Source organism: Rhinatrema bivittatum, chromosome 13, assembly GCF_901001135.1.
Source record: "Rhinatrema bivittatum chromosome 13, aRhiBiv1.1, whole genome shotgun sequence".
NCBI classification, from domain to species: Eukaryota; Metazoa; Chordata; class Amphibia; order Gymnophiona; family Rhinatrematidae; genus Rhinatrema; species Rhinatrema bivittatum.
This window is the reverse complement of record NC_042627.1, coordinates 6881728-7006491: the sequence shown is the minus strand read 5'-3', so window position 1 is coordinate 7006491 and position 124764 is coordinate 6881728. Positions and strand designations below refer to the sequence as shown.

Sequence of the window (124764 nt, the reverse complement as noted above, 5' to 3'; positions counted from 1 at the left end):
TATCCAGATAGACAAGTCTCTCACAGTATCAGCAGCAGCAAAACATAATTCCTCTAAGGATCCCCTTTAGCATCGACTCCTTTCTCCCCTGGAGCAGAGGGATTAACGCTTAGTCCATCCTTTTCAACAGAGACAGCATTCAGTACTCAAGGAGTGGACCATGGGCACCACGGACACGTGGGTCCTCCAGGTGGTAAGAGATGGCCTCACCTTAGAATTTGCTCGTCCCATCAGTGACGCTTTTGTTGTGTCTCCCTGCGGTCCTCTCATAAAGCGAGTAGCAGTTCGAGGGACGGTGGCCTGACTGAAGCAACTGGGGGGGGCCACAGTCCCAGTTCCACCAGAGGAGCAGATGTCAGAGATTTTCCATCTACTTTGTGGTGCTCGTTTTGGCCCATCCTGGATTTAAAGAGAGTGAACGCAGCCCTCAGGGTTCCGCGTTTTCGCATGGAAATGCTAAGGTCCATCATCAGGGTGGTGTGCAAGGGAAAGTATCTGGCGTATGTACATCTGACAGAGGCCTATCTTCACATAGCCATCAAGCTGAAGCACCAAAGCTTCCTAAGGTTCATGATACTTGGGGAACGTTTTCAGTTTCGGGCCAGCAATTCGTCTCTATGGAAAAATCTTAACCTGGTTAAATATGGTTTCTAAACCAGGTGGAATTTCCCCATCTTCCCAATCTATCCTCCTCTTCATCCGTGCCATCCGGGTCCCTGCCAGGATACCCTTGGTGAGGCAAGGCCCGCCTCGAGGTCTGCCGATAGGACTGGGAGAGGGAGGGCTTACCGGCTGAGGTTCCGTCCAGACAGGGGCAAGTGAGGTAGCAGACTGGGTCCATGCCTAGCCCAGGAGGTACTGGGATAGGTGCTGCTGAATTTCCCCCTCCCATGGATGACCCAATCATGGGGGTATTCAGATCCGGGGTACTTCCAGGAAAGACTGTGGCTAACCCATCCTCTAAATGGGAGGAGCTGGGCTTAGCAAAGTCTGGGGAGGCCTGGGCTTCCTCCTGATATAAGTTGGAATCTAGGTCAGACTGTGAAGCCCTAATATGACAAGCAGCGCAGAGAGAAAGGCGCTTAATTTTCTTTGCTGCAAGAGCCATTGGTGCCGGTAACTGTATCCTCTGGCAGCTCATGCTTACAATTTTATGCACACTAAGGGGTAGATTTTTTTTAAAAAAGCGCGATCGCGTACTTTTGTTGGCGCACCAGGCGCAAACAAAAGTACGCTGGATTTTATAAGATACGCGCGTAGCCTATAAAATCCTGGATCGGCACGCGCAAGGCTGCCGATTTTGGACAGCGGGAGCGTGCCGAGCCGAGCAGCCTGCCTCCGTTCCCTCCGAGGCCACTCCGAAATCAGAGCGGCCTCGGAGGGAACTTTCTTTCGCCCTCCCCTCACCTTCCCCTCCCTTCCCCTACCTAACCCACCCCCGGCCCTATCTAAACCCCCCCCCCCCCCTACCTTTATCCATGGATTTACACCTCCCGGAGGGAGACGTAAATCCATGCGTGCCAGCGGGCTGCTGGCGCGCCAAGACCCGACCTGGGGGCGGTTCCGGAGGGTGCGGCCACGCCCCCGGAACGCCCCGGGGTGAAACCACACCCCCGGGCCCGCCCCCAAAATGCGCGTCGTTTGGCCCCGCCCCGACACGTCCCCTGGGGCTCTGCGCACGCCGGCAGCCTATGCAAAATAGGCGCGCCGGGGCTCTGCTCGCGTAAATCCGGGCGGATTTACGCGAGCAGGGCATTTAAAATCCACCCATAAGTCTATTCCATGTTACCGTTGCTAGTAATAGCGGTGGTTATTATCTAAGTCAACTTTATTAATAGCAGGTAATTGACTTCTCCAAGAACTTATCCAATCCTTTTTTAAACCCCGCTATACTAACTGCACTAACCACATCCTCTGGCAACAAATTCCAGAGTTTAATTGTGCATTGAGTAAAAAAGAACTTTCTCCGATTAGTCTTAAATGCGCCACATGCTAACTTCATGGAGTGCCCCCTAGTCTTTCTATTTTCCGAAAGAGTAAATAATCGATTCACATTGACCCGTTCTAGACCCTCATGATTTTAAACACCTCTATCATATCCCCCCTCAGCCGCCTCTTCTCCAAGCTGAAAAGTCCTAACCTCTTTAGTCTTTCCTCTTAGGGGAGCTGTTCCATTCCCCTTATCATTTTGGTTGCCCTTCTCTGTACCTTCTCCTTCGCAATTATATCTTTTTTGAGATGCAGCGACCAGAATTGTACACAGTATTCAAGGTGCGGTCTCACCATGGAGCGATACAGAGGCATTATGACATTTTTCATTTTATTCACCATTCCCTTTCTAATAATTCCCAACATTCAGCACACTGAACTGACAAATTCAATGTGTTATCCACTATGACACCTAGATCTCTTTCTTGGGTGGTAGCACCTAACATGGAACCTAACATTGTATAACTATAGCATGGGTTATTTTTCCGCAATATGCATCACCTTGCACTTATCCACATTAAATTTCATCTGCCATTTTGATGCCCAATTTTCCAACCTCACAAGGTCATCCTGCAATTGGTCACAATCTGCTCTTGATTTAACTACTCTGAACAGTTTTGTATCATCCGCAAATTTGATTCTCACTTGTCATATTTCTTTCCAGATCATTTATAAATATATTGAAAAGTAAGGGTCCCAATACAGATCCCTGAGGCACTCCACTGTCCACTCCCTTCCACTGAGAAAATTGGCCATTTAATCCTACTCTCTGTTTCCTGTCTTTTAGCCAGTTTGTAATCCACAAAAGGATATCGCCACCTATCCCATGACTTTTTATTTTCCTAGAAGCCTCTCATGAGGAACTTTGTCAAACGCCTTCTGAAAATCCAAGTATACTACATCTATCGGTTCACCTTTATCCACATGTTTATTAACTCCTTCAAAAAAGTGAAGCAGATTTGTGAGGCAAGACTTGCCCTGGGTAAAGCCATGCTGACTTTGTTCCATTAAACCATGTCTTTCTATATGTTCTGTGATTTTGATGTTTAGAACACTTTCCACTATTTTTCCTGGCACTGAAGTCAGGCTAACCGGTCTGTAGTTTCCCGGATCACCCCTGGAGCCCTTTTTAAATATTGGGGTTACATTAGCTGTTCTCCAGTTTTCAGGTACAATGGATGATTTTAATGATAGGTTACAAATTTTTACTAATAGGTCTGAAATTTAATTTTTTAGTTCCTTCAGAACTCTGGGGTGTTTACCATCCGGTCCAGGTGATTTACTACTCTTAAGTTTATCAATCAGCTCTACCACATCTTCTAGGTTCACCGTGATTTGATTCAGTCCATCTGAATCATTACCCATGAAAACCTTCTCCATTACGGGTACCTCCCCAACATCCTCTTCAGTAAACACCGAAGCAAAGAAATCATTTAATCTTTCCGCGATGGCCTTATCTTCTCTAAGTGCCCCTTTAACCCCTCGATCATCTAAGGGTCCAACTGACTCCCTCACAGGCTTTCTGCTTCGGATATATTTTAAAAAGTTTTTACTGTGAGTTTTTGCCTCTACGGCCAATTTCTTTTCAAAATCTCTCTTAGCCTGTTTTATCAATGTCTTACATTTAACTTGCCAATGTTTATGCTTTATCCTATTTTCTTCTGTTGGATCATTATTCCAATTTTTGAATGAAGATCTTTTGGCTAAAATAGCTTCTTTCACCTCCCCTTTTAACCATGCCGGTAATCATTTTGCCTTCTTTCCACCTTTCTTAATGTGTGGAATACATCTGGATTGTGCTTCTAGGATGGTATTTTTTAACAATGACCACGTCTCTTGCACACTTTTTACTTCTGTAGCAAGGGAACCAGGACCCCTGGCTTTGGAAGCTGAGGGCTGAGCCAGAACAGGGATTACCAACCTCACCTGCTCAACCTGAGGGATGGCCCTCGAAGGAACCTAACACCTCGGGGAGCACTCGTCTTCACCAACTTCTTAAATGTCTTTTATTTTCTTTTTTGAATAATCTCCAGACTGCAGGTTTGCACCTCTACCATCTACTGGAGACAGTGAAATACTGAGGGACTGCAAGCTGGCACTCGGTTAAGCAGCAGTGCCTGACAAGTTTTTATTGTCTCCATCTGCTGGTAGGGAGGCAATACCTACTTGTCTGGGCCGATGTGGGGTATGAACAGGAAAATCATTTTATGGTGAAGATCATTTTCATGTGAGCAAACACAGGTTCCTGTGATTGTGCAATGTCACAAACCCCTGCCAGATACCATTCTACACAAACCTAATGAAAGGAACACATCTCAAAAGCTTGTCGCCAATGTAATTATATAAATCCAATAAAAAAGTATTATCTACAGCTTGTTTGCTGACCTTTATTTATATACATACAAAAAGCAGCTGTACACCACAAGCACAGATGGGTTGAAACAAGGCCCTTCAGAATCTTAATTCTGGTGTTACTGAATGCACAGCTCCTAGACGTTGTGCTCCAGGGGTAGCCCTCTTCCCCAGAACTGCACATCATAAAACATCCCATAAATTAGGCACGTTCTCGTAAAAACAGCCTCCAGGACTCTCAGCAAACACTTTTTCTCTGTTTCTAAGATTACCTGATCTTCCAAAATGCAGCCTGTCTCCATTCTCTAAACATTCAATAGTGACCAGGCAATGCCACTACAGAGCCTTTGACACTTCAGTGCAGTGGCAATCAGTGATTCGTTACAGATCGCTGCCAGGTTTGCTGCTTCTTTTGCTCAATATAACAATGATATACAAAAATAAAATATAGCTAGAAAACATATTTCAAGAATTTGTTATTCCACATTTTTATCTTTTCTAGAGCTCCTTAGCTTCAAGAGCCTCCAATCAAGCCACAAAAGACACTTGTCAGTCAGTCCTGGGGTTTCTGATGCCTGTTGCTAAGCTTTCTAAGATATATCTTCCTGCAAGCTGGATTGACAAGACCTTCACTAAAAATCCCAAATGCCTAGATTTAAGTGCTTTAAAAAGCCAGAAATTGCTCTAAGTACCTCTGATAGCTTGGAGATAGTTGGCAGCTCTGCAGCACTCAGCAGCTGGATGCCCATCTCCAGGTAGCTCTAGATTACACCAACCACCAGGTTGTTTTCACAGTCCTGTGATGTTTACCTTGCAGTACAAGGCTCTAGGGGGATCTCTGCTTCAGGGTCCACTCTCCCTCAATACCAACTGCAGCACACCAGCTCTGCTCTGAACTGGCCCTCGAAAGTGGTACTTCATGCTAAGCTACTCCCCTTTTCAAACAAATAAGAGCAGCCTTTGCAGATGTTACTGGGTTGCTGGTTGCTCACCAATAAAAAAGCTGATGCGTGCCAGCTCAAAGGACTCGTGGTGCTCGGGTGAACATCAACTACAGCTCTGCTGGACCTGGGCTTCCCACTCTTTCAGCTTCCTGAAGTGTTTTCAGTGCTAGAGAGAAAAGGGAGCAGATGATGATGCAGGAAGCCAGGGACTGGCACGGCTGTGACAGTCTGTCGCAGGAGTACCAGACGTACCTTGTGCCTTTCTCGTGCACTTGCCTTTTTAAAATATTCATTTGCAACTTGTTTCAAACCCAGGCGGGGGGGATTGTGTGGCTAACCACTCCCTGGCCTGCCTGCTCCAAATTAATATCAAAAGATATCTGCAGAGCAAAGGAGAAGAGCAGAGACAGAGCTATGAGCGACATGCAAAGAGAGACAGGAGTAAAGTCAGTGGGTGGTGACTGATGTCAGTACATTGGGCATCACTAGTTCTTCACACACACACAAACCTTCCCTGTCACCTAACTTCCTTCTCCTAGAATGCTTGCCCCTTATGGAGTAAACAGGAAGGATAAGATAACATCTTTACAAAGATAAATACAATAATAGCCATAATTCTAAAATCAATACAATTCTAAGATATCTGGATACGTAATGCTAGGCACGAGTCAGCAAGATATTAAGTACGGCGAATACAGAGAAAAGGAAAATTGGTTCTTACCTGCTAATTTGCATTCCTGTAGTACCACGGATCAGCCCAGACTCCTGGGTTTTGCTTCCCTTCCAGCAGACAGAGACAGAAAATTTCTCAGGCACCACCTTATAACCCGAAGTGCCACTTGCAGCTCCTCAGTATTCATGAGTATCCAAGCAGAAAAGTAAGATAAAAAAACTGATTAAATTCTACCCCCAGAACGAGCAGAGGAATAGGAAAATTCGCAAATAAATCTAGAAAAACTTAAAAAAAATAATTAAGAGGATTATAGAGAAACCTATGCCATTCTTCAGTGAAGCAAAAAGATAGAGTGAGCAGACTCCCCAGAACAAAATCTCCTCTCACCCACTGGGTGGGGACTCTGGACCGATCTGTGGGGTACTACAGGAACAAACATTAGCAGGTAAGAACCAATTTTCCTTTCCCTGCACGTACCCAGATCAATCCAGAGTCCTGGGATGTACCTATCAAGGGTAGGACTGTGAGATTCCCGCTCGAAGAACACTTCCACCAAAATTGTCGACATCCAGAGCCTGCAACGACTTCAAAGTAGCTGCCCTGCAAATCTCTTGTGGCGAAACCAGTTGGCACCCAGCCCACAAGGCCACCTGAGAAAGGGTAGAATGAGCTCTCAACCCCTCTGGAACAGGCCGACCACTGCAGATATATGCGGCACCGATAGCCTCCTTCAACCAATGCACTATTATGGCCTTTGATGCTTTTTGACCCTTTTTTGCACCACTCCATAGCACAAAAAGATGATCTGACAACTGGAAACTGTTAGTGACCTCCAAATACTGTAGCAAGGCCCGTCTGACATCCAATTGTCTTAATTCCTTTGCATGAGGCACGTCAATCTCTAAATTCATAAAAGCCGGAAGCTGAAACTTCCAAGCCAGCATCAGGGCACTGACTCTGCTCCATGCTCTCTTCTGCGACTGTAAAAACGTGGGGCTTTGGCATTCCTCCGAGTAGCCATCAGATACAAGTGAGGCCTGCCCCATCTGCAAGAAGATGAGGACCATTGCGTCGCTCGACAACTCCCATTCCCTGGGATCCAAATGGTGCTGGCTGAGAAAGTCCGCTTGCACATTGTCGGACCTCGCTGTATGCGAAGCCGCTAACAATGCTAAGTGCTGCTCCGCCCAGGACATCAGCATCTCCACTTCTTGAGGCACCGGTTGACTTTTGGTTCCCCCGACGACTGATGTAAGCCACCACCGTTGCATTGTCTGAAAGGACTCAGACTGCCCGATTGCGCAGCAGGGGAAGAAAACTCTCCGCACTGCCCTGTTTCTAACTGACTGATTGGACCAAGTCACTGCCCTGTACCGCCTGGGCCTGACACACAGCCCCCCAGCCAGAGAGACTTGCGTCGATAGTTACCACTATCCATTGAGGCTTGGCTGGTTCCAGATGGCTCCGGCCAAGCCACCACCAAAGACTAGGCCTGGCAACTTCTGTAAATGGTAGCAGAAGATGAAACTGTTCCGACACCGAATCCCAGCGGGATAGTAATGCTTTTTGTAGAGGTTTCATATGCACAAATGCCCAAAGGGACCAACTCAGACTTTGCTCACACTGGTGTTTAAGCGAGCGCCTAAGAACTCCAGGAGCTGAGAAGGAAGAAGATGGCTCTTGGCTAGGTTCACAACTCAGCCTAGGGATCTCAGGAGTTGAACTACCTCCACCACCTGCTTGCAAAGGGCCTTCGATTGATCGAATGAGCCAATCATCCAGATATGGGTGAATCAACACCCCCTGCTTTCTGAGGGACGCTGCTACCACCACCACCATGACCTTGGTGAAAGTTCTTGGAGCAGTGGATAGACCGAACGGAAAGGCGCAGAATTGAAAATGCTGCCAGAGGATCATAAATTTGAGATACTTCTGATGATCTTTAGCGGTTTGCAATGTGAACATACGCTTCCATTAAATCCAGCAAAGCCAAGAACTCCCCACTATGCACCGCCGCTATGACAGACCTGAGAGTCTCCACCCAAAAACGGGGGACACAGAGCCACATTCACTTTCTTCAAATCCAGGATTGGGCAAAAGGTTCCTTCCTTCTTCAGCACCACAAACTAAATGGAATAACGCCCCATTCCCCGCTCTTCCCTGGAGACAGGAACAATGGCTCCCAGCATCCTCAACCTCTGAATAGCCTGCTGGACAATGACCTTCTTTGCCGGGAAAACACAAGGAGATATCATAAAGAGGTTTCTTAGTGGACGAGCAAATTCCTATCACGCTTAGAACCCACTGGTCTGATGTGATCTTGACCCACTCCTTGTAAAACCGGGTCAACCAAACCCCAATGACAGGAACTGAGGAGTGGGCCGACCGCCACTCATTGCGCAGATTTGGCTCCACCAGGCCCCTGCCCGGAGCCATCACAGTTTGCTCTGCGTCCACGAAAGAATTGAGACCAAGACTGCGACCTCCCTCTGATTGGCAACAGGAGCTCTGCTCTGATAGAAGCACCTTTGGCCGTGAAACAGAGAGCAAACCTGTAGAAAACCTTTCGGCTTATCCTCCGGGAGCTTGTGCACATTATTGTCTTCAAGCTGCTTTATCAACTGCTCCAAATCTATCCCAAAAATTAGCTTGCCTTTGAAGGGGAGTGCTCCAAGCTGAGCTTTCGACAAAACATCCACTGACTAGTTTCGCAACCACAAGAATCTCCTAGCCGAGATCACAGAAACCATTGTCCTGGAAGAGGTGCAAATCAGATCATATAAGGCATCATCCCCGTATGCCACCACTGCTTCCAAATGTTCTGCCTGCTCGGACTCCTGGGGCGAGATCTCTCTGGCGCTCTGCAGCTGTTGCACCCATCTGAGGCTTGCCTGAAGCATAAAACTGCTGCAAACTGCCATGCAGATGCCTAGAGCAGAGACCGCCAAAATTTTCTCAAGGTGCACCTTGAGCTTCCTATCCTGAAGATCCTTTAGAGCCGCTGCTCCCACTACTGGTATGGTGGTTCTTTTAGTGATCGCCAATACAGTCATCATCCACCTTAGGTACCTTCTTCAATAGTTCGTTTCCTCAGGCAAGGGATAAAGTTTATCTATGGCTCTTCTGACCTTGAGTCCTGTCTCAGCAGTATCCCACTCCCTGACCATCAGCTGCTTAACCATGCTGTGGAAGGGGAAAGTCTTAACTGGACCCTGCAAGCCCACCATGACCGGATCCACCTGTCCTGGTTCGGCTCATCCTGTGGATCCGCGATACCTAACTCCGCTAGGACATGCGGGATCAAAGGAACCAGCTCTTCCTGCTGAAATAAATGCACCACCTTCGGATTGTCCCCCTCCACAGAAGGAATCTTCCCAGGCTCCTCTTCTTGATCTGGACTATCTCTAGGAGGAAGGACACCAAGAGAACCCAACCCCCCATCGACATCCCCTGGTCAGACTCCTCCGAGGAAAGGTCTTCCATGCTACGTTGTAGCACTGGATCCTGTACTCTCTGGACTCTCGTGGTCCCTGGCATCCCCGACCGCCTGGGCACTTTCTTTGGTGACCCTTCACACAGTATACATCTGGCAGAAGCCCTCTTCTTGTGCTTGCTAGCCAAATATGCCTGATGCAACAAAAGCACAAAATCAGGGAAAATATGAGCAGCGCCCTCCAAAATCCCTTTCCAGGGGATCTGGCTCTTCCTCCGACTGGTCTCCCAAGGCCCCAAGCTTTAAAAGTTTTCAAGATGGCCACCATTCCCACGCTGAGCGGGAACATCGGCCTCCTCCTCGGGTGCAGCCGGCACCTGACTAGGGCCGTGCCGCTTTGATAGAGCCACCGCGTCTCCCACAAAGAGTCCTCCTCCCTGGGGAGACAGCGGGAACAATGGTCTGCTTTCATTTATTTATTTAACACTTTTTTATACCGACCTTCATAGTAATAACCATATCGGATCGGTTTACATAAAACAAGGGTATAAGTGAAGCAATAAATAAAAGTAATTAACAAGAGAGGTGAATAAGGCAAAGTTACATTTAACAAGGAGTAAAAACTTGGGAAGCTTAAAAGCTGGAAGAAAGGTAAAGGCATAATGCTTGGGAGCCACTCTCCACAGAACGAGCAGCGGCTTGGACGGGGCATAGCACGGGCTGACTCAGAACACATGGCAGATGCTGGTAAGGAGCAGGAATGGGAACAGTAAGCTGCGAGCAAACAAACCTACAAAACCCAAACGCGCACTCCGCGGTTTCTAACATCCTCTTCTACAGAACAAACCAGATCGCAAGCCAAAATATCTCCACTCCTCTCACCTACAAAGCCTTTTCCTCTTTTTTTTTTTTTTTTTTTAACTTTTATTAAAAAGAAATACTTCCCTGAAGAAGAAAGGTAGCAGAGCTGGACCACTAGCTGTCACCCCCAGTGCCCAGCAGAGCACTTTTGGGGTTCCCAACCCCTGCTCGTCTTGACTTTCTACCAGAGGGGATAGTCCCACCAGGACCTGACAACCCCATGGGGAGGATAAAACCAGCTTCCTATATCTTTTTCTTGGGTTCAGAACTGCAGGTTTTGCACCACCTCCATCTGCTGGAGACAGAAATACAGAGGAGCCCGGTGGGGTTATAAGGCAGTGTCTGAGAAATTTTCTCTGTCTCCAACTGCTGGAAGGGAGACAAAACCCAGGAGTCTGGACTGATCTGGGTACGTACAGGGAAATGCTCTTCTCAGGGTCACCCTCTCCACCATCTTACAAAACTCACTGCGATCGCTTCTGGCCCCAGGAAATCTCCTCTGGGAAGGAGCTCTTAGAGAGGAGAGGAAGCCTCCCTGTAGGGAGACTATTCACAGGAGTCACGTCATTGTGCAGCCAATGCAGCTCCTTGTAGGAGAGATTCTGAGCAGTGGTGCAACCCCGACCCTCTGGAGTAGATCTTGTTCCTTCTCCCCCACCTCAATAAAACAGGCAAGGCACATAAATACACTAATAAACATTTGTACTTATAAATACATATTCCCATACATAAATATAGTATAGTATGCATATACACACACACACACACACACACAAAGCACAGAAAAGGAAGAAAATGCAGGAAAGTGAGAGGACTCCTCAAGTCTGGATGTCAGTAAGAACAGAAGTAGTTCTTAACTCTCCTTTTCCCACCAGAGCTTTCACTATGACTCAGTGGAGTGTCATTCCTCCCCTACATGATCCAAGATAGAGGTGCAAATATGGTGTGGCAGTAATACAGCGGACAAAAGGCAACAGAAAACACTGATCTGACCACCAGCTCTCATCAGCAGGTGACCACATGATCACCAAGCTTCAGGAAACCAATGCCAACAATGAAGACCAATTTGGGGACCAGTTTTCATCAGTAGGTGGTCAAATGAGCACAAAATTAAGGAAGCATTTCTATCACTGGTGTATCGTATGCCAAACTACAAGTGCGGAAGTTCTCTCTTCTGTGTAACGTGCTCTCCCCTGCCTGCAGGGCGCAGCCTTGCACAGTAAGGATGCTATACTAGTTCTGCACCATGCTGTCACTCTTTCACCAGCAACTTTGGGAGCAGCCATGTTGGCAACGTTGTCACGATGTCAGGAATGAAATCACACAAAGTGTGTGTACCAACCATATGACAGAATCTGCTGTCATCTGCAACATTCACCTCAATATGGCTGCCCCAGTGCTTAAAAATGTTCATGAACTCTAACTTCAAGAGCAGCATTTCATTGATGCATGATAGGGAGCTCCTAATCACAATGGAAGCTTCTAAAGCACTATCCACTGCATGGTGATTGGAAGAGCTTTTCAGACACAGCAGAAGCAGCTCCAGTTCTCTGCCATGTTTTAGAAACGGATGTATACTGCATATGGGCTGGGGAATCTAGTTCAGGTTAAAACAGACTTTGCTTCAGGAAACGAGCTGTGGTCGCTGTCCACCTGACAATGAGCAAGTGCCTGTTTCACCAGTTACCAGAGCACTGGGAACCAACTCCCTCTCACCTCTAGAACAGAAATAAGGCCATTGTTTGGGGAGTATTGGGTGGGTATGGCTGCTGCTGCCCATGCTCTACCTGTTCTATGGATAAATATAGGATTTTTCTTCTCCATGCTCTCCTCAGGACAACACCAAATTCAATCTCCCACTTTAATGTCCATCCCAGCTGGCTCCTGAGCAGAGATGGACAACAAAGCTGAATTCTGTGTTCCCAGCTTTGTGGGATTCCTGCTCCCTGGATGCGTCGAGGCTTGACCAGCTCATTTCAATAAGGACTTTCAGGTAGGGTTCGAATCTGAGAAGATCAAACATTTGAGGTGACCTTAGCCCCATCCAGTCCCACACTTTCCCTCAATCCTCAGACCACATTCAAAAGAAAGATCCAAAAAGGCATGTGATGACACAACATCAAATTGAGCAGCATCCCTCGCATCTGGTCCATGCGTTCCTCATGAACACCCGTCTGGTCACCGCCTCTCTTCTGTCTAATTACAGAAAAATGCCTTTGAATCGGGCCTTGTCTTCCTGATTCTTTTCTTTCAGCCGAGCATCCAGCTTTTTAATCTCCTTTGCCACCACCGAAGCCAGCGACGGGTCCAAGCGCACCACCATGTCAAAGTCGGCTTGAGCCTCGGTGGAGTTCCAGACAGCGGCGTGCGCCTTTCCACGTTTAAAGTAAGCTTTCACGTTATCTGTGGAAACGGAGAAAGGGAAGCAGGTGAAAGGGAGAAAGGGAACGGCAGACACAGAAGGCAATACATCTGTCAAGGTCTTAAGACATGTGAAGGAGGGACCTAAACGATCTCAACAACTCATCTATATCTTTTGATCATTTTTATACTGGCAATGTCGGAGGCATCGTTGTTCAAATGTGCTCACCTTTAAAATGTGATTTTTATTTTTTTCTCTGCTTCTGAAAGTCTGTTAAAAGTTGCCCTAAACCTGCTTAGGGACCCATCTCAAAAATAAAAAGGAGAATATATTTCCTTGTTGCTTGTCTGATGAATGCCATTTCTTAAGAAGTTTCTGTTCCCCTCCTTTTTCTTTGATGCTGCCACAACCACTTAATGTGCCCCCCTGTCTCTCCTATTCCTTTATCTCTTTTCCCCAAAGAAAGATGGAAATCTTCTCTCTTTTGGTAAAATGCTAGTACAACAAAAAAAACAAACCAAAAAAAGCCTCCATGGGAAAACACTGGTTTTAAAAACAAACTTCCAGATCTTACTCCAATCCTGGCTCAAACAAGTAAGCAGCTGGCAATATTAGAAATGGAAAAGGTGCAGCATGTTGGCAGTTTCAGGAAGGACATAAAAACCCTGCACTCAAAACCTTCAGGTTCTCTGGTGCTGGATGCAAAGAGGGAGAACAGTGCATGAAATCACTCAAAGTTTAGGTGGTTGCAAAGATAGTGTTACTGTCAGAGACCAAGGACACAAAGTTGCCTGTGTTAATATGTTTTGGTTTTTTTTTTTATATTTGAAGCAGAGTCTTTGCTTCTTTATGCCTCTAACTTAAGCCATCTGTGAGAATATCACAACAAGTAAAAAAAAACCTATGGAAGGAAAAACAGGATGAAAAGTGCTTTGGTATTTTAAAAGCAGAAAGAAGAAGGTGGAAGTGAAACAGGGAGAAGGAGCAGCAGATGAAAGAAGGAAAGAGTATGAGACATATCAAGGAAGAGTAAAATGGATGTGAGGAGAGAGAGTGCGAGACCAGCGACAGCTCTAACCTTCATACTTGTTGAGGATGGAGTTGGTGTGTTCCAGCACCTCATAATAATCTTCCAAGAGAAGTTTACACTGACAGTAATTCAGTAGTAATGGGGTGATTTTCAAATCTAGCTGGATCCAATCTGGAGATCCTGGCTGCTCCTGTAAGGAAAGAGTTGGTGGGCAGGATGGACATTATAAAGACGATCTCAGAGACAAGGCGATAAAAGAAAACAAAAAAATAAAATAAAATAAAGAGACAAATAACAGTGAGAAGACAGACAAGGCAGTGAAACCTAGAACAAGACAAAAGGGAGAAAAATACTGGAATTTAGTATTAGGGGCAACAGACCTCTTACCTTCATCTGTAGGTTCTTCAGGCAGGCAATAGCATCATAGTACTTGGTTGCTGCCTCCTGGATACTGCCTTCCTTGTACAGCTGATTCCCTTCCTCATGGATTAGGGGCACAGCCTGAAGTTTTTCTTCATCTGACATGGCCCAGGGATCCTGCCGGTATGAGCCCGGCTCTTCCACCTCAGAAAATAATGGCAACACTTAATAAATCAGAACTCACACTCTTTTTCTCATGTGTGCAGACATACGGACTCTATACATACACACTGCATGGTCTTACATGTGCACTCTCCCCTCTCGTGCTTTCTCTTGCTCTCTCTTGTTCTATTATGATTGCTCACTGTCTTCCCTTTCTTATGCTCATTCTCCCCCTTCTTGTTTTCGCTCATGCTTGCTCTCTCCTTCCCCTATTTACCTTCAGCATCTCTATTTGGAAGATTAGGGACTGGGGGTTCCTGTGAAGTTCATCCAGGTCAGGGTACCCTAGCGAGTGATGCTCGTGCATCTGAGCAATGCCGCAGCAGTGCCGTTGCCCCTCCAGGGGATCCTTCCCCAGTGCGATATTCCGCAGACTCTTGGACACCTGGGGGTACTGCACCACATGCTGGAAAAGAACCAATATTAGTAATATCAATCTGTGCATTAGAAAAGAGAAGGGATGAAAGAAATATAAGATGCTTAAGTGTCAAAAGCAGCCACAGTACTGATGCTGTCTTTCTGGGCTGATTACAGAACCATCATCACCACCAGAACACCAGCTTCAACACATGCCAAGGATGGAACGAGCATGTAGCGTTAACATATGCCACCCCTCCCCCTATCCAGAGCAAAGCTGAAGCATATTTTTGAGGCAGTAGTGCATCTAGAAAGAGTGATGCACATCCAAAGCATAAGAAGCAGATTTGTTTCTTCGTCATGCCTATAGACAGTAGTATTTTGATGGCATTCCTATTTATAATTGAATGACATCTCCTGGAGCATGACAAAGACCATGTGTGTATGTAGCTGTAAGAAGCAAGGAGCAGAGGATGGTCTCCCAGATTGCTCTGTGCCTGGCAGAAGCCACATATGTTATATAAGATTACCTTGGTATCACACAGGAACTCTGCCCGCTCCCCTGCCCTCATGGTAGAGATGATGGTCTCCCAAACAGGTAGTTTGAACTTTTTGCCAATGATCAACTCCATGGGCTTTCCTCGGGTCCTGCTGTCATCGATAACTGTCTGGTGCTCATCACATTTTAACGTCCGGTAGTGGAAAGTTGCCTGTGGCAGGAAAGGGATGTTAGCGGTGTGACATTACAGTAATCAGCTTCCTTGTCAGAAATTATAAACCAAAGAGAGAAATATGATGGGAAGAAAAAACCCTCCCAGCAGCACATTCCAACCTCCAAGAATGATTCCTCTAAAAACAGATGATGGGAATCAAGGTAGCAAAAAACCCCAAAAAACAAAAGCACTACAAATCCAAGACGAAAAGGGGGGAGGGGCCAAGATAAGTGGGCGTGGCTTATCCTTACTATTACTCAAAACCGTTTGGTCATTCGCTGCTGACGACTCGGACACTTGATTTCTGCTGCCACCCGTTAGCATCAAGCGTCCGTTTCTGCCTTAAACAGCGGCCTTTTCCCTCTTATAAAGCGCTAAGGGCTTCGGGCCGCTGGCTGCCCCTTCCCGCGCCGCCTGTCAGCACCCGGTACGTAAATCGAGTCGCGTTACCTTGGTGCCGTCCGGGAAGGAGGAGAGATCTTCGCAGCCCGGCTGAAGGATGCGCTTCTCCAGGCCGATGCCGCGGCCGCCGCCGCTCAGCAGAACCGACCGATCGTCCGCCATCGCTGCCGCACACTGCGCATGCTCGGGCGGTGGCGGGGGAGGCGCTTCCGCAGCTTCCGGAAGCAGCTTGGGCAAAGGGCGCGCAGGCGGCTTCGTGAATCCGGCTGTGCGTTGTCTGCAAGGGAAGCCGGAACAATAAGGCGCGCGTCAGATGCCCCCTTCCCCCTTGCAGGCTTCCAGCCTGAGCCTCTGATCTGGTTTTGTGCCTTTGCAGTTATGGACCTAGAGTTCCGATTTCTCTAGGAAAGGAACACAAACAGGTTTTGAATTAGCGTAAGTGTGAAACTTGTGGAGCAGGACCGTCAGGATGTTTGCACCACTGATCACAATTGAAACTCGCTCAACGCTTCAAAATGAAAAGAGAAAAAAATAAAAACAACAACAACAACAAAGCTCGTTGGGTTTTTGTTTTGGAAAATGGCCCTGCTTGCCATCGCCAAAGCCTCCCCCGACTTCACTCCAAGGGCCACATCAAATAAATATATTCATCCACTGCCTGGGCCTTCCCCATTTCATCCATTTTACCCCGTCCATGAGATTGTAGAAGTTAAAATGGGGCACGAGCAAGAACCCCTCCCCCAGTTGCTCCTGTTCTGCTGCTTCCCATTTTGAAAATAGCCGGCACCACATTTTTTTTGTATGGCTATATATTTTGAAAATGGGTCCTGGCAGGCAGGGCCAGTGAAAGGATCTGTAGTGTGCTAGGCAGACCAGTTTAACACTTGCCCCCTGCTCCACCACAAAAACCCACCCTGAGTTGAAAGTGGCTCTTGTACAGTGGTAGATAAAGTCATGTTTACTCGCTTACAGTTCCCTCCCTCTGGTTTATGCTCTGCGACTGCTCTCATAACTCCTCTGGCATTTTGAAAATGGTGTGCCCTCGTGTAACCCAACAGTGCCCTGCCCACTTCCGGCGCCCTGGGGGGACCACTAGTCCCACCTAATCATCACGCCGGCTGATAAATAACAGCCTAGGCTGAGTTAGGAGGAACCCCTTTTTGTCCTTCAAGGTAGATATAAATTTGGATCCTACTTGATCTGTAACCTGATTGGCTAACATTTTACCTGCTTTATTCCCATGCAAGAAAAATGAGTGCAGTGATGCATTCGCTCTTTTATGTAGCAACAAATTATTCAATAGTCTTTGAGTTATAATAAACTTTTCCTTCATTCCCAAAGCATCTGGGCCCCTCATTTTAGGTTTTTATTGTGTTTATTTATTTAAATTCTTTCTAAACCGCTTATCAGCAATTAATTCTTTTTCCATTTCCCTTTATTTAGCTATTACAAAACTAATAATCTCTCCCAGAATAGGGACATAATAGAGCAGTCTGGCAGCCCACGTGCTGATTTGGAGGATCAAGGTCACCTGGCGGGAGACCATCACATTGTTGTAGGAGGAAGTGATCCTGACGCTAGGATCTGCCCTCTAGGTGATGCTTTATCCTCTGGCACTGATGATGTCTCCAGGGGTCCCTGCCCAGAAGTTAAAATGGCTTAGGACGGCCATCATAGTGAGTGATTCGATCAGTAGGAATGTAAATAGCTGGGTGGCTGGTGGGCAGGAGGTAATTTGCCTGCCTGGTGCGAAGATAACGGACCGCGATAAGATTTTTAGAGACTGGGGAGGAGCCGGCTGTTCTGGTACATGTTGGTACCAGTGACATAGGAAGGTGCAGGAGAAGAGGCTCTGGAGGCGAAATGTAGGCTCTGAGGTAGGAAATAGAAATCCAGAACCTGCAGGGCTGCACTCAGAAATGTTCTCCCTTCCATGAGCAGGACCCCAGAGGCAGCCTTGAGCTCCACAATCTCGATGAATGGATAAGACAGTAGTGCAGGGAAGAGGGTTTTAGGTTTGTTAGGAACTGGGCATCATTTTGGAGAAGGGAGAGTCTTTTTTCCAAAAGGATGGGCTTCACCGTAACCAGAGAGGAACCAGGCTGCTGGCACTAACTTTTAAGAAGGAGACAGAGCAACTGTTAAACTAAACCATAGGGAAAAGCCAGGCATCTGTGAACTTAAGACTTTCCCAGACAAGAAATGGATCCTTTGGTGCTTATCCATAGCTTTCACATCACTGTGGGTTTGCTTGTCTGGTTCTGGATCCACTCTGCAATTAAGATCCCCTCCCTCATAATAACCGGTGCTGGCTGTAAGGAAACAATATGTGCGAACACTGCTGTAAAAAAAGAAACACTCATACTGATCTGGGGTGTAAAATGAAACCAGAATAGTGATTTTCCCCCATCATAATTATATAGCTACCTGCTGGCTGCCCAATAGTTGTTCCATTTATGTAATAGAATGGCCACTCCATAGCTTTTCAAAGTGCCTGGAACTGAAAAACGCCTGAGTCACTTATCTTCTTTTTAATTGAATATGTTCACTATCTACCATATTTTTTTACAGAAATGCCAAATTACACTTTAACTGATTCAAATGTGTTAGAACCATTCCCTTTTTAAATGGAGGGCCCAGTTCAACCGTACTCCAAGTAATACACCTGATCTTGATCATCATCCCACACATCACCAGGGTATCCGAAAAGCACTGAACAAGTTTACTGGTTGAAGGCTTGCTGTGTTCCAGCTCCTCAAACAATGTTCAGCATTGTCTGCTCGAGAACCCCGTTTTCCTATGTGCAGGTTCCCTCCCCATAGACCATGTCACTTGTAAGGGGGGGGGGGGTGTCACATAGTTTCCCTGCTTACTAAAGGGACTGCAGATCTCTGACGGTCTAAAGTAGAACATTGTGGTGCTGGCGAGGTATAGTGACATCACAACAGTGGGAGGTCTCTTTACGCTGAGAGGAGAAAACCCTGTCCTTTTCCTGTCCCCAGCCTCTAGGACTGCAAGGGCTCCAAGGCTGTAAGTAGATGGACTGCAGGTAGGGCCGGCGCGTCCGCTAGGCAAATTTAGGCGGTCGCCTAGGGGCGCCAACCAGCAGGGCGCGGCAAAGAGCAGCCAGGTGGGGACTGCGGGCGGCCAAGAGAAAAGGCTCGGCGGGCAGCGAGTGGTGCTCATCCCGCCCGCAGCCGAGAGAAGCAGGCCCGCAAGCGGAGCCCATCCCGTTTGCAGCCGAGAGAAGCTGCCTCGGCGGGTCGCAAGTGGGGCCTCTGTTTGTGTTTGTGTGAGATAGGAAGCCTGTGTGAGGGAGTGAGAGTGCATGTGTGTGTGTGTGAGAAAGGGAACCTGTGCAAGGATGTATGTGTCAGAGAGAGAAGGAACCTGTGCAAAGGGGCGTGTGTGCAAGAGACAGAAAGTGCCTGTATGAGGGGGTGTATGAGAGAGGAACTGAGGGAAGGTGTGTGTGTGTGAGAGAGAGGGAGCCTTTATAAGGGTGTGTGTATATGCGTGTGAGAAAGAGAGAGGCAGCTTGTATGAGGGTGTGTGTGTGTGAGGGAGGGCTTGTGTGTGTATGGGAGAGCAATGGTGAGAGAGGGAGGGAGCATGTATAAGGGTACACGTGTGAATGAAACAAGGAACCTAAGTGTGTGTGTGAGGGAGGGCTTGTGTGTGTATGGGAGAGCAATGCTGAGAGAGGGAGGGAGCATTTATAAGGGTACTCGTGTGAATGAAACAAGGAACCTAAGTGTGTGTGTGAGAGAAGGGGCCTGTCTGAGTGAATAAGGGCGTGTGTATGTGAGGGAGAGAGGGTGTGAGAGTGAGAGAGCACATGTGTCTGTGTCTAGTAGAGTGGGCATGTGTGGGAGATCCTGTGTTTGTTTGTGTGTGAGAAAGAACAAACGTGCATAATTATGTGTGTGTATATGAGAGAAAGGAGAAAGTTTGTGCACAACAACCCCCACTCTCCACCCCATCAGCTAAATCACGACAATCTCAGGGCATCTGGCAATCAAAAGTTCCCAGGGAGTTCTGTTGGTTTTAATCTTTGGGTGTTAATATTTGATGTGTGTGCTATTTTTTTTCAATTTTTGTTTTGGAGCTGGAACATTTTCTTTTAAGAACACAAGAACATAAGAAAATGCCATACTGGGTCAGACCAAGGGTCCATCAAGCCCAGCATCCTGTTTCCAACAGTGGCCAATCCAGGCCACAAGAACCTGGCAATTACCCAAACACTAAGTCTATTTCATGTTACCCGGGCAGAGGTCCTAGGAATTCTAAAAATCTTCGAGCCACCCGCTGAGCCCACCATTCTATCATCGCATGCAGTGTTGGACGCAGTGATGATTAAGACCTGGGAATCCCCCTTTTCGGGATTACCGACCTCCAGAAAGACAGACCTTAAGTTCCGAATGCGACAATCGACTTTCTGCAGAACGCTGCAGTTATCCCACGCGTCTGTGGTAGTGGAGTTGGCAATGAAGAGAGCCAAAAAATCCTGTCTCCATTCAAATACCCCTCCGGGATGGGACTCAAAATACCTCGACGATTTCAGACGACGGGCAATTCAAGCGGGGATGCTGAATGCCAAAATTCAGTAGCACCAGAATCTATATGAGTGCCTGCAGCCCCTTAAGCCCTTTGTTGCCACCATCTTGCAACCGGATGCAATGCCACAGCAGTTCCACAACCTGGAGGAAGGTCTGCAACATCTTCTGCAGACAATCTATGAGGCCTTTGAGACATCAGCCCGCACCACGGCGGGGTACGTCGCTGCCCGGAAGATAGCATGGTTCAGAGCCAATGGCTGCCATACGTTGGACCGCAAGCGAGCCTTGGCGTATTATAAGCGGAGAACGCACTTCGAATCCAGAGCCCCGCGGCTGTTCGTCTCCTTCAACCCGAATGCTCCGGGTCAGCCGGTTACCAAGAGACCCCTCTCCACTTGGATTTCACAGTGCATTCAGTACTGCTGTGCCAGGCGAGCAGAGACTCTCTTGCCAGTTCGCCGAAAGCGCGTCAAATCCGAGTGATGGCAGCATCGGTTGCCCATCTCCGAGAGGTCCCAATCCAGGACATTTTACAAGGCAGCCACGTGGTCCTGCCTAGACACGCTCATGGCGCACGTTTACATAGACCAACAGGCTGGGGAAGATGCGATGATGGGAAGAGCCTGTCCGCTGTCATGAAGGAAGGTTGTTTGGGTACTTGCCAGGTTCTTGTGGCCTGGTTTTTGGCCTCTGTTGGAAGCAGGATGCTGGGCTTGATGGACCCTTGGTCTGACCCAGTATGGCACCTTCTTATGTTCTTAAGGTGAGCTCAGCTCGTGGTACTCAGACTCTTGCAGCCGTCCAGTTATCTCTGAGTGTCTCTTCTGGCTGTGCTCTTCCCTTCTCAGCTGGGGACTCCAGACGGCATGGCTAATTCAGCCTGCTTATCTGCGGGGCGGGGGAGCAAGTTTGCTTACCGTAAACGGTGTTTTCCGTAGACAGCGGGATGAATTAGCCGTGCTGGCCCACCTTCCTCCCCGGACAGTCTCCAGACCTGCTTTGGGAAAGACTGAGAGGAAGGTGGCGCAGAGCAAAGCTCTTATCAGCTAAGGAAGCTCTGCCTTGGCTGTCCCGGAAGGCGTCCACAGACAGCATGGCTAATTCACCCTGCTATCTACGGAAAACACTGTTTACAGTAAGCAAACTTGCTTTTTCTTACTTTTGTTGTTGCACAATTTTTCCTTGTGTGTTTGGGCCAGGGCTTGTGTTTGTGTGTGTGTGGGGGGGGGGGGGGGGGGGCTGTTGCAAGGCAGAAGATTCGCCCAGGGTGCCTAATACCCTTGCACCGGCCCTGGCTGCATGGTGGTGGGTGCCCACTGCCAAACAGGCTGGGGGTGTGCATGTGTGGCGAGGGCTTGCGCTGTTGAGGATCTGCCTTCACTACACATTCAGTGAGTGGTTCCCTTAACCTTGTGGCTTTGCGAGAAGAAGCCGGAGCTTGATCAGAAGAGCAGCAACCCCCTCTGAGGGAAAAAAAACAAACAAACCAGGAGACTGCCTGCATATGGGCTCTGAAGAAGCCTCCACACAGAGCGAGAACGTCCGAGAGATCCTAGAAAATCTGGAGGATCTTTCAGAAAGCATCCCGTCTGCACCCACTCGAATTGAACTGTAACCTGCTTCTACCTTTCTGTATCTCTTATTTTTTTATGGACTGATCCTGCACCTGTTTCAGTCAATTTATTTCTGTTTGTGCAGCCCAACTCTGCTCTGGACATTTTGCTTATTTGAGTGGTGGCGGTGTTTGCTGGCAGAGAGCGCTGGAGACTGGAAGAGGGGACGCGAGGAATCCACAGAGGTAGGGCCTTGAAGCTGTTCCTCCTCTTCCCCCTTGCACTACACTTGACCCGGGGGTAGGGAGAGGGTGGTGCCAGCCGCTGCCCATTCAGGCACACCGGTTGCCAGCAGGGCTCCACGCTTATCACCCACACCGCATCAGACATCTTTCTACTGGGCAGGAGTTGGAATAATGTTACTGTGTACAATGTGGACTATTAATGCAACTTTGAAAAAGATTAGCAGTCAGAAAAGAGGGCAGGTGAGGACTGTGGGCCAATGCTCGTACGTTCAGTAATTGCAAAGCGTGAAGGTACGTCTTCTGCCCAAGCCCACCCCACAGAAAGAGCGCCCTCTTCCAGTGCTGGAGCTGTGTGTGCACATGAGGCAGAGAACAGAATTGGGGATTAAATTCCCATTTCTCTGCCAGTGGATTGTGAATGGAATGTGCGGACTCACTGTGGCACTGGATCTGCCAACTCGGGTTTCCACCTCCCTCCAGGACCACTCAGTTGGTCTGATTTTCTTAGGGAAATCACTGGAAAATAAGAAATACAAACTCATGCACTGAATGGGGCTAAACCGACTGGATTAACCTATTTAGTTGCCCCAGGGCATGGTGGCTGTGGTAAGACGGGGGTTTCTGCTGTGAATGTCGTGATTTTTCTGCCCCGTGTGAAACACCTTCCCCTTTAAAAACTCCTCCTTAGTGATTGTAAGGTAAGCGGCAGGAGGCAGCAGGACAGTACAGTGCTCTGCAGCACTAGTAAGTGGAGCTGGCAGGATTAATCATCCCTGAGCTAAAACAAACTCTTGATATCATGCTGTGAATGGAGGCAGCAGGACAGCTGAGAGTTACAGGAGCTGAGCTGAGGAGGGTACGGCTGGGAGCTGAGAGACGAAATGGTTACAGACTCAATGGGGCCCATGCAATAATTGTGCACAGAAATCGGGCGTTCCAAGTGTTGAGCGCCCGTTTTCCTAACGCGCGCCCAGCCACCTCTCCTGGGCTCGCTATTCAATATTTAAATGAGGGGGTCATGTTAAAAAGGAGGCGGTGGGGACAAACGTGCGTCCCTAGCGCCTCCTTGGCATCGCGCACACAGGAGAGGTGACCGTGAAGCAGGTTGGGAAGACGGACGCTCAATCTACGAGCGTCCATTTTCTCCCGCTACCGGCATAGCGCAAGATACATGGCCTGGACAGTGTATCTTGTGTGTGTATTGGACGTCTAGAAGTTGTTTTTTTTTTTTTTAACTAAATACAGCTTTATTTGGTCCTTCCTACTTAGTATCGTGACAATACTATTAGGAGGAATCACAGAAAGCAGAATTTCGTTGTTTTTTTTTCAATCCGCCCTTGCCGCGTTGCAAGGGCACCTTGGCCACGCAGAAAATGTATTGGGTGGCGGGGATTAGCTAATAGCCTCATCTGCATGAATTTACATGTGATCAGCGCTGTTAACTTCGCAGTGATTTGGAGGTGCCTTTTGGATGCGCTAATCCCCAGATTGGATCGGAAGTTCTGGACGTGCGTCCGATTGCGTGTTAAGCCGTGCACAGCAGCGAGTGCATGGCATTACATCGGCCCCATTGTCCGAGGCTCTGTGTGCTGACTGGACAGAATCAATGAGAAAGCCAGCACCCAGGCTCTCAGCGCCTGGGAAGTGTGGCCGGGAGTCCAGCAGGATTAACTGCTGCCCTGCTGTGAAAAACCAGTGAGCCCAATGTTCAAAGCTTATTCAGCACTGTTTAGCCGGATAAGCAGAACCTATGCTAAGTAGTGGCCGCTGATTATGTGCCTACGATCAGTGGCTACCACGTAGCCGTATAAGTCCCTTGTACGGCTAAAAGTTACATGCACAAAAAGTGGGAGTGTACTGGGCGGATTGGGGGTGGAGCGAGCTAGCCATATAACTACCGATATTCAGAGTGAGCCGCATAAGTTTCTGTCTACATTTAGACGCCCCGAGTAGACTTCTCTGGCTACGTGGGTACAAATCCGCATACATTCAGCAGCTTTGCTGTGCTGCTGAATATATATCATAACTTAGCCAGATTAGTCTTATCTGGCTAAATTGCTTAACCAGCTAGCGCTGAATATTGGGCCTGCGGTGTTTGAGTTGGCAGACAAGTCAATAGTAAAAGTATTAGTGTTTACTATAAAAATCCATTTCCTTTTCCCTGCTTGCAGCTTTTCAATCTTTTTTTGTGTCCATTACAAATCCTTGTTAATAATAAACTTTTCAGTTTATTAGCATTGTGATTGTGATAGATTAGTGACGCAGCTAAGTGAGTTGCTGTGTGATCCCACTGTTTTTATTAAGCAGATTGTGAAAGCTTTTCTGTGATCTCAGGTTGTCGTGAGTTCACAGTGTCCCTAGAAACCATCAAAAAATAGCTTGTGAGCAGGTACTTGTCCAGTGGCAAGCAGGAACCACCAGGCCTGAGCACTATTTATTGGAACCCTCACGTGGCCAAGGGTTAACTACTGGTGAGTATTAGGGGTATATGATAGTGGCAATCTGTCTATCCCACAGAGTCCAGTAATGCAGGAAGCTGTTCATCGTGGTTTTCAGTTTTACTCCTGTCTGTTTCACTCTTGCATGAAATTTGCTTTTTGAGTTACAGTAGCCCCGGGATTCCCACTCCCAGCCTGTGCATCAGGATCCACGCATCACTTATTCCTGTAAGGGAGTCCTAAACGTCCTCTGTTCCTTACTAATTACTTAGGTGTCCTCCTCCCAGACACTTCCAGCCGAGTTCAGAGAGTAGGAGAGTGCGTCAGACACTCCTCGATGGGAGAAGGGGGCTTGGTCATAAGGATGGAGTACAGAGGCTGTATAAAAAGTGCCCCGGGGGTTCATTGTTCTAGAATACACAAAGGGATAAACGCAAAGGCCCCGGTAGCCTTCCTCTGTTCCAGACCACAAATCCACCTCATGGGGTAAAACTGGGAAGCTCCCTTGCAGAAGGAGGCTTTCTAGGAGTAGTGACTAAACTCCTCGTTCTGCAAGGGAGCTTCCCAGTTTTACCCCATGAGGTGGATTTGTGGTCTGGAACAGAGGAAGGCTGCCGGGCCCTTGCATTTGCCCCTTTGCGTGCACCAAAGAGTGGCAGCGGAGGCTCGCAGCAGCAGGTGCGCTCCTCAACACTGAGGACTCCTCTAAGAAGATTTCTTACCCAAACACCACAGCTGTCACGTTGTCAAGGGTGGAAGATTCTGCAGGCGATTCCCACAGGGAACGCATCTCTAAAGAGAGCCCTGCCAGAGTGGGAGGGAAGGAAACCCCCAGTCTGCAATTGATTAACTGTGCATTAGATTTTATTTTCGCCTTGCACTAGAAGGAGGCGTACGGTCTGCCAAATCATTCAGGGTTTACCCAGTATAAGCCGGTAAACGCTTATCTGTGGGGAAAAACCATCGCAAAGGCCAAGGCAATACCAGTGTGCAGAAAACGGGCGCCGATCCACCTCTCCCGAGCGCCCAATTCAATATTTCAATGGGCTGCCGCGGTAAAAAAAAGGAGGCGCTAGGGGAAATTATGCCTCCCTAACGCCTCCTCAGCAGCGGGCGCTCAGGAGAGGTGGCTGTCAGTGCGGGTTAGGAAAAGGGAGGCTCGGTTTTATGAGCGTCTGTTTTCCTAATCTGTGCACGACCACGGGTTAGGAAAACGGACGAAGATTAATTAATTAAGCGCCTGTTTTCCTAACCTGACCACCGGCGACATTTTTATTTATTTATTTATCTCTTACTCCTTTTTTCGGTTCCTCTGACTTAATAAGAACCACAAACTCATGCATACAATGGGGCTAAACCGACTGGATTAACCAGTTTGGTTGCCCCGGGGTGTGGTGGCTGTGGTATTCTCTCTGCTTTTCGGTCAACTTTAGGGCGCTCCTGGAGAATTAACGCTTGCTCCGGGGCAGGCGTTCGTTTTTGAGAGTAGCCTCAACGTGAATTTACACGTGATGAGCACCATTAGCTACGCCCTGGTTTGAACGCGCGTTTTGGACGAGCTAATCCATGTAAAACCATGCGCTTAGCTGAGCGCACTAGATTGCATCGGCCTGACCGTGGCTGCGTTATTTGTGCTGGGAAGTAAAGAAGACCATGCAAAGCCCAATGGCCTTGAAAACCGTGTCTGTCTTCTCCCAGCCAGAAGAACCCTGGAAGCCCTGGATCTGAATGGCCCCTCAGCTCCCAGATCTGCCTCCTTAGTGTATTCAAGGAGGAGAAAGCGGTTACCCCCTCTTCTGATAGACGGGGAGGTGGCGTTATGGAACAGCCTCCCGGGGGGAGCATCAGAATTCAAACAAGCCTGGGGAGCAGAGCCTCCTCGGTTATGGGGAAGCGAGGGTAAGGCCAGAGATCAAGTAGGGCTTATGGTACTGCAACAGGAAAAGCAAATCGCCCGAGACTGGTCGGGACCTAACAGGCATTCTCTGATAGCTGATAGTTTCCATTTTCTTTCCCCTGGGTGGAGCTGGGGGAATTTTTCTGTCTCCAGTGTCACGCACAGCTGCCAGCCCAGAGTATTATTTATATCTTTCTGGAGTCCCGGTAGAAAAAGAGCTTCCGTCTTTCTCCTCAGTGTCAGCTCTTGGAAGCAACGCAACAGGGAGAACTGGCCAGGGCTTCCCTCTCTCGCTTCTGTCAAGCATCTCGGAAGCTGTGTGCAAGTGAAGAATCCTGTTCTGCCCCAGAAACAGCAAAATGTAAGTTTAATTTCTTAATTAGCAAGTTTATGCCCTGATATTCTATATAAACCCTCTCCTGCGTCTCTCAGTTTGGGCTCATTTAAACCATCATAAATGTTCATGCTGCTGTCATGCCAAGGGGCCAGCCCACTCTTCCCACTAACTCTCCGTACACACCAGAATCCAGTAGGAAAGAGTGGGAAATACTATTTATTTTCTGAACATGGTGCTGTAAAACATAAGCCATGCGGTAACAGAAATGGCCAGAGGCCATTTATAGACCTACCAATTGGGTATGAGCTTTCGAGGACAGAGTCCACCTCGTCAGAAGCATTGATAGTATGTTCTTTGGGAAAAGGTTCCTGTCTGAGCATGGAAAGGTTAAGGGGCCATTTACTAAGTGGCACTAACACATTAACATGCAGCAAACGGTATTTATTCTGCATTAAAACACGTTAATGCACCAAAAATGGAAATAGTGCACCATAAGCTTGCAAAGATCCACACATTATTTCCTGGCTCTCAAGCCCGGCACAATGTGGGAATGCAAATACATGCAATGCAGCTTACTGGCCTGCAAATAAGTAGCACAGTGTACAGAAAGTCTTTGCATGCTGCCCTGCTCCTGGGGAATTACCTAACTTTCCTCAAATGCACATTCCGACGCTCCTAAGGTCAGAACTGAAAGGGACTCAATAACCCCAGAAAAGCCTTCCACCAGAATGTTCAGTAATCCCTGGGGATGTAGTGGGACCCCCTCTCACATCTCAACCCATTGAAAAATTCGATTGATGCCCTTTTAGTTCCCACCCCCCTGTTAAGAAGCTCCACTCTCTAGACAAAATGTGCCCCCTCCCTCTCCGGGTCCCCACGAAAGCTTTAAGAGAAATCCTGGTGGTCGAGTGGGGGCAGGAGCTACCCTCACTCACTCCTGCCCCACCAGCGCCATTTTTTCAAAATGGCTGCAGCTGACCTCAGGCGCTCCTTTGCCCCTCTCACTCCCTCTTCCACTAGACCACCATGATTTCAAGTACGTTTTTATTTGGGGGGGGGGGGGAGGCATTTTGTGTCAAGGGCAGAGCCCCGGGGGGCTTCAAACTTTTTATTTTTCCAGTGGTTTGAGCTACAGGAAAGGGGTTGGGAGAAGGTGGCCTACTAGACCCTCCAGGAATTTGGTTTTAACTCTTTATTTATTCAACTCTTCGGCATAAGAAGGTACCAAAGCTATACATTTCCAAAGATGACATCAAACAGAAGTAAGAGCACCCATCTAGGAAACAAATCGATATATTATCTCTCCCCAGGCGGGATCAGCTTAGGCCATAATATTTCCATGAAGTCCATAGCGCAATCTCTCGATATGAAAAAAATTCTCTCTCCCCCCCCCCCCCGTTTATGTTCATCTTGTAAGCAGAGTCTAAATTTCCAGAAAATAGCAATTGTGTATGGAGCAGCCAGTAGTAGCCAGGCCACTAGAGCTCTGTTTTTATGGGGGATCACCTCCCCCAAAAGACCTACGGTCAGTATAAGGTGACCCAGATGTTGTATAATATCAGAAATCTTCTGAGTTCCATTAAGCCAGAATTGTTGCGCTCGCTGACAATCCCACCGTGCCTATGTTCCAGCCTCCCCCCCGCCCCCCACCGGCCCATCAACAGCCAGGGTCCGTGCTGGAGAATGTCCTAGGCCTGAGAAATAGGAGGGAGAGCAGTAAGCTCCGTGCAAAAGCCTAATCATGACCTTTATCCTCCCGGTACAGATAGGGACACGGGAGGCAGCTGAGCAAATGCCTCATCTGGGCAAGCATTTAGGTCTTCATCCCGCTTATCTGTTGTGGTGCACATGCCCCAGTAACAGTGGATACGCCCCAGTAATGGCGGATACACCCCAGTAATAGCGGATATGCCCCAGTAACAGCGGATATGCCCCAGTAACAGTGGATCTGTCTTTCAAGGCAACATCGGCATCACATGAGAAATCTTCCATCCCGTTTAGTTCTCTCAGTGGTTTCGGTATATTCAGGGCACCTTCTAGGACCCTCCTAGGCTGAAAGTACAGGAAATGCTACAAGAATTCTCTTCAATCCCCAATTCTTGGACTTTCTAAGTAATTGAAAGGTTTTAAGACTGCCAACTCCCCATGGTTGACCTACAAAGATGAGACCTTTTATCTCTCCAATCCAAATTGGGAGCAAAGCAATAGATACCGTCCAGCGATAGAGAGGTTTATTGATTGATTGATTTATATTTTGCTTTTTAGGCACTTCAGAGCAGGTTACATTCAGGCGTTGCAGGTATTTCACTGCCCCCAGTGGGCTCACTAAGTTTTTTGTACCTGAGGCAGTGGAGAGTGACGTGATTTGCCCAACGTCACAAAGAATGGCAGTGGGGTTTGAACCCTGCTTTGTAGCCCGGTGCTCTGTCCACTAGGCTACTCCTAGGAGAGATTGGAGATAAAACGTCCCGCATCAAACCCAAGAATTTATTAACTTGGTGCCAGACCTGTAGGGCAGGGGGGAGTGAACATTTTGAGCTCCAGCCCCTTCCCTTCCATTCACGAAATTGGTTGCGGCCTCCGATTTGGATTATTTCATATATACATATACTAGCAAACAGCGCCTGGTGTCGCTTGGGTAGTCTGGTCTATAACAGCCGTGTGTGTGTGTGGGGCCAGTGGCTCATAGTTCCCTTTTGGTTCTCTTTGAGTTTTTGAAAGAAGTAAGCTCACACACACTCCTAGATGGGCATAGACACCCCACACCCAGACAGACACTGAGAGAAACAGATAACTCATACCCAGACACAGACACCCAAATCCAGACTGACAGAGAGTAAAACAGAAGCCCAGACAGACATAGAGAGACAAAGAGACCCAACGCACATGCCATACCCAGGCAGGCCTAGACCTAGAGAGAGAGACCACGCCCAGACACACAGGCCACATACCACAAAGCTAAGGCTACAACATATTTCAAATAACTTGCGTGGAAGCTCAAATATTTTGGGAGCTAAAAAAAAAAAATCTAACCCACTCTGCCCAACTTTTTTTTTTTGCTGTTTCATAAATGTTTCCTGTTCTCTTTATTTTTGTATTTCTCTTAGTTTTCTCATGATTTGATTCACTTAACCTTTTATTTTATTTTTTACAGTTTCTGCCTTTATTTTCTCTTCCCCACATCTTCCCATCTCTTCATTCTCTCTGGCCTCTTTGTCCATTTCTCTTCCCTACCTTGCCACTTCTTTTACCCCCGGATGGGCAACAGCTGTGAATGTTCTCCCTGGACAGGGGCCCGGAGGCAGCAGGACCTCCTTCCGGGCTGAGGCCTGAGCGTGGCAGCTCGCCCTCGGCTGTGTAACTCCCGTGTCCGGTTCTAGTGCACAGCGAGCGGCTCCCCACCCAGGCCCACCCAGCCGAGGCAGCTCTGGGATGGCCATCATGGCACACGTACAATGATCAAACTTAATGAATCTTGCTCAGGACGACCGAATCTTCGATCGGGAATGCTGACACCATAAATCTCACAATTTTAAATACCAGCTATCTTCCCAGTGCTAAATATGAATCATCTAGAGGCAATTTCTGACCGTCATAATAGGCATCATCGTATAGTACTTTTGACTTTACTACTCTGCCTTGTATATAATCATTGGTCAATCAAGACTATTTTTTAAGCTTTTTATATTGCTACAAGTGAAAGTCCTCCACCGTTACAATATCAATACCGTTATTCAGTCATTGCGTTTGTGTAATTACACATAATCTTGACTTATCTTTTAGCTTGTAGACGTCAATCCTTGCCCATATGTTTTCAAGGTAACATTACCAATGACCGACACGGGGCTGCATCGTGGGGTTTCTAACGCTGAGAAACGCTAAGAAACGCCACGATGCTTCCCTGATTAGTTGAGCCCTTGACAAAGGACTGTGCTATCCGAAACATGGCTCCGTGTCGGGCATTGGTAATGTTACCTTGAAAACATATGGGCAAGGATTGACGTCTACAAGCTAAAAGATAAGTCAAGATTATGTGTAATTACACAAACGCAATGACTGAATAACGGTATTGATATTGTAACGGTGGAGGACTTTCACTTGTAGCAATATAAAAAGCTTAAAAAATAGCCTTGATTGACCAATGATTATATACAAGGCAGAGTAGTAAAGTCAAAAGTACTATACGATGGTGCCTATTATGACGGTCAGAAATTGCGTCTCGATGATTCATGTTTAGCACTGGGAACATAGCTGGTATTTAAAACTGTGACACTTACAGTGATGTCACTGTACTCTAATAGCTTCCTCCCGCCTGAGCTTGCAGAGACTCCACAGCTCCGAGGCTCGACAGCATAGCCTTTTATTTCTCTGATTAGACCTGACCCCCTTCAGGATTGCTCAGGCTCCTCCTGGGGTCCCGCACCTCAGTTTGCTCACCCCTAGTGTAGGGTATTAGCCAAAATTGGGCTGTGTTTCACCAATTTTCTGAACCCTCCAGTGGGGAGAAGGGGACCTTTCCAGGGCTGTGTGGCCCCTTTAAAACAGGGCAGTCCTGGGATGGGGGACTGCCATAGCATGGGGCCATGGTTCTTGATACTGCCCTTAGTAAATCCCGTGGTACAAATACCTGCCTTTAGTGAAAAGGCTCTGAGGCCGATGCAATCATCTCTGTGCTCTGGATTTCAGCCCCATGGCTTTAGTGCACAAATTACAATTTTTTTAAACTCCTGATGAACGCGAAAGACTTCTTTTTATAGATTCTTCGTGCCAGTGAAGCCGCGCTGAAAACTTAACTCGATCTCTCACGCAGGAGTCAAGTTTCCAGCATTAAGGAAACCCACCCTCTGCATCAGGGAGTCCTGCTTAATGCCCTCATTTGCATGGGATTTCCACACGAGGGTGCTAAGCAGGACTCCCATTTCAGAACGCACGTTATGTGAGTGTAAAACGCCTTGCTGCATTGGCAGTGAGGTTTAGCCTCCGAAAAGGCGCATTCAAATGTGGGTAAAGCCGTGTGTTGCGCTGAACGCACCTTTCCGCGTGGGCCTGTCGGTGATGGGAACGGAAATGAAGGAACATCACGAACTCTGGGTTGTAATCATACCACTGTCGGCTCATTCGCCGCCATTCAAGATGAGCTTCATTTCTCTGTGCGCTCCTCAAGTATGGAGTGGGGTGACAGCATTTTGTAAATTCATTTCTCTCCAGTGCATTTTGCAGTTTCTCAGAGCAGTTACAGAGGCGCTTAGGGTGTCTGAGTAATAAGACAAGTGATTTGCTTTGGGTTGCAGCAGCATTTCTGGATGATCCACTTGGAAGTTAAGGCAATCAAAATCTTTGACTAGTACCTTTCTCTAATTTGTATTTAATTTCTAAGCAGCCTTCTCTTTCTTTAACTCTCCTTTTCTCCCTTTTCCCAGGTTTCCTGGAGGGACTGCATGCCATCTCATTGAGCCGACTCTGCTACAGTGAAATCTCACATGAGACACTCCTCCATTTTCCCAAGAACTACTTATTCTGTTTCGCCACCACGCCAGCTGCTCCCTGGCACGATGGCGGTGCTCTCTGGTGTGGACCAGATCACCCCTTCCCTCTACCTCAGCAATGCCACCTCTGCCCGCAATCGCAGTATACTGTCGGCCAAGCGCATCACCTGCATCGTCAACGCCACCATGGACGTGCAGCGCCCAACCTGGCCCGGCGTGGACTATGTGCGGGTGCCCGTGGCTGATCTTCCCCATGCCCGCCTCTCCGACTACTTTGACACGGTCGCGGATCGCATCCGCCTGGTGGAGCGGCACAGTGGGCGAACGCTGGTGCACTGTGTGGCGGGCGTCAGCCGCTCAGCCACCCTCTGCATTGCTTACCTGATGAAGTACGAAGGCCTCAGTCTGCGGGAGGCCTACAGCTGGGTCAAGTCCCGCCGCCCCATGATCTGCCCAAACGCTGGCTTCTGGCATCAGCTGATGGTCTACGAGAAGAGGCTCTTCGGAAAGAGTAGCGTCAAGATGGAGGGCCCAGCGGAAACGGGGAGATGCCGGAGATACCACGGTTGGATGGCCTGGTAGAGAAGGATTTCAAAGACCAAGAGCCAGCCTGTCCCAACCCAACCCTAGAATCGGTGTGCAGCAATCTTTGGCAAATGTATTGAGGAAGGAATTTTTTAGACCCTAAGGCAGTTTTCCCTTAAAGATAAGAGAATCACTCAGTAAATATGGTAAAGCTTATCTTATTTGTTAGGCCTCATTACAAACAGGTGCAGGGAGAAAATTCATTTCTGGTTACTGACAAACCCTCATGGCCTTTTAACATTTCAAAGACTATTGTAGTAAATGGCAAAGCGGTAGCAGTTGCGTCCATCCCCAGGTTGTGAAACCCTCAAACCGGACAGTGGGCACGGTCCATAAGCCGCAGATCGCAAGTCTACCTGTGGTACCATAAGAGCAGAAGCACTAGTAAACGGTCATATGTCTCCTAACACGCCTGTGACGTCAGAGGTACTTTCTATGTGTCTGACCACCTGGCACTTTGAATTAGGCTCTCTTTGGTTCTGGTATTAAAGGTCACTTACTCCTTTGGCTATTAATCAAACCCACATTGCTATCAGAGGAACGTAACTTCCTTATAGAACAGCTCCATCTACATTATACTAGAAACATCTCAAGGCGCCTTCCTATGAATGCAGCTATAAGCCACCCGCATGAGCCTTAAAATTCTCTTTTGATGTGGTTGTCACCTTTGCAGAACATCTCAAGTATATTTTCTGCAAATATGTTCTTCAAATTAACCTCTTCATTTCCCATTTCAATCTTACCCAATATTTCAGCATACAAGGCTTTACCCACATTATATTCCAACAGAGCAAAGCACAACTAAACCTAGGCCAGAACAGGTCCCATGGAGACTTGTCCTAAGAAATTTCCACGGTCTTAACCCTTCAGATTGTGGGTAGGGAGATTTATGTATTATTTTGGGATCAGTGGCATATAAATGTTCTAAAATAAAATAAAATCATGGGGTGATTTTACAGTGGAGCACAAGAGAAAGTTACTCGTAATGGCTGCGTTTCATGCTGATTCAATAAAATAAAAATGACCTTTTATTTAAAAAAAACAAACAAACCCCAAAAAACCTGGCAGCTGCTTTCTCCCTGAATGTTTAGATGGGGCTTGCAGAGATGACCACATTTGAGCAATTTAGGTTCTGGACTGTAGAAATGCTTTTTCTTACTTACAGTGCTGGTCTAAGCCTCTAAAGAGAGATGAGGTTGGATTACAGATGCCGGATGGGTTTGTCCTGATTTTGCCAGAATGCATGTAGGGAATTGTAGTTCTCTGAAAAATCTGAAGTACAAGTCCATAGCAGCACCTTGATCTGAAAGTCATGGGATCAAGTCCCACTCTAGGTACTTCCTAGAATTGATTCCTCATTTGTGGGTCCAAGCCCACACATCCTTGATTCCAAAAATACAAGTCCATAGCAGCAGCCTTGGCAACTGTTTGCCCTGTTAACACTCTGGGTTAGTTTGTTTAAACAGAAAATAGCTGTGGGAAGGGGCTGCCACATTCATTACCGACTTGAAAGAGGTGCAGGGGTGGATTGTGGGAAACTATTAGTCCATACGGCCCCGTGAATATCCAATTACACAGAAAATAATATTTATTTATTTATTTTACCAGATTTCTCAGCCACTTAAATAAAACAGAATGACAGAACAAAAACAGACATAAATAAATATAAAAACTACAAGCATTGTAATAATGTATAGTTAGGGTCCTTCCTTAAACCGATTTTCACCCATAAATTTCTGGATTTTTCCAAAACACAATTGGTTTAAACCAGTTTCCCCCCCCTAATTTTAGGCAGATTAAAGAGCAGCTGCAGATGCAGCGCCTCAAGTCCCGCCCCCGCCAGTGAAAGCGCTGGCCCTCCAGTGCCGCCCCAAGCCCCGCCCCCCTTCCCACCAAGCAGCCAAAGTGCCTGCTGCAAGCTGCTGCCAGTGCAGCGTCTGAAGTGAGCCCCGACCACTAGAAGCCGCTCCCGGGAGGCTCCCTGGCCCCCACGACAAGGAAGTGCAGTGCCGCGGAGCTGCTGCCCAAGGAGAGGGGAGAGACCCGGAGCCGATGCTGCTGCAGTGGGGAGGGGATTAGAGGGAGATTCTCACTGGGGATGTGGGGAAAGAGAGGGACCTGCTAGGCAGGAGATGGGGGATGCTGCTGAGCGGGTGAATAGGAGACTCTGCTTAATATTCTTTTTATTGTCCTGGCTTCTAGCCACCCAAAATAAACTCCGCTATTTACCCAGAAAAATAATGAGTCACATTTTTCCACTGGCTTACTCCTGAATTTTTGTTGTCAGAATAAACCCTGCTAAATTCCCAGGAAAACTTAAAAAAAATAAAATAAAACCCCATGAAGACCCCCATGTATAATGCACATTTTAAATACTTCCTATATTGTTTATAAAATGTTTCTGTAAGCACTTTCATTCAACAAGAAGCCTGCGAGTTTGAGAACATTTGCTACTTTCAGTGGACGAGCGGGAGGCAGCCTAACAATGCCGAGTTCCACAGGCACCAGCAGCTTGGACTGACCGGCTTAATCCCAGAGTCCGAAAAAGCTGCTGACCTCAGTTATAACAGCTTTTGCATGAAAAAGAACATTCAATGTACAGTCTTCTGAGGTAAAAGTATCACTTAAAATAACATTATATTTCCATGCTCTATTGTGGTGCCAACCAGAAAACCCTGCAAAAAAAAAGCAAAAAAGACACCTGGAACCCCTATGGCATGAGGCCTATTGTAATGCATGATGAATGTGGGCTTGGCCTTCAGAAAGCCAGGGATAAATTATTTCAGTTACAACATAGTAAACCTTCCATACCAAAACAGCACTAATTGCCAGCTCTCAAACAGTAACAACCCTACCTATGAAAAGGCAACACTGCAAATATTACACCAGGCCCTAAACACCAATACACCTCCTATTAGGAAAACAGAACAAGCCAGGCTGCTAGAGAGCCCTAGACAGAAACTACTCGCCAGCAAAATACCTCACCTCAGTCACATTTACAGAACACAGACACACCCTCACCAAGTACCGAATAAAATGACCATAAACAGAAACCTGCAAACAGAAACTGAACTGGAAAACACAAGGCAGACTCTGGGGCCGATGCAATAAGACGCGCGCTGAAAACGGGCACTCAGATTGAGCACCTCTTTTTCCTAATGTGCACGTAGCCACATCTCCTGGGCCGCCCGATGCAGATTTAAATGAGGGCCTGCGAAAAAAGTGCACACTAGGGAAGAATTGTGCGTCTATTAACACTCAAATGCATCGGGCGTCCACAATTGCAACGGGCGATCAATATCAGCATCCGTTTTTATCCTGCTGTTTCTGGCCGATTCCTGAGTTATTTTGCAGAGGTCCCTGAAGGCGCCCAGAGCTAAGCACTCCTTGCTGTGGGCGTCTAAATTGTGCGGCCATAAGATTTTTTTTTTTTTTTTTTTTAATTAAGCCAATATACATTTATTTTTCAACACTGTAAGCAGTTAATTTACGTTTCACAACAATTCTAAGTAGGAGGACACGCAGAGGACCGAATTTTTTAAATTTCTCCTAAGCCCTTGACTCACACATTGACTTTATGCCACCTCTGGGGCTGGAGTTAAATTTGCATTAAAAAGTGTACGTTAGGTACCCTGCGATTTCCTGCACTGGAGGGTAATAACTAATAGCCTCATATACATGGAATTTACACGTGATGGGCGCTATCGGCTATGCATTTCTTTGGACGCACTAATCTCCTTTTGCATCGGGTGCTAGTCTAGCGCGTCCAAAACACGCACCCAACCGCATGTAGACCCATGCGCCAGGCTGAGCGCACATTACTGCTCTGTATGCAGTGCAACAATGGAAAAATCAAACAGCAGCATTCCTCATAAAGCAGCAAACAAAATCAAGAAATATAAAACCAATCATAATAGTAAAACTATAGTAATCGAAAGAGTAAATATTTAAAAAACATAATGAATGGAATAATATCTAACAGCTAAAAACTCATAGCTATTTTTAAAAATTAACAAAACTCCAATAAAATATTGCAAACCAGCAGACACATTAAGTAACAAACCATAATTAAAACTAAAAAGGACAAAACATCCCCCACTCTCCATACTTGTGAATTAATTTCTAGTCACCCTGTGATTGTTGTGAATTAGTGAGGTGGGGAGGGGAGGTAAGAACATAACATGCCATACTGGGTCAGACCAAGGATCCATCAAGCCCAGCATCCTGTTTCCAACAGTGGCCAATCCAGGCCATAAGAACCTGGCAAGTACCCAAAAACTAAGTCTATTCCATGTTACTGTTGCTAGTAATAGCAGTGACTATTTTCTAAGTCATCTTAATTAATAGCAGGTAATGGACTTCTCCTCCAAGAACTTATCCAATCCTTTTTTAAACACAGCTACACTAACTGCACTAACCACATCCTCTGGCAACAAATTCCAGAGTTTAATTGTGCGTTGAGTGAAAAAGAACTTTCTCTGATTAGTTTTAAATGTGCACATGCTTACTTCATGTGTATTGACTGACAAGATACATTTTTAAATTTGTTTTAAATCTCCTACCAGTTAGTTTTATAGAGTATCCCCTAGTCCTAGTCGTACTTGAAAGGGTAAATAACCGTTCCCTATTACAACCACTTAACATTCCTATAGCGCTACTTGATATACGCAGCGCCCTATTAACTTGTTCTGCACCACTCAGGACTTTCTGCACCTCTACCATATAAGAACATAAGAAATTGCCAGGCTGGGTCAGACCAAGGGTCCATCAAGCCCAGCATCCTGTTTCCAACAGAGGCCAAACCAAGCCACAGAAACCTGGCAATTACCCAAACACCAAGAAGATCCCATGCTACTGATGCAATTAATAGCAGTGGCTATTCCCTAAGTAAATTTAATTAATAGCCGTTAATGGACTTCTTAGTTGTCTCTTCTTTAAGGTAAAGAGCCCTAACCTGTTTAGCCTTTCCTTATAAAGAAGCCAATCCACCCTGGTAATTTTTGTTGCCCTTCTCTGTACCTTTTCTAGTTCTGCTATTTTCCCTGATCTTCAGGCTGGCAGGGGCTGCGGATGCTGCACTCACAGCCCCCAGGAGGAACGGCCTCCTTATTCCTGCTCTAGAGCAACACCCACCGGCCTACCGAAAGGAGCTCTCAGCCAAGGGCCATCACTGCAAGAGCTGGGCGGGGAGGAATATCACAGGCTTGTGCTTAGAGATCCTGGTACACGGGATGGCTTAACCAATACTGCTGGTCCGTACATGAAATAAAATTAACAATTGTGCACCTTCACCAGTGCTGGGTGACATCACAATGCTGCTGGGCTGTACTCTGAGGTTGTAACAATACTTGATGACATTCGCAATGACACCGTTTTTGTGTGCTTCAGATCGCACCATGAGAAAATCCAGGCAGTCTTGGGACAAATATGGAGGGTAGTGGTTACAGCAGGGGTGAGGATGGCAGTGTAAAGAAATGGGGAAACCTGGGTCTTGATTTATCTGCCCCTAGTGGTAGGTGGAGAGATCAGAAAGGAAAGATGACAGCCCAGAGCAGGGCCTACGGTTGCACCCAGTTCCCAAACAGGAGGCAAGATCAATCAGTGCAGCGCAATAATGGGACTTTGGTAGACTCTCGGAGGTTGGGGAAAGGAGGGAGGAGGGGCATGGCAGACAGGGGGAGGGGGCAATAGAGACAGAATGGAAACATTGAGCAGGAGATAGAGAGGAAAGATGCTTGGGGGGAGGGATGTTTGGCAGCAGATGGAGAGGAGACAGAAAAGGGGGATGCTGGGCAGAGGATGGTGGGAGAGAGAAAGAGGGATGCTGGGCAAGGGGTGGGGGAGACAGAGGGGATGCTGGACAAGGAGAGTGGGAGGGAGAGAAGAAAATGCTAGGCACAGAGATGGGGGAATTGCTGGGTGGGAGAGGGAAGAGAGGGAGGAATGCTGGACAGAGATAGAGAGTTGTACTAGAGCCAGTACCTTTGTCACTAAGAGCGACTGTGGCTGCTGGTAAGTTGGAGGTGGGGATGGGAGAGTGGAAAGAGGAACATAAGTTTGAATATCATCTGTCACTGGCACTGCATTACCCAAAACACTGCTACCACTGGGATTCTTTTCTTTCATCTGCCAAAATCCAGCCCTCAGCGAACAAAAAAACCCTCAAGGGCTGATATATGAATGACGCACATAAATCATGTTCTGTGTGCATCTTCTGGTTGCTGCACATTTGTTAACTATGCCTTAGCGCATACCATTACCTTACTGTATTGGGAGTTTAAAAAATGAGCTTGCGTGTTAAAACTGTGAGCTAAATTTCACTCTGCCTTTTGCATCGGTCCCCTGAGCTGCAGGCCGATACAGAGCGGTGCGCTTGGCTGAGCGCACCCTTTAGCCCCTGTTTGGTCGCGCGTTTTAGACGCACTATTATTACCCCTTATACTGTAAGGGGGTAATAGCACGTGGAAAACGCGCGGCCAACCATCCCGAAACTAATAGCGCGCATCACATGCAAATGCATTTATTTAAAATTTTTATATACCGACATTCATCCAGGATAACACAAACAAATGCCAGGCATGGCGCTTTACATTGAACAAATAAAACAAGTTAACAAATGAATAAATGAGGGTGTGAATAACAAGGGGAAATTTGCATTAAATAATCAACGAGGTTTGTAAATATATACATATGTACAAAAGGAAGACACTAAGAGATATGAGCATGTTGATGAGCCTATTAGTTATTTCCCCAAATACTCTCAGAAATTAACGCCTGCCCAAAGGCACTGGGTATGTGTACAGAAAAGCAGAAAAAATTATCAGCCGGTAAAATTAAGCATCAGTTCTCAGACCCGCTGACAGCCGCCACTTCCACTCATAAGGAGGCGCTAGGGACGCGCTAGTGTCCCTAGCGCCTCCTTATTAGCGCGGGCCCAAATTTAAATACAGAATCGCGCGTCAGGAGAGCGGGCGCTGAACACAGAGCGCCGGCTCTCCCGCGGGTTTCTTTTTTTAATCGGCCTGCAAGTAAGGGACGATCTGCTGAGGAGAGGGACAGGATCCCTTCTTGGCCAACATCTAAGTGGAAGGTCTGCGCTCAGAGCAAGGACCTTCCACTTAAATGTTTGGCTGAGATTGCCACCTTGTACAATGAATGCGAGGCAGAGTTACCACTTGCTTCATGTCTTAAGCCACAGGATCTTCCAGTCCTAGTTTTACGCCACTGCGTTTATTTATAATCTTAAACTTATAGACTCCAATTCCAAAATGTTCAAACTAGTGAACGACAGTAAATACGTGTCCCATTAACAACCGTATGCGAACATGCATAGCGCACCGGACAGGAACCTGGTAAATGACCGCAGCTGGATCATCCGGGCTGCCGAGGTAGGATACGGTAACATCAAAAGAATCAAATCAAGCATATACAAATACAATCGTGAATAAAATAAACAATATGACGGGGAAAAAACCCCCGAGGTAAAACCTGGTAATGCAATCCTGCACAATCAGTGTGGGGGAGGGGGGAACCCAGGGGCGTTTCTGTTCACCTGCAGCCACCTGCGCACCTTACAGAGCCCGAGTCACCAGATGTTCTCCTACCTGGTGAAGCGAAAACCAGGACTGGCGCGCCTCGTCCCTGCTGGCCCGGGGCCTTCACTTGACAGGGAGATCCAGTCCCGGTGTTACCCTGCCGGCATTCCCTAACCTCCACTTCCAGCCAAAACAGCGAGCCCGGGCACGCGACGGGAGAAAGCCGGGACCGGAGCACCCGATCCTCGCCGGCCGGCGTCGGAGCGGGCGATCGATCGGCTCCAGGCTCGACTTGTGCGGCTCGGAGGGAGGGGGGCGGTGCCGCCGCCGCGCGCGGCTCCTGACACAATAAACCGGAAAGGAGGGCGCGCGAGGCTCCGCTGGCGCTTCCCTGAGGGAGGAAGAGAAAAAGTTGGGCGCTGTTATGTAAGAGGCGCGCGCTCCGAGGCGGAGAAAGCGGCCACGTCCGCGAGCTTTCCCTGGCCTCGCGCAGGTACCGCCCGGGCCCAGCGGCTTTGCGGGGTTTGTTTGGGGGCGGGGGCCTGGCGGGATAACGCTCTGCTTGCTCGCTTCTCCCGTCCAGCCGGGCCGCCTGTGGTGGCTGCAACCGAAGGGCCTTCGCTGTTTTCGCCGCCCCGCGGAGTCCGGTAAAGCGCCTGACGGGGAGTGGACGCGAGCAGCCCTGGAAGTTTCTGCATGGGTTTGGGTGACCGTTTGAGGAGTCGGTGACTGGCCCTGTGCACCGGAGCCCCCCCCCCCCCCTGGCACCGTGGGCCTCGGTGCCCCATGTCTGCGGCGGTGCGGCCCGGCTTCAGCATCGATGATGCTTTCGAGTTGTCGCTGGAGGAGCGGGAGGACAGCGTGGGGGCCGGGACGCCGCGCTTCGGGACGCTGCATTTCGATCGGAAGGGGAAGAGCGAGGACGGCGAGGACGGCGAAAAGCAGTCCCGGTTGAAGTACCAGGTGCGTGGTGCTCCTCGCTGCCCGTGAATATCGTTTTAGATTCATTTATACGCGCGCACGCACACAGCAATCTTCTGTCACTTATAAGCACATCGTGATATTGTGCTGTCCAATAAGTGGACTCTAGATTTAGGGGTAAAATGATCCATTAAAGCAGGTTTTGGTTTACCTTTTCTGCCCACTTTTGCAATTCTATATGAGGAGAAAACTGCTCCAAAGCTTATGTAAGTGTCATTTATAATAACAGTGACGTTAGCTAGAGACAGATGAATCCTGACTTGCAAATTCTTGTATTTTGTAACAGCAAATTAATAGCTAATATACACACTGGGGCTGATGCAAAAAAATCAGTGTGGAGTACTTGCTTTCCTAACGCATGCCCAGCACCTCTCCTGGGCCTGAGATTGAATATTTAAATGAGGGGTCATGCTGCCAAGGAGGTGTTAGCGATAAATGTGTGCCCCTGGGTGCCTGTTGCCAAGGAGGAAGTGGTTGTCAGCCGGTTATGAAAATGGACACTCAGTTTTACAGGCATCTGCTTTTCCTAATCTGTGCAAAGCCTCAGGTTAGGAAAATGGACACTCCATTATTTGAGCATCTCTTTTCATAACCTGACTGCCTGCATGCTTTTTTTTTGGCTCCTCCAACTTTATGCTATCACAATATTGTCAGAAGATGTACCAGAAAAGCAGTATCTTCTGCTTTTCTGTACATGTTTCTCAATGTAAAAATGTGTGGGTTGGTTACACTTTTTTTGAGGGGCAATATGGGGAGAATAACTAATAGCCTCATCTATGTATTTGCATGTTATGAGCGCCATTAATTTCACAAGGGTTTGGATGCCCATTTTGCACGCACTAATCACCCTTGTAGCATAAGGAGTTGTGGATGTACATCCAACCAAGGGTTAAATTGTGCACTCAGCTGAATGCACTGTATTGCATCAGCCCCACTATATGCCACAAGCCTGAAAAATACACTTGAAAGTGGCAAAACATGAGGGCGTTATGGGTTCAGACCATGCACACTGGTATCCTGCGTGGGGGCTAATCTCATATAAACACACAATTGCTGGGCTTATACTTGGTCTTGAACCCAGGAGTTTATCCCCAACACAAATAGCCATGCAATTACTGGGATTATACCTGGGGGCTTGAACCCCAGGAACTTATCCCCTATGCAAATAGCCACACACAAACTGATTCAGTACATCACGGTTCCAGGTAAGAGTAAGTTTAGTTGAGCAATAGGAGGGTAGAACAAATAAAATCAGATCATATAGAAGTAATGGTAGATAACAATTGCTAGATATAAAAAGCTTACATTTTCAAAGGACCAGCCGTACCATCATGGCGAGGGCTCCCACTCTCCCCTCTTTCTCGCTGTCTCTCCTTATACACTCACACATGCTTGTGAAAGCAGTGGCGTTTCCTCCCTCTGAGTTATATTTTAGACACAGCAGTGTGGCCTTCACTTTTTTTTTTCTCTCATGCTTTAATATAAGTTAATTGCTAATTTTCTCATCATAGACTTAGTGGAATAACTAAACAGACTCTTGCCTGTTCATAAACATTTCACAGTGCAAGACAGTAAACAGGAGTTCACTCAGAGGTTGGCCTGTGGCCTTCAAACTAGTTTGTGTTTGGGTGAAAACTCTGAATCCATATGGCCTCTCCTCCTATATACATCCTCAGCAAAAGTAACAAAAAATGACTCCAACAGAGGGCTATTCTTCACCTAGGATTGTGGCTGCCCCTCACGCCACAGGGTGCCTCATCCTGATAGGTGTGTGGGGCACTGTGCTTCTAGGAAAAGTGGCACCAAGCATGGACCTGTGAGCTGGCTTATGCTCCCAGCCCTTCTGGCAGCCCCAATCCCTGCTTTCCAAGGGCTTCCTTTTCAAACAGGAATATTCCTGTAGCTTTTTTTTATCTGTAGAAGTGCCCCACATGCCTTTGCTGGGGCTTCATCAGATGGATGGGGAGCAGAAGCAGACAACTTTGCAGATTATATTTTTCCTTTAATTCTTGCACATTGGTTATACAATTATCACAAGGTAATAAAATATATAAGTATCAGCAGCCTGACTTCAGTGCCAGGAAAAATAGTGGAAACTATTCTAAAGATCAAAATCACAGAACATATAGAAAGACATGGTTTAATTGCACACAGTCAGCATGGATTTACCCAAGGGAAGTCTTGCCTCACAAATCTGCTTAATTTCCTTGAAGGGGTTAAACATGTAGATAAAGGTGAACTGATAGATGTGATGTATTCTTGGATTTTCAGAAGGTGTTTGACAAAGTCCCTCATGAGAGACTTCTAAGAAAACTAGAAAGTCTGTGTCCTTTCGTGGATTACAAACTGGTTAAAAGACAGGAAACAGAGGATTAAATGGACAATTTCCTCAGTGGAAGGGAGTGGACAGTGGAGTGCCTCAGGGATCTGTACTTGGACCCTTACTTTTCAATATATTTATAAATGATTTGGAAAGGAATACGATGAGTGAGGTTATCAAATTTGCGGATGATACAAAATTGTTCAGAGTAGTTAAATCACAAGCAGATTGTGATAAATTCCAGGAAGACCTTTGGAGTGGCCAGATAATTGCTCCAGGCAGTGATGTGTGCAGGATATAGTACAAGCATTGGTTTGGTACATGCAGCAGGCTCCACAGATTGAAGAGAGGTAGAACCCTTTCAGTTCAGTGGAGCCAGGATGGCACATTTTAAATTGGCCACAGAGACTGCTAGAAGTCTAAAGCAGATCTATTGGAAGAGGGCTGAGTGCAGATGATACAAAATTGTTCAGAGTAGTTAAATCACAAGCAGATTGTGATAAATTGCAGGAAGACCTTGTGAGACGGGAAAATTGGGCATCCAAATGGCAGATGAAATTTAATGTGGATAAGTGCAAGGTGATGCATATAGGGAAAAATAACCCATGCTATAATTACACAATGTTAGGTTCCATATTAGGTGCTACAACCCAAGAAAGAGATCTAGGTGTCATAGTGGCTAACACATTGAAATTGTCGGTGCAGTGTGCTGCGGCAGTCAAAAAAGCAAACAGAATGTTAGGAATTATTAGGAAGGGAATGGTGAGTAAAACGGAAAATGTCATAATGCCTCTGTATCGCTCCATGGTGAGACTGCACCTTGAATACTGTGTACAATTCTGGTCACCGCATCTCAAAAAAGATATAATTGCGATGGAGAAGGTACAGAGAAGGGCAACCAAAATGATAAGGGGAATGGAACAACTCCCCTATGAGGAAAGACTAAAGAGGTTAGGACTTTTCAGCTTGGCGAAGAGACGGCTGAGGGGGGGATATGATAGAGGTGTTTAAAATCATGAGAGGTCTAGAACGGGTAGATGTGAATCTGTTATTTACTCTTTCGGATAATAGAAAGACTAGGGGGCACTCCATGAAGTTAGCATGGGGCACATTTAAAACTAATCGGAGAAAGTTCTTTTTTACTCAACGCACAATTAAACTCTGGAATTTGTTGCCAGAGGATGTGGTTAGTGCAGTTAGTATAGCTGTGTTTAAAAAAGGATTGGATAAGTTCTTGGAGGAGAAGTCCATTACCTGCTATTAAGTTCACTTAGAGAATAGCCTCTGCCATTAGCAATGGTTACATGGAATAGACTTAGTTTTTGGGTATTTGCCAGGTTCTTATGGCCTGGATTGGCCTCTGTTGGAAACAGGATGCTGGGCTTGATGGACCCTTGGTCTGACCCAGCATGGCATGTTATGTTCTTACGGCTAGGCCAAAGGAGAATAGGCAATATAGTCAGTGTAAATCGTGCAGTGTGTGGAGATCCAGGCCTCTGGGTAAGGTACAGCCCTTTCTGAGGCAGCAGGTGCAGTGGGTGGGTGCAGACACAGCTGAGGGCCAGCTTCATGTAAGAGTACCCAGTGACATCGTGCCAGGCCACTCCTTGCTCCTGCTAGTAGGCAGGCATCTACAGCAATGCTACAGGGAGTGGACCTGCATAACTCGAGTCCGGGGGGGGGGGAGATATACCTTGCAGCTGAAAACCCCAATAAGAGAAGCCTTTGTTCTTTCCCCATGCAAGATTCAGGGGGGGGAAAAAAGACAGTACAGGTAACAATAGACAGATTACTTTATTTGAAAGCAGTGGTAGCAGTGCCAAGAGAAGAGAGGAAAGGGATGATAAATTTGCTCTATTCCAAAGAAGGAAGGGGCATTTTGGTTGGTTCCAGATCTGAAAGGTGTGAAGCAGTCTCTTAGGCTACCGTACTTTCATACAATAAGAAACAAGCGTATCTGTCAAATTGTAGCGCCACGTCCTCGGCGCTCCCTGCGCTCTGCTGCACTGGGAAGCAATTATCAGTTCATAACTCTGCCCTTTGGATTCTCCTCCACCCCAGGACCTTCATAAATAAAATTTAATGGTGGTAGCAGCAGCAGCGTTACCTGCACAGAGAGAGTTATTGATAAGAATGGACTCCTTGCTAGAGGGATGCCCAAGTTACAGAGACATTCATGCAGAAGTTGGAATGGATGGGGCCCTCACAAATACTGATCTCTCTCCAGTTCATTTCCATATGAGGAGAGAGAAAAGTGTACTTAACGGATAAACGAATCAGCAAGTTACAGGACCAGATGAGGGAGATGCCGACATCGCTTCCCTGCAGGCAGGTCGATATTTACCACTTGTAGGCTCTATGATGGCAGGAGCACCATTTTTTTGTGAAGTTGCCCAGCTGATCATTGAATAAATGCAACATTGTTCATACTTACCACTGTATCAGGCTTTTTGTCCTGTATGATACTGAGTGCTTCGAGGAATATTCCTATCACATTTTATGTGTTGAAAATATAGAAACATCAGTTTGGTCTAGACACACAGATTCATGTTTATTATATTGTAACATTGTGTCTTTGTCAAGATTTGGTATTTACTATATATCATGATTATTGACAGATGAAGATTTGTAATGTATATATTTACACTCTGGGGTAATTAAATTGTATCTACATTGTTACATACATTTGGAATGTGAATAGTTATTTTTAACTAGCGTTTCAACAGGGCAATTGCACATCTGATTATTATATCTAAGTATAAATTCCAAAAATCCACAAAGGGAGAAACACCGCACACAATAGACAAATAATCCCAGGAAACGTGCAGGATAAATTAAATCTCCACGCAAAACTCAACGGTCATCGTTTATATTTACTTCATACGGCAACTCCACAATCTTGAGTACGAGCGGGTCCCCCGACGCGGACCCGTGTTTTGCTGCGTTGGGAGGGACGAAGGAAAACTTTTATCAGTTCGTGATGTCTTCAGCATGGCACGCCCGGTTATCCTCCATGTTGAAAACATCACAGAATTGATGTGGAGTTGCCGCATTAAGTAAATATAAATGATGAGCATTGAGTTTTGCATGGACATTTAATTTATCCTGCACGTTTCCTTGGATTATTTGTCCATATGTATACAAATAGGGACACGTGTGGTTGTTTGAAGTCCTACATTTAGTAGACCTAGGTGCTTCTGAATTTTTATCTTGATTTACCTTTTTAAATTACCCTATTTATCCAGATTAGTGCTTTTTCCCCAGTCCTTTGGCGTGTACTTGGGTCTGTCACACAGGGAAAAGAGAGCAGAGGTGATGATCAATCCCTTACTATTGGTCTCCTTTCTTCCTGAAACTGTGTTTTTTCAGTTTGGTAATATTTTATTTTTGAGTTCCAGAGGAGCATAACTATTCAGCTTGGGCAAGAGACTTGACTCCTTCCCTGCTGTACCAGAATACATAGGGAGGGGAATCGGATCAGTCTGCTCTATGTCTCCAACTTCTGGTAGGAGGGACAAATCCCACTTGTCTGGATTAGTCGTGACATTTAGTCTGACAGGACTCGAGGTAAGAACCTAATTGAACCTTTAGAGAGTTGGAGGCAAATGTACCCAGCGGCCACTGGCATGATGGGACAGCACCGTGTGCTTCCAAGGCGCGCGCACACCTTTCTACCTTCACCTGCCTCTGGTGTCTTAGCGAATGTTCTACGCGACCATGATATTCAGGCCTCTTGTACCCTTCTGGGGTAAGGGCAGAGAGAATAAAATAACTGATACATTATCTCCTGATTTGTTTTGTGCCAGAATCTGGAGAATGATGAAGAAAATGGCCCACAGCTGAATGGAAAACCTCCTGATGGCGTCAAAGTCAGGTGATTGGGGAGGGGGGGGGGGGTGTGATTAACATTTTAATGTATTTGAAATAGGTTTTCTCCACCCCCTTACCCCCCACCTGGTGGGCGTGATGAAGGGCCCAAGGGTATGCTTAACAATGTATTATTGCATGTGTAATAGCGAGGTTCCCCACGTGCAGGCTGAGTGCACTGTTTCACCCGCAGTTGGACGCGCGTTTGACGCACATCCACTACCCCTTTATGCAGTAAGGGGTTTAGTGCATCAAACATGTGTCTAACCCCCCCCCAGCACTAATAACACTCATCACATGCAAATGCACGTTGATGAGACTATTAGTAATTTACCCGGGATATTGAAGAAGAAAAAGTGCGGCTGATCAGCACATTGTGTGCTCAGGAATTAACGCCTGCAAGCGTTTTACCAGCATCTGTTTTCCTAACTCCTTGTCTGTTTTCTGAACCCACTGACAGCCACCTCTCCTGGGCCGAGGGGGTGCTAGGGGCACGTAGTCCTCTCTAGCGCCTCCCCCTCCCCATTTAAATACAGGTTCCCTGTACGTACCCAGATCACTCCTGGGTATTTCCTCCCTTCCAGCAGATGGAGACAGAGTTTTACTGCCACTTAACACGAGTTGCCACCTGCAGTTCCTCAGTATTTCTGTCTCCAGCAGATGGAAGTGCATCGTCTACGGCAGGAGCTACAATGGGGCTGAGCTAATTGCAGCACCAGCAGGGGAGGGGGGAGTGCAGGAAGAGCAGAGCGTCATCTACAGCAGTGGACGACACCTCTGAGGTTTCAGAGGTGGATCCGCTTGTGCAGGGCCAGTCTGGGTCAGATCTGGGGTTCGCTGACCAGGATCCAGGTCAGATGCTGAATAAAAGCCCATCTGTGGAAGGGGATGATCCCAAGGTGATTTGGTTGTTCCACAGGGAAGAGCTCTGAGCTTCAGGCCTTGTCCTGTAGGGAGCCTTTTTTTGAGAATCTTGAGTTGGGTGTTTCCTTGAACAGTTCCTGTCTGCTGAAGGTAGTTTTGTCATTCCACTTAAATCAGGCAGAAGCGCTCCTGTCCTTTCCTATAGTGGATCCTTCAGCACCACAAGCAAGAGAGTTGTCGTTCTGGTTGTGAAATGTGCATTGCTGCAGTACCTGAAGGTCACGAATAGTTTCTGCTTGTCAGATCATCTTTATGTGCTTTGGAGCGGTGAAGGGGCATAAAGCGTTAAGAGGCCACGATTGTGAGATGGGTAAGAGGCTGTTGGCTCTGCGCATATGTCAGGGTCATCCTATCATGGAGGGGCTAAGGGCAAATTCTACTCATTCCCAAGCGGCCGCTTGGGCCGAGGGTCAGCAAGTTTTGCCACGAGATCTGCCAGGCGGCTACTTGGAAATCACTGCGCACTTTCACCAGGCGCTACCGTTTTGCATGTCCAGGCTCCAGAAGCCGTGGGCTTTGAAAGTGTACTTCGAGCAGGACTCTCGCAGTCCCACCCTGTCTAGGGACGTTTTGGTACATCCCAAGAGTCTGGACTGATCTGGGTACGTACAGTGAGAGGAACAACTTGGTTCTTACCTGCTAATTTTTGTTCCTGTAGTACCACAGATCAGTCCAGAGTCCTGCTCACTGGAGGAAAGGGAATTTTGGAGAGTTCGCTCTAACCGATTTGTAATTACTCTGAAGAATGGTGCAGGTTTTGTTAGTCCTGCACAGGATTTTGTGTGGGTGTGGTTCTGTCTGGTTTTTTTTTTCTCTGCTTCCCGATGCTTGTGCAGGGATGTTAGTTGGTTTTTGGTATTTCCGTTTTTGAGCTTGGCTACAGATCAATACTGAGGGATTGCAGGTGGCACCTCGTGTTAAGTGCCAGTGTCTGTAAAACTGTCTCCATCTGCTGGAGGGGAGGCAAAACCCAGGAGTCTGGACTGATCTGCAGGAATGGAAACGAGCAGGTAAGAACCAATTTACCTATTGTGCGCCCAGGAGAGGTGGCTGGGGCTTGAGTGCCGGTTTTCCCGTGGACCTTGCAGAATCGGCCTGTTGGGGACCTTAAACATAATGCATCCGAGCTAATCTATACGCAATAGGTGGGTGCCCTCCACCATTAGGTGGATTGAAGAGACGGGGATGTATGCTAAGCATTTATTGCAACTCTTATTAATTTACATGTAATAGGGTGCCCCTCACAACACCTGAGTACAGTAAGACAGTGTTGGGGGGTGGGGGGTTTAATACTGCATCTGTACTAAAAGTACATGTGAAAATCACCCAAAGTTACAAAGAGGAGCATTCTTGATATAATTGGCTGGGAGTCCAAGGGAAGCAGCTGACGAGATAAGGATTTCTGTGGTGTAGGTTTTTTATTTGATTTATATTCTGCTTTTCAGTCACTTCAAAGTGGATTACATTCAGGTACTGTAGGTGTTTCCCTGTCCTATTCTAACATGCGTCTCCATTTCTTACACTGCAGAGATCCTGGGCGATCATCCACACGGAGCTCACAGTGGTCTTTCAGCACCATCAGTAATACCACTCAGCTCTCGTACCGAGAGTGCTTCAGGTAAGCAACAGACGAGGAGAGAGACAAATGCTCACACAGCCTCGTGGCTAAGACTTCTTGAGGCAAGAGGGAGACCATGTGTGAGACGCGTCGTTTTGGGGATAGACACCCATACGTAGCTCGACTCGCCTGTGAAAAGCAAGCTTCAAATTTAAAAAACAGAGGTGCGTCCATGGTTTAGACTGCAGCACTACAGTGCAAGGGATGCAAATGTGGATTCCCCGTCTGCTGAGGTGGGCTGGGCCTGAGTGCACCATACAGCTAGTATGCTTGGGCCCACTGCTGGCACTGTAGCATTTCCTGCTGGTCTGTGACTGGGTTGACCCCTCTGAGGTGTCCTTCCAGTCCTTAGGCTGACGAGGGTCCCCTGAGACACCAGATGTGCAGGTCAAGAAAGCTGGGGAGAGGTCTACTGAGTTTGAGGGATAAACACTGCAGCAAGAGAGAGGTGATTGAGCTGCTGAGGAAAAGATGTTTTAAAGCTGCACCCTTGTATTATTATAATGTAAGTGTCACATAGCGGCATGCAGCAGTTTTCATGTTTTGTGTTTGTTTTCATGCTTACAAGAAAACCAGTGTCATTAGTGTGGGACTGCTCCATTCTGGTAGCTTGGAGGGTGATGGTGCCAATAGCAGTAAAATAACATCATTTTCAAAGTAACTTAAAACCTTTAAAACATCTGCAAGAAACAGAAAAATGTTTTGAGAGAGACTTCCGGGGGTTTGTTCTATTTATTTCTTCCGCTCATTACCTGCCTTTTCAGTTTGCTCAAGGTGAGGAATAAAACCATGGCAAACAGGTTCTCCTTTAGTCGCTTTCAGTCTGTTTGAATTCTCACATTTCATGGTTTGTGTTCTGGGCATGGTTTTTGCCAGCATTCTTCATTAATATGTCTTTGTTGCTGTCCTCTCTCTCTACTTCCGTGGGCCAGCTGGACTCAGCACCCCCTGATCCAGAAGAACTGGAAAGTAGTACTGGCTTCCTTCATCTTGCTGCTGCTGGGAATCAGTAAGTGTGAGACCCCACCAACTCGTTACATTACAGCTTCTGGTGAAGAGATGAGGTCGGCACACTGGATGCTAATTATCTCTTTCTGCCAGTGAGATGGCAGAGGTCGTCATTTTTATTGTATACACACGAGCTCCCATCTGAGAAAAGGACACCCAGTGATTAAGTGCTGTGCACTGCTGTGAAGGTGGTTGCTGATTTGATCCCCAAGTTAGGTCTTCCACTCACTGGAAGGGTTCTTAGCCCCCCAGGGAGGAGGGAGTTCTGGTCATTGTTAAACAATGACACCCAGTGGCTGGATTTAGGATTCGAGGCCTGATGTATGGACCCAGTCACTGCAATGACTAGATTAAATAAAAATTGGGAGGGATATAAAATAGGGGAACATAAGAACATGCCATGCTGGGTCAGACCAAGGGTCCATCAAGCCCAGCATCCTGTTTCCAACAGTGGCCAAACCAGGCCACAAGAACCTGGCAAGTACCCAAACACTAAGAAGATCCCATGCTACTGATGCAATTAATAGCAGTGGCTATTCCCTAAGTAAACTTGATTACTAGCTGTTAATGGACTTCTTGAACTATCACTTAGTTGCAAACAAAGGCTCCTGGTACCAGATCCAAGTCCTGGTTCATATGAAACTGCCAGGTCAAAACAAAGAAGGAAAGGGAAGGTCCTCTTAACCGTACCCAATTGTACTGCTTTTGATGTCAAGCCATACTATAACCATAATGGATCCAACTTGACCTCTTTCTCTCCATGACTTGGGTTTTTTGTCCTTTCAGTTCTTGTTCTGGTTGGTGTTGGGTTACTGGTCAATCCATCGCAGGGTAAGTTTGCATGTTTCACTTGCATGATAAGACCAGTAACATGAGCCATGGGGTAGTGGCAATTAGATGTTCAGCTGTGCGCTGCCACGGGCCTCTTGGTGCCTGTTGGAAGTTCTGATCCTTAATTTCTAGCCATAAAGCTGATAACCTCTCTTCCAAGCAAGTTTTCTTTGATAGAGAAAGGGCCCCTATGTAGATTGCAGATTTCCTACAGATTGTGTTTTTCTCGAAATTTTCATGTAAAAGGCTAATAAGTAAGACTCAAGATTGTCCTAATAATAATACTTGGTTTGCAGAATAACAGTGAAGATATAATAGTAAGCATTTTTCAGTGGAAAGAGAGCTCTAGGTCACATATGAGGCTCCAAGACTATAGTAACATTTAGAAAATATTTCTTCACAGAGAGGTTAGTGGGTGCATGGAACGGCCTCCAAGTGGAGTTGGTGGAAGCAAAAACTAAAACAGAATTCAGGAAAGCCTGGGATGAGCACAGATACTGCTTAGTTGCAGAGAAACGAAGAAACTAGTCAGAGATGAACTGGTGTCTGTGGCAATGTAACGGGAAGCAACTTGGGTAGGCTAGATCAGGGTTTCTCAGGCCACACATAGCCATTCAGGTTTTCAGGATATCTGCAAGGAATTTGCATGCACTGCCTCCATTATATGCAAATTTCTCATGCAGGTAGCCTGAAAACCTGATTGGCTATGTGTGGCCTGAGGACTGGATTGAGATACAGTGGACTAAATGGATCTTTATGGTCCTTATCTGTCTGTTTTTCTAGGAGTAATTTCCCATGGCCAGACAATGCCCAGATCCCATTAGATTAGGTCTTCTTTCTGTAAAAGTATTGGTCTCATAATCGCACTTTCATGGTGGGTAGCTTTGCTGTTTGGATGTCTGATGGGCAGAATGTCTGTAGCTGACCCATGAGCAGGCTCTGTCTGTGTAAGGGGTCCTGGCAGTGGGGAGCACTCAGTTGGGTGCTGTAGTACTGGGGAGAGCTCATCCTGGAACAGAGGAATGGGTTAGGACTCGGCACGGGGAGATTGACATGGACTAGCTTGTATCGTTTACGTACTGGGGAGAGCTCATCCTGGAGCACTGTGAGGAATGGGTTAGGACTCAGCACGGGGAGGTTGACATGGACTAGCTTGTATCGTTTACGTACTGGGGAGAGCTCATCCTGGAACACTGTGAGGAATGGGTTAGGACTCTGCACGGGGAGATTGACATGGTTTACGTACTTTCACGATGCCCCTTTGTATTTTGTAGGTATCTCTAGTGCCATCTTCTTTGTCCCAGGATTCTTGCTTCTCATACCAGGAGGTAAGGGAGACACTCAGATGATAAGGATATCCGGGAGCTGTCTGAGGAGGGTTGGGCTTTGTGAATAGGAAACGGTTGTAACAGTAGATTACTACCTTTTAAGAAAATATGGGATGCATTAACACATTCAGTCTAAGAGGGGGGAACAGGTTGGGTGATGAGAGAGGGTATTGAAAACATTGTGGGGCTATAGTTAGTCTTGGCTGTGTCGTATATATCGGCATCGTTGCTGTCTTCATTAAAAATAAATAAATAACCTGTCCTGTTTTGTTGGAAAAACTGTTAAAGCTTAATTAGTTTTTTTTATTTCAGGGAATGTTAGGAGGGAGGCAGGGATTGTGGAACTGCATGGATGGCACAGTGTTTGAGGGGGGGGGGGGGGTGGTATATGGAGGTTTCAGATGCCGTCTCAGGACTCGCCTGTGCTTTTTCTCTTCTCAGTGTATCATGTGATCTTTATCTACTGTGCCGTGAAAGGCCGCAAGGGCTTCCAGTTCTTCTACTTGCCTTACTTTGAAAAGTGACTTTGATTTTTTTTGAAGCTGGGAAGAGATCCTCCTCTCTCTGCTGTGACATCTGTGGACGGAGCTCGAGGCGGTCCCTTCCGTGGCTGGCGGATCTCTCCTTTCTCAAGTTCCCATGGTACAAACCGAAGCAACTTATTTTCTGGATCCTCTTGCTTGGAGCAGGTTCTGTGAAATAAGCCATGTTCCCATGGAAACGGGTCCATGGACTGTACCATCTTGTTGCTTCCCAAGTTACTTCATTTGCCAGACCTTTTGCATACGAATTGTTGGGGAAGAGCAAAAAATGAAAGTGAGAAGGAGAATGGCAAACGCCCTCCCCTGCCACTCATGGACTGAAGATTTCAATGTATATACAAATTCAATTAGGAAGCGATGTCTGCACATTCACTTTGGACGCTTGCCTGCTTTCTGAAGGAGGATTTTTCTCTTTTGAAGAAACTGCAGCATCTTAGCTAAAGGATCTTACTATGCCACTGAATTTTGTGAAGGCAACTGCCGTGGGAAGATAGTGACTGACTACTGTAGGCTGAAGACCTCCCTGAACAAAGGTGGGAGGGAGGGATGGAAAGGTGTCTGGTGTAGCATTCAGGGGTGAGAGTTCCTAGACTTTATCTTCAGTTTTTGTGCTCCTCTCTTGCCATATCTGTATCACCACCAACTGCACATGCAGTACTGGAAGCTGTCTGTTCAACGCAGTCGTGGATTTTTCTGGCTGTGTTTTGTTTTTTTTTTTTTAATTTGTCTGACGCAAGTGGACGGAGTAACATTATGCACTATCAAGTAACGCTACCCACCGAGCAAGAATCACAGGCTGCTCGAAGCCGTGAAGGAGCATGCTAGGTTTACAGCTGCTGCGGTAAATGTAGTTACAAAAGTCAACTTAACTTCTTGCACAAATGAAAGGAAGTCATTTAAACACATTCTCGCACAAATGCTATGCCTTTTCAGTCTTGTCTAGCCTGCCGTCTGCTGCAGGTATTGCCGGAGTCAGGACACATGCTCTGGTCTCCAGTGCCTTCACCAGCAATGGACAATCGCCAGTCCTGAAGGGTGTACAACAGAACACATCACACGACCCAATAGCTTCCTCCAAAAACTTCCTTTAACTCTGGCCGCTGTTGCCTTATGTCCTGCCTGACAAGGGGATCTTTTGTGCTAGCAGGCATGCAGCTATGTCCCTTGCCTGGTGGGGGTATAGTAGAAGAAGGTGCATCTGTATTTATCCAGAATCAGTTCAATGATTTAGCCACCTTTTTATTATGCAATAGAATTTTGAAAGTTGCAGAGCAGACCTAGGGAGGAGTTTGCGTTAATGAGCATTAATTGAGTAATCTGCCTTTGAACAGAAGCAGCACATTTACTGTTAAGTGATCAGTCCTGGTGCCTAACCTAACAACTGAAAATGAGGAGTTTTCCAGAAAACTAGGCTAGATGTTGTGCTTCTTAGCTACTAGCAGCATCCATTTTGTGCCCAGAAGGGGGGGGGATGCCGTGATATCTGCTCCTTCCTCTACCTCTTTAACAGAGGGAGGAAGGAGCAAGTCCCTGTACATACCCAGATCAGTCCAGACTCCTGGGTTTAGCCTCCCTTCCAGCAGATGGAGACAGAGAAAGCTTCGCAGGTACCACCTCTTAACCTGATATGCCACCTGCAGCTCCTCAGTATTTCTCGGTCTCCAGCTGATGGAGGTGGTACAAAACTGCAGTTCTGGCCAAGCAAAAAAAAAAGGGACAATTTCTTGCTTTTCTTGGCAGCTCTAATTTTTTTTTTTTCCCAGAGCACTGTGCCTCCCAGGAGGTTGGTAGGTCCTGGTGGGGCCATCTTTCCTGGTAGACTGGAGCGAGCAGGGGTTGGGGACCCCAAATTTGTTTGGGCTGGTTCACTGGGGGGGAGGGGGGGGTAATAATCAGTGGTCTGACTCCCTTCCCTCTGCTCCCAGCACAAGTTCTGCCATTCCTCTTCCTTTCAGGAGAGGTTAGTTTGTTTATTTTGGTTCGGGCAGCCTTTTAAAGTTTTTAATTTAAAAAAAAAAAAAAAAAAGACCAAACCGTAGAGAGAGATGGACCTGGCTGTGCTCTGTCCTGGGCATTTTTTGCTGCTTCCCGACCAGCCCAGAGGCAGTTTCCAGGTCAGTGATTAGTTTTTGCCGTGGTCACAGCAGTTCCTTCGGGAGGAGCTGATTATTCCACGTCCCTCTTGCTGTGGGGGGAGCCTTGCTTGTGGTTATCTAGGGCCTCTTATGCTCTCTGCCTCCCTGGTGGAAAGGGCTCATTGAGAGGAGCTGCAGTCTCTTTCCCAGCAGCAGGAGCCGTGTCGGGTGCACTCTCCTCCTCCTGCAGAGGCAGTTTTGTTCCCGATCAGCGTGGGGAACAGTGGCCATTTTGCATTCTCCCATGCAATCGGAGGAGATACCAGCTGGGGGAGGGGAATTTCCTCCTTTGCTGTTGCTGGTACATAGCAGCCCGGGGGGGGGGGGGGGGGCTTGGAAGGGCTGGGAGAGGGGGACCTCGCTCCTGTGGTGGGTGTTGAATTGGATCCCCCCCCTTCTCCGGAATTTATTTTACTCATACACCAGGCTTTTTTGGCTGGGAGTGCCAAGCGGCCTTTTTCAGTCTCCCAACAAGGTGCCCACTACCTCGGCTTCGGCAGGGGCCAACAGGGTCCACATTATCAGGTCCCTGGTTAGCTGTGATCACACGTCCAGGAACATAGATCCCCCCCCAATTGCCCTCGGGATGACCCTCGTGTCGTCGGAGGACCTGGGGGAGATGGACTCTGGAAGGGGACGATCCCAGGGTGCTGCATCTTTTCAGCAGGAGCTGGCCCCTCTTATCCCGCATGTCTTAGCAGAGCTGGGGATTCTCATGCCGCAGGTGGAGCAGGACCAGAACTCAGTGGATCAGTCATGGTTGATCTGCGAGGTCCAGTCACTACTTTCCCTTTTCATAAGATGGTGAAACAATTAATTCTCAAGGAGTGAGACACTCTCTACCTGAAGGTCAGGGCCATGGATAAATTGTATCCTCTACCCAAAGAGGCACTGGAGAGCTGCCTCGGTGTCCATGGTCATGAAGTGGGCTATTGTCAGGTGGCTGGCGCATCAGCTTTGAAGGATTTTCAAGACAGGAAGCTGGAGGTGTACCGGAAACGAATTTTTGTCTGCGATGGATATAAGAGTGGCAGTGTGTAGTAGTGTGCGCCAGCTTGCGATGGGTACAGCAGTTTGAGTGCCTGTCGCTGGAGTAGTCGGAGCAAGCTCAATACTTGATGGCATATGGAGCGGATGCCTTATGATCTTGTGCGTACTTCTTCCAGAACCATGGTGTCAGCTGTTTCGACCAGGAGGCTCTTATGGCTTCACAACTGGTCAGTGGATTTTTCGTCCAAGGCATGGTTGGGGGACCTTCCCCTTCAAAGGCAAGCTTTGTGGTGAAGATTTGTAACAACTTATCAAGAACTTGGGAGAATAAGGTGTACAAATTGCCTGAAGAAAGGCTGACAGGATCCATAAGTTTTCTTCCACTTGGTTCTCATTTTTGGAACCAAAGGTGTCCCCGCCAGAGCAGAAATCAGGTCGCAGGCCTCGGCGAGGTCTGTCTTGATCCCAGTCCTTTCAGAGCCAGCCACAACAGCACAGGCCATGGACCTTCCATTTCCAAGACACTGCAATGAGAAATGGCCCGGCCCACTCCTCTGTGCCAGCTATCGGGGGTCGGCTGATCCTCTTTTTACAAGGAGTGGGTCAAAATCACATCGGACCAGTGGATTCTAAGTGTCATAGAAAGAGGTTACGCCTTAGAATTTGCTAGTCCTCTAAGAAGTGTGTTCATGGTGCCCCCCCCCCCCCCCCCCCGTGCTTCCCCCAAGAAGAAGCTGGTCGTGCAACAGACCATCTACAGGCTGTGAATGCTGGAATCCATTGTTCCTGTCCCCCAGGAGGAACAAAGATGGAATACTGTCACATCCCATTTTGTGGTACCAAAGGAGGGATCATTCCGACCATACTGGATCTCCAGAAGGTGAACGTGACTCAAGGTGCCACATTTCTGGATGGAAACTAGATTGAGGCCTAGTTACATATAACAGTTCATCCAGATCACCAAAGATACCTCAGGTTCATGATCCTTAGCATTTCCAATTTTGCGATTATGCCCTTCAGTTTAGCCACCGCCCTCAGAACGTTCACCAAGGTGGTGGTGGCAGCAGCACTCGGTGTCCTGGTCCACCTGTATCTGGATGACTGGCTCATCCGGGTGAAGTCAGAGGACCTGTGCCATCAGTCAGTGGATCTCATCATGGACTGTTTGAGATCCCTAGGCTGGATAATCAACCTTGCCAAGAGCACCTGTCCCCCATCTCAGGGCCTGGATTTTTTTGGGAGTGCACTTCTACACCTGTCTAGGGAAAGTTTTCCTCAGGAGTGAATCTGCAAATTGCAGTTACAGGTCTGGAATCTCCTGGAGATCAGGGTCACCAGGGTCTGGGATTATTTACAGATCCTGGGCTCCATGGCCTCAACCTTGAAATTGGTTCCTTGGGTGTTTGCTCATATGAGACCTCTTCAAAGGGCACTACTTTCTTGGTGGGACCCGAAGTTGGAGCAGTTTCATCTCCCTCTTCCATTCAGAGGCTGCCAGGTCTAGTCTATCGTGGCTTGCACGGGACAACTTGACATGAGGAGTGGGTGGTAGTCACTACTGACACCAGTCTCTCTGGTTGGGGATCCATGTGTTGGTCCCAAGTGATGCAAGGTCAATGGTCAACAGAACAAACTAAGCGTTCAATCAATCTTTTGGAAACTAGGGTGGTGCGATTAGCACTCCAGGCCTTTCTCCCACTCTTGCGCCATCAAGCGGTACGAGTCCTCTCTCAAACATCAGTTGCCAAGGGGGCACAGAGTCAAGCGGTGGCTAGGGAAGCATTGATGCTGATGTGTTGGGCAGAACAGAACCTCTCCCCCCCCCCCCCCGTTAGCAACATCGCATGTAGTGGGCTCGAGCAATGTGCAGGCAAATTTCCTGAGCTGTCAGCAGTTGGACCCTAGAGGATGGGAGCTATCAGAGGAAACGATGACTCTCATCGCAAATAATTGGGGCAAGCCTCACTTGGATCTCATGGCGACCCACAAGAATGCCAAAGTGTCCCACTTCAGATGCAGATGGGACTTCGGGGCGGAAGGAGTGGACACTAGTCCTGCCCTGGCCTCCCGAAGTGCTGATTTATGTATTTCTGCCATGGCCTCTAGTGGGCAAAGTTCTCCGAAGAATAGAGATCCACCCAGGAAGAGTGATTCTCATGGCCCTGGAGTGGCCTAGTCAACCTTGACTAGATCCACAAACCAAGCTCACAGTAGACGGCCCCATGAGCTGGGCCATCTGCAAAATCTTCTACGGCAAGGCCCTATCTTTTTTTTGATCAGGCAGATTGCTTTTTCTCGTGGCTTGGCTTTTGGAAGGAGGCAATTAGAAAAAGAGAGTATCCGGAGGATGTTATTGATACTCTTCTCTGGGCTCGCAAGACCTCTACATCCCTAGCGTACATTTGGGTGTGGAGAGTCTTTGAGTCTTGGTGTGCAGAGCAGGATGTTACACCTAGGAGAGCTTCAGTGCTGCAGATCTTAGCCTTTGTGCAAAAGGGTCTGTCACAAGGGCTATCCTTCCTGAGGGTTCAGGTGTCCACCCTAGGATGTTTTAGACCAGATCGAAGGGGCATCCTTGGCTGTGCATCTGGGCATTATGCGTTTCCTCCAAAGAGCAATACACTTGTGGCCCCCTAGTCATCAGTTGTCCTTCTTGGAGCCTCAGTCTTGTGCTTAAGAGCTTGTGTGTGGTGCCTTATGAACCCCTTAAAAGGGCTAACTTGTGGCTATTTTGTTTGGCTAGGCGAGTGTCTGAGCTTCAGGCCCTGCCTTGTAGGGAACCTTTTCTTTGGATTTGGACTTCAGAGTTTCTTTGCAGAGGGTTCCTTCCTTACCTAAAGTTGATTCGGCTTTTCATGTGAGTCAGTCAATGGAACTTCCGGCCTTTTCTGGAGGTCACCTTTTTGACCTATGGAGTGGGGCCAGAAAGGGTCAGCAAGCTTCAAAGGCCATGATTGTGAGTTTGGTTAAAGGAAGCGATTGGTTCTGCTTATGTATTAGGCAGCCCTCCTATCCTGGAGGGGTTAAGGGCTCATTCTATCCGTTCACAGGCGACTTCCTGGGCAGAATGTCAGTTGATGTTGCCTCAGGAGATTTGCAGGGCGGTCACTTGGAAGTCATTGCACACTTTTGCCAGATACTACCGGTTGTATGTCCAACTTTGGATGGCTGTAGCTTTGGTGAAAGTGTTCTTCGAGCAGGACTCTCGCAGTCCCAGTCCGGTTAGAGAAGCTTTGGTACTTCCCAGGACTCTGGACTGATCTGGGTATGTACAGGGAAAGGAAAATTTGATTCGTTTCTGTAGAACCATGGATCAGTCCAGAGTCCCGCCCAGGAAAGGGGAGAGCATGGTGGAGAGTTTGCTCGATCTGTTTTTTCCCTACAATTGGAATCTTCTGAAGAATGGCATAGGTTTCTCTTTAAATCTGTTTTGACAATTTTTACTCTGCTAGTTCATGGTATTTTATAATGGTAGTTTTATTGAAAGGGGTGTTTTTTTGTATTTAAATCTGCTTGGGTATTGATTAATACTGAGGAGCTGCATGTGGCACACTGTGTTAAGAGGTGATGCCTGCAAAACTTTGTCTATTGGAAGGGAGGCAAAGCGCATTAGTCTGGACTGATTTTATTGTACTTCTTCAGGAATGAAAAATTGCAGGTAAGAACCAATTTTCCTATACATTCTCTGCCAACCCCAAATCAGCACTGGATGGATGCTCCCTGCCACTGAAGATTTCAGTTGTCAAGATGTCTTGGTAATAGGCTACCTCTTTTTTTGAAATTTAAAAAAAAAAAAAAAAATCCAGGCACCAGACTTTATGCTAGGGCTGCTTATCCGAGAAGCTAGAATGTTAACAGTAGTCCTATGGCATTAAGTATTCATTAAATGTTATGTATATAAACAAAATCAGTGTGCACATAAGAGAGCACTGAGCAGTGTAGGGGAGAACTGGGCTATGGAACATATGTGAAGTTTACATACAATATGCATACATTCAACCTGTGTAAAAGTGCAATTAACACTACTTTTTACAATTATCTATATTCTTTAAGGGAACAAGAGTATGGAAGCAAAGCTTTTATCAGCAATAATCCTCCCTCTAAGTCCTGGGCTAGGTTTGAGAGTCCCTCTCCCTTAGCCATGCAGCCAGTGCTAATCAGTGTGCTGCATCCTGCTGTCCTGGGAGTAAACAGGAGTGGAGCAATCAACATTACGTTCATTTTTCTGGGTTTAGGGAGAGCTGCTTTTCCCTCCCTGCTATGTTGTTTGGGTGCATAGCGGTAAAACATTTCCAGACCCAGCGGAAAAGATATTTTCTTGGAGGCAGCGATCAAGACAGGGACTGAACCTGAGGCTTGAGCCAGGTTGGGTTGAATCTTTCAGATGCTGAACCTGTGGATTAACTGCTGAGCTGCTACACCTTTCTCTCCTCCTGTGCTTGAAAGAGCCTCGACCAGAAAACTAATTTTAGAAAAGAATGTTGCATTAATCTTGATAACTGACTACGCCGTGATGTGCTGGTAGGGCTGTGTTTCTAACTTGTAACGATCGTCCGTGGGCTGTGAGTTGGTCACAGCATGAACTCTGTATTGAGGACTTCTGACAGTACTAAAAGCATCTGTAGCAGAGAGAATATGTAAATTATTTTAATAAGAATAGAGATTTGGGAACATGTTTGTTATTTTAGTTAATTTGTTGAAATAAGCATTGGGCACATGTGCTGGAGATATGATTGCATAAGGCATTCACATGCCACTTACTGTCTGAGAAAAACACAAAGCAGTAGTCCTATTGCTACTGGCACTAATGAATTCTGATTTTTAGATCAGCTGGTAAACTAATTGGTTTTAAGAGGTTTTTGCTTTTTTAAATGAGGCCTCAAGGTTTACAGCTCAGTCTGGCTTCTAGGACAGCCACAGTGACTATAAATGTATAATTGGCGTGTTTCTGGTTATGCGGAAACGAAGGGTGCCTGGATAAGGCACCACTCGTGCCAATGAATACAGCTCTCCTTTTAGTTCCGGGGACCATGCTGGTTCTGTGCAGTCCCTGCCGCTGACCAAATGCCACACTCTGAATTCCTGAGCCATGATTGCACAGGGCGTGCCTGCCTGGGGTAAGCAGAATGAAAAGAGAAGGCCAACGATGCCACGATCACTACCTCTAAATGACTTTTTCCTTTCATGCCAATGATTAAACTATGAATTTAAATCTCTTTAAAATAAATAAATGGTAATATGACTGACGTTCCCTTTTGTTTCTGAGATGTAAATGTTAATGTATTGTGTGAGTGTGAAAGGCCTGAATGCTCTGGTATGCCAGAATGCAGGGTAGAGACCCTGGATTCTGTCGTTTGAAGGGATCCAGCTCGTGGCTTGGACTATAGCAGGAACTCTACTTGAAATAGTTAAGCGTAAGTTAGGAAACAATCAAGAGAGCAACAAAATACATGGAATGGCAAGAAAAAAAATACTGGATGCATTTAAAGAGATTTGTAAGTAAGCAGAGGCTTGGCTGCTTAATCTGCGAGTGGGATATGCTAGCCCAAGGCTTCAGAAGTTAGAAAGCACGGTGCTCTAATGCAGCGATTCTCAGCCGGTGCGTCGCGCGCTCCCGGGCTCTCCCGCTGCTCTTCCTTCCACTGTCAGAACGTTGAAGCCCAGCGGGAACGGCAGCGGCGCTGGAAGAAGCCCTGGCACCTGTGGCTGACCTTTTTTTCTTCCCGTGCGCCCCCCCCCCCCGTGACCCGGAACAGGAAGTGATACGGGGTGCGCGGGAAGGAGAAAGAGCCGGCCCGTGCCGCGCGGAAAAGTAGCAGCGGCAGCAGCAGCAGCATCGGCCCCCGAGCAATTGAAGCAGCCGGAAAGGAGAGAGCAGCAGGAGCCTCCCGCGGCCGAGGGGAGTCTTCCTTCTTGGCCTGCGGGGGCTGGAGGAGGAGGAGGCTGCTGCAGCTCCCATTTGTGCTCGGGGAGGGGCGGGGAAGAGGAAGTGAGTGAGAAGCAGCCAGCCTGTGTGTGAGTGAGAGAAACTGGTCAGAGAGCTGGTGTGTGTGTGTGTATGTGAGAGACAATGAAAGTGACTGTTCAAGGAGATGACTGATGTGTATGTGAGAGTGTGAGACAGTCAGGGATGTGACTCACGTGTGTGTGTGAGAAAAAGCATGGAAGTGAGAAATCTGGGTATGTGAGTAAGAAGCCTGGTGTTGTGGGGGGGTGTGTGAAAAAGCATGGGAGTGGGAAGCCTGTGTGTGTGTGCATGCATGAGCGAGAGACTGCTTGGTAAGGTGATGGTGTGTGTGAGAGACTGGTGTGTGTGTGAATGTGAGAGAAAGAATGTGATTCAGGGAATGAGAAGCCTGTGCAGTGAAGAGCGAGCATGGAAATGAGAGAGAGACTGGTGTGTGTGTGTGTAACAGAGAGAAAGTGATTATGGGAATGAGAAGCCTGTGCATGTGAAGAGAGTGAGCATGGGAGTGAAAAACCTGGGTGTGTGTGAGACACAGCATGGGAGGGAGAAGCCTGTATATGTAAGACAGAACATGGAAGTGGGAAGCCTGTGTGTGTATGCATGAGAGAGATCAGGTGACTGGTGTGTGTGTGTGTGAGAGAGAAAGAAAGTGATTATGGGAATGAGAAGCCTGTGCATGTGGAGAGAACAAGCATGGGAGTGAGAGACTGGTGAGTGTGTGTGTGAGACAGAGAAAGTGATTATGAGAGTGAGAAGCCCATATATGTAAGTAGAACACGGGAGTGGGAAGCCTGTGTGTGTGTGTATGGCATGAGAGAAACTGTTCAGGAAGGTGACTGGTGTGTGTGTGTCAAAGACTGTTTGGGAGATGATTGGTGTGTGAGAGACAGAAACTGGTCATGGGGGCATGACTAGTATGGTGTGTGTGTGAGAGACATGGGACTCAGGAAGAGGACCATGAGTATAGAGCTTAGCCACTACTGCTGCTTCTGGTGTGTGCTACGGCCTGCATGGAAGAGGAGTAGGAGAGCTGCTGGAGGGGGTAAGTAAAGGTGGCTTTTTAAGTTTATTTTTCTTGATTGACTGCCATTTTAATTATTTAATATTATGTGATGTGTCTGCTTTTTTTGAAATATTTTTTGGTGTTTGGAGAATTTTTAATAGTTTTTATGAGTTTTTAATTGTTGGATGTTGTTCTGTTCATAGTTGTTGTGAAACATTTATTCTGCTTATTAGTATAGTTTTACAATTATTTCTGTGTGGGGATCTATAGCTGCTTGCTAGTTCTGTTTTCCTAATAAGAGGTGTATTGGTTTTTAGGGCCTGATTTAATATTTGTGGTGTTGCCTTTTCATAGATAGGGTTGCTCCTGTTTGAGTGTATTCCATAATACAGGTGTAACTGTATGCGGATTAGTTTATGTGTATTACTACAGATCCTGGGAGTATGTTAGGTCGGTTCTGTGTCTGTTACCGAGATGAGATATTTTACTAGCATGTAAGAGTTTTATCAGTCTTATTTGTTGTGTTTTCTCAAGAGGACGTGCATTGGTGGTAAACTGCTGTCTTTTCATAAGTAGGGCTATTGAGCCTGGAAGTAGAAGGAGTTTGAGTTGCTTTTACTGCGATGACACCAGAACCAGAATATCTTTTTTGTAGGGTGAGTTGTATGGGGAATGTCATAATTCTGCTTTACATCCATTATTGTGGGTCAGGGGGGTTCCCGTGGATGCAAACTGTACTTTTACATCTAGCCCCGTGACTATCATGGGTCAGTGTGTCACGCATGTGAGAACCATCTGTCAGGTGTGTCCCGACAGAAAAAAGGTTGAGAACCACTGGTCTAATGCAGTGATTCCCAACCTTTCTGTGTCATGGCATGCCCAAGCACAGGCTTCATTTCATCGTGGCACACTCCCATCTTCACAGTCGTCTTCTCTTCCCTGTCACCCCAGCTCTGCCATCATCACATTCCCTCACCCTTTCCTTTTCCTCCAGCCCTGGTACCATGGGCTTCCCTTCCCTCAACCTCCTAGCATCATATTATCCTCCCTTTCTTCCCCACCACCCTGGCATCACTTTCTCTTCCCTTTTTTTCTCTCCCCCCTGCTTGGCATCCCCTTCTCCTATCATCCCCACTTTCCCTTCCCTTCATCCCTCTGGTACCATCATCTTAACCTTCTCTCCCCTGGCATTATCACCTTCCTTTCCCTCTCCTTCTACCCCAGTACTCTATCATCTTCCTTACCCAGTCCCTCTAGCCCTAGTTTTTGTCACTCCTGTCATTGCCTTCCCTAGACCCTGTGGCATATTCATCCTTCCCCCTGTCGTTAGACAAGTCTTGAGTAGCACTTACCTGCTGGCTTGCCTCTGCAATAGCATCAGCAGAGGGAAGCAGCAGGTGATAAGATACTGCTCTGACACCCTCTGCGGGCAGGAGGGCATCCTGCAGGCAGGGAAGGGAGAAATTGGAAGTCTGCTGGCACCTCATCTTTTCAAACCTGGCTCTTCTCACGGCATAACTGCAGGTCAGTCACAGCACCCTAGTTGGGAAACACGGGTCTATTTACTTAATATGCTGAGCTCTAGGCCTAGTTCTAACTTCTCTCTCCATGTAGTCTCAAGATAAGCATCTGAATGCACTGGATGGGAATTATAAAATCACTTTGCCTAGAATGCTGAAGGGAACCCCACTAAAGGTGTGAGATTAAGAACATACAGTATGGCATCAGACCAAGGAAAACACAGCATCCTGTTTCCAACAGTGGCCAATCCAGGCTACAAGTACCTGGCATGTACTCAAACACTAAGTAGATCCTATGCTACTGATGTAAGGTAATAGCAGTGGCTATTCTCTAAGACACCTTGATTAATACCAGTTAATGGACTTCTCCTCCAAGAACTTATCCAAACCTTGCTTAAACCCAGCTATACTAACTACACTAACCACATCCTCTGGCAACAAATGCCAGAGCTTAATTGTGCATTTAATGAAAGAATCTTCTCCAATTCATTTGAAATGTGCTACTTGCTGACTTCATAGCAAGCCCCCTACTCCTGTTATCTGAAAGAGTATCAACCAATTTGCATTTACACGATCTAGACCTCTAGCATATCCCCTCCTCAGCTGTCTCTTCTCAAAGCTGAAAAGTCCTAACCTCTTTAGCCTTTCCTCATAGAGGAGCTGTTCCATTCCCCTTATTTTGGTCACCCTTCTCTGTACCTTCTCCATCGCAATTATATCTTTTTTGAGATGCGGCGACCAGAATTGTACACAGTATTCAAGATGCGGTCTCACCATGGAGCAATACAGAGGTATTATGACATTTTCTGTTTTATTCACCATTTCCTTTCTAATAATTCCTAACATTTTGTTTGCTTTTTTTTTAAATATTGGGGTTATATTGGTCACCCTCCAGTTTTCAGCTACAATGGCCGATTTTAATGATAGGTTAAAATTTTAACTAAATTCTAAAATTTCATTTTTGAGTTCCTTCAGTACCCTAGGATGCATACCATCCAGTCCAAGTGATTTGCTACTCTTTAGTTTGTCAATCTGGCCTACTACATCTTCCAGATTCACAGTGATTTCGTTCAGTTCGTCTGACTCATCACCCCTGAAAACCATCTCCGGAACTGGTATCTCCCCAACATCCTCATTAGCAAACACGGAAGCAAAGAATTCATTTATTCTTTCTGCAATGGCCTTATCTTCCCTAAGAGCCTCTTTAACCCCCTTGGTCATCTAATGGTCCAACCGACTCCCTCAGGTTTCTTGCTTTAGATATATTTTTAAAAGTTTATTATGAGTTTTTGCCTCTATGGATAACTTCATTTCAGATACTTTCTTAGCCTGCCTTAACTTGACAATGCTTATGCTTTTTCCTGTTTTGTTCCAGTCATTAGTTCAAATTTGATCATGTTATGATCACTATTCCCAAGTGGCCCCACCACAGTTACCTCTCTCACCAGATCCTGCATTCCACTAAGAATTAAATCTAAATAACTCCCTCTCTTGTTGGTTCCTGAATCAATTGCTCCATGAAGCAGTTTTGTTCCACCTGTGAATTGTATGGCTCTACCATGTCCTGATGTCACATTTACCCAGTTCAATATTGGGTAAATAATTGAAATCTGTTAAAAAAAAAAAAAAGGCAACCGAATGAAATTTAAATTATAGCCTAAGTGACGGTGTCATCAAGCCAGACGTTGTGATTTTAACCAAAACCCAACCGGTCTTCTAATCATTCACCATCACTGTAAAAATTTTAATTTATTAATTGAAAAAATATATTTTAATTTTTTATTAATATAGAGTTATACATGTCATGTTATATATGTCTACCAAAGACTGTTTTTGAAAGTCTTTTTGACTGATTTTTTTAACTATATTAAAAACAAAAAATTAAAAAATATATTTTTTCAATTAATAAATTTAAATTTTTACAGTGATGGTGAATGATTAGAAGACTGGTTGGGTTTTGGTTAAAATCACAACGTCTGGCTTGATGACACCGTCACTTAGGCTATAATTTAAATTTCATTCGGTTGCCCTTGTTTTCTACAGTTTACCGATTGGGTTACTGTACTGACTCGTTTTGTTATAGATTGGTAATTGAAATCTCCCACTATTACTGCACTGCCAAATTGGTTAGCTTCCCTGATCTCTTAGCATTTTGTCATCTCTCTCTGATCATTTTGGCCAGGTAGACAATAGGAGTTTTACTATCATTATACTCTTACCAAACACACATGCGATTTCTACCCATATTGATTCTACTGAGCATTTAGTCTCTTGTATGATCTTTATCCTGTTGGACTCCATACCCTCCTGGACATAAAGTGCCACACCCTGACCAAGTTGATCATCCCTATCATTGTGGTATAGTTTGTACCCTAATATAGCTTTGTCCCATTGGTTATCCTTCCATCAGGTCTCTAAGATGCCAGTTATGTCAATCTCATCATTTGCTGCTATACACTCTTAACTCTCCCATCTTACTTCTTAGACTGCTGGCATTGGCATATGGCTATTTCAAAGTGTGTCTTTTATATTAACAACCTTTTCAGTTGCTATGGATAATTTGGAATACTTTATTTAGCTCAGGTGATTCTTTACTTACAGGCATTGGGCTATTTTTGCTTTTAGGGAAACCTCTCTATTAGGATGCCCTAATTCTCCTGTTTCATTAGTATCTTTCAAAGCTGCATTCCTCCGAACCATGCACTGTTGAGTGACTATCTGCTTTTCTCTGTGTTCTGGTTAAAAAGCTGTTCTGTCTCCTTTTTGAAAGTTAGTGGCAATAGCCTGGTTCCATTCTGGTTAAGGTGGCGCCTGCCTGTCCTTCCCCAAAAGGTTGTCCAGTTCCTTACAAAACTGAATCTCTCTTCCCTGCACCAGTGTCTTATCCACGCATTGAGACTCCCGTGCTCTGCCGGCACCTGGAACAGGGACCATTTCAGACAATGCCACCCTGGAGGTTCTGGATTTCAGCTAACTAAAATCCTAAATTTGGCTTCTAGAACCTCCCTCTCACATTTTTCTATGTCATTAGTGCCACATGTACAACTACAGCTGCCTCCTCCCCAACGCCATCTGTAATCCTATCTAGGTGATGTGTGAGGTTTGCCCCCTTCGCACCAGGCAGCCCTCATGTTCACCAGCCACCCTGCTATCTCCATTTCTAATAATTGAATCACCAACTATGAGGGCCAACCTAACCCTTCCCTCCTGCACAGTAGCTCTGGGTGACTTTTCCTCAGTGTGAGAGGACAACTCATCAGCTGGAGAGCAGATCCTTGCTACAGCACCACGTCCTGCTAAAGTAGGGTAATAGACTCCACCTGGGAGACCTTTCTAATCCAAGGTAGCACTGGGGCTGCCAGACTGGATTTGGGATTGGGTTACTATATCCCTGAAGATCTCATCAATGTACCTCTGTCTACCTCAACTTCTCCAGGTCTGCTACTCTCGTCTCCAGAGGTCAGACTTGTTCTCTGAGAGGCAGGAGCTCTTTGCACCTGGTGTACTAATGATCTTTCACTGATGGCTAAAAACAATCATACATGTGCCACTTGTTACAAAAGACCAGAAAGCCCCCCCCCCCCCCCCTTGCTGCTGGATTGCTGCCTTCATCTTAATTTTGTTGAGTTCCTAGTTAAGTTTAGGTTGCTAAGGGAGTAGGAATTTAGAGTACTTTAAATTTAAAGGTGTATTCACTAATTAATCTGCTAGTGACCTACAAGGGGATGATTAAACTCAAGGGCTGGTGCCATAGTATGAATTAGAAAGGAGCCTGATAGATTTTACTGAGAAAATGTCTCTTGCCAGAAAGCAAGGGTTGAGCTAGGAGTGGGTGGGAGGGAAGGGAAAGAAAAGACCCTAGAACTAATTCTTTGTGTGTTTCTGAGATAAGCCAAACTCTAAAGAATATATCCCCCTATTAAATCTCTCCAAACTTTAAGTGTTTCCAAAACTATAGTTACCAGTCTTCTTTAGTCACCATTAATTTGATCTTCACTCAAAGGATTGAGGGGCTTGAGATTTGCATGCCACTAAGCACACACTTCTAGTCCTCTTCTATTGCAAAGGATGTGCAGCAGATGTTCCTTTGGTTGAGTGGTAGAGCTGTTGCCTTAAGACTAGGTTACTGGTTCTAGTACCAGCTTGATACATCAGCTCAAGCCATGGCCTATGAAAATGTGGATTTAGGAATGGCTGAGGACATATTATAATGTCCAAGTGCAATAGGATTTGGAAAGTTGCTATACCTTTTATTGGCACTGTAGCAGGGTTGTTAGATCAAAGGTATGTGCAAGCTGGAGAACTGTACTTGCTGTATGAGCTGGACGAAATCACTTAAACTGCCTGTGCCTAGCCATAGCCTGTAAGGTTATTGTGGGCAACGATAGTTTTGTTGGAAACAGGATGCTGGGCTTGATGAACCCTTGGTCTGACCCAGACTGGCATGTTCTTATTGAAACCATGAGATTTATACATGGCACTATAGTTGGTTGGATTTGGTAGTTTGGTACATGAGGTCTTCTGTGTGATGTTACCATGCTTGAGTAAAAGTGTTATGACATCATAAATGATCCCTACTATTATAATAGGGTGCGGGGAAGTGATAGAACACACAGGGTCACTTCTTCCTGAAGCCTTACTGGGACTACAGCACTCTCCCCTGCTCACCCTATCACTTAGTAACAAGGAGTCTATCTACTAAAGCCTGTGTCATATTTTGTGGCTATGGGAGAAATACTACAACAGGAAAAGGTTTGCACAGTTTTCTCCACTCCCAAGAACAGGGCAGGCTGCTGGCTCCTTGGAGTATTCATTAGTAGAGGGCCACAGGATACCTGCAGTACTTCTGCTGTTTTCACAGGCGGTGCTAGTAAAGGTTAGGAGCACTGTCAGGACCATGGCAATGCTGCTACTACTTTGCCATGCTTGGTCAATGCAGAGGTCGCCCTGTGGGAGAGGGAAGGGAGGCTGAAGGAAACAGAGAGAAATGCAGGTGTGAGGACAGGGAAGGAGGCTGGAGCAATGAAGACTGTAGAGGAAAGTACCTCCCCCAGACTCCATCCCCCCTTTACAGGGAGACGTTGCCGTAAGACAAAACATACAGCATAAAGGGAGATGAGAGGGGGAGAGACTTCAGGAAAAAAAAAGACCAGAATACCCAAAAAGTGAGAGAGAAGTTTAAGGAAAATGGGGGAAAAAAGAGCAGGATGAGCAAAACAACGAAAACCAAAATGCTACAGGAAGAAAGCAGGGCAACGTATAAATGAGCTAGGACAACCAAACTTAGAAAATGGTTTTATTTTCAGGTGCAGAATTGTGCCATTGCTTCTAGGTTACATGGAAGTGCTTTGTGCTTGGAAGAAATGCGGTGGCTGGGGGAAGGTGCAGACGTTAGCATCTCATTGTCATGAAAAGGCTCCACTAAAAGATTATTTTGTTTTTCATTTCTTGAAAGGACAGGAAAGGTAAGCTCTGTCAGTTTGTCCAGGAGACAGCACAGCTTTCTAGGGATTACTTGACCACTGGACATTTTAATCCTAACTGCTGGCCGTGGATACAGGGAATATCTAACTCCACTGCTTCTGAGGAACAGGAGCATTACCTGCTATTACTCAAGTTGACTCGGGGAATAATCACTGCTATTACTGGAATCAGTAGCAGGGGATAGACTTAGTTTTTGGGTACTTGCCAGGTACTTATAGCCTGGCTTGGCCACTGTTGGAAACAGGATGCTGGGCTTGATGGACCCTTAGTCTGACCCAGTATGGCATATTTTATTTAGCTTTTCCATGAGAATACTAAGTTGGGGGGGAAAAAAAAGAACTCTGGATTAAATGAATATTTTATTTTAAGATGGAAAACGAGTTTGGCAAATGTCTTATTTTTTTTTTTAACTGCAGCTGCTATATAAAATAAGTCCTTACCGTACCTGGTTTGGCTTCCCAAGCCTATTATTTAAAACATAACAGTGCTGTACACTTTTATTTGCTAGAGCATCTTTTATACAAATAACAGCCCCAGGCAGATGAAAGGCAGTAAAAGTGAGAGGCTGTGCAGTCCTGGCCCACCCAGTATCCGGGTGGAGGCCCCCCGGCTCTGTTCAATCCTCTCCTCTCGCTGGTGCTGTTTCCATCACCGCCACCGTCTAGCCTTCCACGTGGTCAGCAGCAGCATCAGGGCGTCCGAGTTCTGATAGAGCAGGACCCCAGCCAGGGTCAGGATCGTTCCCACCACTCCCAGTCTGCTGACCGGGCCTCCGAAGAGCGCCTGGGAGGCGAGCACGTTCCCCAGCACCACCAGGTTCCCCAGCAGGTGCAGCGTGACGGCAGAGGTGTGCTTCACCACGTAGAAGCCGGACAAGTTGTACAAGACGGAGCTGCTGCAGCTGAGCAGCAGGGACGCCCAGAGCTGGAGGGTGCCCTGCGTCAGCAGCTCCCAGAATGCCCTGCTCTCGAACAGTAAGGTGCAGGAGAGCAGCAGGAGGAAGCTGGGGACGGCCATGATGTACAGCAGCAGGATGGTGTCAATGTTCTCCTCCTGCAGCAAAACTCCTGAGAACAGAGAAGGCAAAAGAGAGGGTTAGGGCTGCCACGGTGCTACCATTCCACCTCGGAGGGGGGGGGGGGGGGGGGAGAACAGAGAAATAGCACAATTTAGACATGCTGGGATATCCTTGATGCATTGGCAGAGCCTTTGGTGGATCTCGGTAATGGAATATTGATGTTGCAGGGCAGGACTGAGGTGCATTGGAAGACCTGGGCGTGGGTCTCAATAGTGGAATGGCAGGGAATGTTGGGAGGACAGGACTGAGGATTTGGCAGAGCTGTGTGTGGGTCTCAATACTGGAAAAGCAGTCTGTGCTATAGGGCAGCATTTGGGTGTATTGGTGGAGCTGTGTGTGGGTCTCGGTACGGGAATAGCATGGCGTGCTGCAAGGTAAAACTGAGGTGCATTGGCAGAGGTCTCTATATTGGAATAGCAGCGGGTGCAGCAGGGCAGGAATAAGGTGCACTAGATGATCTGTACCTGGAACTCACTATTGGGCTAGCAGGGAATGCTATAAGACAAGAGTGAGGTGCATTAGGAGAGCTGCATGTAGGTAACTTACATGCTAGTCTCTCTGGAAAACCAAAAATCTAAAACAACTGAAATTAGGAATGGCATTTAATGACTATTTCTCTTTTGCTGGTGATATAGAAATGTCTAAGAACAAAAGTAACAAGCACAATATGTAACATGAGACCAGTTTGCAAAAGGATTGTTCTGACTGAAATTTGTCCCCCGCAGACTGACTGGAGTACTCCTGCCCTTTCACAGCGCACGTACTTTTAGCCGTATTAGAAAGCGGTGCTCTTGCAGGGGGAGGCTTTCAATATATGCCCCGTTCTGCTGCCTGCGGGAGCAGGAGCTGCAAAGTGGTCACATACCTTGGAGGTAATTTTGCAAAGGATGCCCGTAATGTTTACTTTTTAAAAACTGCCTACGCGGTTCATGGATACAAAAGTTCCTGGGTGCTTTGTATCAGCGCAGATTGCCCTCATTGGGGCTGATGCAATACAGTGCGCTCAGCCGAGTGCACTGTATTGACTGAAAAGTCAGCACCTGCTTTCAGTACACATAATTGCATCGGCCCCATTGTAAATCATGTTACTTACAAATAGGACTGGAAGTGAGGAAAACCTCCATTTTCAGAAAAATGTGTTTGTGAGGAGCTAACTAAACTTAAAGTGGGTACAGTGATGGGGGCCAGACAGGACACATCTGAAAGATTTAAGGGAATTTAGAGACGTCCTGGCAGCTCCCCTCATTGATCTTTTTATTGTTTCTTTAGTGTCGGGAGTAATTTCAGAGGACTGGAGATGGGTTCATCTTCACAAAAGTGGAAGTAAGGAGGAGTCTGGCAACCACAGGCTGGTTAGTCTGACCTCTCTAGTAAGCAAATCAATTGAATCGCTGCTAAAAGGGGAGAGTGCAGTTTCTGGAATCCAGTGGATTACAAAATCCAAGCCAGCATGGTTTTACCAGAGGTAGATTTTATCAGAAGTATCTGATCAATTTCTTTGGGTGACCAGAAAGCTAGATCAGGAGAGAGAGCTCTAGAGGTAGTGAATTTGCATTTCAATAAGGCCTTTTGACACAGTTCTGCATAGGCATCTTATAAATTAACTGATTGCCCTTGGTATGGGCCCTGAAGTGACTGAGGGGCTGATGCAATACCGTGCGCTCAGCGCTCTCATTAGCGAGGTGCTAGGGGTGCGCAAATGATCCTAGCGCCTCCTTGCTAATGCAACCTCCAATTTAAATATTGCATGGTGCCCCGTTAAGAAAGTGGGTGCTGACTGTTCAGCGCCTGCTTTCTGGCCATAAATATTGCATCGGCCCCTGACTTGGTTAAAAACTGGTTGATTTGAGAGGGAACACAGGGTAATGGTAAATGGGGTTCACTTGGAGGAGAGGGACGTTACTAGCCATGGGCTGCAGGGCTTGGATCTTGAGTGGTTCTTTTCAACATTTTTACAGAGGGACCGCCGGGGAAAGGTTTTTCTTTTTGCAGATAATACCAAAATTTGCAACAGAATAGAAACCATGCAGAGGGATCTAGCAAAGCTTGAGGAATGGTCTAGCGTGTGGCAGCTAAGATTTAATGCTAAAAAATGCAGTGTCATGCTTTTAGGCTGCAAAAACCCACAGGCGAGGCACAATCTAGGAAGGGGTGAAATTCTATGCATAAAACAAGAGTGGGATATAGGGAAAACAGGTAGATAAGGTAATGGCATAAACCAGGAAATTGCTTGGGTGCTTAGGGAGAGGAATGGTCAGCAGGAAAAAGGAGATGATATTGGCCTTGTATAAGTTCCTAGTGGGACCTTATGTGGCATAGTGTATACAGTGCTGCAGACTGCCCCTTCAAAAGGACATAACCAGGATCGTCCACAGTGGCTACTAAAATGGTCAGTGGTTCTCATTGTAAAGTGTATAGGGTCAGACTTAAAACTCTAAATATGTATGCCCTAGAGGAAAGGTGGGATGGGGAGAAGATAGACATTTAAATACTACAAGGTATTAATGCAAAGGCAGTGGGCCTTTTTCAAAGGAAAGGAGGCTTTGTAATGAGTGGTCATGGTCCATTTTTGCTGTCATTCCTATGTTACTATCTGCTTCATCCAGTTTGCCCAGCAAGCTTCCCAAGGTAGTAAGTGCCACTCTGTGCAGGTTACCCCCATGTTTCAAGGGAACCAACTACTGCTCTGTGCAGGTCTCTACCCTTGACAGAAACATGGGGGTAACTGCCACTCTATGCAGGCTACCCCCAAGCCTTAGGTGAAGGGTAGCAATATTAACAGTTAAAACCAAGCAACTGTCAAACCTTTAACAAAATTACCGCTAGCAATATGTTTTACAGCGTGAACTGCCTTCTTGATAATTCAGTCAGCGCTGCTTGGAGGTGCTTTGCTTTTGAACTTGGCCATAGAAGCAGTCCTGTGCCTTTTCCCTAACGTCTGTGTATCAATACCCAGGACCCAGCATTGGCTGCCATCTGAATCCAATTCCCCCTTTCCTTCCCCTGCCCCACCACGCCCCTGCCAAAGGGTGAAAGGGGTTAGATTTAAGAGTAATCTAAGGAAACAGCCTCCCACTGGACACAAGGACATTATCTGAATTAAGGAAAGCACCGGACCAGTACATTTGGTGTGGATGGGCAGACTCGATTGGGCACATGGGCTTTTTCTGCCATCCTAGTTTGATGTATTTCTTAATTGTCTGTAAATATACAGTACTTGGGCTATAATGGATGTGTGATTTTAATTTAATATAATGGGGAAAAGGAGTAGTACAGGGCAGAGACATTTTTCTCTGATCCTAGGATACCCGGACCTGAAGTGAGATGCAGTGGGCCTGGCTCAGGGAACTCTCTCAAACAGTCGCACACAGATAGGCTACTCTTGTGCTTTAACATAAATGTTTTACTCTGCGGTCATGTTTGATGGGCATGGAGTTTTTGTGGCTCTGTGCCTCCCCCCTGTGGGTTTTACCTCCCACAGTGTTTGAGCATCTCTCTCTGTTCCTGGGATCTTTATCATTTAAAGGGATGCTCCAGAAGAACTGGACTGCTCCTTTTCCCTTTGAAAAATAAAGTTTGTTAGTTCATAGTACTTTTAGTGCTCTTATACATGGCTGCCAATTGCAAGTGCTAGGGCCTGGTGCTAGCAGTCCCTTCACGTGTATTTAGACAGAGCTCTAGCAAACCCCCTCCTCCATAAAGTGCTTAAAATATATATAACTAAATCTCCTTAAAGGAAAGATATAGCTCTATAGCGACCGATGCAGCTAGGTGTTCCCCTTTCTCCGCGTTAAAGTGCGAGGAGATCAATGGCAGGGAAGAAAGGCTTCTGGAGCTTCTCAGGTCGGCTTGTCTAGAAGGTCAGGTCAGAGGAGCTGCAATCCTCCTCCGCTCGTCCTAGGCCGAGACATGGAGGAACTAAACTGCCTGCTTTGGGCATAATAGACAAGAGGTGCAAATCAAAGACGGCCTCGGGTCCGAAGCGCTGCGGCGAGAGGCAGGAGCCGGGTCCTGCCTGGGGTGAGGCAAAAGGAAAATACCCGAAGGGCAGCTGCCTCGTCCCCACTTCGTCAAGGCAGGAAGCGCTGCCCTGCCTGCTTCGGCTCCTCCTGCAGCTCATTGGTTCCCTCAGTCAAGCTTTGAAATAGAGCAGCTGATTGGTTCCCTCTGCCGAGTCTTTTCAGGAGAACCAATGAGACAGGCGAAAGAGCAGCGTGCTGGGGGGCCAATCCCCCTTCTTCCTGCTCCTGGGCTTTCTGCTTGCCCGGAAGGGAGCTTTTCTTTTATTTTGTAACTTTATGCGCTTACATTATTTATGCAATGTGAAACCGTTCTTTTCACGTTTCCACAAACTTGTAGGGAGAGGCTTGTTTTCAAACTGTATCACGGTATTTTGGTCCCGTTGCACATGATGTCATATCTGGGGTTGCTATGCTGCTGGGCTGGTTGCTAGGGAACAGCCCTGTACGCTTGTCGCACCTGGTTGCCATGCCGTTGCTGTCAGTAAAGGCTGCCGACCTCTGCAGCATTCAACAAGAGTTTAAATCACTCTTTCTGTACCACTGCATTTAATGAAACACACACAAAAAAAAACTGGACTTTTATCACATTACTAATGAAAACTTACCACCTGGGGTAAAGCCTGGGACTTCTGTTAAACTCATTTTGGAGGCTTTTTACCTGTAAAACAAATCTTTACAAAATGCCACAGCAATGGTGGCCATTCATATCAGGTTCTGGAAGGAGTCACGCTTTATAGCCCCTGCTGCTGCAATGACTGGAGTAAAAAAATTGGGGAAAATTGAGACATGGCAAATGCAGGCTGTAGTGAAGCAGTGGGCTTGTTTCCTTTGCAGCTTAAGGAAACTTAGCAGAGCCAGATCTGGGGGTGTATGAGCTGTGCCCCAGCTGAGGGTGCCAGCATGACCAAGAACACCAAAAGCAGGACCAGTAGAAGTGGGGCTGTGCAGATCTTGAACATCAATGATAAAAAGCACAGGGCTGGTGAGCTAGCACGCTGCTGGCAGGCCCTGTGACAGTCCCATCCTCTTACAGGTTTCCTTAGTACTAGGAAGCCTGTGCAGGAAGTACTGCACACTCTTTGTGTTTTTCTGTAACACTCTCAAATACTTTTTTGTCAAGGTATATCTTTAACAAAAAGGAAACGGAAGAGAGTGAAGGAGAGGGTGGGGCTGCTGTAGCACATCAGATCGCAGGCCCTCTGCCGATTTTCACAGTTATTGCTGCCACTGTAGCCTGAAGCTCTTCGATGTGCCAGGCCAAGAGAGGGGAGGGGAGGGGAGGACTTGGGAAGGGGCATGGGGAGGATGGAGAAAAGACCCATCAGCTGGAAAGGGGCCATAGGTGGTGCACTGAGGGGGGAAGATTTCCCCACCCACTGCTCATCCTTTTTCTGAAGGCCTTCCTCTTCCCCCTTCCAGATTGCCAGCTTACCCCAGCCCGAATGAACAGGTCGATCTTCCTGGTTTTGCCACACTGCATTCATGGAGTTGCAGTTCTGATTTTTTAAGATAAACCAATGAGCCAGTCAGTACCACATGCATACAATGAGGCAACGCCAAGCATCGAACTGCCTGTTTGGTTGACTTGGGAAGAATTGGCAACTCAATCCCCTGACACCCCCCCCACACACACACACATCCCCATAAGGTGCCATCAGGGAGATACGTAGTGTTGATTTGCTGCGCCCTGTTGACATGAAGCTATGTGGTCACCCTACGAGATCATGTCTCCCCGTAACCCTCTGGTCCATTCTGTCTCTGTTTAATAAGATGTATATTCAAGCGCAATGTGTATGTAATAAATACAACTAGTAAAATGGCAAATGACAGCAGCTAAAAACCAATTGGCCCCTCCGGTCTGTCCAGTTATTCATGTCCACACTGCAAGGATCTATTCCAGGTGCCAGCTGAGGAAGCTTGACTGCTGGTAGGATTATGGCTTCTTATCCAAATTAGGTTTGGTTGTCTTTCTCATTAGTTCTCTACAATCCAGGGTAGATGAGCAAAAAAGATCCCATAATGACGTCAACACCCAACCCGCTCCCTCATGTCATACCACCCAGCTTTGTAATTATCTGAACAGCCACCAAAACTAGTGAGACTGTTGCGAGAATATATGGCTATCTAGGTCCTCATGGCCCTACTGGAACATAAGCAGCTATAGCCAACTTGCCACCATTGATTGGCTTATTTCTTGGAGTGCTATAGCCTGCTGGTTTCAGCCCGCTACCCCACTAGGCCATGCTTCCTTATGTTGACCCCTTGCTTTCTCATCACCTTGCTGGGTGGTATCTAGCCACCACCAACCCGATGGCATCAACCCGGTTTGTTTCTGGGGACTTGTAGCCCGCCGACTCCAAACTATTCCGTCTTACCTTGTTGTATGGATTTGATGCCTCGCAGGACCATGGTGATGCAGATGAAGAAGCAGCCGATCTGGTTGAACCTCAGTTCTCCAAGCACGCTGAGGGACGCCCCCAGGCAGACAGGGAGCATCGCGGCGTACTCCATGGCCGCATAGGCCCTGTGCAGCAGAAGCTGTGACAGCAGCATGGTCACCAGCGGGCTGGCGGCATAGAGGACCTGGGCAAACGCCATCTCTGCATGCCTGAGCGCCAGGTTCCCACAGGCCACGCTGGCACAGAAGGTCAGGCTGAGCAGGAAGACCCGGCGCTTGGCTGCCGGAGGCAGGGCCCGCAGCGGTGGTGGGGAGCCAGGCCGGCCGCACGCCAGCCCCAGGCGCAGCAGGGCAGCGTTGAAGAGGATGGCACTCAGCATGTGCAAGGCGGAGAGAAAGAGGGGGAAGGGGAAGGAGCACCCCACGAACACCCACTTGTTTAGGCTGGCGATGCCCACGCCACTCACCACCAGGGACGTGGCCGAGGCCACCACGGGCAGCCACCTCCAGCTGCTGTGCACTCCACCACCCCTGGGGTCAGTGGGGGCGGTGACCTCTATCATCTCCATGGTCACCGCAAGGCATCTTGCCCCCAGGTAAGCGCGCCGGGTGGTGTCTCGGTGAGGTTTAGGTAGAGCCCTCCTCCTCTCTCCCACCAAGCTGGAGCGGAGGCATGCTGTGCCCTGGCTGCGGGGCCGGTCCCGGGAGCTCGGCTGCGACTCTTACGCCTCCCATTGCCAGGCGCCATTCATCGTGCGCCGGGTAGATCCCGCTCCATCGTCCGTGCGGTGTCTGCTCTCCCCGGCTGTTCCGCGCATGGCCGTCCCTCCCCGTCCTCTCCTGTCACCAGCAGCTGAGCATGCCGGCTCTCCCCCTCCCCTCCTGCCCTCTTCCTCCTCATTGTCCTTCAGGCTGCTGACGTCACCGCGACCTGCTCCCGCTGAGCCAATCAGAGTGGCCGGACGCGGACGGATGAATGAAGTGCGGGGGGGGGGGGGGCGCTCGCTCTTTATTTATTTATTTATGTAGCCGTTAGTAGGGAAAGGCTGCGCGCCTCCGACGTCCTGCGTTAGAAGTTCGTCTCCTACGCGCATCCGTATTTGACACAATAGAATTGCTTCTGAATTACCCGCGAGTGTAGGCAGCCCGCGCCCCCCCCCCCCCCTGGGGATGCGGGACCTGCGCTCCGCTCTCGCAGCATCGCTTGAGGCTAAGCCGGTGGTTACCGCTGTGGCTCGCTCCCCATCCCTTAAGCTCCCCTGCCAGCTTTTAAACTCCGCCTTACTTGTTCATATTTGAAAATGCCGGTGCTCACTGTAAAAAAATATTCAGAAATAAAGTTTAAGAAATAAAAACAAAAAATATATATTAGGTGACACCTATTTTTTTTTTACTGGATTAACTTCCTCAGGTCAGAATTCCTACTGAAGGCCTATGGGATAGGGGAATCCGCACTGAACCTGAATGTAATCCGCTCTGAAGTGTTAAAAAGCAACATAAGAAATTGCCATACTGGGTCAGACCAAGGGTCCATCAAGCCCAGCATCCTGTTTCCAACAGAGGCCAAAACCAGGCCACAAGAACCTGGCAATTACCCAAACACCTAGAAGATCCCATGCTACTGATGCAATTAATAGGACTGGCTATTCCCTAAGTATAATTGATTAATAGCCGTTAATAGACTTCTCCTCCAAGAACTTATCCAAACCTTTTTTGAACCCAGCCACACTAATTGCACTAACCACATCCTCTGGCAACAAATTCCAGAGCTTTATTGTGCGTTGAGTGAAAAATAATTTTCTCCAATTAGTCTTAAATGTGCTACTTGCTAACTTCATGGAATGCCCCCTAGTCCTTCTATTATCCGAAAGTGTAAATAACCGAGTCACATCTACTCGTTCTAGACCTCTCATGATCTTAAAGACCTCTATCATATCCCCCCTCAGCCGTCTCTTCTCCAAGCTGAACAGCCCTAACCTCTTCAGCCTTTCCTCATAGGGAATATAAATCAAATGAATGAGCACAAGATGACGCCATCAGGAAATAAGAAGTCTAGAGCTTTACTGAGTCCACCTTTTTGGTTTTAAAGTGTCTTAAAAAATCTTGCATTCCTAGATTGTTTTAATTTTTCCCTTTATTATCCTGATCCTGGTTACCTTTATTATCCTGATCCTAAGGTCACTAATGCAGTGATCTAGTTCTGAAAAGTGCTGCCCCCCGTGGAGCTTTCGGCCTGGTCTTCCCTGTGGTGTTTGATCTTATGTCTGTGTGAATTGACTCTTGCCTTTAGTGTGTGACAGCCCACTCCCCCTCAAATGGGTGGCCTGGGAGAAGGAGGGTTCTGACTGTTTTCTGAGGCCCCTATATTTGTTGAGTTTGGATGTTGGGCGACCTTTTTGTTGATGCCTGCAATTTTGGTAAACGGCCACCAGATAGCAGCAAAAGTGTGGAAAAGTCCACAGTGTAGGCGAATGTCCATCTACAGGTAATAAAGAGGAGACTTGCCCCACACCCATGTCACCAGTATGCACCAGCTCGGGAGGAATGTCACACTCCTGTGGCGGCCATAAACCTATTTACAGTTCTTTGGGGCACTTCTCACTGACTCCTTCCCCAGGGTATGGATCTTTTTTTTTTATAGGGAGAAAGAGTTAACTTTCAGGACCCATGTGCAAGGGGTAGCTTTTCCCCTTTGCGTAGTCCCTGGGAGAGGGGTATTCTTCCTCATTGTGTGCTGTATGACCAAAAAGCACATTGGAGTCACTTGGAATGGTGTCTAAACTTAAAACTTTACTGAGTTAAATAGTTGAAATGGCACAATTAAATAAATCCCAGCACCACAGTACTTCTCTCTTGGTTTACAGTCTCTACCTCTATCTGTGCAGGAGTCTTTCTTGAAGGCAAGGGATCTGTCCACCCTCCAGGATTAGTGAAAATGGAGGTCCCCGTGAGATGATTTGGAAGCCCCTTCCAAAGGTGGCCAAAAACCCTGTCCTAACTCCGAAGCTATTCTTTCACATAATTTTATATATATACATTAAACCGTATGAACAAAAGTTTTGAAAGTGGGGGGTGGGGTTTCATACTTTTAAGAATACCATTGAAATTTCCCCCGATGAAGGATCTAGAGATCTGAAACGCGGCCATGTTGGGGGTTTGGTGATTATCTCTACGTCGGGATAGTGCAAGTATTTCCCCCAGCGAGGCTGTTATGATTATGTGAGAATGTGAACCCCTGGGCTGAGATGAGAGGTGACTCCGCCCACAGGGAGGAGCCCTGTGAGCCTCACCGTCAGCAGGCGTAGACACAGTGGCGTGGGACACAGCTAGAAGTAGAGACTTTATTATGAAGGAAGGGAAAAGTAATATCCACAGAGTAGTAGATGTACTAGTACAGTCCTGCGCAATGGGAATTACCCAGAGCGTAGCCACAGATGAGAAGATCCGGTAGTGACCCGCGGAGCGGGGTACGCCGGGGGTCTCCTCTAACGAGTGAAGGCAGCTCTGGAATTCAGATCCGGTAGTGGCCCGAGGAGCGGGGTATGCCGAGGATGCTTGTACAGTAGGTGTTGAAGATCAGGTAGAGATGCCGGAAGCCGGAAGTGGCTCCCGTAGTTGCTACGTCGATACTCTGTAGAGCAGGAAGGCTGAATAGCTGCTACTGAAGGAAGGCGGTAGTGGCCCGAGGAACGGGGTACACCGCAGGGAATCCTCAATACAGTTCGTATAGTAGAAGTCAGTAGCGGTACTCACAGTAGATGGTTCCTGGAGGGAGAGAGAGAGACCTGAGAAGCAGGACTAGTAGCAGACAGGCAGGTAGGCCCTCCAAGGAGCAGATAGCTGGGAACGCAGGGGAGCCCCCGAGGAGAGGGTACTCAGAGCGTTCAGATGCCAAGAACAAGCCAGGAACAGGAAGTCCTTGAGTGAGGTGGAGTCAGCAAGACGGAACTCCTTGCTAACTCGGAGAAGGCAAGGGCCGGTCAGATTAAATACAATAGCGGGTTGACGTCATCGGGAGGGGACACCCCCGAGGTTCCCGCCATGATGTGTACAAAGGAGGCCCTTGCTCGCGCGCGCCTAAGTAATTCCAGATCCAAGAAGGGACAGATCCAAGGCCAAAGAGAGAACTACCAGGGATGGGGAGGGAAGAGGGGGAAGGTGATAGGAAATCATATGAAAATGGAGGACAGAGAAGACAGGGTGAAAAAGAAAAGGGGAGGGTGAGATAGCCCAGATTGCTCCATCCTTAGACTGGTAAAGTCTGTGAAATGACATTTCCAGATGTATTTGTGTAATGGATTTTGTAGGGGGGGTTTCCTTTAAAAGGGTGGGAAGGCAGATCCTCTTTGGGGAGTGGTCATAAGTCTAGGGTTCCCAAGTTTTGACAAAAGTCTGACTCCACCGTGGAATAGGAATGGAGGGAACCGCTAAACAAAGCTAGGACGGTGCCCCCCACCCTCTCTAAGGCTTTCCTGTCCAGGAGCTTTTCTCTTCCTGCTAGCACTGAATCTGCTGGTCATGTCCAGTCCATCCCAAGGGAATATTTGGCTATTCGTTTTAGCATATTTGGGGGAATTCTGATCAAAAAAATGTAAAATTCTGCACACAAAAACTTATAATTCTGCACAATTCTGCATTGAATGTAATCCACTTTGAAGCGCTGAAAAAAGTGCGAAAAGCGGAATATAAATCTAAAATAAATAAAAATAAAATATATTGGTCAAAATAACACAATACACATGACAGTCTTTAAGTAATTAATGTAAAATGTAATACAGAAAAAAGTTATTACTTAAAGATGCAGAGTTTTAAATATTTTGAGCAGAATTTCCCTAGAAGTTCACTGTAAGAGGGTCCCTTCCACCCTCTCTCCCTACTCCCCTGGCCAGACTCCTTTCACTTTACTCTCTCAGGCCTCAACTCCTCCACCTGCCACTATCTCTCCCCTCCTCACTAGGCTCAATCCCTTCCACTCTATCTCCAATGCCAGAGTTTGACCCCTCTCTCAGTACTGCCCCTCACACAGGCTCCTTCTCTCTCTCTCGCTCACACACATACACACACACAGGCTCCTCTCTCTCTCGCTCACACACACACACACACACACACACACACACAGGCTCCTTCTCTCTCTCTCGCTCTCACACACACACACACGCTCTCTCTCTCTCGTGCACCACACACACACACACACACACAGGCTCCCTATCTCTCTCTCGCTCTCTCTCTCACACACACACACACACACACACAGGCTCCCTTTCTCTCACTCACACATACACACACACAGGCTCCCTCTCTCTAGTGCACAGTCTTTGGCTTCATAAGTCCTCCAGTCTTTGGCTGGAGGACAGAATAGTTTGGACTCCAGCCTTTTCTCCACAGAATCACCTTTATTTACTGTGCAGCAAAACAATAACAGAAAAAGTCTGCTTACCTCAGCAGTTCTAACTCAAAGGTTACAGCAACAGGTCAGCCTTGTAGAAGGAATTGTGACTGCCCTCAGCTCTCAATCTTTAGCTTGAGAGTCTATGCCAAGAGTGGCCAACTCCAGTCCTCAAGAGCCACAAACAGGCCAGGTTTTCAGGATATTCACAATGAATATGCATGAGATAGATTTGCATACAATGGAGGCAGTGCATGCAAATCTCAGAAACATTCAAACAATTTATTTATTTATTTATTTATTATTTTTATTATACCGAGTTTCATGATGGAATCACATCAACCCGGTTTACAATTAACAATGTGAGTAAAGGCATAGAGTAACATAGTAAAACATTTCCCAATTCAACGTCACATATAGAATGACAATAATCAGAAAAAGAATCTCTACCACATGTAAAGAATCTAAACTGTACCAGATCACCAAATGACCCCGGGTGGCAGCTTAATAAGGAAGCACACAGTATATGCATGCACTGCTTCTGCTTCTGCTCATCCCCAGGGCCTGGTTTCTCCTGGACTTGCTTTATTATTCCCATGCATTCCCTTCTGGGCAGTGCGCTAAAGTGGACGGGGTCCTGATGCACACTCCCTTACAGACAGGAAACAAAAAGGAATAGAGAAGAGGGAGAGGCTGAGCCAGAAAATTAAGCCAGAGACACCAAAAGTTGGAAACTGTTTTATTATCTAATGGAGAATATTAATTAGGACAGCGATTCTGCAGGTGGGAGGAAGGAGGGCAAAGGATGGCCTTTGAGTGCTAAACTCAGGGTGAGCAGAACCCCAAAACACAAAAGCTTCCAGGTACAGAAAGGGGTTAAAAACGAGGGCCCTTCACCCCAGTACTTGTGAATGAAGTCTGACGGTGCACAATCAAAGCCAGGATTCTGGGAGAGGCCTTTTGTGAGGCTTTTTGATGGCCTTTGAGGTTCAGATCCGAGATGTTCTGTCGGGCAGGAGGTGTTATCTAGAGGAAAGCATCATAACGAATTCTGGGGTGGGGGAGAAACACAGAGAGAGAAGCGTGAACAGGGTGAAGCAGAGAGAAGCCTCCAGAGCCAGCCTGCAGGGGATTCAGCACCTACATTCTGCCTTCCTACTGCAAGCCCCAGAGGCAGAGAGGAGCTCAGCCGTCCATTGCCTACTGAGAAGTGAAGACTACAAACCCCAAAATGCTTTGGGAGGGGGAGACGGATGTGACCCCTCTTATTCTATTTTTTTTTTTATTGAATTTTACATTATTAGTAGAATCGATGATATAATAAGATTTATGAAGTCAACTCATAACAAAACAATAGTCTTAAAAAGTAACAAAAAATGACAATCAAGAAAAAGTCTGCAGTCAGGGGCCATCATATAAGCCATCATAACAAATCGATACAGTTCAAATGGATTTCCACAGCAAGAGCCTGGCTCTGCCAACCCAGGCCAACCCTCAAATTAACTCTCCTTATCCACAAGAAATATTTCCAGACGTGCAGGGTCAGTAAATATAAACTTATTATTTAACGGGGAAATCTGAGATAGAAGGTGGCCCCAAGGGCCAACACTTTCTCTCAACTGCAGAAGAGATTTCCAGTGTGGCTGAGTAACTCTTGACAAAGGAAAAACTTGCATTTTCTGACCACAGAACAGAAATCGTATATTCCTAAGGTATTTCTGAAGGATTAAGTCTTTATCACTTTCAACACAAAAAAGATACTGAATGTTGAAATATTATCTGCCGATGGGTTCTAAAAAACGTAGATAAAGTTAGGGCTTGCAGGAAGGAACGTGACTGCCCTCAGCTCCTTCACATTCTTATTTACTTAACTGCAGGGCTATGATAAATATCCAAGATACTAATTGCTTTCTCTTCAGGAATACTCCAATTCTCTCTAGTATATTTCTTAAATAATTCAAGAGGCAAGCTCTTCCCCTCTTGTTGTTGAGCGTTGTCTTTCCGTGCTGTAGCACACACACATTACGAGGTAAGAAGAAATGAGGTCAATGTTCAAAGCCAGTTAGACAGACAACTCACAAGCTATCCCTCTAAATGGCTTATCCGGCTATAATTTATCCATATATAAAGGGGGTGTTTCAGGGGCATTCCACGGAGGGGCTAACCTGGCTGAAGAGCGGGTACATCTGGCTAGCCCAGTCGCATAACTTTACACCTGCTTCCCAGAAGGTTAAACTTAAATGGTCCTGTCGGGCCCAGCAGCCCCCAAACAAGCAGGATCCTTTCCCACCCCCCACCCCCACAGCCTCCTGCCACCTTTCCCGGATTAATTAAAAAGGCTGCCATCGGTACCTCCGGCCTTCACCTCCCCTCCCCCACCCCGGATTCTGCTATCCCCCCCCCAGCGCTGCTTCTGATCGGCAGTGCTGGAAGCGTAAAGAGAGTGGCGGGGATCTGTCCTGGATAACGGGGGGGGGGGGGGGGGGGAGAGAAGGACAGCAGGTTCTGTGGTGGGGGAGAGGTGGGGAGAGTTTCTGGTAGGACCGGAGAGGGGGAGGTGAAGGCTGGTGGGTACCGATGGCAACCGTTATAATGAAACCGAGAAAGGTGGCGGAGGTGGGGGATGGGTGGGAAGGGATCCTGCTTGTTTCAGGGCTGCTGGGTCCGATAAGACCATTAATGTTTGGGGGGTAGGGGGGGCAAGACTCACAATCAGGCTGCGGGCCCTTATAGTTTTTTCTGCAATACTGATATCTTTGAATATAGCTGGTCAGTTTATCAAGTTATCCTGCTCTATGCATATTCAGCAGGACATTTATCCCGCTGAATATACAGGACAGGTTACCCAGCTAACCTCAGCCGGATAGCTTGTCCACTAAAAAGCCTTTGGGATATTGGTCTTGCGCTTTACTTTTATCCACTGTCACTGTGCACAAGTCCAAATGTTTGCAGAATGACAATCTTGTACCGTAATTAACACCGCAGGAAATACCTGTCCCTTTAGTATAAAGCACCTGTGGATGCCGTACAGCATCTCTTTTTCACATGCCACAGGGATCGGTTCCCCTGAGGCCTGGTCCCACCGTGGAGCTGCCCAACTTCTCTTCCTAACACGACTGAAAATATGGGCAAGGACCAGCAAACTGAGCAGTCTGACTGGCTGAGTACCCCCAGTGCTGTCCAATGCAATGTGCACATGTGTTCATGTAATTTGACATATTGTGCACATGCATGGCTGGCATTTGAGATGAGGGGTCCTTTGGTTAAATTGAGCTGGCCAAAGGAAGAGGTAATACTATCCATTGCTGCCTTGCACTGAAGTGTTGGCTTCCTTGTATTCCCCTTGTGCTACCAAAGCCCTGACAAGATGCACTGACCACAAATAGATTTAACCTCCTCACCATCAAAGTCCACATGCCCATCGCCATTCAGATCCACATCGCGGATAATCTCCTCCACCTCTTTCATTTTCAGTTTCTCCCCCAGGAATGACTGCGCGGCATCGAGCAACTCCAGTGAACTGATCTCACCATCACCATTAACATCAAACTAGGAGGACAAGAGCAGATGAAGGCAGCTGAAATACAATGTACTGTACTCTTGCTGTCTATCTGCTTTGCCTGTCCGATGCTCATCCATCTGGCTTCTCTCCCACTTAGTGTTTTCCTCTACCTCTCTCCCCTCTTCTTTCTCTGGTCATCCCTTCCTTTTGTACCTGTTTGAATGCAATCTTCAGTTCATGCACTCCAACCATGTGTGCAGTCTCTGCCAGCATCTTGGGACCTATCAGTTCCACAAAATCTTCAAAATTTATCCGGCCACCCACTGAAAAAGAAGTACATAAATCTTGGGTATCTGGGAGACAGAGTTCTATCCTGACCACACATGGGGAGGGCTTTCCAGGACATGGTTGAACTACTTTGACAAAGCACTGTATAAGAAAAGAAAGCCAGAGTTACATGAAGATGGAGGCTAAATTTCCATCTCACTCAAGTGAGAAAATTCTCTACAGGGCAGCCTTAGGTGCCATAGGATTGATCAGAGATTAAGTGATCTCTCTGAGAGTTGGGGAGAGCCATTGTTAGAGCAGTAGGTTCAATGGGCTTCTGAAGGATGGTATCTTGGTGTAGCAGTGGAGTAGGTTGTCTCTGAAAGTCAGAACCATCTAGCATTAAACTGAGTATTTCTAAGGATTGGCATTTCCTTAGCAGAAGTGGAATAGTGATTTGGTTGGTCTCAGAGTTGTGAGATCATTTTCGGAACAGAGGTTTGAATGGTCTCCGATTCTCATTTATGAAGCAGTGGATTGGGTAATCTAGCAGGATTGGGAATTTGCTTGGTGTAGCAGGGCTTTGGGTGATTTATGAGTGATAGGATCTCCTTGTTGGAGAAACAGATTTGGTGGAGTACTGAAGAGATAGGTAGACTTATCATAGTTAGCAGACTTGCTTTATTGACATGCGTAAGTACTTACACCTCATTTTGATGTGCTGGGAGATCTCAATTAGTTCCATCTCAGTAGGCATGTACCCCATGGTCCTCATACACTCCCCCAGCTCCTTGTATCCTATATATCCATCTTGGTCTGTATCAAATTCTTTAAAAGCATCCAATAGCTCTATAGACAGCAAAAGAGAGATAAGTTGCAGGCTTTCCGAATAGGAAAATTGGTTCTTACTGCTAATTTTCGTTCCTGTAGTACCACAGATCATTCCAGACTCCTGGGTTTTGCTTCCCTGCCAGCAGATGGAGACAAAGAAAGTTTCACCGACACTGTACATAACTCAGCATGCCACCTGCAGTCTCTTAGTATTGACCTATACCCAAGCCAAGATGACAACAACAAGCATAAATTTCTAAGCAAGCTTCTAAGCAAACTCGCTCCCCTCCAACAAGCCAGAAGAAGGTGAAGTTGCCCAAAAAGACAATGGAAAACTTGTTTCCCAAATTTAATATAAGCGATAGGCATTGATAACCTCCAACAACTCTGCACTATATACAAAACAACAGTACGAGTGGCAGACTCTCTCCCCCAATAAATGGGCGGGTCTCTGGACTGATGTGTGGTACTACAGGAACAAAAATTAGCAGGTAAGAACCAATTTTCCTTTCCCTGTATGTACCCAGGTCAGTCCAGTCTCCTGGGATGTACCTAAGCTCCCCTTAACTCAGGTGGGAAATGGATAGTTCCGCTTGTAGAACACTCTTACTAAAGCACATGGAAGCTGGAGCCCCGACATCCAAGTGATAATGTCTAGAAAACGTGGGCGACGACTTCCCAGTAGCCGCCCAACAAATTTCATGTGGAGATACCTGCTATGACTCAGCCCAGAAGTTGCCTAAAGAATACCTCAAATGCACCCCTAAACCCCCCCCCTCCCCGGCAGCGGGTGCCCTTTAGAAATGTAAGTTGATTTGATCACTTCCTTCGCCACCGCACAATTGTAGCCTTAAACGACTTATTCCCGTCTGTGGACCACTCCACAGTACAGAGAGGTGATACGATCTACAAAGAGGTGAAAAGTCCATAAAAGCTGGAAGCTCTACTGTCTAACTAAGATGGAACGCCGAGACTACCTCAGGCAGAAAAGAAGGCACCATGCATAAAGATACCCCTGAATCAGACATCTATCTGTAGGAAGGGATCTCGACACAACAGCTCCTGGAGCTCCGAAAGTCTCCTGGCTGAAAAATCGCCACAAAAAAAAAAAACACTTTACGAGTCAAGTCCTTAACCATAGCTCTCTTTAATGGCTCAAACCAAGCCTCACACAATCCTCTATGGACTAGATTCAGATTCCAAGATGGTCAAATGTTCTGCACCTGAGGACGCAAGTTCTTAGCTCCCTGAAAGAACCACAGAACATTCAGATGTATGGACAGAGGAAACCCTTGCACCTTACCCTGTAGACAATCCAGTGTTGCTACCTGGACACTCAGAAAGTTAAAAGCCAGTCCCTTGACCAGAATCTTTCTGTAGAAAAGCCAAAACATGCAACATCATAGCCTGAACAAACTGAGGCTGCACTCTGTCAAAGCAGACCAGGACTCGAAGATCCTCCAAATTTGCATATACGTCAAGGATGTAGAAGGTGGAAATAACCGCTTTGGAATATCCCCTCCATCTCAGTTGTCTCCTCTCAGAAGTGAAACCACGAGACAGAAGTGAGCCGCCTGACCCAAAAATATTGGGCCCTGGTGGAAAACAGTCAACCAATGTCCGAACCTCAGGGGCCCGTCTATGGCCATTTTGATCTGATTTGGGAAGTATGGTCAATGTGGCCACTCTAGAGCTACCAGGATCACGTTGCCTGGATGTTTCTCTATCCACCATAATCCCTTGTCCACCAGAGGCCACAGGAGGGAAGACAAAGAAGAATCCCTTGAGTCCATAGCAGTACCAGAGCTCCGATTCCTTTGTTCCATGTTCTCCTCAGGGGCTGTAAAACCGCAACGCCATGGTATTCTCTTTGGGTGGGATATCCCCATCTTCCATGAATGAGACAATGCTGCTTCCGACAGCTCCCATTCTCCAGGGTCTAACTTTCTCCGACTGATAAAATCCACCTGAACGTTGTTCAATCCAGCGATGTGAAACACTGCCAGCCACTCCAAGAGCTGTTTTGCACAGAGAATCAACTCCCGAGCCTCTCGAGTTGCTGCCTGATTCTTGGTTCTGCCTTGATGGTTGATGTAGTTCACCATCGTCACAGTGTCTGATAGGATCCATACCGGATGGCCGTGTAACCTTGGCAGACAGGCAAGCAATGTGAAATGCAATGCTCTCGACCCTAACCGATCGATAGGCCATGACGCCTCCTGTTTCATCACTGTCCCTGCGCCAACTGATCTTGCCAAACCGCCCTCCATCCAGAGAGGCTTGCATCGGTGGTGACTATTATCCAATTCTGAATCTCCAATTCCACACCACGCTCGAGATTGGTGCAAGTAAGCACCAAGCTCGAGTAAGCACCAAAAAATGTCCCTGGCTTCCCCCTCTAATAGAAGAGGAAGATGAAACAAACTCTTTCCATAACAGATTCCAGCTGGAAAAGAGCCCCCTGCAGGGGCCGCATATTTGCGAACGCCCAATGCATTAATTCCAATGTTGATGTCATAGAAACCAGACCTGTAAATAGTCCCAGACTCTGGGCACCGAAAGCTGTAGCTGAAGCCTAATCTGACTCTGCAATTTCAGCAATCTCTCTCCTTGAGAAACACTCTCTCCACCAGCGTGTCGAACTGAGATCCTAGATACTCCAGAGTTTGTAAGAGGACTAAATGGCTCTTTGCTAGGTTCACCAACCACACGCTCAAATCTGGGCTGCGGCCTTACATGCCCAGGACCCAGCAAAAGCAATCACCATGTGGTGAGAATGCGCGCACATATCTACGCACACGAGAAAAGAACCGCTGCAGTGGTCTATCAGTAAAGCCTGCCTACCTGCGCGTTTAGGCCCAGATCTGTTTAACATCCAGCACCGAAAATCATCGGCCTGAAGAGCTTCTCAACAGCTTAGGCCTCGTTGCTGGCCGAGAATCCATGGAGACTGGGACCAAGAACCAGCATCTTGCTAAACACGCTTTGTGCATAAGCGAATTAAAACTGGCAGAAGACCTCTACTCCTCAGTACAAGTGCCTCTCTGCACCTCTGCGGGACAGGGAACTGCCGGTGATAGTTGAGGAGGAGATTCCCCTGCCTCTCTCGCTGAAGCTGCTAGGAATTTGAAAATGGCCTTTGTTTCCGCACTGACGGGAAAAGCCTCAGTGCTAGACCCCGTCACCCATGAGGCTCGTTCTACTGCTGCGTAGAACTGACGCAGTCCCTCGAATGCTTTTGCTGCACGCACACGCTGTTCCTCCCTGCACCTGCGGCACCACCAGCACCTCAATGACAAGCAGGGGAACAGTCCCTCAGCACCACGGAGCCAACACCCGGGCTCCTCCGCAGGCAGAGCTGCTGAAAAACCCCATTCCTGAGCTCCCCGAGCTGCTGAGGTAGCTTCCCCCCCTGGATCCTCACTGCTGCACAGATTCCTCCATCAAGTTCCTTGTTCTCTCCCTTTTTTTTTTTTACTCTCTGAGAACAAATAAAGATACACAGAAACCAATACTTTCTTTTGGTGCAGAGGTTCAGGTTCCAAGAGCGAAGGCTGCATGATAGACCAGAAAAGAGCCAGACCACTGTTATATCAGTCTCCTTTTGCCAAACTTTAGCGACTCAGCCCAGGACAAACCATATAAAAGGGACAATTCCCTGCTCCACTGGGCTTGCAGCACAGAACTGCCAACAGGCTCCACTCCTGTCTCATGGGGATGAGGGATCTGGCCCACCAGATGTCCACCCCATGGATCTCCGGATGGAGCTATCAGAAGGGTCACCAACCCCCTACTCGTCCACCTCAAACCAGTGGGGATGGCCCCACCAGGACCTCACAACCCCCTGGGAGGATCCAGAAATTTTGTCTTTTAATCTTGTTTTTTTTCTTTCTATCCAGACTGCAGGTGTGCATCTCTACCATCTGCTGGAGACAGAGAAATACTGAAGAACTGCAGGTGGCACACTGGGTTATGTACAGTGTCAGTGAAACTTTCTCTGTCTCCATCTGCCGGCAAAGAGGCAAAACTCAGGAGTCTGGACTGATCTGGCTACGAACAAGGAACAGTGATATTAACTTAGCACCTTTCATTTAAAGAACATCTCAGCACACTTATAACATGGCATGGAGTGGACTCTTGGGCCAGTGTGAGGAGGGAGTCCCGTGAGGTAGCTCCTTCCCTTGGGGCAGGTTGCAGGCCAATAGCAGAGTGAGAGTGGTCAGAGTCTGGACTGGGGCAGGGCAGGCAGCAGGCAGAGACATGGTCAGTGTCATGGTAGGCGGCAGGCAAGGCCAGGTCAGAGTCCAGTCCAAGGTCAAGGCAGACAGGAGGCAGGGCATGGTCAAAGTCCAGGCAAGGATTGTGGCAGGCAGCAGGCAAGGCAAGGAAAATGTCTGGTCCAAGGTCAGCAACTAAGGAGTGAAACCTAGACCAGGGAGACATGGACGGGACAGGAACACGACAGAACCACGAAGCAACTAGCACTGCAGGCAGGAGCATAGCAGAAGACCTGTTGCTGAGGTAGCACGCGGTGGGAGGCAATGCCCGAAATGTCTGGAGCTAAGGGGTGTTACAACAGCTCACAAACCTGCATTCAGCCTATTCCAGAACGGATCACTGAGCGCAGCACACTCATTCTTTGAAAGGGCATGGGATAATAGTAAGACTATGTGTGCGTGCTCCTGTGTGAGTGGGCGAAGGAAGGCTGCTGGCCCTTCTGCACATTGGCAGCCGAGTGTGTATGGATGGGACTTTGTGTGGCTTGTGGACAGAGCCCTCTGCCATGCTCCTGAAATTTCAAAACTCACCATCCATTTCCTCTGGAGCCAGCTCTCTCTCCTGAGCAAAGCAAAGAAAGGGAACAACACAGAGAAATAGTTCAGGAGGAGGGAAAGCTCTTACAATAAAACTTTACACTACCGGCGTCAGGATCCCCAAGCAGTGGCATGGCCGGAGAATCGGAGCAGCCCGTAGCCCCCTTTCACGGAGGGAGTGATGATGATGGTTTAGCTCTGCTCCTTTCTGCCCATCCCTGACAGGTTCTCACCCCTGTGCCACCCCCACTAAGGACCGGCTCTCCAGTGTTTTACAAGCACGGCTCCTGGTTTCCTCCAGTGGCTCTGGGGTACATTCTGTGTTGTGTCAAAGTTTTCTGCACCAATTATGTGGCAAATTTGCATATTAATTGTATTAACTTTACTTTTTTTTTTTTTGATCTGAGATATCACATCAGTTTACATTCAGGTACTGTAGGTATTTCCCTATCCCCGGAGGGCTTACAATCTGTCTGTACCTGAGGCAATGGAGGGTAAAGTGACCTGCCCAAGGTCACAAGGAGCGACAGCGGGATGAGAACGCTGGTCTCCTGGTTCATAGCCCCCTGCTCTAACCACTAGGCTATTCCTCCTCCTCCCTTTATTAAAACAAAGTCATTTCTGGCTTTTCTTTATCTGAGTTCAGCTTACTGTAACATTAATTATAGGGCTGTTCAGCAACCTGTCAGAGACTATTTAGCTCTGCAATAAATTTGTTTTACGCTTATACTTCACTGATAATGTGTGTTCTGCTATCGTTTGTTCTGTGATGTTTTTTGGGTTTTTGTTTTTTTTTGTTTTGATGTGGTTTGTTACTATTTTGCTAATAAAGAGACTGAACTCAGATAAAGAAAAGCCAGTCTTCATCCTGGACTTGGCCTTTCAGGCTTCGGCCTGTTCTTGCTGGGGCGCCCCCTGTCAGACTTTGGTTCCTATTGGCGCCCGGGTCTTCGGGATTCCGCCTCGTCCAGTACAGACTCTTCAGTTTCGTTGTTGCTGCCTCTGGGCTGACCTCTCCATCTTCTCATCGACGACTACACACTGAGGCCCACCTAACTCCAGTCGGCCCCGGTACCCAAAGGCTCAACCCACGGGGAACGAGGGCTGGTATTGGCGAAGCTCCAGCCGGCGTCCATCAGTCAGCCCACTCCGCCTGCCGACGGTGGGGACCCTTAGGATCCCTCCTATGAGTAGCGTCAACCCCTCCTCGGTCCATGGGTCCACCTCCTGCGCAACATCAGGTCTTTTTGAAAAGTAACCACTTGGTAATTGAATTCAACACGTCTTCCTCAAGGATCCACTGAATCCTAGATGGAATAAGAAATGCCTTATGATAGCTTAGAAAGTTGGGAAACCCTACCCCACTGTGTTCTTTAACCGGTTTTAATTTCCACTATGCAATGTGAGAAGTCTTCCTTCTCCATAGAAAGGAGATCAACATTTTATCGACCTTCGTGTAGAAGGATCTAGGGAAAAATGAAGAAAACGTACTCAAGATATAATAAAGCTGTGGAGCTAGCCTCATCTTGATAGACTCTAACCTCCCTCACCACCGAAGTGCAGTGTCATTTGGGATCTGAGTCATAAGATCTTCAATCCACAACAGAAAGGAACTTATCACTCAGATATTCAAAGCAACCAGCAGACCACTTATCCATAATCAGATATCGTACACAGAATCTAGTATGTTGCATAAGCTCTGTTTTATCTCAATTAACCTTAAAATCAGGGAAATCCCCCAGAAAATTCAGCAATTAACTACAAAAGACAGGAACGGAGACTTCAGGATGTGACAAGAAGATCAATGTGGCATCTTTCATATGCAGCAATTTTGTATTCCAAAAGCCCTAACGAAATCCCAGAAATAATCTCTCTCTCTGCCACACAACAAACCGTAAAGGCTGCAGAGGTAGAATTAAAAAGCAGAGGAGAAAGAGGGCAGCCTTGTCTCGCTCCTCTACCAAGATCAGAACTACTAGAAAGGATAAGTGCAAATATTGGTGACCTTGGACAACTGTACAATGCCTGAACCAGGCCAGAACTCAGGGACGGCATCTTTCAAACCAGCGCGTGGGCGCGCCCATGCGCATTCATCGGCCCGCACCCAGGGGGCGTGGTTATTTTATAACAAACGCCCGTATTTGCACGCCGGTTATAAAGTAGCCTGTCTGCATGCACAGCTGCGCCCGGTTTTAAGTGGATGCCTGCCCGTGTACACAAAAGCCACTTCTACAGCCTAAGTGGAGACATTTTAAAAGGGACGCGCGCCGACGCCATTGCCTGTTTTACCAGTTCCTCCCCAGTTAGCCCAGTTAACAGCTAGGTCCTCCAAACCCCTCTGGTTTGAAACCCCCTCCCCCCAGTTACCCCAGATGCTTTACTTTCCTCCAAAATGGCTCATCGGTTTTTATTTTTAATCACACGCCACCCACAACAAAAGTAAGGTCACACGGCAGGGGACCTCGGCGCGCGTCAGATCGTGTAAGTGTGTTTTTACGTGCAAATTTCCGGTGCGAGTCTCGACGCGCCCGTGCCGCGGCCCCCGTCTTGAGAAGTTCCGAGCTGTGTGTGCTGCGGGATAATCACGCGTGTCCAAGCGGCTTTTAAAACCCGCCTGGCGCATGCTGGCCCAGCACATTCACTCATCCCCTAATGGAGGCAGCTGGAGGACTCAAAATATTACAATTCGGCTACCTTTTAATTATTATTATTGTTAATATTTCCTACAGCCGCTCTTTAATGTGAGAGCAGTATCGATTAAAGGCCGCAACGGTGCAATTTATTTTTTTGACTCTATACTACTGGCATTCTTACCTGATTACGCTTTTACATAATTTCTTCCGCTCTGATACTTATTAGATCATTTGTCACCCCTCTCCCCTATGCTCATTTCCTTTTATATACATTTATTGTATGCCTTGATACACATCTATGTATTTAATTTTAATAATTTTCTTTTATCTCGGGAGTCCTGGAAGCAGCTCTAAATTACTCCCTCTTGGGATAGGTATAGCTTTGGTGTGCCCACTTGTAAAGACTGCTCTGGGAGGACAATCAGGAAGGTTCAATTAGGTTCTTACCTGCTAATTGGCTTTCCTGTAGTCCTGACACACTAATCTATAGCCCCAACCTGGGAAGAGAACAGGGGGGGGGAGGTTGAAAAGAAAAACCAAACTGTGTACAGGTGTATATATACATATATATGTCTGAGGGTATATAGGTTGACATACACAGAGAAATGAGCGAAAGGATATTGTTTGTGTCTAATAACTTTCGGTTCCAGGGGATCCTTCCTTATCCTCATAAAACGAATGGCGAGTAAGTTGTTGACCCTACAGAAAACAGCAATCCTAATCGGGAACGTGAAGTAGGAATTCTTGCTCCTGTGCTAGAAGCCAGGGAATTAACGTTGGTGAGTAAGAAAAGCTTGAGCTGTATGCGGAAGTGGTGGGGAAGCCAGGCTAGTGACTTGAGAAGAGGAAGTACATGGTCATAGTGACACTGGAAACAGATAAGCCTTTCAACTGATTTTGAATAGATTGCAGTGGTGACTGATGGTCCAGGAAGAATGCTGCAAGAGCTAGTTGCAGTAATCTAAGTGGGAGGCGATAAGAGAGAGGATGAGCATTTAGATAACTGAAAAAAGGAAGGTTAAAGGCAAGTGAAAGAGGCTATTTTAGCCAAAAAAACCTTCCTTCAAAACTTGGAAATGGGATCCATCTGAACAAAATAGGAAAAAAGCATAAGCATTGTCAAGTTAAATATCAAACATTGAAAAGACAGGCTAAGGCAGAATTTGAAAAGAAGTTGGCCACAGAGGCAAAAAATCATAATAAAAATGTTAAAAAATATATAAGAACATGCCATACTGGGTCAGACCAAGGGTCCATCAAGCCCAGCATCCTGTTTCCAACAGTGGCCAATCCAGGCCATAAGAACCTGACAAGTACCCAAACACTAAGAAAATCCCATGTTACCATTGCTAGTAATAGCAGTGGTTATTATCTAAGTCAACTTAATTAATAGCAGGTAATAGACTTCTCCTCCAAGAACTTATCCAATCCTTTTTTAAACACAGCTATACTAACTGCACTAACCACATCCCCTGGCAACAAATTCCAGAGTTTAATTGTGCGTTGAGTGAAAAAGAACTTTCTCCGATTAGTTTTAAATGTGCCACATGCTAACTTCATGGAGTGCCCACTAGTCTTTCTACTATCCAAAAGAGTAAATAACCGATTCACATCTACCCGTTCTAGACCTCTCATGATTTTAAACACCTCTATCTTATCCCCCCTCAGCCGCTCTTCTCCAAGCTGAAAAGTCCTAATCTCTTTAGTCTTTCCTCATAGAGGAGCAGTTCCATTCCCTTTATCATTTTGGTCACCCTTCTCTGTACCTTCTCAATCAAAATTATATCTTTTTTGAGATGGGGTGACCAGAATCGTACACAGTATTCAAGGTGCGGTCTCACCATGGAGCGATACAGAGGCATTATGACATTTTCCGTTTTATTCACCATTCCTTTTCTAATAATTCCCAACATTCTGTTTGCTTTTTTGACTGCTGCAGACACTGAACCGACGATTTCAATGTGTTATCCACTATGACACCTAGATCTCTTTCTTGGGTAGTAGTACCTAATATGGAACCTAACATTGTGTAACTATAGCATGGGTTATTTTTCCCTACATGCTTCACCTTGCACTTGTCCACATTAAATTTCATCTGCCATTTTGATGCCCAATTTTCCAGCCTCACAAGGTCTTCCTGCAATTTATCACAATCTGCTTGTGATTTAACTACTCTGAACAATTTTGTATCATCTGCAAATTTGATTACCTTACTTGTCGTATTTCTTTCCAGATCATTTATAAATATATTGAAAAGTAAGGGTCCCAATACAGATCCCTGAGGCACTCCACTGCCCACTCCCTTCCACTGAGAACATTGTCCATTTAATCCTACTCTCTGTTTCCTGTCTTTTAGCCAGTTTGTAATCCACGAAAGGACATCGCCTCCTATCCCATGACTTTTTATTTTTCCTAGAAGCCTCTCATGAGGAGCTTTGTCAAATGCCTTCTGAAAATCCAAGTATACTACATCTATCGGTTCACCTTTATCCACATGTTTATTAACGCCTTCAAAAAAGTGAAGCAGATTTGTGTGGCAAGACTTGCCTTGGGTAAAGCCATGCTGACTTTGTTCCATTAAACCATGTCTTTCTATATGTTCTGTGATTTTGATGTTTAGAATACTTTCCACTATTTTTCCTGGCACTGAAGTCAGTCTAACCGGTCTGTAGTTTCCCGGATCACCCCTGGAACCCTTTTTAAAAATGGGGGTTACATTAGCTATCCTCCAGTCTTCAGGTACAATGGATGATTTTAATGATAGGTTACAAATTTTTACTAATAGGTCTGAAATGTCATTTTTTAGTTCCTTCAGAACTCTGGGGTGTATACCATCCAGTCCAGGCGATTTACTACTCTTCAGTTTGTCAATCAGGCCTACCACATCTTCTAGGTTCATCGTGATTTGATTCAGTCCATCTGAATCATTACCCATGAAAACCTTCTCCATTACGGGTACCTCCCCAACATCCTCTTCAGTAAACACCGAAGAAAAGAAATCATTTAATCTTTCCGTGATGGCCTTATCTTCTCTAAGTGCCCCTTTAACCCCTCGATTATCTAACGGTCCAACTGACTCCCTCACAGGCTTTCTGCTTTGGATGTATTTTTAAAAGTTTTTACTGAGAGTTTTTGCCTTTACGGCCAACTTCTTTTCATATTCTCTCTTAGCCTGTCTTATCAATGTCTTACATTTAACTTGCCAATGTTTATGCATTATCCTATTTTCTTCTGTTGGATCCTTCTTCCAATTTTTGAATGAAGATCTTTTGGCTAAAATAGCTTCTTTCACCTCCCCTTTTAACCATGCCGGTAATCATTTTGCCTTCTTTCCACCTTTCTTAATGTGGAAGCAGGAAGCCTGTGAGGGAGTTGGTTGGACTGTTAGATGATTGGGGGTTAAAGGGGCACTTAGAGAAGATAAGGTCATCGTGGAAAGACTAAATGAATTCTATGCTTCAGTGTTTACTAATGAGGCTGTTGGGGAGATACCCGTTCCAGAGAAGGTTTTCAAGGGTGATGATTCAGAGGAACTGAACCAAATTACAGTGAATCTAGAAGATGTAGTAGGCCAGACTGACAAACTAAAATCACCTGGATCAGATGGCATACACTCCAGGATTTAAAAGAACTGAAAATTGAAATTTCAGATCTATTAGTAATCATTTGTAACCTATCATTAAAATCATCCATTGTACCTGAACACTGGAGGGTGGCCAATGTAACCCTGATTTTTAAAAAGGGCTCCAAGGGTGATCCGGGAAACTACAGATCAGTGAGTCTGACTTCAATGCCAGGAAAAATTGTGGAAACTATTCTAAAGAACAAAATCACAGAAAATGTAGATAGACATCATTTAATGGGATACAGACAGCATGGATTTACCCAAGGGAAGACTTGCCTTACAAATCTACATTTTTTGAAGGGGTTAATAAACATGTGGATAAAAGTGAACCTGTAGATGTAATGTATTTGGATTTTCAGAAGGCGTTTGACAAATTCCCTTGTGAGAGGCTTTTAAGAAAACTAAAATGTCATGGGATAGGAGGCGGTGTCCTGTGGATTGCAAACTGGCTAAAAGACATCCAATTGGCAGATGAAATTTAATGTGTTGTGACAGAGGGGCAGATAAAGGGCTGTTTCTGCCCTGCTAACTGGGCCCTGGAGAGGCAGAGCAGGATACAGCTTTCCTTAATCTATCTTCTGTCCTTTAATGGTAGGGTTCAGTTAAATGAATTTCACCCTCTGGCCAACTCCCTTCTTTCTCTCATGATTGGGACTATCTTCAGGTCAAATGCAGAGAGCAAGAATTAAAATGATTCTAATTCAGAAGGCACTGCTGTGTCTACAGTATCTCTCTCTCTGTTCCTCCATTTCTTCACCTTGTGTTTTATCTCTTTCTCTGTTGGAAACAGACATGAATTAGCCATACATAACCCCATACCTGGGAACTTTAGATGTGCTGTCACTCTGAGATTGTCGTAGATTAGTGGGGGTCACTGGGGGAGGGGACAACAACATATCATTGTGATAGACAGATGCATGAAAAGATATAATATATAGGCTGGTATTACTGTGATACACCTGCAACTCTCCTAACTTCCAGGACTCAGTAGTAGCAACCTTAATCAAAAGGCAGCACAGCAAAAGTACACCAGGCCCTAGAACACCAATACACCTCCTATTGGGAAACAGAACAAACTGGGCTGCTACAGATCCCCTCACAGAAACTGCACGCTAGCCGAATCCCTCACCTCAGTCACACACACAGGACAGGGACAGATCCTCACCAAATACAGAATTGGAGACCACAAATAGAAACAGCTGGAAACCCCAAGTAGCCAGCCTCTACCCTCCACTGCAGTGGGACCCCTGCCTTACCTTGCCGAACAAGGCATTGAGGAACGGTGAATGCCTTTGTGTGATTATGGACTGCGCGTCACTGTGTCTTTTGCCCCGGGCATGGGCATGACCATGGTTGGCATGGGGGCTTTTCCTCGCCTTGCTCTCCTCGTCTCCCCCCTTTGACTCTTTTCTGTTTTCTCTTTTACTGTCTTCATTCTCTTCCTTGGTGCTCTTCTCCGCTTTCTGCTTGGCTCCTGCCTTCTCCTGCTTTGTTTTTGTGGTTTTGGGGGGGGTTCTCCTCGGCCTCCCTTTTCTCCTCTTTCCGCTGCTCCTTCTCACTGCTACTGTTGCTTCGAGGCATAGATGAGGAGGGAGTGATGGGCGGCAGCGCAGGCTGAAGTCCCTTTTCTGCTGCCTCTGCTACTCTCAGCAAGAAGGGGATGTGGAACAGGAGAGATTGCAGGAGAATCCTATTAGCTGTTCTCCTCTCAAGGCAGAGAAAGATCAAGGTACTTAGCAATAATTAGTGCAGTCAGGGCTCACATAATCCAGGAGCCGCAGCTGCTCATGTTAGTGGGACATTCAGCAGAGAACACCCTCTGCCACCCTATAACAGACCCTTGCAGGAGGTGGGGGTGGGGGGATTGAAAGCACCAAAAGTGCTGAGAGGCGGTAAAATCCTAAATTTATCCCTGCCTAAGGGAGAAGTAAAAGGCTTCTGCTAGCTGCAGGTGGAAGTGGTAACTAATTAGCGAGGAGCTGGCTGGCAGCACTATGTGCTGGAAATGACATTTACACATATAGTGATGCAGCCAATAAATTTGGGAGAAGTACAGATGCCAAGTCTCCTGAGGTCAAGGGCCAGTCTCAGGCTGTCCGTGCATAGCAGGGATGAAGAGAGTGTGTCTGGTGCTGAATGGACTGGGAGGTGAGGAGAGCTGCATCTGGGGAGAGGAGGAATAAGCCTAGTGGTTAGAGCAGTGGGCTACGAACCAGAGTAGCAGAGGCAGCAGAAAACAGACTTCAGCCTGCACTGCCACCCTTCACTCCCTCCTCATCTATGCCTCGAAGCAACCTTTGCAGTGCGAGAAGCTGCCAGCAGATCCAGAAACGGAAGGTCCCAGTGATCCACTATCAGCTGAAACGCCTCGTTTGACAATTCCCATTCTCCTGGATGCACTTACATTGTCTCCTGCGCTTACATTGTCTTTACCTGCAATGTGCAAGGCTGAGATCTTTTCTAAAGACGAACTTCCACCCATTCCATAAGTTGGGCAATTTCCTGCGACACTTGCTGGCTCTTGGGTCCTCCCTGCTGATTGATGTAAGCCACTGTTGCTGCTTTGTCCAAAATTATTTGAACTGCTCAACCCTGTAAACTCCACTTCTTTAGCCTAAGTGCGGATTTGGTTTGGTGAGTGTTTGAGGCTTGGTGTGAAGATAAGAATATTTTATTTTATTTTATTTATACAATTTTTATATACTGTTGCACAGAAGCAAGTTCTATCTCTACGGAATACAAGAACATAAAAAATTGCCATACTGGGTCAGACCAAGGGTCCATCAAGCCCAGCATCCTGTTTCCAATAGAGGCCAAAACCAGGCCTCAAGAACCTGGCAATTACCGAAACAACAAGAAGATCCCATGCTACTGATGCAATTAATAGCAGTGGCTATTCCCTAAGTTAACTTGATTAATAGCCATCGATGGACTTCTCCTCCAAGAACTTATCCAAACCTTTTTTAAACCCAGCTACACTAACTGCACTAACCACATCCTCTGGCAACAAATTCCAGAGTTTAATTGTGCGTTGAGTGAAAAAGAACTTTCTCCAATTAGTTTTAAATGTGCCCCATGCTAACTTCATGGAGTGCCCCCTAATCCTTCTATTATCCGACAGAGTAAATAACTGATTCACATTTACCCATTCCTCACCTCTCATGATTTTTAAGACCTCTATCATCCTGCTCATTTTGGAATTTTTGCAGGATGACTCAAATAAAGGGTTGGCCCTTAATTCATTAAAGGTACAGGTGGTGGCTCTTGCCTGTTTTAGTGGTCGGGTGAATGGTGGACTCTTGTCGGCTCATCCTGATGTGGCCCGTTTCTTGAAAGGAGTGAAACATCTTCGTCCTCCCTTGTGGTTACCTGTGTTCTTGTGGAGTCTTAATCTGGTTTTGGAATTTTTAGCGAGCCCTACTTTATGACCGATGCATGCCCTCTCCTTATGGTTACTGACCTTGAAAACGATGTTTCTTGTGGCAATTTGTTCGTCTGAACTACAGGCCTTGACTTTCCGGAAGCTGTTCCTTCGAGTGACTCCAGGGCCGATACAGCTGCGCATTGTTCCTTCCTTTTTGCCAAAAGTGGTTTCGGATTTTGACTTGAATCAGTCCATTTCCCTGTCGTCTCTGTATCGCCTGTTATGGCCCTTGGATTTCAACAGGCATATCTTGAGGTATTTGGAGGTTTCTAAACCTCTCAGGAAGACGGATCACTTGTTGGTTCTCCACGGTGGAAGTAAGCAGAGCAAGCTGGCATCGAGGGCTACAGTAGACTGCTGGATTAAGGAGGTAGTCATGGCCACATAACTGGATGCTAGTCAGCCATTGCCTAGTCAGGTTAGGGTTTATTCCACTAGGGCTCAGGCAGTGTCATTGGCGGAGGTTAAATTATTGTCTCTCATTGACATTTGCCGAGTTGTGAAGTGGTCGTCCTTACACACCTTTTCCAGGTATTATTGTCTAGATGTGCAGGCCCGGGAGGACGCAGACTTCGCACATGCGGTTTTGATTGGACTGCGAGCAGCCTCCCGCTCTGATCGTGAGTAGCTTTTGTACATCCCACTTGTTCTGGATCCACCTGTCTAAACACTAAGAAAAGAGAAATGGAAGAAGATGGAGCAAGTTATTAGAGAGGGATATGGATTAGAGATGTGAATCATTTTTCAACGATTAAAATTATCGTCCGATAATTTTAAAATCGTCATAAATCGTTAAAGAACACGATACAATAGGAATTCTCCCGATTTATCGTTAAAAAATCGTTAATCGGGTTAGTGCGCCCTAACGGGAGTTAGGGCGCACTAACCATTGTTAGTGCGCACTAACAGAAAATGATACAAATTGACACTTTTCGGGTCAGCTAGGAATGAATATGTATTCCTATTGGCTGGCTGCCCTCTTATTTATTGATGTTACCAAGGTTCCCACTGAGGTGATGGTTGGGGGGATGGGAAATGGAAACGGTTGGTAGCTTGACAAAAAAAGTAATGTGATCAGTCAATGTGACTAGAACTTGTGCCCTATCCCTGATACCGGGGGTGTTGTGATCTTCCTGCACGCAGTGCCCTATCCCTGATACCGGGAGTGTTGTGATCTTCCTGCATGCAGTGCCATATCCCTGATACCGGGATATTTGTGATCTTTCTGCAGGCAGTGCCCTATCCCTGATACCGGGAGTGTTGTGATCTTCCTGCACGCAGTGCCCTATCCCTGATACCGGGGGCGAAAGCGGCCTCTGTGCGTGCAATTGGGCCGCTCAAGACATGACGTCACATGCCGTGATGCCAAACGTCGTGACGTCACGCCTTGAGCAGCCCAATTGCAAGCACAGGGGCCGCTTTCGCCTGTGCAGGCATCCATCTTCGCCGGCAGCTGGAGGCAGGAGAGCCGCAGTCCGTCTCCGCTGATGTCTGTCTCCGGAGGGGGGCTGCAAGAAGAGTAAGTTGCTTTGTTGCTTTACACTGCCAGTCCTCTCTCCCCTCCTCCCGAAGCAAGGCTGCTTTACGCGCCTTGCTTTGGGAGGAGGGGAGAGAGGACTGGCAATTCCGAGCGTAGGAGAACCGTTCACTTCGTTGCAATTTTTTTTTTCGCTTTTTCGGTTTTTTCCGCTTTCGTTGCTTCGGGAGAAGGGGAGAGGACTGGGATTGCCCCGGAGACCAGCACCCATGGATGTGGCCAGGGCAGGTGAGCGGGGGCTGGGGGAAAGTTTGCCACCTACCCTTACCCCTGCCTCTAACACAGGGGTAAGGGTAGGCGGTAAGTTAGCAGGGTAAACGCATGGCAAAATGGCAGGGTAAAAAAGCGATAGTCGGGGTGCGCATTACTGTATGGGAGGGAATAGCTAATTCGATCGTTTACATCTAATATACATGCCACGGGCGGAAGGAGTTACCCGGTGATTTAAAGAGGCGGTAAGAGTGGGTTAAAGGGGACAGTGTATCGCGGGTTGGACTAACGCTGCCGAAAAGTGAGTAGAAAGCGGGTTAGGAGCAGGGTAACTGCGGCCGCACTTTACTGTATTGACCTGATTATCAGGCGGGCACGTTTCTAACGCAGTCTTATCTGCAGAAATGCTTTTGAAAATTATTCTCCCCTGAGACCACTCTACTTGATCAAATCCTTTTTTTGGCATCTAATTAGATCAGCAGACCAGGGAGCTGCTGGAATTTGGTTCTCTTATTACACCAGGACATTATCAAACGAATAATCAGGGGTGACTTTTATTTATGTATTTATTTATTTACGATTTCTATTCCGCCTCTTCAAAGTTGGAGGTGAGTCACGTAATGCGCGTTTTTTTACAATAAGCAAAAATCAAAAACAAGGCAAAACAAGAATCTTACTTAATCTCTATGTATTAATTTGGGTAATGTTCTCTCTCAAAGCAAGTAAAGCCCCCTATCCCAACTGCTCCTTGGTGACAAGGACTCGTAAGGGCGGTCTTGGGCCGTGGCAGCTCCTGCGCTCCTGGGTTGTTCCCATGCAGGGGGTAGGGGTTGGAGAAGTGTTTCAAGGCCCTTAGGGCTTTGTGGAGGTCCCTCTGCCACAGTCCAGTGAGAACTGTGCACCCCGGTGAACATGCGTTCACTGTCAGATTCTAAGTGTGATGCAGCTATCACTTCAGTTCACGTAGAAGGAAAGTCCAGAGATCCTTGCTGATTTAGCACCCTACTGCTATTTTTGCCTTGGTTTTTCCAGCAAGTTAAGGGTCTTTACATTCCTGGGGGTCCTTTCCACATCTTTATCCTACCTTTTTGTGGGATGTGTCTCAGAGACAGACATTTTCCTCTGAACATGTGCAAAGGGTCTTAGCCTACAGGACCGATCAGGGTCTGGCTGCTCCCCTGGTGGACTGACCTAGTTGTTGGAGAAGTAGTAGTAGTGAGAGGAGAGACATTTTAAGAAGATTTTTGATAAGTGAAGAGTTGTGTATTTTATCCACTGAATCAATTCCTAATACAAGACCTGAATTCTGTTTTTTCCTCCACCCCCTCTTTGTGCCCAGTTAACAGCGAAAGAAAAGACCTGGGAATCTGGTACTGAGATGAGAGTTTGGTTTTCTTTTTTAAACAGCTATTTTTGAACCCAAAACAGGTTTTTAGGATTACCCCAGTTTTATGATTGCCGTTGAGGACAATCATCCCACCCTCTATGGGGAAGGGATAACAGAGGCTGTGGAGATTGGGTCACTTGGGAGGAAGGAGAGTGGCTAGGAGACGCACCATGGATAAATGTTGAAAATAAAATCCTTTCTGGCGAAACTCGATTGTGGGTGGAAATCACGGTGGGTGTACTTTAGTGAGCATTCAGCACAGAAAAATACACTTCTAAGACCTCACAGTCTCAGACAATCTGCAGCGTTCCTTGTAAGCTGAGCACACAAGTCATGAAACAAGCGTGCGCAGGAAAGCAGAGCGCGCACAAGGAAAGGAAGCTAGAACGTGTTCAGGGGGTCCTGGAAAAGCCTCACCAGTACAGCGGGGGCAAAGGCTTTTAGCATTCTGTCCAAATCTATCCACATTGCTGACTTTCCAGAATTGAATATCTTACTGGCTTTATAAACCTCTAGAGCAGGAATGGAGGAGTTCATTGTTTGCTTGGTACACAATCAATCAAAGCACATTTCTAAAGGTAAGGGCAATATCTTTAGGTGATGTAATTGTTTTCTCTCCTGCTCAAAGCTTTTTAATAGAGCTTAGATAGCTTAATCGCCCTCAACTGTCCAGCCAGAATTCCCTCAGGCCAATTCCCTTTCGCATAAGAGTCTTTTATTCAATTTCATCTTCCATGCCACACCCATGCAGCAAAACCATGTAACTGGAAAGTCTTTGCTTATGAGCTCTACCAAGGGGTCCATTTTTATTTTCTAGATCACAAATCTTAACATTTGGGGTTTTTTTTTTTAGATTTAATTACCTTTTCATATCCAAGCTCAAGGCAAGCTACATTCGGGTACGATACCAGAGTAATGAGACACCCCCTTATCACAAGTTTCCCCACATCCCAAACTGTTTGAATCCCATTACATTTTGATCATTAAAGGCCAATTACTCCTTCCATTTTGTCTTGATTTGCTGACATCTTTAAGCTCAAACTTCTCTCTGCATTGTCCAAAAGGTCTATACTCATATTAAAAGAAAAACTGGAGCATGGTTCGATTATATCTATCGTTCCCATTTCACAAATGTCACCTCTTTTTTGCTGTAATTGTGGATGAGGCCAGGTCATTTAATACTGAGCAGCTTTTGCTTTGTATCAGAAATGCAGAACACCCAGCGCTTTAAAGAAAGGGTCCCTGTGCTTCATGAACTGTTTATCGTTCCAGAATGAAATGGCATTTGTGCTGCTTTGGAGACGAGTGGATTGCAGTAGTTCAGTCTCATGACGGAGCTTCTGAAATGCCGGGACATGTAGCTGGGTGTCCGCGGATACATTGTGTGGTGACGCCTCTCTGGTTTCACTCTCCGGTGGAAACGTTCCAGTAACAGGAGGTCCAAGGAGCCATGGATCAGACAGTGAGAGATAGGAGGGCCCTCCCCTAAGGGGATGGGTTTTGGAGTTATTTATAAGATGGCTCCATGAGCCATAGGGAAGGGTTCTGGAGGGGTTTTTTTTGTCTGATCTTGTGGAGTTCAAGGCAAGCGCGGTGGATATAGTTTGATTTGCTGGAGAGAGTAGAAGCGACTTTCTTTGGCAGGGGCCGCTGGGAGGAAGGGAACACCATATATGAATTTCAAAAAATTCATTAACGCTACAACTAAAGAATGTTTCTTCAAGCTACAGGTCCTGAAGCATCTAAGACCGCTCTTACACTTCCAGGATTTCCGTTCTGTGCTTCAAGCAATACTGTTTTCAAAGATTGACTATTGCAACGCTCTTCTACTCGGTCTCCCCGCCTCTTCGACCAAACCTCTACAGATGCTGCAAAACGCAGCAGCCAGGATCCTTACAAACACACGGCGCAAGGACCACATCACACCTATCCTAAAAATCTTACATTGGCTTCCTATTCAACATAGAATACTGTTCAAAGCTCTCACTATCATCCACAAATCGGTCTACCAACAATCCTTTCTCCAACTCACCTTCCCTCTGGAACTACTTACATCTTCAAGACCAATAAGAACTGCCTACAAAAGTAAGCTCAAGGCCCCTCCCAACAAATCATCAGTTCACAACTCCATCCACAAGCGAGCTTTTTCAACAGCAGGTCCTCTACATTGGAATTCGCTTCCTCAAGACTTACGCCAGGAACAATGCCATTTAACCTTCAGAAAAAAACTTAAAACCTGGCTGTTCACACAAGCCTATCGTTGAAGGATTCCATATTAACCAACTCTCTCTCACCCTCCAACCCACCCTTCTCCCTCCCCGCACTCCCAAACTTTTTTCACTTTTTTCCCTTTTCCACTCGCAAACTCAACCCACCCTTTTCCCTCACCCCCGCCACTCCTCCCATCTGACATAACATGTATATTCCAGCTGTATATATTCCATATATATATATTTCCATGTATATTTCCGCTGATTATAATCCATGTTTTCTGTATTATTAATTTATTGTTTTATGTTAATTTATAGTTTGTAATTTTGTTAACTTATTGTTCAATTACTTAATTCTGTCCTATCTTCCGACATCCATGTTTTTACTCTCCCTGTTTTAATGTAACTTCTCTTTTCCACTTATACGTTAATTGATTTTTCCCCTTGTTCTAATGTAAACCGGTACGATAAGACCTGGTCTTGAGTGTCGGTATAGTAAAAGAAGTTAAATAAAATAAAAATAAATAAATAAATATATTCTAGAAAATCTGAAGCCAGTGTGTGAGGTAGAGAAGACATTTCCTGTTCTTCAGTGAGGCCTAAAGGAAGGAAAAGACCTTAGTGAGGGGACCTTAGAGGAAAAAAAATTGAAATGGAACTTATATATTACAAACTATTGTCCTAGCCCCTACTCAACATGTATTTGATGCTGTGTTGACCTAGAATATATATCTGTTAGTGTGTTGACCCAGAATATGAATGTTGCTTTCGTAAACCGTTGTGATCTTCATTTGGAACGTCGGTATCTAAGATGCCTAAATAAACAAATAAATAAATATTCAGGGGAACTGTACTCAAGTGACACGAGAAAGTGAGTAACTATTTTTGAACTGTTTGAGAAGCTGCCTTAGTTTTCTTGAACGGTGGACTTTTTGGGGGGATTTTGTTTGACTTCATCTTGGATTTTGATTTTTGTCAATAAACTCTTGTCTCAACAAGTTTTGTGCGGGCTAAGCTTGTGGTGATGCCTTGGGCCTCGCAGGCCACCCTGCTCCCTGCAGTATGAATTTGTGCCTGGTTTTCCAGGTGCTGCGCTGAGTGGGTTGGTGCTTTGCAGCCTCTGAAGGTGACCCCCGGTGAAGGGGAGGTTACAGAAAGAACACCAAATGTTATCACTGGATGTGCTTCGGGTAAAAATTTCACGTCAGGCTTCGTTTCGGGGCACCCCCGCGGGAATTTCGTTTTTCCTGTGGTTTGGGGTTTGTTTTTCGGGGGCCCCGATTTTCAGGTTAGTGCGCGCTATCGGGAGTTAGCGTGCGCTAACTAAAAAATGAATTTTTTCCGAAATTTTGGAAAAAATGCAGTCGTTTTTTGATTCTCCCAAACCCTTCCGAATTGGGCAATTTTGCTGACATTGCCTAATTCGGGAAAACGATTGCACATCCCTGCACACACACTCAGCTATTCCTCATAACTTCCAGTGCTATAGGCTTTCCAAATGTACTTGAATACAATAGTGTAGTTGCTGTGTTAGCCCACATGGCAATAAAGGTCCACAAAAAAGATATACGGTGATACCTTTTTATTGGACTAACTTAATAGATTTCCTCTTTGGACCTGAAGAAATATATTAAGTTAGTCTAGTAAAGGTATCACTTTATATCTTTTTTTTTGTTGAGCTTTGCTGCTGTACATAAATGTACCTGAGAAACTGTATTCAATCTTTGCCAAGCCAGCCAATGGTCAGATTTTTCTGAATATGCAGACAGCTTTGGGTCTTAGGTACTTAAGTGAATGTGCAGCCCAGAGATGCATGTTGGGCATTAACAGGAGGTGTGCATAGCCTTGGGTCAAATCTGGGGTCTTCAGGTGCCTTTTAATTTTACTTCACCTTTACAGGTGACAGATTTGGGATATCCAAGCAAGATTATAGAAGTGTGACCCCCACTTTTACCGTGAATGCTGATGTGAAACAAAACTGCTCCTAGGTGAGGCTGCCTAGTTTCTCTTATGCTAGGATGAAGAATGGACACAATTGATTTCCTACCAGGGAAAATCTTAAATTGATACCCTCAGACTCACACAAGATGTAACTATTATTTTCCACACTCTCTGTTATGTTATTACCCCCCGTTGTCTGTAAACCGATGTGATATTCATTTAAATGTCGGTATATAAAAGTTCAAAATAAATACATAACACCTGGCTTATTGATGGCGTTAAGACTGAAGGCGTTTTCCATGTGTTCCTGGAACTAAGAGAGCTCTAATTGTTTTCTTTGCTATTATCAAGATTCAGGATCTGCGTATCTAAGGCTGTCCAGCACTGTTTCTGCAGTTTGTATCCTGTGACTCATTGGGTTATGATTAGAGAAAACAACGTTGGAGAGTTGGAGGCATGAAGCCATTGTGTGAGAGTTGCCTTGGGGAGGGGGAGGGGGGATGGTTGTGGTGGGGAAGGCACCCAAAGGAAGGTGCTCTACTGGAGGGGTGGATAGACGGTCACGGAAGAGGAAAGAGAGGGGTTTGTTTTTCCCATTTTCCCTGTTCTGCAGAGAAATACCTACCATTTAACTCTGAGCATGCTCCAATCTAACATCTTACCTGACCACGGGTTAGAACCCATTCACCAATGCTAAGGAAAGAAGGAAATCCCTCGGCACTTTGGTCTATTTCATGTGCCCCTAGCAGGGCTTACGCAAGTATTTGCAGTAAAAACAAAATACACTCCCGTCGTGTGATACCTATAAGACTGGAAATGGTTCTCTGGAAGTGACTGCCTTCATCGTCACGTGAGTAGAATTTCATTTGTGACTTGTAGTGAGTTATGAAAGTGATTCACGTCGCTCACGTAGCACTTAAAGGCATTCGTACCACACCTGCCAGAGCTTCCTCTGCCTCCAGTGTAAGGGAGTTGCAACATTTCCCTGCTTACTGGAGTGGCTGCACATCTCTAAGAGTGGAGGGGTAGTGACATCACAGTAGTGGGCGGCGTCTTTGTGCTCAGAGCACAAAACCCTATGTATTGGGAGGGACGGAGGCCTTTACTGTCACCAGTCCTGGGGAGGTGCCTGGGCTGCAGGGTGCTGGATCCCCAGGGCCTGAGATGGCTGGAGAGTGTCTGTGCTGCTGAGAATCTCTCTTCACGACAGATTGGCTCAGTGAAGTAGAAGAGTCTAACGCACAATTATACTTTGGAATTTGTTGCCAGAGGATGTGGTTAGTGCAGTTAGTGTAGCTGGGTTTAAAAAAAGGTTTGAATAAGTTCTTGGAGGAGAAGTCCATTACCTGCTATTAAGTTCACTTAGAGAATAGCCACTGCCATTAGCAATGGTTACATGGAATAGACTTAGTTTTTGGGTACTTGCCAGGTTCTTGTGGCCTGGATTGGCCACTGTTGGAAACAGGATGCTGGGCTTGATGGACCCTTGGTCTGACCCAGTATGGCATGTTCTTATGTTCTTAAGTGTGTGAGAAGGAGCTGATGCTTGATCAGAAGAGCAGGAACCTCCTCTGAGGAATAAAAGGGAGACCGCCTGCTCATGGTCTCTGAAAAAGCCTCTATCCAGACCAAAGGAGAGGCCGAGAGGTCTGAAGGGCATCACTTCTCAGTAAATTAACTTTTGCTGGTACAGCTAGAATCCTGCTCTGGACATTTTGCTTATTGGAGGAGTGGCTGAGCTTGCTGACAGAATGTGCTGGAGATGGGAAGAGAGACACGAGAAATGCACAGAGCTAGGGCTGCCCTGCCCAGCATGTGCCTGGGGGGTAGAGAGATACCCTGGCGACCACCACAGAGGGACGCCAGAGCTACATAAAGAAAGGGAGAGTATATGACGAGAAACTCAGAAGGCTGGAGTGAAGTATGGAAACATTAGTTACAGCATTATGTCACAATCATAATGCATTGCAGTGCCTGAAGAAGTCCCCATCTCCCTCATCAAAAAGAAAAGGAATAATAAAAGCTTCTTGGAGACTTTATTGTCCGAATAATAGTGGGTCAAAGATGAAATGTAGAAAAGGCAAGAAATGCACATGAATCGCCCAAGAGTGTAACTGCACCAAAATAAAAAACCAGGAGGCAGCAGTAATTGTACCATTCTGCTTTGGATGTCAAAATAGCCATGTTAGAGAGATGATTCTCAACTTAATCAATGGGAATTGTTGAAGTGTGCGACTCAGTATAAAGCTGAAGCAAAGCTGGCATCCATCCCCTCTTCCAGAGAAATGCAAAGCCACCCAATATGCATCCTCACATTGCAGCTGGACATTGTTGCCAGTACAGAAGCCATGAGCTCGGCGGACTCGTCCCAAGTTTCCACCATCGCTGAGCTGGCACGCCAACTTCAACAGCAGCAGAATCAATTGAACACAGTGGCTGGGTATCTCCAGGGTGAGGCTGCTCGGTCTGCTCCGGCTTCCAATCCGGCATCCATGATTCGGCCCACTGCTCCCGTTGCTTCATCTGCCTCTGTCCCTGAGGTACGATGGTGATCTGTGTAAATGTTAGGGCTTCTTGAACCAATGCCAGATGCAATTTGAACTTCAGGCACCCTTGTTTCCACTGGATTGGGTCAAAATGATTTATATCTTGTCCTTGGTCCTGGCCTGGGCTTCATTCCTTTGGGAGAGAGGTGATCCACTCCTGAGGGAATATGAATCACTTCCTATGAGAATTCCATCTGATCTTTGATGAGCCAGGCCACGTGGCTTCCATGGCATCCGAACTTCTGTAGATTAAACAAGGCTCCCAGTACGTGGGGGAATGTGATGCATTTCCACACCCTGGCCTCTGAACTTCACGGGGGCAGTGATAGCCTAATTGCAATATTTAGGAAAGGGCTTACAGAACGCATTAAGGATGAGCTGGCTGCCAGGGATCCGCCTGACACATTGGAAGGGATAATCAGCCTAGCCATATGCCTGGATCTTAGGTTCCAAGAACGAGCTGGTGAGAGGGGCTTAGCTTGTCACCCTATTCACCAAGCCGCACATTTTACTTTAAGAAATTAGCGCCTACCCAAAGGTTAATTTCTGCTGGTGCCAGGGAAGTGCTTTTCTGTGCACCCTCCGACTTAATATCATGGCGACATTAAGTTGGAGGTCCCAAAAGTTAAAAAAAGTTAAAAATTTAAAATAATTTTTTTTAAATGGGCCTGCAGCTCGCGGGTTGAAAACCGGACGCTCAATTTTGCCGTTGTCCGGTTTCTGAACCCGTGGCTGTCAGTGGGTTTGAGAACCGATGCCGGCAAAATTGAGCGTCTGCTGTCAAACCCGCTGACAGCCGCCGCTCCTGTCCAAAAAGAGGCGCTAGGGACGCGCTAGTGTCCCTAGCGCCTCTGTTTACCGCGGGCCCTAATTTAAATAAATAAATCTACTGAATCGTGCGCACAGGAGAGTGGCCTGTGCGAGTGCCGGGAGAGTGGGCGCTTGCTCGTTCTCCCACGATTTTTACTGTATCGGCCCGTTTGTGTCCCTGGTGGTGGAAAATGAGAGGGGACTCTTCTCCATCCGGGGAGTAAGAAAAAGTTTAAGGGACAACAAGCAAGCCTAGAAAGCCTTAAGCAAGAGCTCAACAGGCTGAAATAACTAAGAAAGAGGTGTCTCTGGCAGAAATTAGGAAAACAAGGGTGATGCTAGATAGAGGTGTTTAAAATCATGAGAGGTCTAGAACGGGTAGATGTGAATCGGTTATTTACTCTTTTGGATAATAGAAAGACTAGGGGGCACTCCATGAAGTTAGCATGGGGCACATTTAAAACTAATCGGAGAAAGTTCTTTTTTACTCAGCGGACAATTAAACTCTGGGTTTAAAAAAGGATTGGATAAGTTCACTTAGAGAATAGCCACTGCTATTAGCAATGGTAACTTGGAATAGACTTAGTGTTTGGGTACTTGCCAGGTTCTTTTGGCCTGGATTGGCCACTGTTGGAAACAGGATGCTGGGCTTGATGGACCCTTGGTCTGACCCAGTATGGCATTTTCTTATGTTCTTATATAGAGAGAAAGGACTAACCAAAGGATTAACCTAATTATTAGTTCATCCAGGTTCCTTACAATTCAATATATAACTTTTATAGATGGAATAACAGCAGGCTCCATGGAATCAGAGACAGACAAGTCCAGTCCAGGTTTTTCCCACATTGCAAACTCTAGGGAAATACACTGGACTAGATCCTAAATTCACTGAGCTGGTGAATCCAACTGTTATCCCAAAATTCAGGTTTCAATAGAATATCCACATATAAGGTCTATGTATTTAAACTGGTAATAACAAACACATGTATATTTGCTATTTTTATTTACATGTGTAATAATTACTTGTGTTGCGCCCGTCTGTCACAGATGGCTGCGACCTCTCATGCTCATCTTTTTCCCCGCTCCATCAAGTCTGGGAAGAATGGCGGTCTCTGCCAATCCCCGCTGACCTCTCCGTCGTTCTCAGCACAGCATGGGCCCTGCCGACCGCCATCTTGGACCCGGAATTACCTAAGTTTATCTGGCTGACATTGCTTTCTGGAGAGCAACTAAATGTGGACCCAACTCCATCCCACAGAATGCCCCTTAGTGCATGTAATAGTACACGGAAAACTGGGTTATGTACGTACGTTTACACACTCTGAGCCTGGATCAATTTTAGAGCAGCTAATGTACTCACATAAAACCAGGGACTTGAGCACGTAAGTGCTGTATGTTTGTAAGATTTTTGTGGTGACTATAAATCCTGATATTTTTTTTACTGTGACTCTACAAAAGGAAATTTTGAGATTTATTATCACTTCCTCTATGATGTTAGACTCCCACTGCCTGTACTTTATAAAATGATGTGTTACTGACCACAACAAAGCACCATATGTTCCTCACTACTTCCTCCCTTAATGGAATAGCTCCACATCCTCTAGGTAACACTCCACCCAGCAAAGGGACAGATTACTAGAGCTTGCATTAGCAGTCCAAGGCACAGGGCTATCCTGGCTGGTTCAGAATATAAATAGATGCCATTCCCTCACTAGTGACATGAAGCAACACATCCTGTACAGAAAAATAAAACAGGAGCACCAATGAGCCATGCCTGTGTGAGTCCCTATATGCCAGGGGTCACCTTCCCACCCTCGGGGAGCATTGGGGTTACAATCCTGAGGTGCGAGCTGGAGGCAGGATAACCTGCAGGGCCAGTACCAGGCTGAGAACACTCCACACAAATAAACCACTCTCCAGACTTGAGTTGTACTCAAAAAAAAGGTAGGAAGATGCAGAAAGTAAACAGAATTACAGTTCCAAAAACTCTCTAACTCTTCTTATATCTCATCTTAAGAAACAGTTTCTTCTTACAACACAAGGTCTCTGGATACTTTGTTTCTTCTCTCTCCTCACTATTTTGCACATCCTAGCCTGATCCTCTCTTTACTTTCCTCAGTTATCAAACAGTTACTCACAAGAACGTCCTGCTCAGCTCAAGTTAAAATCTTTCTGGTGCAGCATCGGATCCTCTGAGCCCCAATCAAGCTCCCTCTGGCACAGTTTGGCTTCCTGGCACAGATATGTTGTTGCCCCAGTTAAGCACAGGCTTAATCTTTTAACTTCCGGGCTGTATTGGAACCCTCTGCTTCTTTTCCTCAGGCCTCTGGGGATTTTTTAGAGGAAAATCTCTGCCCACTCCTTCTGCTCCCTTCTGAAATCCTGGGTGAGGCTCACAGCTCCAACCGGTCTCTTTCCCTTCCAATCTGGAGCAGCCCCAGACTCAGGGCTTTTGTTACTTCTGCTAAATTACCAAGCCCCTGGGGGATGGACCTCCTTGTCTGACAAAAAGGGTAGGGAACACCTTCTGACACTTAGCTGACCCAGAGCTCTGGAATATTTCTACGCTGGCTGCAGGTTAACCTCTTGCCCTTTGCACATCCTGTGCATTTTGTGCATATGTTTGCACACTGTTTAAAACTCTGCAGATTTCCCATCCGGAGAAACCTCTGTTTTACCATAAAACCTGCTAGCACTGTTAACCCCTGTATGCTTCTTGTGGCATGGGGGCCACGCCTGTGTGGTAAATCATGAGAAATCCATGCAGGCTGTGCTGCTTCAGGTCCATGGTGGGTAAGTGGATTAAACATATATGTGTAAGCCATCCTTCACTTTCACCCCTGCTGGGAGGGTGCTCTGTTAGCTGCTATGCAAAGTCCTGTGTTGCATATTTTTAAGATGCCAGTTATATCGTCGCGTACTGGGGAAACATAAAGATGAGCCCTTTCCCCATAGGGGAGCTGTTCCATCCCCTTTATCATTTTTGTTGCCCTCCTCTGTACCTTTTCTAGTTCTACTTTATCTGTTTTAGGTGGAGTGACCAGAACTGCACATCATGGATCAATACAGAGGCATTATGATATTCTCCGTTTTATTTCCATTCCTTTCTAAATCATTCCTAACATTCTTTTTGCTTTTTTGATGACTACAGTGTCTCCAAGATCTTTCTGCTGAGTGCTGACTCCTACTTTATTTATTTATTTACTTACTTATTTAATTGAAAGTTTTTATATGCCACTTTTACAACAGTGTTAGGTCAAAGAGGTTTACAGAGTGTGCACTCATAATAAAATCATAAACATCACACCTAAAATAATAAATAAAAACAAGTCAGTAACAGCAAATCATTACAAAAAAAAGTCAAAAAGCAAAAGGTTTATCATGCCTTAGAAGTTTAGTCTGTGAGCACGCAAGCTTGAAAAGGAAGGGATACACTGAAAGCAACTTGATCACATCTGAGAACCAACTATTTATTGGCCCAGTAACACTGATAATCAATACCTTGGGGCTCTTCCCTTCATTGGAAAATGCACACCAGGATTGCAGGAGGGAGTTAAGACAGCCCTGGTACTAAGTGTGAGCCTCTCTCCTTAGGACAAACCCAGGAAGAGGTTTCAGTAATATTTATTTTATTTATTTTCTTACATTTGCTAATTGCCTATCTAAACCATTTAAAGTGATCTAAAACAGCACAAATCATTAGTCATCATCATACAAACATTTAAAACTATAAACAAATATCAAACTAGTCAGAATGAGCTCAATATTCAGAGCCATTTTTCTAGCTCAATTTGGACTTAGCCAGACAAATGGTCGGATTTGACAATCCTGCTATTCTTACCAGCACCAATTTAGCTGGATAACTTTTGATCTGGTGAAAAAGTGATCCAACTAACTCAAGAGTGGTGCGGGGTCAAGCTGATTTTCAGCCTTATGAGGCTAACAGACAGGCTGATACAATACAGTGCGCTCCAGTGGAGCGCACTGTTAACCCGCGTTTGGATGCGCGTTTTCAACGCGCTAGCTTTACTCCTTATTCAGTAAGGGGTAATAGCGCGTCCAAAACGCGCGTCCAACCCCCCGAAACTAATAGCGCCCACAACATGCAAATGCATATTGATGGTCCTATTACTCATTCCCACACGATTCAGTAAGTAAAATGTGCAGCTTGGCTACACATTTTACTTTAAAAAATTAGTGCCTACCCAGTGGTAGGCGCTAATTTCTGCCATCACCGGGAAAGTGCAAAGAAAAGCAGTAAAAACTGCTTTTCTGTACACCCTCCGACTTAATATCATGGCGATATTAAGTCAGAGGTCCCAAAAGTAAAAAATAATTTAGAATTAAAAAAAATAATTTAAATTCAGCCTGCGGCTCACGGGTTGAAAACGGGACGCTCAATTTTGCCAGCGTCCGGTTTCCGAACCCGTGGCTGTCAGCGGGTTTGAGAACCAGCACCAGCAAAATTGAGTGTCGGCTGTCAAAGTTGCTGACAGCCGCCGCTCCTGTCAAAAAAAGAGGCGCTAGGGACGCGCTAGTGTCCCTAGCGCCTCTTTTTACCGCGAGCCCACATTTGAATACTAAATCGCGCACAGGAGAGTGGCCTGTGCGCGCCGGGAGAGCGGGTGCTCGCCTGCTCTCCTGTGACTTTTACTGTACCGGCCTGTTTGTTTCCTGCTTCAGCCCTTCCCCTCCAGGCAGGAGGGGAGGGGGATGAGTGGAACGGGCATTGCAGCTACAGAGCAAAGAAGAGCTGCTCTGCTCCCTAATCCAGCCCCTCCCCATGCAGAGAAGGCTGTAGGAGCCCCAGCCCCAGCTTCTCTATGACATCTGAGGGAAGACTAGAGAGAAGGAACCAAATAAGCAGGAGATGAGGTGGAAAGGGGGCAAATGTTAATGGTGCAGGAGGAGGTGCCTGCTTGGAGAGTGGGTGGAGCAAGAGGGGGGCGAATGTTGGGGAGGTGAGGGGTTGCATACTGGGGGAGCAGGAGGAGGGGTAAATACTGGAGGCAGCACAAAAAGGCGTAAATGCCAAGGGTGGTATAAGGGAGGGAATAAATGTCATCTCCTCCTCCATTTCTGTGAAGTGAGCCATGCAAACCTGGGCTCCCACACCTTTTGCCTCCTCAAGGTCCCAAGCTGCGGCAGGTGCGAGAGGGACACAGGGTTTGAGAGAGAGCGGGGGCAGGGGGTGCAGGAGGGGGGTTGTGTGTGAAACAGTCACAGGGTGAGAGCAAGGGCACAAGACCAGGGGCTGGGCACTAAATTGCTGGTGGACACGGGATAGGCGAGCGTGAGTGGGAGCCAGAATGGAAGAGCAGGTGGGGATGAGGAGGGTGCAATAGAGTCAGAGACGGTGGAGGGGTGGCAGGGGTGGTGTGGATAGAGTGGGGTGCATTTCTGAGAGGGCCAGAAATCATGTTGGGCCTGAGGGTGGGGCAGGGATGTTGATGGAGTATGGGAGAGAAACCCAGGAGACAGCACCTCTGGTTCTGAAGCAGGGGAGGGTGAGAGAAAGCTGGAGGTGAATAGAAAAGCCCCCAGGTGTATAAATACGTCAGAAATCACCAAAAAAATGTAAAAAAAATAAATGTATTTTATTCAATAGACCGTTATGGACAAATGGGCGTGCAAAGCGCTCATTTAAAAGTGGTGACCACTAAAATGTGCGGCAGCTCCAAATCTTTAACCATCAGCGGGAGAGACGCCCAAGCCCCCAATCCTTTAAGCACCTTGCATCCCTCTGCTATAGAGAGAGAGAGAGAGAGAGAGCGCGCACTGCAGAGGCAGAGCGCGGCTTAGCCTGTGGTTCCTAATGGAGCAAGGTTTCCGGGTAGCGATGCCCATCTGGAGGCCGAGTTTCGGAAGTTCCTGTTATCAAGAGCTAAAGTCATCGGGGAGTTTCAGCAAGCTTGATGCAGAAAAAAAAAAATAAGACGAGATGAAAGTGCAGCAAGAGATAAAAACCCACAGGCAGAAGGGTTCAGAGAGAGAGAGAGAAGGGGGAGCTGTTTGTAGCCGGAGACAGCAAAGGCAAAGAAACTTCAGGAATCGAGGCGATTGTGCTTGGATGCAAGAAGAAAGCTGGGACCCAGGCAGCAGGATGTGAGTGCATCCCTATTTTATCTCCTTACAGCTGGGAGGGTTCTGCAACAACAACAAAAAAATTGTGTATTGTATTTTTTGAATGCTGCAAAATTCAGCTTATTTAATGTGTCAAAGTGACAGAATGAAGTCACTCTCTTTGAGTAATAATGGGTTTAAGAAAACGGTTCCTCCTCACAGGCGCAGGATGTTGCAAGGTTTGGCTGCAGGATTTTCCCAGGACTGGGGGGCTTCGGCTGTTTCCAGAGCTTTACCTTCCCAATCTGTGGAGCCTGACAGGAGCTCTGAGCTGCAGGCAGGGCTGAGGGGGGCTGGGGACTTTAAACACAGCGGTGCCTGTGGCTCTGGCTACAAACGCTGCAAGACGTCGGTGCTGCCTGGAGCTCCCTTTGCGATTCATGGACTGGCAAATTTAAAATCCCTGAAAAACAGTCCTAATCATAAGGCAGGAAACTCTACCCACACACACTCTCTGCTCCTAGGCTGTCCCCTCTCCTCCAACTCATCCCCTCCACAAGCGTGATCTTCTCTAACCTCACCCTCTCCGCCCATGACTCTCTCTGTCCCCCCAGCTCATCTCCTCAATCTCTCTCCCCATCGTACCTTCTCTATTCCAGCTCACCCCACCTCAGTATTTCACTCCCCCCAGCTTATCGCTAGCCATTCTCCCAGCCTCTCCCCACCAGTCTTTTCTAACTCCCGTCCCTGAATCAGTCCACCAGTTCTCCAATATTATTATTCCCCGAGCTTGATCCTGTAGCAAGGACCTGCTCTACTGCCAAGGAGGAAAGGGTTAGATCGGCCGTCATAGTTGGTGATTTGATTATTAGGAAAGTAGACAGCTGGGTGGCTGGTGGGCGTGAGGGATAGCCTGGTGACATGCTTACCTAGTGCGAAGGTGGCGGACCACAAGAGTCACCTAGATAGGAATTTAGACAGTGCTGGGGAGTAACCGGCTATCGTGGTGCATGTGGGAGGGAGGTTCTGGAAGCCAAATTTAGGCTCTTAGGTAGAAAGCTTAAATCCAGATCCTCCAGGGTGGCATTCTCTGAAATGCTCCCTGTTCCACGCGCAGGTCCCCAGAGGCAGAGCTCCGGAGTCTCAATGCGTGGATGAGACGATGGTGCAGGGAAGAGGGATTCAGTTTTGTAAGGAATTGGGGAACCTTTTGGGGAAGGGAGAGACTTTTCCGAAGAGATGGGCTCCACCTTAACCAGGGTGAACCAGGCTGTTGGCACTATCCTTTAAAAAGGAGATAGAGCAGCTTTTAAACTAGAACAAAGGGGAAAGCAGACAGTCACTCAGCAGCGCATGGTTCGGAGAGAGGTATCTTCAAAGGATACTAATGATGCATTAGAATTAGGGCATCCCGAAAGTGAGATTCCAATAATAAGAAAAGTAGTCCAAGTGCCTGTAACTAAAAACTCACCTGTCAACTGCAAAATTGTCCAGAAACTCTTGGAGAGCTTCAAAATGCTTCGTTGCAACATGAGCATCAAGGTGCATTTTCTGCATAGCCATCTTGCTGAATTCCCGAAAAACCTTGGTGCAGTCAGTGCTGAGCAAGGTGAACGATTCTACCAAGATTTGAAGGTCATGGAGGCACGGTATCAGGGTAGATGGGATGTACATATGATGGCTGACTATTGTTGGAGCATCAGGCGAGATTGTCCACAGATTGAACACTGCCGGAAAAGCTATAAGCGTAAACTTTTACCTTAATATGTATGTTTGGTAGCAGAACTTTACTACTTGTACACAATTTGACTTACAGTAACAATATATAGCTTTTGTATGAATAAAATAACTCTAAATAAATAGTATATTCAGGTAATTTTTTCTTTTATTTCCTTTGTATGTACATTTTGTATGATTTTTGGGACAAAGGGAGGGTATCCTGTACCTTAAAAAGTTGACGTGATAGAGAAAAACTGGGGTCATTTTTGGATTCAGATGTCAAAAGTTAGTCAAAAACAAGTGTCAGATCTAACTCAACGAAAATTGTGTTCCCCAGTGTTATCCATATGTTTTTTTTCTGCCATCGTGTTTCTCTGTAAGGCAGAATATAAATCAAAAATTAAATTCTCCTATACAGTGGGTCTGAAGCAAGTATTAAAACAAATGGACTTGTTTCTCAATCTTTATTTGTTGGGAAGAGAAACTCATCGAACGTGCTCGCTCATTGGTTCTGTGCTTTGATAATGGACCCTTCAGCTTGCGTGCTCAGTGGTAGGGTAGGGATAGGGATCTCAAAGCTGAGTAGTTGGTATGGATGGGCTGACAAGATAGGCCATAATGATTCCATCACATTTCTGTGTAAATGCATTCAAAATTTTGTGTCATATTTTATGTAAATGATATGGTATTAGTCTTAATAAAAAAAAAAATCGATCACAGAAAACAAAAACCAATGTCATTTAAATATAGATCAAATAATTACATACTAATAAATCACGAGATCTATTTTATCAATAGTCAATGCAATTCTACCACAAAGAATTACTATATTCATTAGTTAACATAAATGTGGGAACATTAAAATCACTTTTGAGACAAGGGTGTTTTGGCTAATACAACAGTCAGTTAACATTTTGGCCCACATGTCCCATTCTATCCATGCAATTGGTTGGGGACTCTCACCCAATTTAATCCAAGATGTGTCTTGCTTCCCACAGTGAATCCAGGCTTGTTGGGTCCAATACTATTTTTTTTAATTGGTTTTCAGTTTATAAAAAGAAATAGCAGTTTGCATCCGCCCAATCCCATTCTCTTACTAGCTGAACCCTACAAAAATATGTATGTGCATTGTCACTGCTGCACTTTTTATCTTCTGGCCTGCTGCTGACCTCGGAAGTGAAATAAAGTACGGGGTGCTTGATTTTGAAGCATTGCCTGTGGATATTGTGAATGCTGGCAGTAAAAAGTGGCACGGGCTATATCCTGCTGCATAAGAAGCAGATATAAAAGTAAAGAATGAGGGTTCGGGGGAAAATCCATGGGGAAAATGGAGTAAATCGGGTTACGTGAGGGCTGTGGTGGAAGAACCGGGGCCACTCTTCCAAAATGGGGAGCGGGCGGACAGCACCCTGGCGAGAGCACCCCTAAGAATTTCATTCATGGTTTGATGGATCCATGTGAGGGAATCTGCCCATTGCCAAGGGTAAGAAAGGTGTGCAGCCCTTTGAGGAGTACGAGGCTCGTATGGGAAATTTATGGAGGAAGGAACCCCAGTGGCACTCCAGAAAAGATGTAAAAAGGGGCCACACATACAACCTGGGAATCTTCCCTGTTGCTTAATTTGTGGCAAGGCTGGCCACGAGGTGGAGGTCTGCCTCCAAGACCTGTTAGAGCAATGGTGGGGGGAGAAAGTTGAGAGGCACTTCACCAAAAAGAGGTTCCCAGTTGTCTTACTTGTTTGTCATCTGACCACTTAAACCGAGCCCCTCTTGTCTAGGGCTACATTTCAGTGCTTATGAGGTGGACTCAGCAAGATCTTGCATTATGCAATGGGCAGATCAAAAGGGACTGCACGGTCTGCCTCTTTTCACTTCTCCACAACTTCAGGTCTGGTCGAGTATCCCCATCCATGCTGGCTCTTGACCTGCTGATTTGAGCACAGAGGCAGTTTAGGGCCTTCCAAGTGATCAGGGCTGGCTTAATCATTAGGCAGACTGGGTGGTTGCCTAGGGTGGCAGCTTCTAAGGAACAGTAAAGAGCTGCTGCAGTCAAAGCAAAACAGGAGGTCCTGACACTTTGCCTTCATATCTGTTTGCGTGGGCATTGTCACGGCCCCAGCTTTTGAATTGCACTCTTTTCAGTATTGTCTCAGGCATTGCTGCAGGCCTCTCTCCTGAGCAGTCTCCAGCATGCCTTCCTCCTCATCCGTGGCGACTGTCTCAGGCTCAGTGCCTTCCTCTCACTACCTTCTTGTGGCTTACTTTGGGCCACTTTAATCTTTGCTTTTCTCTTTTTTTTTTTCCCCCTTCAGATCTCACTGACCTAACAGGAAGATGAACTCCTCAATCTCTTACCATAACGAGTCTCAAGCACAGGACATCTGTGGGAGTGGCCACTCAACAATATGGACCATCATCTTCATTTTCTGCATTGTGACTGGTTTGCCAGTAAATGCATTGGTCATGTGGATCATAGGCTGCCAGAAGAATCGTCTGGGACTTTCCGCACTTATCCTTAATTTGGCCATCTCAGATTTCCTCTTCCTGACCATCTCAAGCTTCCAGGTTATGTATTTTTTACAGAATAAGTGGCTTCTTGGGACTATCATGTGCAAGCTCAACTATTTCCTATATGGTGTGGCGTATTATAGCAGCTTGTTCTTACTAACCGCTGTCAGCGTACATCGTTGTCTGATGGTGCTGTTTCCACTGTGGTACCGATGCCACAAGCCTCAGAATTTCATCTCCATCATTTGCATTAGCGTGTGGATCGTGGCCTCACTCTGCAGCCTACCTGGACTCATCTTTGCCGAGGTGAAAAATGAAAGCCAATTGTACTGTTCAGACAATAATAGCCCATATGAGAAGCTGATCCGTGTCCTGAACATTGTGGTGGAAGGGCTGCTCCCGTTCTTCATAGTGGTGTTCACCCACACTGTCACAGTCATCAGAATGCACCACCATCGAAGCCAGAAGATGACCACCAAGCTTTACCGTATCATTGCAGTCACCGTCTCAGCCTACATCATCTTCTGCCTGCCTTTCCAGGTAACACAGATCCTGTACCTGGTCAGCATCCTTAAAGAGCAGACCCCTGCTAACCAGTGCTTCTTCCATGTCATGTTCTACAGTGGCTTGCTCATCAACCTCAACAGCTGTGTCAATCCATTCATTTACTTATTCCTCAGCGGCAGGGTGAAGCAAGTCCTCTGCTTGCAGTCAACTTGTGCAGCAAAATACAACATGCAAACAAGTGGAAAGGAGATGAGCAGCAGCGGGATGGCTGGATCGGACATGCAAGAAAGCAATGGGGAAACCTGCATGGAGTAACCACATTTCTAAAAGCATGGGGAGGCTGGATGCTTTGGGCAATGGCTTCACTAGTTTTAGTGGTTGAGTGGCTTATCAGAATGCTTGACAATAATCCAGGGAAGGGAATTCAATTTAGTGCAGGTCTCGTAATGATCACGGTGCAAATGGCCTAACAATTGAGGCCAATATTTCTGGATT

The 124764-nt window shown here is 46.6% G+C and overlaps 6 protein-coding genes across 12 annotated transcripts in view; 3 read left to right on the top strand and 3 right to left on the bottom strand.

The window, feature by feature from the left end:
* Positions 1-4356: 4356 nt before the first annotated feature.
* Positions 4357-40540, bottom strand: AIP (aryl hydrocarbon receptor interacting protein). 2 transcript variants are annotated; one of them, XM_029575134.1, is made up of 7 exons: positions 21175-21235; positions 15747-15975; positions 15114-15293; positions 14444-14632; positions 14032-14208; positions 13693-13834; positions 4357-12655 (listed from the first exon to the last, which is right to left on the bottom strand). In XM_029575134.1, exons 2-7 carry the CDS (start codon positions 15858-15860, stop codon positions 12453-12455), a joined length of 1005 nt encoding a protein of 334 aa, XP_029430994.1. In that variant the 5' UTR covers positions 15861-15975; positions 21175-21235; the 3' UTR covers positions 4357-12452. The 2 variants fall into 2 exon arrangements, with proteins under 2 accessions (XP_029430994.1, XP_029430993.1); XM_029575133.1 differs by lacking the exon at positions 21175-21235 and adding an exon at positions 40403-40540 and having other exon boundaries at positions 4363-12655.
* On the top strand, positions 15576-33754 carry LOC115075033 (dual specificity protein phosphatase 14-like). 4 transcript variants are annotated; one of them, XM_029575140.1, is made up of 5 exons: positions 18642-18728; positions 21956-22055; positions 24390-24526; positions 26628-26751; positions 32148-33754. In XM_029575140.1, exon 5 carries the CDS (start codon positions 32208-32210, stop codon positions 32793-32795), a length of 588 nt encoding a protein of 195 aa, XP_029431000.1. In that variant the 5' UTR covers positions 18642-18728; positions 21956-22055; positions 24390-24526; positions 26628-26751; positions 32148-32207; the 3' UTR covers positions 32796-33754. The 4 variants fall into 4 exon arrangements, with proteins under 4 accessions (XP_029430999.1, XP_029431000.1, XP_029430998.1 ...); XM_029575139.1 differs by lacking the exons at positions 18642-18728; positions 24390-24526 and adding an exon at positions 15576-15723; XM_029575138.1 differs by lacking the exon at positions 24390-24526.
* A 37-nt stretch (positions 40541-40577) lies between the features above and the next one.
* On the top strand, positions 40578-60711 carry TMEM134 (transmembrane protein 134). Of its 2 annotated transcripts, none has more exons than XM_029575135.1 (7): positions 40578-41296; positions 47441-47508; positions 49954-50043; positions 50976-51052; positions 51838-51882; positions 53157-53210; positions 53753-60711. In XM_029575135.1, exons 1-7 carry the CDS (start codon positions 41120-41122, stop codon positions 53911-53913), a joined length of 672 nt encoding a protein of 223 aa, XP_029430995.1. In that variant the 5' UTR covers positions 40578-41119; the 3' UTR covers positions 53914-60711. The 2 variants fall into 2 exon arrangements, with proteins under 2 accessions (XP_029430995.1, XP_029430996.1); XM_029575136.1 differs by having other exon boundaries at positions 53652-53895.
* Positions 60712-70647: 9936 nt separating this feature from the next.
* LOC115075390 (solute carrier family 35 member E4-like) lies at positions 70648-79229 on the bottom strand. The gene is made up of 2 exons (XM_029575730.1): positions 78328-79229; positions 70648-71919 (listed from the first exon to the last, which is right to left on the bottom strand). The coding sequence occupies exons 1-2, from the start codon at positions 78917-78919 to the stop codon at positions 71501-71503; spliced, it is 1011 nt and encodes a 336-aa protein (XP_029431590.1). The 5' UTR covers positions 78920-79229; the 3' UTR covers positions 70648-71500.
* A 2448-nt stretch (positions 79230-81677) lies between these two features.
* Positions 81678-115953, bottom strand: LOC115075143 (calcium-binding protein 2-like). Of its 2 annotated transcripts, none has more exons than XM_029575366.1 (7): positions 115612-115953; positions 102869-103502; positions 93145-93175; positions 88211-88354; positions 87452-87561; positions 87138-87285; positions 81678-82115 (listed from the first exon to the last, which is right to left on the bottom strand). In XM_029575366.1, the coding sequence occupies exons 2-7, from the start codon at positions 102971-102973 to the stop codon at positions 82087-82089; spliced, it is 567 nt and encodes a 188-aa protein (XP_029431226.1). In that variant the 5' UTR covers positions 102974-103502; positions 115612-115953; the 3' UTR covers positions 81678-82086. The 2 variants fall into 2 exon arrangements, with proteins under 2 accessions (XP_029431226.1, XP_029431225.1); XM_029575365.1 differs by lacking the exon at positions 81678-82115 and adding an exon at positions 84059-84787 and having other exon boundaries at positions 115612-115951.
* Positions 115954-119404: 3451 nt separating this feature from the next.
* The window catches only part of GPR152 (G protein-coupled receptor 152), a 6919-nt gene continuing 1559 nt past the window's right edge, over positions 119405-124764 (top strand). Inside the window, exons 1-2 of the mRNA XM_029575732.1 lie at positions 119405-119578; positions 123567-124764. The exon at positions 123567-124764 is cut by the window's right edge and continues 1559 nt beyond it. Coding sequence (XP_029431592.1) covers positions 123589-124584 — 996 coding nt within the window. The 5' untranslated portion in view covers positions 119405-119578; positions 123567-123588 and the 3' untranslated portion in view covers positions 124585-124764. The remainder of the gene's footprint in view (positions 119579-123566) is intronic.

Bases quoted from the DNA above. Each gene is read 5' to 3' on its own strand.
- LOC115075033 (XM_029575139.1), top strand. From the start codon at position 32,208: ATGAGACACTCCTCCATTTTCCCAAGAACTACTTATTCTGTTTCGCCA.
- TMEM134 (XM_029575135.1), top strand. From the start codon at position 41,120: ATGTCTGCGGCGGTGCGGCCCGGCTTCAGCATCGATGATGCTTTCGAG. The intron at 50,044-50,975 runs GTAAGCAACAGA...TCCGTGGGCCAG, and splicing joins TCGTACCGAGAGTGCTTCAG to CTGGACTCAGCACCCCCTGA. The intron at 53,211-53,752 runs GTAAGGGAGACA...TTTTTTTTGAAG, and splicing joins CTTGCTTCTCATACCAGGAG to CTGGGAAGAGATCCTCCTCT.
- LOC115075390 (XM_029575730.1), bottom strand. From the start codon at position 78,919: ATGGAGATGATAGAGGTCACCGCCCCCACTGACCCCAGGGGTGGTGGA. The intron at 71,920-78,327 runs GTAAGACGGAAT...CTCTGTTCTCAG, and splicing joins CATCAAATCCATACAACAAG to GAGTTTTGCTGCAGGAGGAG.
- AIP (XM_029575133.1), bottom strand. From the start codon at position 15,860: ATGGCGGACGATCGGTCGGTTCTGCTGAGCGGCGGCGGCCGCGGCATC. The intron at 14,633-15,113 runs GTAATCTTATAT...GTTCTTTTCCAG, and splicing joins AGTTCCTGTGTGATACCAAG to CATGTGGTGCAGTACCCCCA. The intron at 12,656-13,692 runs GTTAGAGCTGTC...CCGTTTCCACAG, and splicing joins CATCCTCAACAAGTATGAAG to ATAACGTGAAAGCTTACTTT.
- LOC115075143 (XM_029575366.1), bottom strand. From the start codon at position 102,973: ATGCGCAGCTGTATCGGCCCTGGAGTCACTCGAAGGAACAGCTTCCGG. The intron at 87,286-87,451 runs GTACAAAAGGAA...TTGTCCTCCTAG, and splicing joins TGAAGATTGCATTCAAACAG to TTTGATGTTAATGGTGATGG. The intron at 82,116-87,137 runs GTGAGGAGGTTA...CTCTCCCTCCAG, and splicing joins TGGGCATGTGGACTTTGATG to GAACCATCTACTGTGAGTAC.